Raw genomic sequence first — 144,179 nt, 5'->3', positions numbered from 1 at the left:
TTGATTATGAAAAAGGTGAATCGGTGATTGGGAATCGGGAGGTTGTACAAGCATTTGGTGTATTCTTTTATTCTAATAGGAAATATAGGATAATAAATGATCATATGGCTTTGGGTTGTTGGTTATGGTCCATTGTGCCCATTATATTCAAAGGTGAAACAAGGAATACAAGGCCCAATCTTGCATTTTATTAATGAAAAAGGGCCAAAAAAATTTATAGGCTTAGAAAATGATATAAAAGGTCTAAAATTTTACATATTTTCTTACACATATATTTTTCTTTTTTTAAAAATAACATATTATTCAATGTTTATTCACATAGTATGAAGTAAATTGAATTAATTTTTATGATATATAATAAAATTACTGAAATCCGCCTAGGCGCCCGCCTAGACTCCGTCTAGCCGCCTAGGCGCTAGGCGCCTGCCGGCCGCCCGACTAGCGCCTAGCATTTTTTAAAACCTTGCAAAATACAGAAAACACGCACAAAGGTACCGTTTGGTACGTAGGACGGGACGGGACAGAACGGGACGAGCCGTTCCGTCCCACGTTTGGTGCGCCTAAAAATTGTGGAATGAGTTGTCCCATAGGACGAAATTTGGCTGATTTTTCGTTCCACCTCTTCCCCCTAGAACGACCCGTTCCACATCTGTGGAACACAAATTTATAACATTTTATGACAAAATTTCTCCTTATCTTTTTCAATATTTACATCATCTGTTCCGTCCTGTTCCGTTCCGTCCCGTCCCGTCCCGTCCCGTCCTGTTCCGTCCCGTCTGCGTACCAAACGGTACCAAAAGAATCCTGTAATTAATTACACCCTACACTTATTTCTCTTTATCGATCCTTTTCCATTTTCTCTTCTTTTCCTTTTTTAGTTTGCAGTTATCCTGAATTGATGACATTATAAATTGATAAGCTTTGCTCCCACAAAGGGCCACCGCCCCAACTTATAGAACTACTTGAAAATCAAGCACAAGCACCAGCAGGGTCCTTGTTAGCGTTACAATGGCTACACTGTTATCCGACCTTGTATCTGGTGCAACCCATGTTCCCTCTAACTATGTCCGACCGGCACACGATCGTCCGAATCTCGACCAGGTCCAGTCCTCCGATCACTCCATTCCTCTCATCAATCTCCAAGGCCTTGAGGATTCTAGGCGCTCTGACATAATCAAACAGATAGGCCTTGCCTGCCAAGATTACGGTTTCTTTCAGGTACAAAATTAACATACGTCCCAAAAAACATACATGAATTTTCGAGATTATGTGTTATATATAGTTCCTTCAAACGAAAGTATATATTAACTTAATTTCTTTCTTTTAATTAATTTGTTTCCCTGTAAAATGGAGGTCCAAAACCATGGAATTGAAGAGGCTGTGATCGATAACATGCTGAGTGTATCAAAGGAGTTTTTCCATTTGCCAGAAAGTGAGAGGTTGAAGAGTTTCTCCGATGATCCACTTAAAACCACGAGGCTGTCGACGAGTTTCAATGTCAAAACTGAGGAGGTCTCCAGCTGGAGAGACTACTTAAGGCTCCACTGCTACCCTCTAGAGGATTACATGCATGAATGGCCGTCCAACCCTCCACCTTTCAGGTAATTTTCATGACATTTATCTAACAAATCGTGTTTTTATGAACGTTCAACATGACCAAACGGTTTTCGATTTGATAACCTAAAATATAAAACGGTTCTGATTGTTTAAATAGCCTTAGGAAGGATATATTTAACATGCAATTATGCACATACAAGTTTTAAGAAAATTTCCTCTTATTATACAGTTTGATATGCATGTTAACTAATACCGTTATACTGTTAATAATTTGTATCATTCATTTGGCAAACTTTTGCAGAATTCTAAATATCTGGCTGGCTTATTAAGAGCCTTATTAAATCAATTACAATATGTTAACTGAATTAGAGTATTTTCTACAGAGAAGATGTGGCTGAGTATTGCAGGAATGTGAGACGATTAGCAGTGAGACTGCTCGAAGCCATATCAGAAAGCTTAGGGTTAGAAGGGGATTACATGAACAAGGCACTGGGGAAGCATGGACAGCACATGGCAATCAATTACTATCCGACTTGTCCTCAGCCAGAGCTCACCTATGGCTTACCTGGTCATGCTGATCCTAATGTCATCACTGTTCTCCTTCAAGATGACGTGGCAGGCTTGCAGGTTCTCAACAATGGCAAATGGGTGGCTGTCAAACCCACCCCACATACTTTCATTGTCAACCTTGGTGATCAAATCCAGGTCAGTTAACTCTCTCGTAAGTCTAAATCAAATGAAGGTAATTAAAAATGCGTTCTAATATGAGCTTACGTCAGTTGAGGATGAGTACTCGATGGGAGGAATGACCTTACATGGACTTATAAGTAAGTTAGGTTACTTTTTATATTGGTAATTGGTTTTATGATAGAACCTTAACTTTCTTCATGGTATTAGAGCAGGTTGTCCCTCGTATGAAGCCAAACGGTCATACGTGTTTCACGTCATCCCAATCACACACACTCTACGTCACCCAGTTGTGTTGTCCACGTGTATTATCAATTGGTTTTATGGTGAAACCCCAACTTTCTTCAACATCGATGGTTTAGATAATTGTCACTCGTTGTTACATAATAATATTGAGGGTAATGCTAGAAGGCTAAATTTATAAATAAAAATGTTCATTCCTATTGGTGACACATTATTTAGTTGTAAACTTAGTCTCAAAATTTAGTCTCTCTAATATTATCCTACAAAGAAATGTCTTAGCGTGACCCATATCTTTCATGATTTTCTATTGATGACATGTCATTTAATTTGTAAATTTTACCTCTCTAACCGTACCTTGCCAAAAATTTCTTAGCGTGGACCATACTTGCATGGTTGACAAGTGTGGCAAGTATTTGTAATCTCGAAGGGTCCTAGAGTAAGGCCTAGGCAATAGGTGGCAGATTATGTGACCCCACAAAAAAGCACAAAACTAGCCGAGATCCCGCCCGTTCAATTTGTTTTCTGTCAAATGATGTTGTCATAAATATGGTGAGATCATCGCCGATGTACATATTTGATTAGGTCTTCCTGAATCCTGACACATAATAGTATCGATCCATGGGTTCAAATTCAACAACAGAAACGTGTTCTTTTCAACAATCTCTGCTCCATATAACACATCTTCAACCTTTTAATTGGACCGCCACTGATCCGGTGTTGCCTACAGCCTGCAGATACTGCATGCAGTCAGTTTTGAAGAATCTACCGTTTGAAATATAAATCAAATTTACCGAGTCTATGCAGTGCATAAATATGTGAAGTCTCGATCTATTGGTCCAACTTATATAGTGTAGAAAATATGTAGTAATTAATGAAAGAAGTTTAAACACACCATAATCATTTATATATAATGAATTAGTACAATATTTTACACTTTATACATTGCATGGTAAGATACATGAGTGACTTAGTACCATATAGAGTTCCTATGAGGTTCAAATTTTTCACTATCTTCATCATCTCTATGTGTAGAGTGAGTGTATTGTGAAGAGTAGTCATCAAATGATAAATCCCTAAAATAGTTTTGCATGTAATTGTTAACATGTCACCCATATGGATCCGAGATTGGTTGACGTTGTCCATAAGCAAAATCATTTAAAGATTGAGTCTCGGATTGTTTCCATGAGTCGCTCGATTTCATCCCAACAGGAATGGGATATAAAGGGTAGGGAAATAGTTGGTTATGAGTATAACCATAGTTACTACTTCCCACTCCAACAGAGTCCGAAGTTATAGATAACGAGTCGTCTTCTTGACTTAACAAAATCCCCTTGCCTCTTTCTCTACGAATATAGTCCTTCCCTATGGCACCAATTCCTGGTCCTGCCCGCCTACTGCCATAGTCATCATCCTGTGTTGCATGCGTGAAGTTTGCCTTACCAATGAAGGGGCTCATAAATCCGGGAGGTGGTCCAACATAGTTTCCATATCCACCACCACTACCTCCAGCTCCACTATATCCTTCATCATTCCCACCTCCGGTGGTAGGTGAGTCTCATGATCTTGTACTAGAGCTATCATTAGTATCAGCACGATGTTGTGGTTGTGTAGCATTGGAAGAATGTGTAATTCCAGTGTTTCTTGGTCTTAGGCACAAAAGTTCTTCCAAAGAGTCAGCGCTGCTAGATCCCACCTCCTCCTCTAATACTCTTTCTACATTTATCCCTTCATTACGTGCTTCTTCAGCAACTCTAGGAGCTGGGTTGCCTTCATTATCATCTAAATGAAGAGGTCTAATCCATTGATAAAGTTGGTTACCCTATGTATCATCATCTTCAGCAACAATATCAAACACATCTAATGGGTCACCACGGTCGACATGATCTATTTCTGCTTCCTTATCTCGAATTTGAAGCTTCATGTTGTAGTAGCAATAAACTAATTTTTCCAACTTACTATGAGCCAACCTATTTCTTTGCTTTGTGTGTATGAGTGCAAATGTGCTCCAATTTCTTTCACAAGCAGATGAGGAAGCTGTTTGTGATAATACTTTGATTGCTAACTTTCTCACAGTTGGTGCATCAGTCCCATACATGATCCACCATTCAGCTACAATGAAAAACAATGTTGATAAGCCTAATAACTCCAACAAATTCTATTATAAACTGATAGTGAAATATGTTTACACTCACTATGAGACATTTTTGTTCGAGCAGCAACTGATGTTGGTTCTCCAAAAGTTCTTCTTGCATCTTTAAACCATGTTAGCTGAATTCAATAAATCGTGTTAGTTTAATCCAACAAAGTAATTATTATAATTTAAGTAATTGTGTACCTCATTTCCAAATTGGCCAACTGCTGGTGATGCAGGGTCTAATTTAGAGTATACATTATGTACAACACGTATAAGGGTACCATCATCTCCAACACCAGGTCTGTATTGGTATCGAGGATTCAAATAATATGATGTTCAAAGAAACACATACTCTAATAAGAGAAATAATATTTATGCAACTAAAGAAATGAATTGCAAATTATGACATAATTTATACATGCTGCATGCAAATCGTGGTATAATGTTTTATACCATCGGTCTTCAATTATCTTTATAACCCACCTTGCACCATGTATCTTTCCAATTCATCCTTCACTACACGCATCAACTCATATATTGCCCCCATAGTAGGATACACTTCTGTGTAAACGATCTATAAAACTTTGTAAAGAGGTTCAAACACTTGGCACACATGTTCTGATTGAGTCCAAAAAGCATGATCAAGCACTATACTTTCCACCATACGACTTCCATTTGAGCGGCTCAAATTGTGGTTGGCCCAATTGTCACTAATGAATAGTTGCTTCAACCCTGCTTTCTTCTTAAGTAGGTTGTCTAATGCAATATAGTTGGTGGCGAATCGAGTGGTAGCTGGACGAATAATTTCTCCTTTGCAAAATTCACGCATCTTTGCCAACAACCAACCGTGATCGTAAATATAATTTGTGATCGTTCTAGCTCTTTTTACCACAGTAGCAACATTCTCTATCTTCCCCATTGCCTCAAACATGAGATCAATACAATGTGCTGCACATGATGTCCAAAACACATTATGATGCTTCATTAACTTTTTTCCAGCTTTGACAAATGCTGAACCGTTGTCAGTCACGACTTGGACAACATTATGCTCTCCCACCTCCATGATTACATCCCTCAATAATTTGTAAATATACTTGCAGTTCTTTATATGGTCTGAAGCATCAACAGACTTCAAAAAAATTGTCTTTCCCTTGGAGTATACCATGAAGTTTATGATAGACAATCTGGTCGGGCCAGTCCATCCGTCACACATGATTGTGCAACCATTAGTTTCCCACTTTGACCTCAACTTGTTAACATACTCGCCAATGTCTTTATACTCTATATCCAAATATTTGTTTCTTATGTCATAGGGAGTGGGAGGTTGTACTCCAACACCGGCCTGTTGACATCCCACTACCATATTTTTGAAATGATGTGATGATGCCTTCTCAGCAGGGACATTTTCATAGATAAAGAACTTGCTAATTAGACGCCCCATTCCTTCCTTCACATTACCTCCAGTGAAATAACTCCAAACACTCTTTTGACGTGCTTTGGATGACTTATGTAAACTTGGGGCTATTGGTGGTGTTGGTTGTGATTCTCTAACACTGCCTCCCCGTCTCATTTGTGCACCACCACTTGTCCCAGAACCTTGTGCTCTATTAGGAATTTTATGAAGGTGTTCTCTTTCCCATGCTGACTGTTTAGAGGCACGTAATGCTTGCTTCAAACTGCGTCATTCTTCAGGTCCCATGTCATCATCACATTCGTCCTCATCGTCATCATCATCACTGTCAACCGCTTGGCCAATGACTTCTCCTCATAGCCCAGCTCGAATATTTTCCATTCCATGTGTTATCTTTTCCTTCTGCTGTTTTTTATTTTTTAATAATGTGGTGATGAATGCCTTCACTTCTGGGGGGACATTATCACATCGTTGGACATTTTTTGCTAAATCTAATCCACTAAGATGACATTTAAGTCATGTCACTCCGCCACTCTTCATTACCCGACCACAATATTTGCAAATTGTGACATGTTTGTTTGCGTGTATTGGGTCTCCATGTTCCCAAGCTGGATCACGTTTAGTAACTCCACTGGACATCTTAAACGTACCTATATCTATTTTTCATGAAAATTAGACAATTTTTTTTGGCAAAAAAATATAGTAGTGATGACAGTTATATAAGAGAACCTAAATAATAAAGTTATTATACAGAAGAATTAAAGAAGAATTAAATACGAAGTAAAGAAAATGATTGTAAAATTTTAAGTAATTATAAAAATAATATGGAATAATAAAACCTAATATTAATGAATAATAATCCAATTTGATAAAAAATTAATCCTAATATTAAACATAGTAATGATTCTAATGAATAATAATCCAATTTGATAATAATCCAATTTAATAATAATCCAATTTAATGAATAATCCAATTTGATAATAATCCAATTTAATGAATAATAATCCAATTTGATAATAAAAAAACATAATATTAATGAATAATAATCCAATTTGATAATAAAACCTAATATTAATAAAATAATAAATAACATTAAACATATTAAAATTATCCTAGGGAATAATTATACAACATTACTTAATTACTTAAAAAAATTAACATGTAATCGTTAACATTACTTAATTACTTAAAAAAATTAACATGCAAGTATTAATTACTTAAAAAATTAACATACGAGTCCACACAAATTTTGTTGTTGTTGTATAAATTACAATAATATAAATATAAGTTTGTAAACTTACCTTAAATATGGAACCCTTTGTGTTGAAGCTCTGGAATGGCTCTGAAAGGGGTAAGGGAAGAAGAAGAAACGAAAAGGTGTAATAGAGGTTTTAATTTTTGAAGGGCAAAAAATGTGTGATGATCTGATACTTCACCTTTGAGAATGTGAAAGAATATCACAGTGGCATACGGTTTTGAATGAAACCACCATACTGAAATTGTACAAGTTATAATTGTAAAAGTTGTCTGGGTTTTGAATTATTTAGATTCTTTTCAATGAAATCACCATTATTTTTGTCCATGGTCTGAAATTGTCAAAAGTAATTGTAAAGTTGTCAGCAAGTTCCTGAGTCCTGACAGGAACCACACACACACACACACACACACACATACACGCCACCACACACGCACACAAACATCATCACACACGCAGACACATAGAGACCTCAGTCTATCTCTCTCTCGATCCTTCTCTCTTCTCTCCCTTATCCATTCTCCCACACACACACACACAGATCTCTCGATCTCTCTTCTCCCTTCTCCCACACACACGCACAAAGACCTCAGTCTCTCGATCCTTCTCCCACATGGCCTTCTGTTTCTCCCTCGCCTTCCTCATCGTCCGCGTCTTCAGCCTCGTCAGCACCGTCTCTCTCTCGAAACTCTCATCTCTCTCCTTTCTCTCTGCACCGAGACCCACATACACACACGCACACCATCGCACCTGCTTCAGGAAGACACCCACCTCGTCTTTCTCCCTCTCCTTCTCGTCTCTGAAACTTGACGAACGCAGGAACCCTCCGGCGAGTTTCTTGAATTTCTCCGGTTAGGTAAGCTTCGAGTTTACCTCTTTATGTTCTAGATCGAAGCTTAGATGTGAAATTAAAGTTCTATCTTGTGTTTTTGCAAGGTTTTTGGGATGAAATCGGCTCGGGAATAGGCACACCCATCTCCGGCGAGGCCGTGGGTGTCGACGAACTTTCCGAACACCTCCGACTGTTTCACGGCAAACGGAAGTTATAAAAACATTCCTCTCATCTTCTATTTCATTTTGATACCTAGATCGGAGTCTAGGGTGATTTTTTACAGTCGGCCGGAGCTGTAGAAGCTCCGGCGTTCTTCTCCGATTTGCACAGATCCAAACTTTCGCGATATTATCAGTAATATCGCGATATTATCGATAATATCGCGATATTTTGACGAAAACTAATTGGATAACCATTAAAATATCGGTAACGCGAAAAACCGATATTATCGGCATTTAAGACCTTGGTTGTGAGTGTAATGTGGTACCTCACGCCCACTGGTAGGTACTTAACCCCCACTCGTGCTAACAAATACTATTCTAACATGCACGCTATGCATGTCACACTCTAGTTTCAAGACAATAATACAATATCGTACTGATGTGTTGATAAAAAAATATGACATTGTATATTTGCTCAAAACACTACTATTCGGAAAGATGTATATAATTCACTCTCCTATTAGGTAACTATTGGTTTAATAAATAGTAATTGTCTAAGGGCATCTCCACTAGAAATAAATTGCCCGGGCAATTGGCAATAATTTTTTTTTTTTAAATATTATGTTTAATTTCAAATTCTATTCCTTTTAATTTTTTTTTCTATTTTTCAATAATTTTTTTTTTATTTTGTTCCAAATGAATGATACAGACTGTTGGATTACAATTTGTGCAATCCAACATCCCATGTTGTACCACGTGGGCTCAAGCATTTTTCAGAATTTTTTTTTAATTAAAAAAGGCAGATTAATGTGGATTGTCAAATCTAAGAAATCCAACTGCCCACGTTTGAACAGAAACTGAGTGCGCCTGAGCGTGAGTCCCGCCAACATTTTTTGGTCAGCTCACTCTCAACACTCGCGCATGAAGGCCATGCAACTGATGCACAAAAAAAGAAAAAAAAACCTAAAACGTGACTGACGCAAGACTGACGTCCTATCAACTAAAGCGGACAAAGGGGCAAGAATGACCCAATTGCTTGGTCTAGGGGTGGTGTTGGGCCACTGAATGGCCCCACTGATTTGGGTGAGTTGGAGCAGTTTTTGTTGGGGTAAGAGTATTGCATCACCCAATTGCAAGGGGAATTGTGACGGGGGGTGGTGTTGCTCTAAGGAATAAGCTGGTTCCGGCCATTCCGATATAAGAAACCATATCTTTTCCCATAGTAGAACTTCAACCTTTGCTAACTGCATGTGTGCGCTTTTTCTAATTTTTTATTTCACAGGTTCTTAGCAATGATCGTTACAAGAGTGTACTCCATCGGGCGGTGGTGAATTGCAACAAGGAAAGGATCTCCATCCCAACATTCTATTGCCCATCGTACGATGCCGTGATGGAACCAGCGCCACAACTGATTGATGATCATCATCCTCCCCTCTACAGGAGCTTCACTTATGCTGAGTTCTATGAAAAATTCTGGGACCGTGGCCTCAACACTCGATCCTCTTTGGACTTGTTTAAGACCACTTCTCATTCTGCTTAATGATTTCATCTGTTACCCCTCAATTTCTCGATGCTGCATGTTCAACATCTCAGAGCTTCTAGTTAACAGTAACAATAAATCCAGTACTGTGTACTGTGTACTGTGTCTTTGTTATCAAATATTTAAGAAATAAAGGATCAAGTGATCAACTTCCCATAGTATATATGGTCATAACTGATGTTGGATCAATTTTCTTTTTTTTTGCTTACAGTGGTGTAAGAAAATCGAAACCTTTTGTTTAACCACTTGACCAAACTCGCAAGGGCGTCCGACCATTTCAGAGATAGCAACAATCATGCCGTTGATTTGATGAAAAATAATAATTCCAACAGGTATGGGCTTAATTGATTCAAGGCTCTAAATAACTGAAAAATGCATGGCTCTTGTATCTCTAAGTTATATAGCTAGAAAAGAATTGTCACGTGTCAGCTGGTTAGGGAGCCAAGTGAGGAGAAAAGTCTGGCCCCTTTAAGATTGAGGAGTTTTGTGAATTTTGGAAGGTGGTAATTCACGGATTCTCATTAATTCAATTCTCTGTACAATACCACTATATGTAGCCATATGTTTACAATCAATTCCTACTAACTAGCTACTAATTGACAGCTTATAATATAAGATAGGAATGTAATCAATTACAATATATTAATCCTTGATATCATTGATTGACTCATAATATTGGCAAGTATCTTGATGATGATCCTTGACTTTCTCAACACTCCCCCTCAAGTTGGTGAGTGAATGTTGCGAACTCCCAACTTGCCTAGCAAAGAATGAAATCTTTCCTTCCCAAGAGCTTTAGTGAACAAATCAGCAAGTTGTGATATGGAAGGAACAAATCTCGTCACAATTTTTCCTTCCATAATTTTATCTCCAACAAAGTGACAATCAATCTCAATGTGCCTTGTTCGCTCGTGAAACACCGGATTTGCCACAATATGAAGAGCGGCTTGATGTCACACAACAAGGTAGCTGACCCTTGGTCTTGAATTTGAAGATCTCGAAATAGACTTTGGAGCCATGCAAGCTCACAACATGATGCTGCCATAAATCTATATTTGGCTTCAGCCGAAGATAAAGATACGGTTTTCTATCGTTTGCTTTTCCGTGAAATAAGTCTATTTCCAAGGAAAACACATGCAATAACCAGTAGCTGAACACCAAGTGGTAGGACATCGTGCCCAATCGGAATCACAATATGCCTTTATCTTCAATGAATTCTGAGAAGGAAACATTATGCCTTGCCCTGGTGTGCCCTTCAAATACTTGAGGATGCGTAGGGCTGCTTCATAATGAGACTTTTGAGGTGATTGCATGAATCTACTCAATAAATGAACTAAATATGTAATATCAGGTCGGGTTATAGTGAGATATATCAACCGACCAACCAATCTTCCGTACTTGGTTGGATCATCTAAAGCATTCCCATCATCAGGGAGCAATTTTAGATTTTGTTCCATAGGAAAACTTGTAGGCCGCGATCCTAGAAAACCAACATCATTTAGAATATCCAACAGATACTTTCCTTGTGAAATGAAAATACCTTGTTTCGAGCATGCCACCTTAATCCCAGAAAATATTTCAAATTACCAAGATCTTTGATACGAAACTTGGTATTCAAAAATGTTTTGAGATCATTAATTGCTTTCAAGTCATTCCATGTTATCAGTATGTCATCCACATAAATGAGAAGCACAATAAATGACTTCGCTCTTCTCTTAGTGAAAAGTGAGTAGTCTGCTTTGGATTGAACATAACCAGCAGATCGAATAGCTAGTGAGAACTTGAAAAGCCATTTCCAAGAAGCTTACTTCAACCCATAAAGCAACTTATTGAGGCGACACACCAAATTCTCCCCCTGTTGCCGAAGACCGGGTGGTGAAAGCATGTAGATTTCCTCCATGGGATCACCATGAAGGAATGCGTTATGGACATCAAGTTGATAAAGTGACCATGAGTGAGCAGCAGCAAAAGCAAGTAAGCATCGGAAAGTGACAAGTTTGGCCATGGGGGAAAAAGTGTCGTGATAGTCAATACCTTCCAATTAGGTGTAACCTTTAACAACCAACCGAGCTTTGTAACGCTCAATACTCCCATGGGATTTTCTTTTGATCTTATAAACCCACCGACATCCAATTGGGACTTTCCTGGATGGGAGAGGAGAAAGTGTCCAAGTGTCATTGGCTTGAAGCGCATGGAGTTCCTCATCCATGGCCTAGCGCCACTGGGGAGATTTGGCAACTTCTGTATAACTGTTAGGTTCCAAAATAGAAGACAATTGTGCAATGAAAGATTGATATTTGGGGGAGAGCCCTTGATAGGACAAGTAATTAGAAAGATGATACCTTGTACTAGGACCAGAAGACGAGGAATCAGCGGGGGGGCAACGTAATAGTCGCACAAACATAATCATGGGGTTTGGTCGACAGAACTCAGATGTGACTGGAATGTTTCAAAGGGACGGGGGATGCAGTGGCAGGCTGGGCAGGTGCTGGACACTGGTCTAGAGAAACATGAGGCCCATCAGGAAGGGCTGAAACCTGGTCAAGCCCGTCAATGGCGGAGGTGGATATATTTGGTATTGGTGTTAGGCTAGAAGAAAAGCCTAGGTCGGCTGTTTGGTGGTCTAAAAGGTAGGGATCAGGGGCGGGTGAAGATGAGGCCAATATTTGGGTCTGGGGTAACTGTTTGGGGTTGGGGATTTTGGTGAAATGGGAAAATAATCTCATGAAATGTGACATCTCGACTTGTAAAAAATTGTTTAGAATTAAGATCATATAATTTGTAAGCTTTTTGGCCGAAAGGATACCCGAGGAAAACACATTTTTAGCCCGAGCATCGAACTTATGTTGTGGGTGAAGATTAGTGGCATATGCTAAACACCCAAAAGTGCGTAGATGGGTATATGAAGGAGGGTGACCAAATAATTTCTCATAAGGCGTAAGGCCCGATAAGAGAGGGGTAGGAAGGCGGTTAATTAGGTAAATGGATGTGAGAATGCATTCATCCCAAAAGTGCAAGGAAATATGGGACTGAAAATGCAAAGCCCGTGCAGTTTGAAGAATATGTCTATGCTTACGCTCCACAACCCCATTTTGCTAAGGGGTGGAAACACAAAAGCGTTGAAAAAGTATGTCATGGTCATTAAAGAAATTATGCATAGAAACAAATTCTCTGCCATTGTCAGTTCTAATGGTTTTAATTTTGTGGTGAAATTGTGTTTTGGCATAGCCAATGAAAGATTTAAGAAAAGATTGTGTGTCTGATTTATGACGCATGAGATAAACCCAAGTGCAACGCATAAAATCATCAACAATAGTAAGGAAATAACAAGCACCCGAACGAGACGCTACTTTATGTGGTCCCCAAATATCACAATGTATAAGTTCAAAAGCATGCTTTGTATTAATATGACTTAATCCAAAAGACAATCGAGTTTGTTTTGCCAAAGGGCAAATGTCACAAGGTTTATTTTAAGAATGGGAAATTTCAGGAAAATGTTTAGCTAACAGTTGGAGTCTCAAGGGTGAAGGATGACCAAGTTGACGGTGCCACGTGACGGAAAAAACCTTGGGAGATGAGGTAGTTGTAGGTGATGTCCGCCTTTTGAAGTCCACCAAATAGTAAAGCCCATTACGTTGTCGCCCCCCACCAATCATCGTCCTCGTCTCCAGGTCTTGTAAAATACAAAAATCAGGATAAAAAGTTACTGAGCATCCTAATGATCGAGTTATCCAACTAACGGAAATTAAGTTGATAAAAAAATGAAGCTATGCCAAGAACATTACAAAGAGATATTTTTTAACCAAAGTTGTAGGTGCCAACAGAATTTATGGGAACCCGAGTCCCATTAGGCAATGCCACTGGTGGTAGAGGTGGATTTGAAGTTGCATTAGTCAATAGGAGACTAGATATGTGGTCAGTGGCACCACTGTCTATAACCCATTGGAAAGAATAAGGCCCACCTGCTATATTTGCCTTGGAATCAAGGCCCATCTTTTGGCTCATCATGGACAAAAGTTGTTGGAATTGTTCGATGATGAGGTTGGGCATGGCGGACGGTGCCACGATGGATGCCACATTGTTGACATCAGGTTTGCCGCTCGGCTTGTTGTCGCACCCACCGGAACTGCTGGAACCACTGGATTTACCATGAAGACGATGCCCCGACGGATATCCATAGAGCTTCCAACACGTTTCAATAACGTGATGGTCCTTATCACAGTACGAGCAGTGCAACAGTTTCCTCTCGATTGATTTTCCTTTTCCATTGCTGCTACTGTTTCCACGTCTTGTTTGAACAACCATGGCTGCAGGTTTAATAAGGCTAGGCCCAGCAGCCATGCCTTTCTGTTTCTCGTCTTGCGTCAACATGTGATGTGAAAAATAAGTTAACACACAAAATTAAACCCTATTTTTATCAATTGTAGCAAAGTATGTAAGTAGGGATCGTTCTAAACCGGGGATTAGGAGGGATTGCTAAACACTTGAAAACTGACTTAGAAATGTAAAAACAAAGTTTAAAACACTAGATTAGACTCAAAGAATGCAAAACTCACGTTTAAAATACTAAAATAAACCAATAACTCAAAACAGCAACTAAAAGGCTTAAAACTGCCTTAAAAACACTTTCTGGGCAGTTTTGAACACAAAGCACCAATTTGGACGAATTTGGGTTTTAACTTGTACCAAAACACTTAAAAACATAAACCAACACACTTTCTAACTAATCTAGGACTTCAAAATAAATGGGGAATTGATTTGGACGAAAATGAACTAAATGGACAGATTGCAAGGAAAACAGATTGTAATAGAAACAGATTGTAACACAAAGTTATGAATAATCAATGGATGATGGAATGGCTAAGGGGTTCTTCTCCACACATGAAATATATGCAACCTAAATTAATTTTCAGTTATCAATTTAATAAGTTATGAATCTCGACACTCCAAGTTAATTAGGTCCGCTTAAATTAACCTTCAAATTTCCCTAGAATCATTGAATTGGATGAATATGCATCGCAAACAAATTATTCCCAACAAGTTCTTTATATGAACAGCATGATAAAGACACAAGTTAGAATCATTACGTTCTTTGGAAATCATAAGCATCGACAAGGCATTCGTAACTATGAAAAGCATGATACTCTTGCCAGGAATCTACTTAACACGATCGTGACTAGCGACCTTCACTACTTACGAATATAAATTCATAACGATTAGGTGAAACAAACTTATATCCTAGCATCAAATTCAAGCATGCAAATTAAGCGTGCACTCTCAACCAACATACAAGAATAAGTTCTAAATCAAACGGTTAAGCAAATTGTATTCACGACTTGTACAACGATAACTGAAAGTAATCAACTTATTTCACATATATAATCATGGTTTTGAATCCACCCTTAGCCAAAACGAAATTAGCCAATCATACTTAAAGCAAAACAAAGATTACATGAATTAGACATTAAAATCCAAAGAAAGAAAACACCTAGAATGCTCCAACTTGGCAGCAAGTGCATCCAAGATTCCTCCTTTCCCTTGCTTGTGGCAGATTGGTTTGTGGACAGGTTTTGGGTAGTTCTATGGTGCAGAAAGGTTTATGGTGAGTGTAGAGGAGTGTTTGATGGTGGAAGGGTGGTGGAGAACTTCGGCAAAGAGGGTGGAAGAAGGTGGAGTGGCTGTGATATTTTCTGGGCACTAGAATGGTGTTTTTGGGGTGTTTTGCTGCCTAGGGTGAGTATGGACGAATTTCTGTGATGAATGGTGAATATGAGAGTGTGAACCCTTTGCCAAGGGGTGTAAACATGTATATATAGGCCCCAAAAATCCTAGAGAATCAGATTGGGCAGTGGGGAAAATGCACAGCAAGGAGGGTGAATTTGTGGTGTGCAATGGTCCAAGGATGAAAATGGAGCAATGATGCAAAGTATGGAGGGTAAAATGGAGTGGTATTTCAGCTAGGGAGCATGAATGATTGTGTTCATTGCATGGAAATGAAAATGGGAGGTGAAATGTTTCAGAAATTAGTCAAAGGTGCAGCAACATGTGTTGCACACAGCATTGGATCCCAAATGTGGATGATGGAGCATCAATTGGTGCATGGAATGGTTGTGAAAGTTGTGTGAAATCTGATGGGTGAAGGGAACAAGAGGTATGCAGCAATTGAGTGTGATAATTGAGTGAATTGAGGCATGAAATCAGAAATATTTTAGGGGACAAGGATGATTAAGCATGCATGAGAATCTAAAGGGAATGCTATGTGGTTACACGGCAAGGAGTGGGTGTTCTTTTGTGGCTGAATTCTTGATCCTTTGTACATTAATTCTTCACATTCTTAGCCTCTTTAATTCTTCAATTTCGTTCAAACCTTGGTTCCAAATATGTGACATGCATTCCAAGCTCCATTTTGCTCCAAAATGCTCCAAAATGCATCTTCTTGCCTACTTTGTCCTTAAAATCTGAAAACACACGAAAATGACTTTAAACACTAAAATAACTAAAGAGACACGACATAAATGCACAAGAACAAGCCAACTAAGTCGCATAAATATGCTCCTATCAACATGGAATAGACGGATCGAATCAAAGGCACTGGCTGGATAAGCAAAATCTACCCACGAATCGCAGAATACGAGTCGTCTAACCCCATTAAAATCTGCAAAACCTTGGTTCTCTCCACTTGTTCATTGTTGGATTGAACAACCACGCAAGAACACGACTTTAAAGTTGGTAGGAATCCATTTCATCCCATAAACCTTTAAGCTTGGTGAAATACACATTGATAGGTTGTTGATTTTGTGTAAGACGTGCAAGGTCACGCTGAAATTTCAAAGAGACGAGACACGTTTTGTTGAGAAAAATGTTCTCGAAGATCATCCCAAACGTCTTTGGTGGTCGTCATGTACACCACACTGGTGGCTAGGTCGCTAGAAAGCGTGTTGAGAATCCACATAAGGATCATGTCGTTGCACCGTTGCCAAAGAGCAGATTATGTGGGCTTTGTCTTCGTAGATGGTTGTTCGACACTTCCCTCAACAAACCCTAATTTGTTCTTCGCACTAAGTGAAATTGACATGGAACGACACCAAGTGCCATAATTTTCACCGGTAAGTTTGGTTGAAACAAGCATCATTCCAGGGTGATTGGAATGATGAACGTAGAAAGGACTAGCAGGATCACTAGAGGGTTCAAGTTTGGCCATCGCTGATTTTGTGTAAATGCCAGACGTTGAATCGTCCACCATAACCCAAGAAAAAAGGTCCAAGAACCCAGGAAGGGCTCTGATAACATGTGAATTTTGGAAGGTGGTAATTCACCGATTCTCATTAATTCAATTCTCTGTACAATACTACTATATGTAGCCATATGTTTACAATCAATTCCTACTAACTAGCTACTAATTGACAGCTTATAATACAAGATAGGAATGTAATCAATTACAATATATTAATCCTTGATATCATGGATTGACTCATAATATTGACAAGTATCTTGATGATGATCCTTGACTTTCTCAACAAGTTTCTCCAAAAAAATACAAAGTGACCGATTTACGAAATTACAACTAGACCAAAATCCAAATTAACTTGTCTACAAATTTGTAAGCGGCAACGGAGTCGAATTTGGTGAATTATGGAGAGTTTCAATATCTTATCAAAAGTTGCCACGGAATCGTAACGACGTCCACCATCTTCTTATAAACACCTTTTTGGATAAATAATCTAAATGTAACTTCCAAAAAATTTCTTCTTGCTTGATAATAAATTTCTCCGGTCTCATGAATATAAAAAAATAAATTTAACTTGTCACTTGATATTGTGATTTAGTTGTACTTATTATAAATAAAAGATGTTAAGTTTGAATTTCGTAAATGGACCCGACTTCTCTGCCCTCCCACTTCCTATACACTCTCATCCTTCCTATTTTGTGTGGTCACGGTTAAATCACGTCAACATTTTATATTGATTTTTTTTATAGAGATAAGAAGACAAAAAACAATAGTAATATAAAATGTTGACGTGACTTAACCATGATCGCACAAATATGAGGAGATGGGAGTGTATAGAAAATGGGAGGGCAGAGAAAGCAGATCCTTTCGTAAATAATGAGTTTAATAAAAGATGTTAAGTTCGAATTTCGTAAATAATAAGAATTTATTATGACTAATCATTTGTGTGATTTAGTCCAAATTACAGTACTAGTGTAAAGACGCATCATTTTAACCAAAGATAACCATAGGCAAAAAGATTCGCACTTTTGTCTTATTTTCAACTTGCAATTAGTAACAACGTACAAAACTCGCCGCATCATTACGTCGACTCTTCATTCATTGGTCCAGAGAGTCAAATGAATCAGTTATTCATCAGCAACTTTAATTGAAGTGGTAGTTGGAGACTTTTAGTTTGCTACTTGGACCAATGGTTTTAACTCCTGTTCTGAAAAAAACCCAATTTAATATTCAAATTTGTGGATTTGGATCTCATTCAATTCTAAATTATGAGGATCTTAATGATTTTCACATCCTAACAGTTTATCGTATATTGTGCGGTTAAAAATTATTTTATTTTTTTTAATTTAAAATTAAACACAAATGATACCTAACGAAAATTAATGGTACGATTTATAATGAACGGTCATGATGTGAGGATCCCTAAGATCTCTACAAAAGGGATCCGGAGAGGATCCTTATCCCAACTTTGTATGGTGTTCATGTAATAGTCTCTACGCCCACTGTCATTCAAAATTATTTCCCATTACTTAATTTGACTATTCAAGCAATCCATGCCCGCAGACAACTTTGTTTAATCCCAACTCGTTAGCTATAATATATCAAGTATGAAAATAAAACAATAAAATAATAAATCCAGTCAAAAATAAAACAATAAACAATGAAAATGACAGAACACTTAACCTAATAAATCGAAGATTTTTTAGCATATAAAGCAATGTAGACAGCTTAGCTAGATGCACAAGCACTAATCCAATGGCTTCTCTAGAGGAACCAAAAGGCCTTCCTGACATTCCTCTTGATGATGAAGCAAGGAAAGAAGAAGAGAGCTACTGCCATGCACTGCAGCTGGTGGTTTCTTCAGTGCTGTCCTTCTCCATGCAGTCAGCAATTGAGCTTGGCGTTTTTGACATCATAGCAAAAGAGGGTCAAAATGCCAAGCTCTCTTCATCTGAGATCGCAGCTCACATCGGAACCAAGACCCCTGACGGACCCATGATGCTAGATCGCCTTCTAGCTGTCCTGGCCAGCAACTCCGTGCTCGACTGCACAGTTGTTAACGGTAAACTTGACAAGTGTTTCCGGAGGCTCTACAGCCTTACCCCTGTGTCCAAGCACTTTGTGACTAATGAAGATGGTGTTTCCTTAGCCCCTGTGTTGACTATGGTTCAAGACGAGGCCTTCTTAAAAGGCTGGTATGTTTTTTAATCAAGACTTGCTGCTCAACCACATTTTGAAAATTGGGCATGTTCATGTATGTATGAAGAGGATCAAAATGTGTCCCAGATTCGTTGGTCATGAGCTTCGTATATACATGAATGTGTCCCATATTTGTTCAAGGATAAGATCAAAATTTCCAAATCCGAAACTGTTAAATTATTTTAGAACCGGAGTTCTCTCTTTTATGGAAAAGTTTTTATTTGATCAGAAATTTTAATGGTAGAATCGAAAATTCCTAATCTAACTAGCACTACCCCTAGTCTAGATCTAAGAATACAACATTAAAGTAGCTATAGCTAACTCTAATTTTGTGAAAATCGACAGGCGTCAGGTGAAAGATTCAGTTATTGAAGGAGGAATTGCCTTTGACAGAGCTCATGGCATGCACCACTTTCAGTATCCAAGTGTCGACCATAGGTTTAATGAAATATTCAACAAGGCAATGTTCAACCACAGCACCATAGTTATGAAGAGAATTCTCAAGCTCTACAAAGGTTTTGAGCACGTTACGCAGCTTGTTGATATTGGTGGTAATTTGGGAGGGGCAATTAGTCTCATTACTTCTAAATATCCACATATTAAAGGCATCAATTTTGACTTACCTCATGTTATAAAACATGCCTCCTCTTATCCTGGTACGACTTTAAATTTATAGTATTATGGCTTATAATTTGAATTCTATCTTTTCTGCGTAATAAAAGATTGGAGTCATTTATTTTGCAGGTGTTGAAAATGTAGGAGGAGACATGTTTGAAAGTATTCCAAATGGGGATGCCATTTTTTTGAAGGTGATTTTTAAACTCCTGATGCATTATTTTTGTTTGTTAAATATTCTATTTGACCTGAGAAAAGTAATATTATAAATTGGAATTTTCTTTTTATTTGATCTTTTATACCATGAGAAGCCTTTTTCCAATGAATATCATTAACCGAAGCTTTTCTGTTTAATTAATAATTCCATTTTTGTTGGGACTATTTTGTAGTTCATACTTCATGACTGGTTGGATAAAGACTGCATAAAGTTATTGAAAAATTGTTACAATGCAATTCCAGACAATGGAAAAGTGATCGTGGTGGAGGCACTTCTCCCAATTAAGCCAGATTCTAACCTATCTGTGAGGACCAACGGCCAACTTGATCTGCATATGATGACTCAAACCCCGGGAGGGATGGAGAGGAGCCAAGAAGAATTCATGGCCTTAGCAACTGCTTCTGGATTTAGTGGAATCAGATATGAATGTTTCACTGCTAATCTTTGGATCATGGAATTCTACAAGTAGAGGAGTGTTGTTACGGTTCATGGTCCTGATAATCCCACACGCAAATACCTAATAATCTCATCTTTTTCTTTTTCTTCTGAAGTTTATTTTCTATCATACAAAATAAGAATACATTTTTATGTATGTGTAACTTGACGTTTGAAGGGGACTATTTTTGTGTGTTGTTCCAAGGGATTTTTAGTAGCTAATTAATTTCAGTCGTTATATACACATAAGTTTTGTGTTGGGACCTACTTATATTTTGTGTTGCGACTCAGGCCAAAACTTTATTGATATGAAGTAAACAAAGCATTAACATCGTCGCGAAGGTAATTAAGAGTTAACCAACCCCGGAATGAAATATTGTAGCACTATCAGAAAATAAATAAATAAATGATTATTTTTTCTGTTGGAAATTTAGTGTCAAAACTTTTGATTGAAAATATATCTTGTCTGCTAGTTGTTAATAAATAGATGTGTAATGCTCAATTGGTCAAAATTTTAGACGACATTTGCAAGTCATGTGATGTGTCACCAAAAAAAATTAAGTACGTTAATCAATGTTTAAGTAATAATTCATTCATCAACAACCTTATCATATATTTTACAGAACATAATTTAAGTAAATAGTATTCGTACACTAGTGCAAAAAACAGTTTGCGCGACGCAGGTCCTTCGTTGCTCAAAGTCAAAATACGTCGCGCAAAAATTAGCCCAACGAAATCTTCGTCGCACACTAACTGTCGCGCCAAGGCAATGAAAGCAGGGTTTGCGCAACGAAGAAGTAACCTACGTCGCGCAAGGTAGTTTTGCGCGAAGCATATCCCTACATTGCGCAAACTGTCTTTGCACGACGCATGTCCCTAAGTCGCGCAAAACTACTTTGTATGACGTAGGTTATCTGACGCAAGTTACTTCTTCGTCGCACAAACCAATTTTTTTTTTTTTTGGCAAAAATATTTTTAATTTAATTTTTAATAAATATTGTAATTAAATTCTAAACAATAATTAATATACCAATGGAAATTGAGGCAAGAAATATATGTTTTTTGGTAAAATTTCCACTGAGCATTGTTTAAAGAATATTTTGTATTATCATTAATAAAAACAAATGTATATAAGATCAATGTGGTAAAGCCAATACATTCATTACAAACCTAAGATATGTGTTTGAACATATTAACACACGTCCTTAAACACTAAAAATACAAACTTGAATTCTTTCGAAGACGTGCAGATAAAAGCATCTTCCCTTTTGTACATACAGTGTATGTAGCTCCTTCATCACTCCTTCATATAGCTTTTTCATCACTCCTTCATATAGCTCCTTCATGTATCTCACTACTTCATGCAGCTCGCTACAGTTTATGTAGCTCCTTCATCACTCCTCATATCTCACTACACCAAAACCACACAACCACAAGTTTAATTATGATACAAATATCACTACACCAAAACCACACACCCTCTTTGTTCTAAATATGAGCTGCCATGTGATAAAACATAATAATTGAGCCATTTCTCACTTAGACTCCAAAAGGTTGCAGAGAAGATATAGGAAAAAAAAACAAATACAGATTAAGGGAACAAAGGCAATACCAAAGTTCATTACATTTAATAGTTCTCAAAGCAAATTGAAAGCTTAAGTACATGGAAGATAAGGTTGGCTTGTAGCTACCATTTGAAATAAAAGTAGTAATTCAATGATTAAATTGATTGACATCATGATAATATCACCAAGTTAATAGCTTGCCAGCTAAGGTAGAGAGAAAGTTCGAAAGGATAAGAGGTCGTCATAGTTGGCAATTGGTACATGATTTATATATTGGAAATCTGCCTTAATCCAATTATTAATCCTAAAAGTGTATCTTACGACATAGGCACATTGCAAATACGAGACAAAACCCCTCATCTGATAACTCTCAAGCAAGCATGTAGCTAAAGAAAGATAAACAGATTATGCATGCAGCAAATAGCTATTTTAATTATGTTTCTAATTTTTTAATTCTCATACCAGGAATTTGATATGCTATTTGAAGATTTTGGTGGGTTTGATGGGCTGTACATGAAAATGCTTGCCTGTGGTATTCCAACTGCTGTTCACCTGATGTGGATTCCTCTCTCTGAGTTGGATATCCGTCAACGATTTCTCTTGCCCATATAGCTTGACCTCAATCCTCAAATTCAGAGAACTTGTGAAAAGGCATGTTTTCAGTTCAACTACAATCACTGCCCTCCGTTCAACATCAATACCTTTCAATGGTAGTTCCCTCCGGAAAAATAGATTCACAAAAACACCCATTCGCTTGACCTCCATGTACTGAAAATAGATTATCAGTTTGACAGCTTTCTCTGATGCATCTCCCGGATCCCAAATAGGCCAAAAATCAAGGTTACGAGTGAACCAAAGATAGAAATCAGCATGTAAACCAATAGCCAAGGCACCAAAATTGCTTTCTAGGTGACCTTCGAGAGAGCATACTAAATCAAAATAGGTGCCCATAGTGCATTCACTTTGTCTCTTAGACTTTTCATCAACCAAGAGAAATAAGATTGAAGCAGTTGGTAGTACCATCCATCTGACCCCCACATTCTCAATTGCCTTTGCAACATGATCGAACTCCACATTTTGAAATTGGGAAAGCTCATTCCATTTGTATTTATAATTTGGGGTTGGCTTCCAAGGAATGGCAAAGGCAATTGGTGGTATACTTGTAGCATATTGGTGAAAAGTAGCAGAGATTCCTTGAAATTTACTTACTAAAAGCTCAACAATAATTGTGCAACCAGAGGGATTCTAGATATAATTAGTGTTCTAAAAAATGTAGAGGTTTCTCTAGTGAGATATTTCCATTTTGTCTTCACTACCTTTCTCAGACATTTTCTCAAACAGTTCCAATGCATAAAAATCTTTCTTCAATAATTTTCTCACAACATAACAATTAACCCATCCACATTTATCAGTCAAGAAGTCTTCATACATGATCACAATAACACCAGTACGATATGCTGGAATAAACTTCAAAATCCAATACCATTTCTACCTAACATTCAACCAAATTAAAGTTTTCCAATTTCTACCCCACATTTTAACCAAGTTAAGTTTTCTATTTTCTATCCAACATTCAACCAAATTGAAGTTTTCCAATTTCTACCGCATTTTAACCATGTTAAATTTTTCTAATTTCTATCCAACATTCAACCAAGTTAAATTTTTGCCTAAGAGACGGTAAAACAAAAAGGAATTGAAAGCAAAAGCAGTACCAAAAGTGACGGCCAAGAAGGAGGTGGCGGGAACAACGAAGGAAGCAAGCTGCTTGATAGGAGCAACAGACAATGAGCCTCCGCTCTTCGATTCTCTGTACACTCTTCGAACACCGGATGGCCTAGAAGCGGCTTTTACCGCTAAGCATCTCCTTCTTCGCGGTAGGATAGCAGGTACAACCACGCCCTGCCCACGATAGCCCAGAAAAAGCACTCCTAGACCCTTGTGGCTGCAGTAAAATCTGAGAACCGAATAGGAGTTTTAGTATTCAAGTAAGAGAGAGAGATAGAGAGAGAGAGAGAGAGAAAGTACCTTGGGATGAGAGCAGAGAGAGATGGCGGAAGTGGAGCCCATATGGTGAGAACGAGCCGGAAGTTAAAAGAGCATAGAGATATGGTTGTTGGAATGAACGGATACGGCTATGGAGGTTTTGTTGTTGTTGCAGAGAGCGAAGTAGCGGCGGGGACTATGGAGATTGTTATCCACGGTCTCGCGAATCGAAGTCTCGCTCACAGCAACCATGGCAGAAAAAGGAGGTGGGTGGGTGTGCACAGGAGGGAAACCAGGATTCGAGAAGGATGATACCATTGATACCATTGAAACCAGGATTGAGAAGGATGAGGAGGAGGCTGGCTGGGTGCAGTCGCGAATAAGGCTACGCGAGACGGAGTGAGAGAGAGGGCGAGATGAGCGAGAGGGATGAGAAGGAAGGACTCTTTTCCATTTTGTCCAAGTAAATGGGGAAAATTCAAAATAAGCGCCTATTTTTTACAATTGGACCCGATAATTTTAACAACTTGCACCTTAGGTGCACATTCGTTGCGCAAAACAGTTTTGTGCAACGAAGATTGTCATCACGCAAAGTTATTTTGTGTGATGAAGGTGTACCTACGTCGCACAAATGACGTTTGCGCAACGTGGCTTGTGCGTCGCGCAAGATTTTGGTGCCGAAACAAGACTTATATTGTTTTTTTCCCACAATAATATATTTTTCCCATATTTTTCTAACAAAATCCCGATCCGAATTACAATAATAAATATAAAGCTACTTAATGAATATACATACCATTCAATTTCTTAAGTGTTATGAGTACAAAATAAATAAATTTAAAGCTACTTAATAAATAAATAAATATATATATATATACACACACCATTGAACTTGATGTGATACGCATTCTACGAAATTAGTTTCAACAATCCAACCGTCAAACTTGTTTGTATATGCTTCGAGATCACATACGCAAAAAATCGCAAAAAACAAACATTCGGAGATTAAGTAACGGGACAAAACTTTTTTACGGTTATAAACGAAAAATCACGGTTTAATGGTTATTTTAACTCCTATTTTGATGATTTTTTACAGCTACAATCATTGACCTTACAAGAATACAATGAATGAACTCGATCTTCAATTTAAAATATTTACACTAGTGGATACCACAAAATCTTATGTTATACTTAATGAAAGTATAAATAAACTCTTTAAGTGTTAGTGAATCTATTGTTTTGATGAGATACGCATTCTACGAAACTAATTTCAACGATCCAACCGTCAAACTTGTTTGTATATGCCTCGAGATAACATACGCCAAAAATCGCAAAAAACAAACATTCAGAGATCAAGTAGCGGGACAAAACTTTTTTACGGTTATAAACGAAAAATCACGATTTAACGGTTATTTTAACTCCAATTTTGATGATTTTTTTACAGATACACTCCTTGACCCTATATGAATACAGTGAATGAACTCGATCTTCAATTTAAGATATTTACACTAGTGGATACCACAAAATCTTATGTTATACTTAATGAAAGTATAAATAAACTCTTAAGTGTTAGTGAATCTATTGTTTTGAACTTTTGATGGGATACGCATTCTACGAAACTAGTTTCAACGATCCAACCGAAAAATGTGTTTGTATATACTTCGAGATCGCATACGCCAAAAATCACAAAAAACAAACATTCAGAGATCAAGTAATGGGACAAAACTTTTTTACGGTTATAAACAAAAAATCATGATTTAACGGTTATTTTAACTCCGATTTTGATGATTTTTTTACAGATACACTCCTTGACCCTATATGAATACAGTGAATGAACTCGATCTTCAATTTAAAATATTTACACTACTTATGTTATACGTAATGAAAGTATAAATAAACTCTTTTAAGTGTTAGCGAATCTATTGTTTTGATTGGATAGGTATTCTACGAAACTAATTTCAACAATCCAACCGTCAAACGTGTTTATATAAGCTTCGAAATCGCATACGCCAAAAATCGCAAAAAAAAAAAAAACATTCAGAGATCAAGTAACGGGACAAAATTTTTCGACGGTTAGAAACTAAAAATCATGATTTAACGGTTATTTTAACTCCGATTTTGATGATTTTTTTGCAGCTACACTCCTTAATCCTATATGAATACAATGAACTAATTCGATCGTCAATTTAAAATATTTACACTAGTAGATGCAAGATCTTATGTTATACTTACTGAAAGAATAAATAAACTCTTAAGTGTTAGTGAATCTATTGTTTTGAACTTTTGATGGGATACGCATTCTACGAAACTAGTTTCAACGATCCAACCGAAAAACGTGTTTGTATATACTTCGAGATCGCATACGCCAAAAATCTCAAAAAACAAATATTCAGAGATCAAGTAACTGGACAAAACTTTTCGACGGTTATAAAGAAAAAATCACGATTCAACGATTATTTTAACTCCGATTTTGATGATTTTTTTTACAACTACACTCCTTGATCCTATATGAATACAATGAACTAATTTGATCGTCAATTTAATGTATTTACACAAGTGGATACCATAAAATCTTATGTTATACCACAAAGTCATTGACTTTGCGTGACGAAGGTGTGCATTCGTCGCACAAAACAATTTTGCACGACGAAGACTGTTGTCGCGCAAAACTGCTTTGCGCGACGTAGCACCTACGTCGCCCAAACCAAGACCTTTACTATTTTTTTCCCAACATTGCGCGACAAAGGTGGTTATTCGTCACACGAAGCTGTTTTGCGCGACGGCGGTCTTCGTTGCGCTAAATGCCTTTGCGTGACGTTTTGTTGTTACCGTTGTGCAAACATACTTTGTGCGACGCAATTTGCTCCGTCGCGTAAGTATGTTTTTGTACTAGTGGTAGCACTCCCCTAAATAAATACATACAAAGAAAACATTGGAGAATTTTATGAACTGATGAGTAGATTTTATATTATATATTTAACCCTATTCTTAGTATATTTTGGTCAATATTTTGAAAGAATTTTGATACTTTGAATTGTATTTCCAATATAGGACTTTCGACTTTCTCTGGAGCAAAACATGGTCAAATGGAGGAATTTTGGAGTAATTCTAGTTGGAGGACGTTCGTGAGTCAGTTAGCTTGATCGTATCAAAATATCAGATTTTTCCACCAAGCGGTTATTTTCTGGCAATAAAATAAAGAAGAATTGTGCGGTGCTGGAATATTGACTTTTTGGGTTTAAATTGCGTTTTTGGAGCCCATGATGACCTCGGATGGGTTCGTTGCCTTCTGAAGATGTGTTCAGAACGTCCTAATCTTTAAAACAAGCTATTATGGGTTGGATTTGGAGGATATCTGAGGCTAAAACGTGGCTGGACAAGTGCTTGACAGATTCTCCTAGTTTTATTAGGATTTTATTTTCTAAGATATTTTATTATTATTTAGTTTCCTAGTTGGAGTAAGTGACCTATGTTTTAGGGTTTGTGCGATGGCTTAGCAAATATATTGATTTGCCATTCTTAGTTTTTCCTATGCTTTCTTTTATGCAACTTTGGAGACAGAGAGAATTGCTAGTGTTCTTGGAGATTTTCTACTTCAAGGTGTTTTCAATCCTTTTCTTAATAATATTTTCTATGATTTTAATTATGAATATGCGTAACTAATTCTTTTTGCTAGGGCGAAGCCTTAAGCCTTAGCATGAATATATGATTTTTATTTAATTGCTTATGATTGATTGCATGCATACTTTGAATTATTGATCACCGTGATTAAAACTATCTAATTGTCTTAATGCTTAATCACCATTAGGATCTTTAGAAAAGTAATTTGATGCAATTTTGGTCGGAATGTTCCCTGAAATTGACGCTGGCTTCTTGTGATTAATAATTGTAATTTCACTTAGGATGAACACCACGTCTTAAGGATTGCATGGTTTTTCAAAGGGTTTTCATAAAGCATAACGAATATTTCATGTTCAGATTTGATCCGAACGTCCGGACGGGTTGCATGTTAGATATACATTCTATGTTGGAGGTTCCAAGTAGAATATAAATTAGGAAAACCTAACCTTCAAAGTGACATGTGTAGATCATAAGTAATTGGTAAGAATACATAGGATTGCTAGGTGATGGTGGAACCCTAGTGCTTTTATAAATTGGTATTTAAAACTCTTTTCTTTTGTCATATTAGTTTTTAATTAGAATTCGTTTTTAATATTACCCAATTTCAGAATCTCTTTTCTCAATTTTTAATTCTAAGTATTTGATTAGGAATTGTTTCTACATAAAGTATCCAAATAGTCCTTGAGAAGAACGACCTTGCATGAGCATCTATACTACAACATTCTTGTATTCTTGCAAGTATTTCAAGTGATTTTGACCCTATTTGCATAGACATTAATAATCCTATCATGAACCATGCATCATAACTCTACCTACTCTTAATTTGGTGGAATTTATCTTTAAAATTAAAACAGTCAATTAATAAAACAACCCTCATAAGTTGTAATTTTGGTGCTATATTATTGACACTCCAAAAATTTTATTGGATGTGCACTCCTCATACATGTACTCTTTTTTTTTTTCCGAGTATAGAAAGTTTCTCTACAAACACTTTCATAACCAGTTAAAGCAACAAAAAAAATATCTTAACTAGTCACTTGTCATATTTTAGTTGATTCTCATGACAATTCTCCGACACACAAACAATAATTCATGACCGTAGATTTCTAATAAGGGCCACATGTGACATCCTGTCCCGAGATTTATCGTATTTGATTATCAATAGTTGTGAAATTATCAAAATAACCCTGAGATGCCACATAGGCCTTCCATGTGGACTTCAATTTTCCTTTCACTTTTCCAGTCTTATTTTACTATTTTTGAATAGTACTCATTTTTACAAACACGTTGCAGCAGACGAAACTCAATTCGAAGTTATAACAAATAAGTTATGTTCGAAACAGTACAAATTCACCTACGATAGGTTCAAACTTTAAAAATCAACGTCGTGCAGTGTGCACCACTACCTTGGTTCAGCCAGCCCCTCCATTTCTCTCTATTTACACACTTAATCATTATTTTATTCATCCTTACTATAACACTCTTATCTCACACCTATTTCTGTAGCTTTCTTTATTATTATTATTTTTTTCTTTCACACACACACACTCTCTCTCTCACTCCCTCAGTTGAAATCACTCTCTATCTCTCCATTCTCTCTTTGCACTATCGAACTCACACTCTCTCTAGCACCGAAGAGAGAACCCACACTATCACCCTAGTCCCTTCACAAATCGAACTCCAAAACCATGAAACCTTAATCTTTGGGACTCAGGGAACCTAGTGATGGTCTTGCATGTGTCATCTGTACACTGTGAAGTGCAGTCCCATTAGACCCCAGAGCTTCAAGCTTTCACCTTCAATCTTAGGTGAGATTATTTCCTTCTCTTTGAGTTCTGGGTTCCTATCTGGGTTGGAATTGAAGTTTCTATTGGATTGAGCTTTAATTTGTGTGTTCTTATCCCATCCTCTACATATACATGCCCAACCTCGACATCAAATTCCGGCAAAACTTCCGTTGAGTTTGTGAGTGGTGGCACTCAGACTCGCTTGGAATTGATCCTAGGTCACTAAATATATTTATGCATGTGGTTTTTTTTAGCTGGAAATTACTAAGGTTTGACATGCATGCATACTGCTTCTTATTTCCTAGAATTTGACGAGTTGCACCGAGCACCACCATACCCAGTCAACTTCGGCGAGTTCCACCCCAATCACCGCATCTCTTCCTCTTTCTCTTGTCACTTTCCCTTACTTCAACCTATGTCTCCCTCACCTTCTTTGCACTCATGGTGTTGAGACGCTGAGACCATCACTATTCCTGATGAATCTCCGCCGTTCATGACCTAGGTAAGCTTTGGGGTTCCTCCTTTCTCTTTCTTTTTTATGTTTAGTTCAATTTCTAAGTCAGCGTGTTCGTTTTGGTGAGTTTGGGATGCAGAAACAATGACAAAAAATTTCCCAGATTTTTCGACGGACCCGAAGCCTTTGTAGGCTTTTTCCGGCCAAATCTGACCATGACCGAGCAACCTAATGGTACATTTCGATTCCTTATTTCTTGGGCTTCAATTTGATATATTGGGTTGCTAGTTTTATTTGAGATTTGAAGCTAAATGGAGCCGGGGAAGTTTTCCGGCTAAATTCCCAATTTTTGGTGTTCTTCTTCGCTTGGTCTGGCAGGTTCAACCCGCGAGCCCAACGAGTCAACCCGAACCAAGAAAAAAAAAATCCTAATCCGATAACCGGCCCAAACCTTTGGGCCGTTACCCAACCTGGCCTAATTCCAAAATGGATCCTTGAATATTCCTAGAATATTCTATGGAATATTCCTTGTGTTGACTTTTACGAATTTTCTCGGAAACCCTCCAAAGCTAATTTCGACGTCTAGAGTCCATTTTGAAAAATTCTGAACTTTTAACATAGTTGACCACCGGATCATCTCAGTTGACTTTTAGGGTCGATCGTTGACTTTTTTGTTGACTTTTTACAAAAATTCTCCCGGGATCCCTCTTAGCGTATTTTGACGCTCTAATTCCAAATCCGCACTCCGCTTTCTCAAATTTGATCGTTTAAGTTGAGTTTTACTAATGGGTCCCAATATTATACTTAGGTGCAATTACTATCAGAAACTCCGATTTTCTTAGCTCAAAAAGATGTGACATCGCAAGTAACTGTGATTGGGTCTTTTCGTTTTTATGTATATATATATGTATATGTGATTTTTCCCAACAACTGCTTTTATATACTATGATGTGACATGCCATGTTTAGCTTTACAAATATACTTTCCGTACATTTTATGTTTTTAATATTATTTGTGAGCATAAACTTGTGGCATGACATCCTTGCGTTTTGCCTGCTTATTATTACATGTTTGCATGGTGTCTCTCAATTATTTGTACTGTCTTGGGCCAAGGACTAGCTTCACGTATAGTTCACATGCACCATTTACATTCGCTTTGGATCCAGAGTTAGGTGCCAACCTGTCCTTTTGTGTGATGTTTTGGACTCGTATGTGATGCGATTAGCGTAACTCACGTGATGTAGTACTAGAATGTAAAACCTACACTCAGCTTGTTCCATTGTTTGAATAACTCTGCAGTGGACTTGCGTGCCTACATAAATGAATGAGCATTGATTTCTTATAATAATTTTTTGAGATTTAATGTTGAGATTCCTTGTTGTTGTACCCTATATCTTTGACTCACTTCTGCAGTAGGGTACCTACTACATACTATTATTATAATATTTTTGAGAAACCATATACTTGTTTTATAGTGAGGGGTTACACTTTTCGAAAAGGTTTTTTCAAAACTTTATTTTCAGGCCCACTCATCCCTGTTTTTCACCGTTCCTCGGATTTTTGTGGCAGAGGTTTCGTGATGACAAGGATTGTTGGTAAAAGCTGCTATGTAAGAGACTTCTCCTTCGATATAAATGTTCCTATTCTTCTTTTACTGCAATTTATCTATGCTCTAACATCACTTGTGTGATATGAGTTCAATTCCGCTCACATGCGCACTCTAAATTAGTCACTTTTAGGTTTTAATTTCTTCATATTTTCCACCTCACTACACTTTATGGCTTCGTTACCTTTTAGGTGTCGACCAGCACATAGCGATTTGGGTGTCCAGGTGGTCGGATAGAGTTTTGCAGACTTCTATAAGAATTGCACTTGTAGATTTAGGTAGAAGTTTGATCGAGTCTGAGAATTTAACAAACGTTTGGTAGAATTCTAAGGAGTCCCACTTATAGATTTTTATATGTTTGTTTTTTTTTTGAAAGAAAATCGCATTGCATCACCGTGGGCTACATATTCTAGCTAGATAATTAAAAATATTTGGTGCGGTGAATATTGGCAAGTTTGAGTGCATGAATATTGAACTGTATTCAAACAGGGTTATGGTGACATGTAAAAAAGACGTGCGTATAAAATAGAGGAACTAAAACAAAAATTCAAATCTCAGTGGCACAAAGTAAACTCACTTGATAAAAATAAAATTTGTTTCCATGTAAGAAGTCTTGAAATAGACTAGTTGGAAATTGAGAATAGGAAACTCTCTTGCGCCGGCTTCTGCCATCGGCTTTGAAGTCGGCAGCAATCTTCTTGAAATCAGTCTTGGTCTCTTGCCTCTCATAGTCCGTTTTTTGGTCTCTTCCCTTTCACATTCCGTCCATTTTATTTGATGTTGAATTGTAGTCGTAAAACGTTGTAGTCGTTGTGATACTTGGCCGGCCCCTAGACAAGCTTTCGAAGTGAGACCCTAAAGTTTTCTGACCTCCAATTCTTTTTACATTGATATGTATAAAAAAGAATTCGCTAAATACATAAAAAGTCTATTTCTACATGATATTTTTGTGTGTTGTTCGAAGGATTTTTAGTAGCTAATTAATTTCAGTAGTTATATACACATAAGTTTTGTGTTGGGACCTGTTTATATTTTGTGTTGCGACTCAGACCAAAATTTTATTGATATGAAGTAAACAAAGCATTAACATCATCGCGAAGGTAATTAAGTGTTAACCAACCTCGGAATGAAATATTGTAGCACTATCAGAAAAAAAAAATGATCATTTTTTATGTTGGAAATTTAGTGTCAAAACTTTTGATTGAAAATATATGTTGTCTAGTTGTTAATAAATAGATGAGTAATGCTCGGTAGGCCAAAATTTTAGATCACATTTGCAAATCATGTGATGTGTCATCAAAAGAAATTAAGTATGTTAATCAGCGCTTAAGTAATAATCATTCATCAACAACCACATCATATATTTTACAATATATAATTTAAGTATATAGTATTCGTAGCACTACCCTACATTGATGCATACAAAGAAAACATTGAAAATTTTTATGAACCATGCATCATAACTCTACCTACTCTTAATTTGGTGGAATTTGTCTTTAAAATTAAAATAGTCAATTAATAAAACAACCCTCATAAGTTGTATTTTTGGTGTTATATTATTGACATTCCAAAAATTTTATTAGATGTGCGTTCCTCTTTTTTTTTTTTTCCGAGTATAGAAAGTTTCTCTACAAACACTTTCAGAACTAGTTAGAGCAACAAAAAAAAAATTATTAACTATTCACTTGTCATATTTTAGTTGATTCTCATGACAATTCTCCGATACACAAACAATAATTCATGACCGTAGATTTATAATAGAGGCCACATGTATCCACAATTGAGAATCACCGATGACCATCTCTTGTAGTTGTTCGTAGAACAATTATCTAATCATGTATTAAATATGGAATTCTATAACCTTTGTATAGACTTTGAATGTTTCCATAGAGTCCACATAGAGTTTTGACCCTTAAAAAAAAAAAAAAAGACTCCGGACAGAGTTTTGCAGACTTCTATAAGAATTGCACTTGTAGACTTAGGTTGAAGTTTGATCGAGTCTATGCGAATTTAACAAACGTTTGGTAGAATCCTAAAGAGTCCCACTTATATATTTTTATATGTTTGTTTTTTTTGAAAGAAAATCGCATTGCATCACGGTGGGCTACATATTCTAGCTAGATAATTAAAATTATAAGAAAACTAATGAAAAGAGCTTGAAAAGTTTTAGTTTTAATAAAAAACTATGTTATAAGTTTTGTTTAATGATTAGTACAAGGGCCATATTAAAGTAGTCCAACTAAAAATGGCCAAACTATAATAAATTATAATTTGTCTATTTTACCCCTAACTTTTTTAAGTTGTGTTCCAAATTTTCGTCGTTAATGGAGTTCATCGTTGTTTTGCAAACCTTCTTCTTTTTCTTTGAAACAAAAATATAGATCCTCATGCTATTTATTTATATTTTAATTTATTTTGTTGATGAACAAAATCAGCGAGGACTTTGGTACAACAGAAAGTGTCAGGTTTGTGACCTTCGCTTGGTTGCTTCGATCACTAGTGAAGATAAGTACGTAAATGAATAAGGACAGGGAAGCAAACACAAGATGTACGTGGTTCACCCATATCGGCTACGTCCACGGAGTAGAGGAGTTCTCATTAATTGTGAAGGGTTTACACAAATACATAGGTTCAAGCTCTCATTTTGTGAGTTCTAGTGAATAGTTTAGTACAAAATGACATTAGAGATTATTGTGGGAGAATGATCCTTATTTATAAAGGAGAGTTTCTAGTTTTGTTCTAACATTGACACGTGTCGTGTTGTGATTGGCTTCTGATGTTGACATGTGTCGAGCTGTGATTGGCTTCTGATGTCGACACGTGTCACATTGTGATTGGCCTCCTGGTTGAAGGGAAGCTCTTCTGGGTCCTTGATGGTATAACGTTGACCGGTGCTCAGTAGTTTCAGGATTGGTCAAGTATGGTACAAACAGTGCTCCCCTAAGTTCCCGAGTGAGGGAAGCTCCTCGGTTGGGGACTTGCAAGATCCAAGCCATTGAGTAATCACGAAACTTCTAAGTACTGAAGTGTGGTATCATTTTCACGTGCCTTATCTGTCTCATATGTAGATATGGCATCTTCTCTGGAAGTACTTTTCCTCCATCCATGGGTGGTATCTTTAACCGATGAAGATGCACAAGGTAATGTATCAATTTCACTTGAAGCTTACTTGTAGTTTCGGGCTTGGTCAAGTGCGATACAAACCCTATAGTAGGAGTCCCCCAAGTCGCCGAGCTAGGAGATCTACCGAAAGAGGTGACAGACAAGGTAAGCAGTCAAACTTCCAAGCAAGCAACCCAGGATCGGAGGTTCGACTTTGGCTTCCGGTTGATTGTTCTTCTTCTCCTTGTCTCTCATTCAGCTGCCAGGATAAGGAGAAGCAAATGGAGAAGAGATGATATGAGATACTTTTGCTTTTGAAGAAGTAACTTTCCACAGGCTTATTCTTGAACTGTGCTGGAGGGTTTTCTGGTTCCCTTCAGAGTATAAGGCCGACTCAAGAATTTAAGGGTCAAAACAAGTTCATCAAATCTAGAGTACGTTCGACCTTGATGATATGGGATACTTTTGCTGTTGACGGAATAATGAATGTGGTATGGAAAGGTGCCGTGCTGTAGTGATCTGTTTCAGCTCACCGTTGAACCTTCTGCTTCAATCTTTTGCATGGCAGAAGTGGTGTGCAACCTTTGCATTTAAATGGTCCTTCAGAACATTCCTTCATAGTGACTCATCCACGTTTGGCAGCTTCAGTGTAAAGAGCCAATATCTGATCAACTGTCATGAGGTATGTGCCGGTGGAATTCATGACCTTGACAGCAGTTGAGGATGAGTTCTCGAGAGCAATGCTAAGTAAGCAACCAGGCAAAGGTCTCAGGCAGTCAGTTCCAGATTGGAGGTTTGATTTCAGGTTCCGACTGACTGCTCTCTTTCTCTTTCTCTTTGTCCTGCAGGTGTGGACAAGGACGAAGACAAGGACAGGGAGAAAGCATGATATGGGATACTCTTTCTTTCGACCCTGATGATATGAGATACTCTTGTTCTTGGTGTGGCTTATTTGCTGAGGTATTATCGGGGGGAAATAAAGCTGAGTATTTCGAGAGGTTATGTTGAGGGTGTATTTTCGAATGCGAGAAAGGGTTGAGTATTTTTGCAGGTTTGCCTGTCCGTTGAGGAGGGAGGTCGATTTATATAGGGATTTCCCAATAACAAGTAGTAATGCTATTCCTTTACCCTTCTTGGTCACAGCAATGTAGTGGGAGCTGCCAGCTTCACGTGTTTTAACTTTGTCATAGCACTTTGAAAAAGTGGTATGTGGTATCTGGAAAGCTGATGTTGCGTGTGAAGATTACAGACAAGCTTTATCTAAGGAAATCTGGCTCTCGAAGTTCTGAGAGCTGTGCCTCTTCAGTTTTCGAACAAGCAATCCTGTCGGGGATCTGGCTCTCGAGATTCGGAAAGCGGTGCCGCTTCGGTTTTTGAGAAAGTAATTATGTTGGGAGTCTTTTCTCGAATGTGAGTAAAGGTTGGACGTTCTTGCCAGCCTGTCTTGCCACAGAACATGGAGGTCGACACACATAGGGACTTTCCAGTTGTCAAGCAGTGGTTATGTTCCTTTACCCTGTGGGTAATAGTAGGGTAGTTGGAACTTCAAAATTCTCGTGCCTAAACTTTGTCAGAGATCTTTGACAAAGTTATATGTGGTACCCGAGGAGTTGATGGTGCGTGTGGAGAGTGGTGATTGAACAGTAAGATTCACGTGCTTTCTACTTCACCATAAATCTTCGACAGATTGCCCGTAATTTCCGTAAAGCTGAGTGTGCATGTGATAAGTGCTGACGAGGCTGAAAAAGCAGGTGCTTCTTCGATTTCTGAGATCGGCCATCGTGGTCTCTGAGCAGCTCAGCTTTCGAGAAAGCAAACGCCTCTTCGATTCCTGAAGCTCCGTCAAATGCAGATTTTTATAGAGGTTGGCATTAAGTTCCACAGCACACTTGAATCTCCACCAGTAGAAGCTCCCTTCTTGCACTTCTAAGATCTTGATTTGTCTGACCTCTTCCCTCTTCAACACCTTTGAAAATGTCTGGCCCCTCCGACCGTCGTTTTGACTTGAACCTTGGAGAAGAAACAGCCACGCCTTCTCCAGACAACATATGGCGCCCATCCTTCATATCCCCTACTGGTCCTCTTACCGTTGGGGATTCTGTGATGAAGAATGATATGACCGCTGCGGTGGTGGCCATGAACCTTCTCACTCCCAAAGATAATAGACTACTTTCCAAACGGTCTGATGAGTTGGTTGTTAAGGATTCTCTGGCTCTTAGTGTTCAGTGTGCAGGTTCTGTGTCTAATATGGCCCAACGCCTATTTCCTAGAACCCGCCAAGTTGAATCATTGGCTGCTGAAGTGATGAGTCTCAAACAAGAGATTAGAGGGCTCAAGCATGAGAATAAACAGTTACACCAGCTCGCACATGACTATGCTACAAACATGAAGAGGAAGCTTGACCAGATGAAGGAATCTGATGGTCAGGTTTTACTTGATCATTTGCGGTTTGTGGGTTTGTTCCAAAGGCATTTATTGCCTTCGTCTTCTGGGGCTGTACCGCATAATGAAGCTCCAAATGATCAACCTCCAATGCCTCCTCCTTCTGGGGTTCTTTCCAGTACTGAGGCTCCGGATAACCACCCTCCGGTGCTTTCTCTTTCTGGGGCTCTACCGACTGCTGAGACTTCCCCTAAGCAACCTTTGTGAAGGCTCCCTCTTGTTTGTTTATTTTGATTCATGTATATGTACATATTTGTAACTTATCGGGAATATCAATAAACAAGATTTGCTTCATTTCAGCGTATTGTGTTAAATACACCAAGGCCTTCTTCACTAAGTTCTTTGAATTTTTCCTTTTGTTGAAGCTTGTATGTTGAAACTTTGTGAGTGAAGCATGTAGGTTGAGGTAGTGCTCCCTTAATTTCCTGAGTGAGGAAAACTTCTCGTTTGGAGACTTGAAAAATCCAAGTCACTAAGTGGTCGTGAGACTTCCGAGTATCAAGGTGCAGTAGCATATGGTAGGAGTCCCCCAAGTCTCTGGTCAAGGGAGTTGACGAATGAGGCATTTCCTTTCTAAGTGGTAGCCCAAAACTCCTTCTTCATATATATTTGTTATGAAAGTTGTTAGGCCCAAAGAAAATGAGGCCTAGGCAATTTTTTTTGATTTTTTTGATTTTTTTTTTGATTTTTTTTTTGAATTTTCAAATTTCCGGATTTTTGAATTTTCGAATTTCCGAAAAAATAAAAAATAAAAATAATATATATATATTTAAAAGCTATGTTGGTGAAGCTTTGGTGTTGAAGCTTTGTAGGTGAAGCTTTGAGGTTGAAGCTTTGTTGGGCATCATGAATTGATTTTGCTTCACACTATCTTGATGAAGAGTGTGTGAAGCTTTTATATGTTTTGGTGTTGAAATTTTGTATTGTAGGTGAAGCTTTGGGGTTGAAGCTTGATAGGTGAAGCTTTGGTGTTGAAGCTTTATAGGTGAAGCTTTGGTGTTGAAGCTTTATAAGTGAAGCTTTGGTGTTGAAGCTTTATAGGTGAAGCTTTGGTGTTGAAGGGTTGAAGCTTTATAGGTGAAGCTTTGGTGTTGAAGCTTTATAGGTGAAGCTTTGGTGTTGAAGCTTTATAGGTGAAGCTTTGGGGTTGAAGCTTTATAGGTGAAGCTTTTGTTGGCACCATAAATTGATTTTGCTTCACACTATCTTGATGAAGATAGTGCAAAGCTTTTGAGATTGATATTTGTCCTCCATTGATGAAGCTTTTGTTGGCACCATAAATTGATTTTGCTTCACACTATCTTGATGAAGATAGTGCAAAGCTTTTGAGGATTGTAGTTGTGTTCCATTGATGAAGCTTTGTTGAATTTCCCAATTTCCAATTTCCTCTTTTTTTTTGTTTTGTTTTTGTTTTTGTTTTTGTTTTTTTGTTTTTGTTTTTTTGTTTTTTTTTTTGTTTTTTTTTTTTGTTTTTTTTTTTTTGGGAAAACTAGAAATTTGAAAATGTGGGAGAGACAACGTATACAAATTTTGCTTCCATACTGTTAAGCGAGAGATTGTGATGCAAGCCACATCTTGTAGTAGTCGAAGGTTTGGATGAAACATATAAATTGAATTTGCTTCGAACAGTCTTGATCAAGAGCGTTTGAAGCTTTCTATGAGTTGTAGTGTTTGCATTGTTACAGAGGAGAAATGTCTGAAGCAGATGCAAGAGGGCTGAAGAGCTTGATCTTCGTATACCATACACTGAAGCCATTGTTGGCTTGCAATAAGACTTTGTTGGTGACTATAGCTCTTGTTAGGCATAAGTGCTCCCCTAGTTGAGTTGTAAAGCTTGATGGTTTTTGATTATTTGTGAATGCTAGGAGTTCACATGTACAAGTTGTACCACTCGTCTTCTGGTTAATGGAATGAATGGTAGGTTGCTTTCATCACTTGGTTAGTGGTACGAATGTGAATTCCTTAATCACCTTTCATCACATTTCATCACCTGGTTGGTGACATGAAGGAGAGTACGCGTTGTACATTTCATCACCTGGTTGGTGGCATGAAGGAAAGTACGCGTTGTACATTTCATCACCTGGTTGGTGGCATGAAGATGAGTTCCTTCTTCACCTGATTGGTGATAAGGGTGGCAAGTTTCCAAATAATATTAGAGTACGGGTTGTACATTTCATCACCTAGTTGGTGGTACGAAGGTGAGTTCCTTCATCACCTAGTTGGTGAGAATAAGGGCAAGGTGTCCAGGCACATAGTGGCAAATGTCGAATGACACAAAGTGTGTTGAACCCTTTCGAAGCACAGTTGGCTTATGTATGGATGTGTTGGAATGTATGATGTTTATGCATGAATGTGTTGGAATGTATGATGTTTATGTATGAATGTGTTGGAATGTATGATGTTTATGTATGAATGTGTTGGAATGTATGATGTTTATGTATGAATGTGTTGGAATGTATGATGTTTATGTATGAATGTGTTGGAATGTATGATGTTTATGTATGAATGTGTTGGAATGTATGATGTTTATGTATGAATGTGTTGGAATGTATGATGTAGATCCTTTGTATAGTCTTGTTGACACATACTTAGATTTTGTTTTGTATTGGAAACATTTGCGTTGAAGCTTCAACACTTGAGTGTTTCATTGCTCAGAATGGAAAAGAGTTTATGGCCGAGTTGGCTAAATCACCTCTTTATTGAATTCATACCAAATGGTCTTTGTTACATAGAATGCCGAACGGCTGTAGCTTAACACTTGTACAATGTGAGTCTATTTGTAACAGTACTTCAAGTGGTCAGCATTCCATGGATGGCCAAGGGTCTTGCCGTCGGAGTTTCTGAGCTTGTAGGAGCCAGGGCGGCTGATGCCGACGACCTCGAACGGTCCGTCCCAGTTAGGACTGAGTGTTCCTTCACTCGGGACCCTATCACAGAGTAATCTTTTCTTCAGTACCCAGTCTCCCACTTTGAAAGAGCGAGGTTTGACCCTTGAGTCGTAGTAGTTGGAAATGCGCTGCTTGTAGGCGACATTCCTCAGGTGAGCCTGATTTCTGTGTTCCTCGACTAGATCCAGGTTGAGGGTGAGTTGTTTGTCGTTCTCACTCTGCATGTAATTCTAGATACGGTATGTTGCTTGCTCAAGCTCAACCGGGACAACTGTTTTTGTACCAAAAGCAAGTGAGAATGGAGTTTCTCCTGTGGAAGTCCAACAACCTTTAGCTTTGTCCAAGCTAGTTTTCAGAGTGCGCTTGATTATTTTGTTAACGGCCTCGACTTGTCCATTAGACTGTGGATGGGCTGGAGAGGCAAAACATAAGTTGATGTTGAACTTAGAGCAGAACATCTTGAACTTCTTGTTGTCGAACTGCCGCCCATTATCCGTGACTATCGCATTGGGAATGCCGAATCTACAGAGGATGTTCTTCCATACGAAGTCTTCTATTTTTCCCTCAGTAATGGTTGTCAAGGGTTCTACTTTAGCCCACTTTGTGAAGTAGTCAACTGCAACGATTGCATAGCGGACCTTGCCCTTGCCTGCAGGCATTGGGCCGATCAAATCAAGTCCCCATTGGGTGAAAGGCCAAGGGCTGATCATAGGAGTGAGCGGCTCGGGAGGGGAGTGAGGGATAGTTGCGTAGCGTTGACACTTATCACATGAGCGAGATATTCTGATGGCATCTTGGTGGAGTGTTGGCCAATAGTATCCTTGGCGAAAAGTCTTGTGTGCTAGGGATCGAGACCTAGCATGATCTCCGCAGACTCCTTCATGTATTTCCCGAAGGACAATTTCCGCCTCCGCAGGTGTAAGGCATCTTAGGTAGGGCAGAGTAAAACCGCGCTTGTAGAGTTGGTCATTAATGATCAGGTAGTGAGCAGACTTGTATCGAATCTGCTTAGCTTGGACTTTGTCATTTGGGAGGGTGCCATGGGCAAGGAATTTATAAATTGGGGTGATCCAACTATCTCCTTGTTGTAAATTGCACACTTCCGCGACCATGGTGCTTGGTGCTGCCAACAATTCGACATGAATTTTTCTCCCAATCTTGTCTTCCACTGCCGAGGCGAGGCGGGCCAAAGCGTTTGCATGACTGTTTGCCGCTCGAGGAACTTGGGTGATCTGGTAGTGGAAGTGCTTGAGCAAAAGTCGTGTTTGCGCAAGATATGCTGCCATGGAGCTATCTTTAGCATCAAAGTTGTTCGTGACTTGGTTGACCACTAATTAGGAGTCACTGAAGATATCAATTTGTTTAACTCCAAGATGCTTGGCCAAACGTAAGCTTGCTAGAAGGGCTTCGTATTCGGCCTCGTTGTTCGATGCCTTGAATTTGAAACGAATAGCGTATTCTATCGCCACTTTGTCAGGGGTAGTGAGGACTAATCCTGCTCCGCAGCCCTGTTGGTTGGATGAGCCATCAACATACAGACTCCATGCTGGGGTTGTTGATTCTATCTTCTAAGCTTCCGATGGTAATGAAGCTATTGCTTCAGGTGTAGAAGCAATGTCAACAGGATATGTGAAGTCGGCGATGAAATCTACTACTGCTTGACCCTTTCGGCTGGTTTTGGTTGGTAGGAAATGTCAAACTCACCCAATGCTATCGCCCATTTGATCATTCGCCCAGACGTGTCAGAACTCTAGAGTATCTGTCGAAGAGGGTGATTGGTAAGCACGATGATGGCGTGTGCATGGAAATAAGGGCGAAGTTTTCGAGCAGACATGACCAATGTTAGAGCTAATTTCTCAATGTTGGAGTATCGTGTCTCCACATCTTGTAGGGCCTTGCTAGCATAGTAGACGGGCCGTTCGACACCACTGTCATTTCGAATCAGAACAGAACTGACTGCTGAAGCCGAAACCGATAGATAGATAATGAGAGTGTCACCAACTTCTGGTTTGGAGAGCAGAGGGGCTTTACTCATGTACTCTTTGAGGTTCCTGAATGCTTTGGCACATTCCTCCGTCCATGTAATGTACTTCTTATTTCCCTTGAGTGCTTTGAAGAAAGGAGCACATCTGTCTGTGGCCTTAGAGATGAATCTGGTTAAGGCTGCCACCTTGCCAGTAAGGCTTTGGATGTCTTTTGAAGTTACTGGCTCTTTCATGTCGAGGATTGCTTTGATCTTTTCGGGGTTAGCTTCAATGCCTCGTTGGCTAATCATGAAGCCTAAGAATTTGCCAGAGCCCACGCCGAAGGCACATTTGTTGGGGTTCAACCTCATTCGATACCTCTTTAGAATGGTGAAAGTTTCAGATAGGTTGGTGATGTGTTGGTCAGCATGTTTGCTCTTGACTAACATATCATCAACGTAAACTTCCATGCTCTTCCCAATCTGTTCGGCGAACATTGAATTGACCAGTCTCTGATAAGTTGCTCCTGCATTCTTTAGACCGAAGGGCATGACTTTGTAGCAATATAGTCCCCTGTCAGTAGTGAAGGCTGTGTGTTCTTGGTCTGAGGGGTTCATGAGGATTTGGTTGTATCCTGAATAAGCGTCCATGAAGCTCAAGAGCTCACACCCTGTCGTAGAGTCTATAAATCTATCAATGAGATGAAGGGGGAAACTATCCTTCGGGCATCCTTTGTTTAGGTCGGTGTAGTCGACACACATTCTCCACAAGACCTTTTGAAGCAGGAGACTTTCCTTGGTCGGATTTTTCTTAACAAGGACAACATTTGCTACCCATGTTGGGTAATTGACTTCACGGACGAAGCCTATGTCCTTGAGTTTTTCAACTTCTGCTTTCATCGCCTCGTATCGTTCAACATCATAAGATCTTCGCTTCTGTTTTACTGGTTTGGTCTTGGGATCAATACTCAAGTGGTGACAGATGATATCGGGAGAGATGCCCGGCATATCTTTATATGACCAAGCGAAGACCTCGGCGTTCTCTTGCAAAAAGGAGATCAGCGACAACCGAAGGGGTGGTGACAAAGTGGTGCCAATCTTCACCATGCGATCTGGATGGTCTTTGGAGATAGAGACATTCTCTAACTCTTCAGCGAGTTGTGCTTGCTGGGTGAATGAGTCATCTCGAGGGTCGTCGGGTTGACTGTTGCCATCATGAAGATCCGAGTTGGCTTCATCTGGACTGGTCTTTACTACCTGGTTATGTATAGAGAGGGTCTCCTTGGGGACAGGCAGGTGTTGTTGCTTAACTGAAGTGTTGTAACATGATCGAGCACTAAGTTGATCTCCCCTGATGTATCCATTGCCGAAAGGGGTTGGAAACTTCATCAACAACATATGTGTGGATACCATGGCCTTGAGATCATTGATGCATGTGCGCCCAAAGATGACATTGTATACCGTCGGGCAATTGACCATTAGGAAGTTAGTGGTAATAGTAGCTGTGTAGGGGCCTATACCAATGGTGAAGGGTAAGTGTATACTCCCTAAAGGTTGCACGATATCGCCAGAGAAGCTTATCAGAGGAGAAATCGAGCTATCGAGCAAGTGTTCAGCTACATTAAGTGCCTTGAAAGCTTCAGCAAACATGATATTGACTGAAGCACCTGTGTCTATCAGGATTCGTTTCACATCAAAATTTGCTATGTGAGCCTCCACGATCAGCGGGTCGTTGTGAGGGTAGATGATACCTCTTTCTTCCTCAGGGTAGAAACATATTGGATCCCAGTTAGGCTTTTGATACTTGCCTCCCTTGATGTCTTCCACGTGAAACACTTGATGGCCAGGTCTCAAAGTTCGTTCACTGTTTTTCATGGCCCTATTGGAAGATTCAAACATAGGTGTGCCGCCGCTTATAGAATATATCACATTCACCTGGCGTTGGTTACGGTTATCCCTTGGAGGGTGAAGGAGGAACTGATCAATTTTTCCTTCACGTGCCAAAGCTTCAATATGATCACGGAGGATGACGCACTCCTCGCCATCATGGCCATTATACTTGTGGTAGCAGCAAAACATGCCCGTGTTTTTCGTGGACTTGTAATCTGGTTGTCTTGGCTTTGGCTTTGGTATCAGATGAGCTATACTGGGTTATATGGACGCGCATGTAGCGTTCAAAGGTGTGTATGTCTCATACCTCGGGGTAAGGCCTGTCTTGACACGTGATTGGCCCACTGCATTGACTGCCTGGGGATGGGCGTTATTGTGACGATATCCTGAGTTATCGCGATAGTGCCCCTTATTCTTTTTATTAAAATGAGATTGGTGAGGATGGAAATCTTTCCTTTTGCCCTGGGATTGATATGTCTGCTGACTTGGCGAAGCATTAAATGAGGCAGGGGGTGTGCTGCTACCGTTTGGAAGGTTGAGGTCTTCTCATTCGGTTGGATCTGGCCTCCACTCCCTACTTGCTGATAAGGGGTGACTGTAGGGGGTTTCCCTTGATATGTCCTTGCCTCGGCGGAGGCATGGTTGTAAGCTTGTGCCATCACCTCAGAGTAAGTCTTCCAAGTGTTAGCATTGATCATGTACTTGAAGAAACAGTCACGTAAGCCTGCCGTGAAGGCCTTGAGGGCGGTCTTGTCATCTGCCTCAGCGCAACGAGAATACTCATGGCTGAAGCGGCCAGCATACTTTCGTAATGACTCGTCCAGCTTCTGGCGAATAGTGTACAAGTCATCTGCGGAATGCAAGCGATCGGTCTAGAAGATGTGTTGAGAGACAAACAACTTCCTCAACTCTTCAAATGAGTCTACCGTTTCGGGTGGAAGACGGCAATACCAGTTTAAAGCTCCGCCAGAGAGGGTGGAGGGGAAGAGAAGGCACCGTTCTTCATCAGTGTGTCTCCGGTATACCATGGTGGACTCAAAGAGGTTAAGGTGTTCAATCGGGTCTTCCCTTCCAGTATAGAGTTGTAAGTCAAGCTTCTGTTTTGTCTTCGCTTAGAGGGGGGTGTTGAGGATCCTTTTTGTGAGGGGGCCAGGCCTGGGTTGGTTCCAGTCAGGTATCTCGGCTTGACGTTCAGCCTTCAACTTGTTTACTTCCTCTAGGAGCTGTAGGACGAGGGGGTCCTGAGTGGAGTTGTGCATCACTGAAGTTTTCTTCCGTAAGTCCCCATCGCCTCTTGGAAGTAGGAAAGTTTGATCAAGATAGCATGATTTTTCCTTGGACTCGTCACACTGACTCCTAGAGTGAGTACGTCGGAACATTTCCGAGTCCCCTGTACCTTCATGTTCTTCTGGGACTTGTTGCCCATTCCCTAGATTAACTGCTGGCCTGGGTCGTGGGAGAGGACCGAGTCTTTCAAAAACTCTTGGGTCATTGATCTTCGAGCTTATATGGATGAGATTTTCCCGACGTTGCTTTAGGAAGTCTCGACAATCGCGATAAATGGCTTTTGATCCTTCCACTCCTTCTGTGATGAGGTGTTTTCCTCTACTCCTTCTGCTTCGGGTTGAAGCAGCTGGGTTGAGAGAGGTCTCATGTGGATTATCACATTGATGTGTAGCTCGATCCCTATCAAGGATGTCCGTGTTGGGTATCGGTGACTCTCCGTGTTGGGGGGCATTCAGATGATTGTTGACCTCAGCATAGGCGACGAGCTTGTGTGCTTGAGCATGCCTAGCCTCGTGAAACATCTCGAAAAGTTTTTCATACTGCTCCTGGAAGACCTCGTTCCTTATCACTATCTTGTTGTTCTGAGCTTCTAACTCATCGACTTTAGCTTGAAGAGTAACTCTATTTCCTTCCTGCTTTCGTTGCTTCATACTAGGTCCAATGGGGGTGTCATTCTGTGTGCTATGGCTTCTTTCGCTCCCATGTTGGAGAGAGATGTTTGGCCAAAAGAAAGTGTACGAGTGGTGGAAACCAGCTTGACAAAGTTGAAGAAAGTGGGAATAAGTGTCGATTTCCCACAGACGGCGCCAAATGTTGATGCACAAAATCAGCGAGGACTTTGGTATAACAGAAAGTGTCAAGTTTGTGACCTTCGCTTGGTTGCTTCGATCACTAGTGAAGATGAGTACGTAAATGAATAAGGACAGAGAAGAAAACACAAGATGTACGTGGTTCACCCAGATCGGCTACGTCCACGGAGTAGAGGAGTTCTCATTAATTGTGAAGGGTTTACACAAATACATAGGTTCAAGCTCTCATTTTGTGAGTTCTAGTGAATAGTTTAGTACAAAATGACATTAGAGATTATTGTGGGAGAATGATCCCTATTTATAGAGGAGAGTTTCTAGTTTTATTCTAACATTGACACGTGTCGTGTTGTGATTGGCTTCTGATGTTGACACGTGTCGAGCTGTGATTGGCTTCTGATGTCGACACGTGTCGCATTGTGATTGGCCTCCTGGTTGAAGGGAAGCTCTTCTGGGTCCTTGATGGTATAACGTTGACCGGTGCTCAGTAGTTTCGGGATTGGTTAAGTCTGGTAAAAACATATTTCATTGAAATGTGATCGTCGTTATTATTCATAATGTATTTTAGGTACTGTTTTTCAATTTTCATCATCAGTGGAGTTCATCGTTTGTTTCTCCAGAAAATAAATTTGAGATCTGCAAGCTATTCAATAATAACGACGGGTCACTGTTTATGGACTGTACAAATAAACTATTTCTGGATTTTAAGTAATACTATTTCTGGAATCTAAGTTGTTTATACCATATTTAGGGCCTCGTATTTAGACCTCGTATAAATACTCAGGGGACTTAAATGTAATTATGTAATAAAGGAATGGGCAAATATGTAAAAAATGGAGGAGCCCTTATTCTATAAAAGGGCCTCCTCACCCTCACAAACTTTAAGCCTCTCCTATCTAGAGGAAAGCCCTCACACTCTCTCCCTCACTTCTCAGAGAAATACAATACAATCAGTGTGGACGTAGCCCAAACCTTAGGGTGAACCACAATACATCTTGTGTTATTTACATTTCTTGCAGATTCACGGTAGGATTTACGTTGTACTAAGACCTCCAGTTTTGTGCATCAACATTTGGCGCCGTCTGTGGGAATAGACACGAAAAGCTATGTCGGTTCTCTCTCAATTTTTCATCTCACCACCATGAGACCTCACCACACTCTACCTTGAATCTACAAAAATTTCCCAGAAAACCCATGGAGCTATCTCCTCTCTGACTCAATCCCTCTCTGCAACTGCACAGACCACGTGTCTGGCATGCCTCTCTCTCTTATTCTTCTTTGTTTTCTTCTCTGTCTCTTTCCTCATATGCTGCTCCTACCCGCAGAGAATCAAAACTCACCTTCAGCACCATAAAAGTTTTCTTCCGCCCCCATGTCGATCGACGATTTTTCACAGATCTCGCAGCCATGGGTCCCCTAACTTTTCTCGGCCTTCCAGAGTTCAGCAAATTTCGAGTGGTGCTGGAACAATCAGCCATGCTCTCTGCCTCGGTCTCTGATTCCACGTGGTACCGGACAACCCCGCCGATCACCTGTACGAGCAGCTCCCGCAGGCCTGGTCCCATAACGCACAGACCACGCTCAAGTTGATTTGCAAGCCCATTACGCTTACAAAGTGAGGGACCGGCTAAGGAAGGAAGTTCGAGTGCCGCTGAGGAAGGTTCTCGAGCTGCCGGAGGTGTACATACCGATGGGTTTCGATTTCGTACAACAGAGTGGTTTTCGTGGCGATGAAGAATTACAAGGAGTTACTTGGAGGCTGCTGAAAACTCTACCTCTCTTTCTCACCTTCATCACTGCACCAGAAATTCAGAATTTCCAGCAAGCATTAGAACATGGGTTCCCCGCCGCAGAATCTCAACTGGGTCTTCGATTATAGTGTGATTGAGGACATTCTTGTGCCAGGCGGTGAACTTCCGTCTCTTGACCCGCCCGTTTTCTCTTGGCCGGATCATTCATTTTCCGGTTCGACCACTCCCAGCGCAGTAACAAACTGGGCCCACCAACGGGGTCTTCAGCGCAGTAACTTGACCCTCATATTATAGTCTTAATACTTTATATGAGCTTTTGGTTATTCAAATCAAAACTGGGTTTTTTGCATCTGGGTTTCGGAAAATAATCTGCATCTTCGATTATGGAGAGTTCTTCTTGCGGGTGGTGTAAGTTTCGATGCCATGAGGGAGACATTGAATCAGATATACCGTGTTCTTTGGGTTCATGCAGAAATTGCTAACACGGATAAGAGAGCAAGAGTTGCAGCTGCTATTGGAAATCCAGCGGTAGGTTATAATGCCAATTATGGGAACCATAAAAGTTGCAGGGAGTGGGAAACAAAAGCAGAAAGCAGAAAGAAAAATGAAAGCAAAAGCAAATCAGAAAACGAAAGCAAAAGCAAGTGAGTGTGAGGTGGAGAGATCAGGGTAAAGGAACAGAAAAGAAAAAGAAAAAAGATCATGTCATTGGGAGAATATTTTAGAAAGCAGCAAAAGAGAAAGCAAAAGCAAGGAATAAACATCATACCAGAATGATGCAATTTATTTTTATCTTTCGGAGACATCTGTATAAACCCCATCAGAGGGTAATATGTATAAACCCTATCAGAGGGTAATATGTATAAACCCCATCAGAGGGTAATAATAAAAAAATAAAAAATAAATAAAAAAAAACGGCAAAGCCCAAAATAAATGGGTTGGAATGTTGTGTGGAGGGCGAAGGCCCATAAGCCTAAAATGGCACCAATCAGGTCATCAAAAGTACGCCCAGTACTCCGCAATTATTCGGCAACCCGCCACTATTACCACCAACCAGGTGATCAAAAGTACGCCCAGTACTCCAAAATTATTCGGCAACCCGCCGCTATTACCATGATGAAGTGTAACCCGTACTCTAAATATCATTTGGCAACTAGCCATTCATGCCACCAACTAGGTGATGAAATGTACAACCCGTACTCTAATATCATTTGGCAACTAGCCATTCATGCCACCAACCAGGTGATGAAATGTACAACCCGTACTCTCCTTCATGCCACCAACCAGGTGATCAAAAGTACACCCAGTACTTCAAATTATACATAAGCATTACTCATGTCATTCATACATAAACATTCATGAGCATCGCTCATGACAATCATACATAAACATTCATAACCATTATTCATGTCAACATTCATGAGCATCACTCATGACAACATTCATGAGCATCACTCATGTCAATCAACATAAACATTCATGAGCATCACTCATGTCAATCAGCTTCAAAAGCTTCATATACAGAGCTCTAGCTTCAAAAGCGTCATTTACAGAGCTTTAGCTTCAAAGCTTCACTTGCAAAGCTTCACCTACAAAGCTTCACTTGCAAAGCTTCACCTACAAAGCTTCAGTGCAGGGTATACAAATACTGCCTCCAAACAACCGCCACTTCGGCCCATACATGGATTCAATTTGAAGTATCTAGCCAACAGACTCTATTGATCGAAGACTTGGGGGACTACATTATGTACCATATATTAGGCCTCAACTGGGCCTCATGAAAAATACTTGGGGGACTTAGCCCATTATCTATGTACTAAGGAGCAAGCCCTTATTTTATAAAAGAGACTCCCTCACTTTCATTAGAGAGCACTCATGAAAAATACTTGGGGGACTTAGCCCATCACTTATGTATTGAAGAGCGAGCCCCTATGTTATAAAAAGTACTCCCTCACCTTCGTTAAAGAGCATCGCCGCCAGCTGAGCAACCGCCTCGCCGCGAGCATCACTCCTAACCCATCATTCATGTATTGAGGAGCGAGCCCTTATTCTATAAAAGGGATTCCCTCACCATCATTGGAAAGCATCAACTCTAGCCTATCATCCATGTATTAAGGAGTGAGCCCTTATTCTATAAAAGGGACTCCCTTACCTTCAAACGCCACAAGCCGAGCCAACCAAGGCAACATAAGCCACGAGCTGAGCAGCCTCGCAACGTGTGCTACTTCTAGTTGAGCATCATTTCAGATTGAGCACTGCCTCATATCGAGTATCAGTTCAAGACAATATCTAGTTACTTCGGCCCACACATGGACTGAATTTCAAGTCTCTAGCCAAAAGACTCTCTTGACTGAAGACTTGGAGGACTACTGTTTATACCATATTTAGGGCCTCGTATTTAGAACTCGTATAAATACTCGGGGGACTTAAATGTAATTACGTAATAAAGGAAGGGGCAAATATGTAAAAAGGGGAGGAGCCCTTATTCTATAAAAGGGCATCCTCACCTTCACAAACTCTAAGCCTCTCCTATCTAGAGGAAAGCTCTCACACTCTCTCCCTCACTTCTCAGAGAAATACAATACAATCAGTGTGGACATAGCCCAAACCTTAGGGTGAACCACAATACATCTTGTGTTATTTACATTTCTTGCAGATTCACGGTAGGATTTACGTTGTACCAAGACCTCCTGTTTTGTGCATCAACATAAGTCATTGTTTCTGGAATATAAGTTACTGATTCTAGAATCTAAGTCACTATTTCTGGATCCAAGTGAAATAGACACACTGTTTCTTAAATGTAAGTTAGAAAAGAAATAGTGAAATTCACTGTATTTGGATTCAAAGCAAAATAAGCATCATGTTTCTTAAATATAATCAACTGATGCATGAAAGAAAAGAAACAGTCAAAAGTTAAAACATAAACTGTTTCTGGAATCTAAGTTAGTGAACTTCTGAGCCCTATATTACTGTTGCAGGATAATATTAGTAGCAGAGAAGGTCGAATAGGTATTCTCCAGGAAATCCTCTTTGGTTAGGGTCTCGTTACAGAACTTGAGAAGTGATCGGATTCGACAAACTTCAGAATTATATTCATTCACAGACTTAAAGTCTTGGAAGCGCAAATGTTGCCAGTCATGTCTTGCTTCAGGCAAAACGATGTCATTTCCATGATCAAAACGATCAGCCAAAGCAACCCAAGGTGCTCGATTTGTAGTGCATCATGAATGTGTCTTCGGATAAAGATCATGGTAGTGGCTTTCTCAACTTCGCCAACTGCGTTGTCCATCTCATCTTCAATGGCGGGACGCAAATTCTTTGCGGTGAGGTGAAGCTTCACATCTTGGACCCACTTGAGATAGTTTCTTCCAGAAACCTCTAAAGTGGTGAAGTCGAGTTTGTTCAAATTCGACATGTTCCTATCCCAAAATAAATGGACAAGATGTGGTTAGTGTAATGGAGAAAAAATCAATACATTCACATAGGAGTAGAACATTCAAGTTCTAATAGACATGTATTGGTTTAAATTTTCATGAAAAAAAAAACTTCGGGTTTTCATGTGTGATGTTTTAAAGAAAACTTTAGGTTTTCAAACAAGGCATGTTTGTAGAAACTTTAGGTTTCGAAATAATTATGAACTTCAGGTTCATATGTTCCTGCAGACAAACACAAATATATATGCAAAAATATGCAACAAGAAAATATGCAAATAGATTTGTATGTCCAAAATTATAATTGAATTAATTATTATTTGGACTTCGAGCCAAAATTAAAGTGCAGGTTAAAAATTATAAAACCCAAATTGTCTAAAAAAATAAATAATTAAACATCGGGATCCAAAATATGGACCAAACCTAGGGGTGAGCTTATCAAATTTGGGTCGTGAGGTCCAGACCCAAAAATTGGGCTGATCAGGCCTCAAGGAAATTTGGGCTGCAAGCCCAATGGCAACAAACTGGCTGCAGAAAAAAGTCCAAAGAATTAGAGGCCCATATGGGCGCTGATCAAGTGCGACATGGTGCAGGTGCACTGATGCATCAACTACATGGTAGGATCGCGTGCATGTGGGAACATCGATGCACTAGCTCGGTGCTGAGAAAGGAGAGAGAGATCTGCAATTTTGTTATTGAAAAAAGAGAGAGAGAGAGAGAGCTGTCTTGAACTTCTTGAAACCATCGCCGTCGAGGATCACCACTACACTGACCTACACAATTCAGTTGATTTTTGGGTTGAGTTGGTCGAGATCTGCGTTTTGATGAAGATGAAGGCTTGTTTGGTCGATGATAGGACGACACTGTAGGGAGAAGGTAATTGAGTTTGGGTGTCAGAATCAGAAATAATTCAATGAATAAAGAAAATTACTTTTTAATAAATAATGGATTGAGAATATATAATAAATTAAACCAAATATCTAGGAGTTTGTTGCCGAATCTGTTATCATCTTTAGATTAGGGTTTTCTTTGTAAATAACTAAACATACAAGGTCTTTTTGGATGTATATACTTTGTGTATTCTTTTACTTTTATTTTTTCATTTTATCATTCTTTTATTATCTATAGAAGTATAGTTTTTTTTTAGATGTAAATAGGTACTTATTTACAAGATATATATCGTCTAGCTGCCTAGGCGCTAAGCCCTTGTCCACTGCCCAAGGATTAAAATATCGATATTATCGGCGATATTTCGCCGATAATATCGATTTGGTGAGATGACGATATTTGTATACTTATCCATTTACTTATTGTCAAAATATCGCGATATTATCGATAATATCGCTTCTTCCTCTGCAGCTCCGGATCGCTCAAGCTCCGTCACCGATCCGTTCACCGACTTCCCCTTCCTGAACTTCTCGCCGTTGTTTCCCGCCTGGGTTTACTGCTAATGCTGCGGGTGCACTGAGGACGCGTAGAACGTGCTGTAACAACTGAGATCCTGCATCCCATTGACCAAGACGAAGCGCCGCTGCCGCCATTTACTCTCCACCTCCATTCTTCTGTGGCCGCACGATTTGGATCTGAACATAGGCAAAGCTACATCGCCCCTCCCCTCGCCGGAAATGAAGCCCAGGCGCGATTGTCCGCCCTCTGCTCAAGTCGGAAACTTGCAAGTCATGAAGCCCCTCCTGCTGCTGCGCGCTGTTGTGTTTTTTAGAGGTGTGGAGGTGTTGCTTTGAGAGGCGCAAAGTAAACCTTCGCGTGTACAGAGTAGAGTAAAGAGAGGAACAAGAAACAGACGAACAAGAGAAACAATTTGCAGAGTATACAGATTACAGAGTCGAGAGAGGAAGAAGAAAAGCATTTGGCTATGTTACTGAGTGTGCAGAGAGAACACGTGGCCTGTTTCAAGCCACTCCCACGTCTCACTTCTAAGGATACGTGGCTTGCTTCAAGTCACTCTTCTCTCTCTCTCACTTTTGAGGATTTGAATTCTCATTCAATCCAGTTTGAACCGGACCCGTGACCAACACAGCCACTCAAGGGTCGGTATAATGTGGATGTATTGGTTACATAAGTGATAAGTCATAATGGAGGAAATGGACTCAAACTTGGTAATTGCCAAAATTCTTGTTTTGTCAAACTTATTTAGAAATTTAGGTTTAATTTTCACGTACCTTGTTTTCCTTGCTTGGATCATTAAGAAATAATCTTGGACATATAAACACATAAGATTTAGGATCATTTGTTAGTGTGTTCCTAAAAAAAACACAAATGTAACACATTCTAGTCTTGGTTTTGTTTTAGTGCAATGTGTTTGTTTCTTTATATGAAATCTCGTTGGCAACAATTGTAACTTGTTTACAACAACCACAGCAACAAAACCTTATACTATTAAATGGGGTCAACTGTATAAATCGTAGAACGTTACTGGGGTTACCATGTAATGTATAAAATGTAAAATATTGTACTAATTCATTATATATAAATGATTATGATGTGTTTAAACTTCTTTCATTAATTACTACATATTTTCTACACTCACAATGTTTGCCAGCTCGCCATATAATAAACTTAAATCAGTTAAATCCATCATGCAATGCATTTCCTTCCAATTTTTTGTGATAAACTAATAGACAATTGACTAAATAAACATCCTGCAAAGTTTCAATAAAAATTTCCAAGTTTTTCTTATAATTTCCGTGGTTTCCATGTTATTTTTATCGATATCGATAATATCCCGATATTTCCATCGATATTTCCATGTTTTTGGACTACCGATATTTCCAATATCATCGATATTTTATACCTTGCCACCGGCCGACTAGCGCCTAGCGGTTTTTAGACCATTGGTTACAACAGAAAGCTCATAAGCTATTTATACAAAACATAGCTGAGTTAATACTAACAAACTACTTAATATCTTCTAGTTATACTAAAATGCACCAGACTTTTATGAACAAACCATTAAAGATTACTTAACGACTTTTAGCTATGCTAACAACTCAATGCACCAAATGAGGCCACATGTAACTGGATCAAACACATCACATAATGACACACAATCACTTAATATTGTCAACTATTTTTTTCAAAGTGACAATTTTATACCTATGTGGTACTGTATGGGTTTAAATATTATATTTGGACCGAAGATGGATAATTCACAATGGGATTAATTCTTGGTGAATTTAATTCTTGGCTCAATGATATTCCTTCAGGCCAGATGGTATCCAGCCCACGATGGATGAGACCAAGTCCTAACAAGAGTAGGATTCTTAAAGGCGGATTAGGTGAAGTAGTGGTTCGGCCTAGTCCTAATTAAAGTACAACTATATAGGACCAGGATGGGTTTGATAAGATTCAAATCATTCTAAGAATCAAAGTTTGTTGCTAATTAAGATAAGGAATGTATCTAAAGGTTCAGAGTCCTAGTTCTCGTAGAACGGGTCGAAGCCGCGTGTAGATTAGTTTTGGCTAGTGATAGGAAAATGTTGAGATATTCAGAGAGACACTGAAGAAGTATAGGTCTAGTGGGACTTTATTGCAGCATACTTAGTTATCATGAAACTCGCCCATACAAATAGAAGTGAGTCGACAACGTGAAAAATACCTTCAACTCACAAATGCCCTACGCAAAAAATTGCTCTACGCGAACATCTCTCATACTCTAAGAAACCACTGACTTCCCTAACTCCATCAACAAACCTTCAGTTTGGAATAACATCAGTGCATTGACAACTGAAGACATCTTCAATAATGATTAACCGCGCTAGAGCCATAAAATCAGGCGACTGAGAAGTATCTTCAATTTGGAGTAACAGTGTTGCTTCGAGTTCGGCTGGTTATCTATCCAAATCTCTGTCAGCGAGGAATCTTTGTATTTATTGTTGGAAGAGGTCATCTCATTAGCTTATCGGGAAGTGAGGTGTTGTCAAGTTATTTCATACATTGAAAGTCAAGCTTGTCTATGATTGGTTATTCTCAGGTGCATTTACAGTCAAGACACTTATCTATTTTGAGTATTTGTGTTCTTACAGTTTGATCCCAATTCGGCACACCTATATTTTTAAAAATATAGTTGAAGCAGTCGAACCTAGTGCAGAAGATCATGGACTTCGGAATGACTAGAGACCTTGTCTTCAAGTTCTAGAACCCAAGGCCAAGACGTGTTCCTTCATAGACCGTGATCACTTGAATACAAAATTCAGTAGCGCAATCGACACCACCACCACATTTATTCTCCTCGCCGACCGAGCTTGCTACTTGAAGATTCGGCAAGAACGGAGTGAACAAAACAACTTGACTACCTCGGAGATTAGAGTTATGATATTTACACCTTCATTTGTGGGATCAGATCTAATGATGGGTCCAGGTTGTGAGTTGGCACGCCTCACCAGAAGAATATAGTTAGCTCATTAGTTACTCGGTATGTACACCACAGAGGCTTAATAATTTTTAAGGCAACAGTTACTCATCAAAATTTTGTGTTGGATGCCTTTTAATTCAAGCTTTGAACTCTTATCAATTATAATTATAATTATAGAAGCAATCATCTTTTCAATTTGCTGATGCCTATCTAGTGTTGTTTAAAGCGCCATAATTCTTCTTGTGGAATTGTTTTAATGACCTACCTAGACGAATGAGGTTCATTTCTTGATCCTCTTTATAAGGATTTCGAGAATCTTTTAATTATATTCGTTCATCGTATATCATCTTATCAGAAATCATTGTAATTTTTTTTATTTAAAATTAAATCTAAATAGTATTTGAAAAAATTAACTATACGATATACAATAAATGAACATGATTGAAAAATCTCTATGATCCTCACAAAGAGAATCCAAAGAAGAACCTTATTCCACCAAGACAAAGTGGAACTGGCACCTAGCCCCGACACCATGATATAAATCGCCTTTTTTCTATTAATGAGATCTTATCCATATCATCATACAGATTTGCTGGGGGATAAAATAAGAAAGGGTCTACTTTATCTTTTATATAAACATGAGAACCCTTTCTACACATACGAAAGTCATGGAACACATATAAATAGCATTTCTAACAAACCCATCCAAGCCTCCACCACCGTCTTCATTATTTGACCAATTAGGTTCCCTAATATATATGATCTTTTGCATCCTGAAAATTTTGAAAATGGTAAAAAATAGTTTTGGACGTGGGTAGAAAGGAAAAAAAAATGGAAGAATTGTATGAGAAAATTGAATTTTGTGTGGACAAAGTACATAGATATTTATAAAGTTTTTGGGTTAATTTTTATTTAAATAGTTTTTTAATTGTTTTTGCCGTTGATTTTAATTTTGGCTGTTTAGATTTTTTTTACCGTTAGATTTAATCATTTTCGATCTCAATTGTTAGATTTAATGTATTATAAATTAGACTTAAAAAATAAAGTTTGAATTTGCATCGTTAGATCAACCGATGGTCCAATCAGATCGGACGTCGGATTAAAAACTAGTCGTTGGCCTTGATTTGGGTGGCCAATAAAGTTGTCGGTGGTGGATCCCACCTGATGTAGCTATCTAGCGTGTGGGAATGTGGTGCGTATCAGTGAGCCGAATGTGGATTTTTTGCAGGCACGTGCACACACAATGGTGGGCTAGGTTCTTAACTTTGCCTGGTATTTTGGGTAGAAATTAGCCCAAGAAAAAGTTTTAATCCAATTTTTTTTTTCTTACACTTACTAATTGGAGAAACTTTGAGGGAGTTTAAAACTTAAATTCCCAACCATTGCAAATAGTCTAAAGAAAAAGAGAGAAAAATTAGACAAAACTCAAATGGAGACAAATGAAGAGAAATGTAAATTTACCATATTAATATTTTAGTGAAGTATTATCGGAACTTTTGAATTAACCAAAAGGAAGTTGTAGCTTTATATATAGAGAAGATAAGTAAACACATTCAAGTGGCATTATCACAATACAAATATAGACAGTGCAATGGCCCTGCAGCTGGAAGAAGAGGAAAACTTCTGCTATGCCATGCAGCTTGTGTTTTCTTCTGTTCTGTCCATGTCTATGCAATCAGCAATCGAGCTAGGCATTTTCGACATCATAGCGAAAGCCGGTCCTGGCGCCAAACTCTCTTCATCGGAGATTGCAGCTCATATCGGCAGTGGCACCAGGAACTCTGAAGCACCGATGATGTTGGATCGTATTCTAAGGCTCCTTGCCAGTCACTCTATTCTCAGCTGCTCTGCAGTTGCTAATGAAGAAGATGGGTCTGATTCTCAGAGGCTCTACAGCCTTGGCCCTGTGTCCAACTACTTTGTGACTAATGAAGATGGTGTTTCTTTGGGTCCCTTGATGGCATTGATTCAAGATAAGGTCTTCCTAGACAGCTGGTATGTTTAGTACTACGTACTCTCTTGCGCTTACTAATTAAACATGTCTTAACCCTTCTCTTTTTGTTCATTTATTTTGTTTTAGTAAAATTATTAGAAATAATTAGAGCAATGGTCCTGAAATTTAGTTTAATTAGAACTTGGTCTTTAATTAAATATATGTGAGTATATATTGGTCTCCGACCTTCTTACAGTGAAGATTAATTATTATTTTAAATAACTCTATTAGAACTTCGTTCCTTTTTTGGGTAACAAAAAAATCTAATTACTTAATACAAAGTAATAATAAAAAAAAATTGTCAGCACAGAAAAGTACGAGAAATAATTCAACTCTTGTTAAATTGAGTAGTTCAAACTTATTTGGCAAATTTTCATCTGTTTCGTATCTGAAATCACTTGCAACTTATTTATTCACAACAAATTATACAAATTTCCACATCAGTCACGACTCATTGGTGAAAAAGTTTTGGTGTCTCTCTAGTTTTTTTTTCCTTTTTTAATTAGCCTAATTAATAGTAATTTATCTTTTTAACTCTAACTTGAGTGGTACACATTGACATTGATAGGTCCCAACTGAAAGATGCAGTTGTTGAAGGAGGAATTCCATTTAACAAGGTCCATGGGACGCATGCTTTTGAGTATCCAGGTTTAGACGCCAGGTTTAATCAAGTTTTCAACACAGCAATGTTTAACCACACCACTATTGTCATGAAGAAGATTCTTCATCTCTACAAGGGCTTTGAGAAACTTACCCAACTTGTTGACGTTGGTGGTGGTTTGGGAGTGACTCTTAGTCTAATCACTTCTAAACATCCCCATATTAAGGGTATCAATTACGACTTGCCACATGTCGTAAAACATGCCCCTTCATATCCTGGTAAAAATTACTTTAGTTAATTTGATTCATGATACTTAGTTGGAAACCCTTTTCCTCTTCCTGCACACTTATGTTTAGGCTTCGCCTTGAATAAAAAACAAGAGACATAAATAAACAGCGGTATACAAAAGACGAAAAAAGACGTGCGGAAATCATTTTCCTTCTTAATTAGTTTTTTTATCTTGCACAAGCCATGCAACTTGAAACAGGAGTTAATTTATTTTTGCAGGGGTGGAACATGTTGGAGGAGACATGTTTGCAAGTGTTCCATCTGGGGATGCCATTTTTATGAAGGTAATTTTTCAATTTCTCGAGCATTAAATTTTTTTTTTCCATTTCAGTTTGAGGTCATACTAACAAAGGTTATAATTTATCTTTTGATAAATTTGTAGTGGATACTTCACGATTGGAGTGACCAACATTGCCTAAAGCTGTTGAAAATTTGTTACAATGCTATTCCAGAGGATGGGAAAGTGATTATCGTGGAAGCAGTTCTTCCAGTGATGTCAGAGACTAGCACCGCCGTGAAGAGCACCTCCCAAATTGATGTGCTTATGATGACTCAAAACCCGGGAGGAAAGGAGCGGAGCCGAGAAGAGTTCATGGCTTTGGCAACTGGTGCAGGATTTAGTGGCATTAAATATGAATGTTTTGTCTGTAATTTTTGGGTGATGGAGATCTTTAAGTAAACACCTGCCTCATGGAAGTGTAATTCTGGCCTCTTGACCCATCAATCACAAGGGCACTGATGTAATTCATAATCAACTAAAAACACTTACCTCGAATGGACCCTCTGTCTGCAAACATGAAAAGTCTTTACTCTCATCACACCCTTCAATATTCGAAAGTCTTCTACTCTCTTCAATGTGGCCAGAATATGTTTTCTTTGGTGTTTAACCCCATGAACTGCGAAAACTTTATATGTGTTGTTTCAGCAGTCGAAACCTTTAATTTGGGTCGAAGAGACAATGCATCGTAATCTTTACCTCAAGACTATCATATGCGATGAGACTACTTGAATTTTTTTAGTCATGGACTCGCACCTTAATTCTTGGCAAGCGAGATTTCTGACTGATTCGAATATGTTTGCATGATATATTGTGCCACTGTGATTCGAAACATGAAGCTTGAACTTTATTTGAAATGTGATTCAGTGTTCATGTTATGAATTGGGTAATGCTTTATTATTATTTTGTTGGACCATGTGTAGATGTGTGTTGGGATAAAAATAAATCCGATTCATAATTCATATCTCGGAAACACCTATGCTTGCGAGCATGATTGGCAAAATATTTTTCTTAAAACTACAAGAGATGTATTAAAGCAACTTGTGTACATTTGTATCTGATGCAGTAAGAATTAGGTGTTTTTATATGAATACACCTTATAACTTAGTAGAGGGTTAAGTTTGAAGGTGTAATCGTCTTGATAATTTGTAGTCTTCTTCTTTATTTTAGTCACTGTAATAAGAATTATAGTTTGGAATCCGTTTTCTTCTTTCCTCGTCCTTCATTTTGTAACATGGTATTAAATTGAGTTCAATACCTCTAGGTTCAATCCGCATTTGTTTGTTATTGTTTGTTTATCGATTCTTCATCTCTTATACTTCTTATTTAGTTTGGCTTATCTATAGTGCTAATCCGTGGATTTTGTCGTTTTTCACTGTGGGTTCGTTTTTTTGTTTAGATTTCACTTCCGCTTGTTTTTTGTTCTTTGGACTTATGCTTGTATTCTTTCCTTGTTATTGTTTCCAACTTTCATTTGTTTAATTTTTTTGGTTATACTACTTCTCTTTGTTTTTTTTAGTGTTCTTTATTTGAAGTTATGACTGCTTGGTTTCTTGATTGTCTTTGACATACGTAATTGGTTCCATGAACAGAGAACTCCATGACCTTAAAGAAGAAATTCTAGCCAATGCACCCCAAGGCCTCTAACTAGTCGACACCGAGAACCATATCGCACACTACAACCGCTACGAGGTGAAAGTCACTAGTGAAGGCATAACCCTGGAGCCACACAGAGACCTTGTGAGCCATACCCTTGGTACAAAAATAGCGGCCTGTTGCGACCATCACCGCCTCACTGCGTGCCGAATCGATTGCCAAACCCAAGCGAGCAGCCACCGGAGAATTGAGAATGAACCCCTCCAATAGCATAGCGTGGCCTTGAGAACGCTTAGTGGCGGAAATAGCGTTTAGAGCAAGAGGATGCTCAAGTTGTTCCACCAAAATCGAGGGTGGTGTAGTAAAGTCATCAGGATCCGTTTCGGGATCCAAAAAACCTTCATCAAAAAGAAGCATGAGAATATGAGATTGGCGGCATTGACGCCCCGATTGATAATGATCATCGTAGTTAAAGCAGAGACTCTTCTCTCTACGTGCACACATTTCCGTTTGTGTGAGCCGCATGACCGGTTTAGGTGATGGTAGGGAAGTTGTTGGCAGAGGTGGTATTAGAGTTTGTGTTTTATGTGTTTTTCAATGGAGATCTCTGTGTTGGAGGTTGAAGAACAAAATAGAGAAATGAGAGAGAAGAAGATTGAAATGTGTCTCTTCGATTTCACTCAATATCCAAAAATACATTTGTAACCGTTATGTATGTAGAGGAAGGGAGATCCTTCACTCACCAATACACAACACAATCTCAACCATACATTGCTATCATCCTATGAGATGATGCCACTTGTCTTGTTATATCACTTAGATCCTATGCTAGAGAAGAGACCACTTGGACTATGATCCAATGGCTCAGATTACATCAGCAAGATAAAGCACATAAAAGGAAAATCAAAATTTGTAACTTTAGCTCCAAGATATTAGCTCAAGGGTTATTTATCAACACTCCCTGCTAACCCTTTAGCTGATTTCACACCAAGTAGATCTCTTAGGTAGACAAATCGATCTTTTGACAGAGCCTTGGTCAGTATATCTGCAATCTGGTCTTCTGTTTTGCAGTAGACAAGTTCAATCTCCTTTGTTTGGATAGCTTCCCTGATAAAATGAAATTTCCTACTGATGTGCCTAGTTCTCTGGTGTAGAACTGGATTCTTTGCCATTGATATGGCTGAAGTGTTGTCGCACAAAATTGGTGTGCCTTCCACTTGCTCCTCACCAAAATCTTCAAGCACAAACCTTAGCCATTTAGCATGTGATGTTGCTTCTGCAGCACTGACATATTTTGCTTCTGCAGTGGACAGTGCCACTGTGTTTTGTTTGATTGATGCCCATGAAAACATACCGGATCCAAGTGTAAATGCATATCCTAAGGTGTTTCTCATGTCATCCTCACTTCCTGCCCAGTCACTATCACAGTACCCTATCAGAGTAGTTGTCTTCCCTTTTACAAATTCAATTCCAAAATCAAGAGTGCCCTGAATATATCTCAACACCCTTTTGGCTGTTCCCATGTGTTTCTTTGTTAGGTTATGCATGAATCTAGCAAGTAAACTAGAAGCAAACATTATATCCGGCCTTGTAGAAGTCAAGTATAACAAGCTACCTACAATTTGTCTATATTCACTTTCATTTGCTGCTTCACTACCATCTGTCTTGCATAACTTCTCATTCACAGCCAGTGGTGTTGCCACTGATTTGCAATATTTCATCCCAAATTTCTCAATAAGCTTCATTGCATATTTTCTCTGGTGGATAAAAATGTTTTTATCTGTTTGCACTACTCCCATGCCAAGAAAATGATGAAGTAACCCCAGATCAGTCATCTCATAATGCTGCATCATGTCATTTTTGAACTCTTCGAGTAGTTTTGGACAACTTCTAGTATATACAATATCGTCCACATAGAGTGAAACAATAATGATACCTGTAGCTTCACTAGTTTTGACATAAAGTGTTGCTTCACTAGAACTCTTCTTTAAACCTGCCTTGCCGAAATAGGAATCTATCTCATCATACCAAGCTCTCGGAGCTTGCTTCAACCCATACAGAGCCTTGTTCAACTTATACACCTTGGTTTCTTCACTCTCCTTCACAAAACCTTGTGGCTGCTCAACATAAACTTCCTCCTTCAAAGTTCCATTCAGAAAAGCAGATTTTACATCCAACTAATATAGATTCCATTCCTTCTGTGCAGCAAGTGCTATCAAGGTCCTAATAGTATCTAATCTTGCAACCGGGGCGAATGTTTCATTGTAGTCTATCCCAGGCTTTTGGGAATAACCTTTTGCCACCAGTCTAGCCTTGTTTTTCTGCACGGATCCATCAAGGTTCAACATGGTTTTATAGACCCACTTAACACCAATGATTGGCTTGTCAAATGGTCTATCAACTAGCTCCCATGTGTTGTTCTTCTCAATCATTTCAAGCTCAGATTTCATTGCATTTTCCCATGAGTCATCTAGAATAGCATCTTCATAGTTTTCAGGTTCTACAATGCACATGTTACACTGAGCCATGATCTCATTTACACTTCTCCATTTCTGTGGTGTGTGATCAGTTGTTTGAGAACTTTCGAAAACATTCTCACTTAGTGATGCAACAACATCCTCCACTTGAGTTGATGTATCCAAGAATTGTCTTGGTTCACATACTTCCACTTGATTCTGTCCTTCACTACAATCTGCCATTTGATTCTCAATAATCATGGGAACTTGTATTTCACTCGTATCAGTGTTCTCCCACTCCCATGAAGCATTCTCATCAAAGTGTACATCTCTAAACAGGATGATCTTATTAGAACTTGGATCAAACACTTTGTACCCTTTTTCACAGATTCCATAGCCTACAAAAATACACTTGCGACTATTTTCTTCAAGCTTATGCCTTAGTGTTGAGGGAATGTGCACATAGCATAGTGACCCAAAGATCTTCAAGTGTGCAATGCCTGGTTTTCTACCAGTGTATGCTTCAAATGGAGTTATCTTCTTGAGGGACTTTGAGGGACATCTATTAAGTATGTAGACTGCAGTGTTCACAGCCTCTGCCCAAAATGCATAAGAAAGACCTTTTTCATGCATCATAGACTTTGCCATTTCCACCACAGTCCTATTCTTCCTCTCAGCTCCTCCATTCTGTTGAGGAGAATATGCCATGGTTAATTGCCTTTGAATTCCAAGCTCATTGCAATAACTATCAAATTCAGTTGATAAGAACTCTCCACCCCGATCACTCCTTAGACATTTCACCTTATATCCACACTGCAACTCTGTCATTGCTTTAAACTTCTTGAAACAATCAAATGCACTTGACTTGTTTCTGAGAAAATATACCCAAGACATCCTAGTACAATCATCAGTGAACAATAGAAAGTACTTATTTCCAGAGATAGATTCAGTTTGCATTGGTCCACAGATATCTGTGTGAACCAATTCCAAAGGAAATTTTGCTCTCCAAGCTGATTTTGATGGAAAAGACTCTCTGTGTTGCTTTCCTAGCATGCAGCCTTCACACACAACAGAGGTTTTTTCCAAATGAGGCAATCCATGAACCATTTCTTGATCTTCAAGCATTTTGATGCTTCTGTTATTTAGATGCCCCAAACGCTTATGCCATATCTGCATACAGTGTGTCACACTTGCTTTCAAGGCTATCTGATTTGCTGGCATCATTGTAAGAGGAAAACACCTGTTGTTTGTCATCTGCACTCTAACCACAAAATTATCCATTGACCAACCATCGAAGATATTCACAATATTTCCTCCAAACAATAGATAGTACCCGTGCTCCATCATCTGTCCAACACGTAGCAGATTCTCTTCAAGTCCAGGAACAAGCATCACTTCTTGAATGTGCTTTCTTCCCAATTTGGTCTCTATAACAAGAGTCCCCTTTCCTGCAACCTGAACAATCTCTCCAGTTCCCATTTTCACCCTGGAAGTCAGATTCCTTTGGATGTTGATTAGTAACCTTTCATCACCTGTCATGTGGTTACTACAACCACTATCAATGTACCATGAATGATTCATCTTCACATCTGTCATAGCATTGCATGCATAGAACAGGGTACCAGTTTCTTCAACATGGTTTACATAGTTCACCTTCTGTATATTTTTGTTTCCATGGCAGTCTCTGATCACATGCCCAAGTTTCCCATAACCTGTGCATTTTGGCTTCCCTTCAAACCAACATTTGCCATAATGCAATTTATCACAGTGTCTACAAGCTGTCTTGTTTCCATCATTAGAGACATTTGGTCTTTGAACAAAATTTGGCTTATTATCCCACTTCTTTCCTTTGAATTTCCAGTTTTTCTGAAACTTTTGATTTCCAGAATAACCTATTCCCTTAGAGTTTTTACCTCCAACATTTAGACTAGCAAAAGCTCGTTCAGTAGAATTTTCAGCATGTCTATCCAATCTGAGTTCAAAACTTTTCAGAGAAGCAACTACCTCTTGAATCTCAAGAGTTTCAAGGTCCTTAGAATGTTCAATTACGGAGCAAATAGGATCATATGATCTAGGCAAACTAATCAACAATTTTTGCACAACTCTCTCTCTAGACAGATCCTCACCATAACTCTTCATTTGATTCATTATATCAAACAATCTAGTGAGATATACAGATAAGGATTCACTATCTTTCATGCGAGAATATTTAAATTCTCGACGCAAACCTTGCAATTTTACGCTCCTTACTTGCTTATCTCCTCTGAACTCTTGCTTCAGAATGTCCCAAGCACCCTTTGAGGTCTCTTCGTTCACAATTCTGGGGAAAATTTGGTCTAAGACAGCACCTTGGATCAACCCAAGTGCACGAGCATCCTTCATCAGGATTTCAGCTAATGTCGGCTTCTCCACTTCCGTGACCTCGATCTCTTTTATCTTATTCTTCTCCTTCTTTGGATCTGAAGCATCGAACCCATTTTCAACGAGATCCCATAACCCATGAGATTTCAGAATGGTTTTCATTCGAATGCTCCAGAACTCATAATTTTCTCCATTGAAAACTGGTGTGCGAAGCTCAGCAGTGCCTGATCCTGCCATGTTAGACATCGGATTCAAGAAATCACACCACCTCGATCGTCGTATGAGCTAGATTGCAGCTCGAATCAATTCCAGTTTTCTTTTCACAGATTTACGCCCAGTTTAGATAACCGAACCTGGCTCTGAGGCCATATTAGAGTTTGTGTTTTATGTGTTTTTCAATGGAGATCTCTGTGTTGGAGGTTGAAGAACAAAACAGAGAAATGAGAGAGAAGAAGATTGAAATGTGTCTCTTCGATTTCACTCAATATCCAAAAATACATTTGTAACCGTTATGTATGTAGAGGAAGGGAGATCCTTCACTCACCAATACACAACACAATCTCAACCATACATTGCTATCATCCTATGAGATGATGCCACTTGTCTTGTTATATCACTTAGATCCTATGCTAGAGAAGATACCACTTGGACTATGATCCAATGGCTCAGATTACATCAGCAAGATAAAGCACATAAAAGGAAAATCAAAATTTGTAACTTTAGCTCCAAGATATTAGCTCAAGGGTTATATATCAACAGGTGGGAGGGAAATGAAGGGTTGGGTAGATGGCGTGGCTAGAGAGGAAGAGATGGGTTTAGGGGTGTGGGTTTAGGGGTGTTGGCAAAGGAACGAGAAAACAGAGGGCAAGAAGATGAATGATGCCCCTGTTTGTGCTCATAAATACAAGCGAGTTCAATCGCATGGGCTAGGGATAAAGGCTCTTGTGCCACCATATCATCTTGTAATTCATCTTTGAGGCCCCCTAAAAAAAAACCCAACAGCTGGGCATTAGACCAATCCGGAGTTCGACAAGAAAGCCGAATAAAATGGTCAATGTAATCTTCAACCGACCCGATTTAAGTTATATGAGAAAGAGCCATGTGAAAATTCAAAGGATCGGCCGCCCCAAATCATTGCAGCAATTGGGTTGTGAAGGTAACCTACGATGAGAGCAGAAAACACATTTTGAACCAACGAAGTCAATGGGCAGCGTCGCTCACTACTGAGGTGCATGCCCGCTACTGTCACACGACAGCGGTCCTTAATCTCATGGTAGTCAAGAAATTCTTTTTCCATGGTAGTCCACCGATACGGATCATCCCCGAAGAAACGAGGAAGTTCAATCTTCAAATTTTTAGGCCCAGCAAAGGGTGGGGAAGGTGGCTAGTAGGGTTGAGGGTTGGGGTCCCGCAGATGGAAAGTAGAGCCACCAGAAAATATTGGTATATATCTGGAGGGTGGAGGACGGTTAGTGGAATGGTACAGTGAGTGAAGTGGTGGTGTGGTGTAGGAAAGGGATCGATGATGGACCAGCGGCCATATGGGAATCGAACGGGTGGGTAGTCGTGATGGGTTGGGAAGGCATAGGTCTGTGGAAAAAAAGGTAGAGCCGAGAGAAATCAGTATGGAATCGATTGGGATTTGGGAAACGGGTTAGTTAGGTGCTGAGTTTTGAGAGAACATAACTTTTCAAGCACGGCATGTTGGAAGTTCTGCTACCGAGCTCAGTTGACGGACAGATCGGCGATGTGGTGTTGCAGATCGTCATGGCAGAGATTCATCATTGTCATCGTATCATGGAGGCCATGAAGCTATGTGAAAATCAGTTGCTGTTGAAATTCCTTGTTAAGCTCCGCCTCAAACACATCAATCACCGTCACCGACGCCCTGCTCTTGCCCATGGAAGGACACCTGGGCTCGTGATACCAAATGTTAGGTACCAATCGAACAGAGGAAGCAACGTAAGAGTAAAAGAGAAAGTGAAGATAAGTTAAAAGATTAATTCTTTTAAGTTTTGATGTAATTATAGCCTCATATAATATCTTTAAAACATTTCAATCTCATACGTTATTTATCATTTCATACGTTATTTATCATTTCATATCAATATCATACATTCGTTAAAAAATCTATTAAATTAACAGTTAATGATTATGTAACAAATATACAATCTACCTTTGCACTGATGTGACTGTGAACTTGGCACTGTATGCATAACAAATAAAAAAATTAATTTTGTATAAATAAGAACTTAAAAAAATATTTGAGAAAACAGAGAGCTTAAGGGGAGGGATCCCCATTTTCTGAAAAAAAATGAGGATTAGGTGTGGGGCCCACTTCACATCAAATTTCAACGATCCGAACCGTTTATTTTGTTAGTCTCGATTCATAGATCATCCTTGCAAAAATTCAATTCAATCCGAAACCATTTGCTTATTTAATTACCAATATCAAATTTCATATTTTCTTATATAACAAAGTATTCGTTCATTTCCTTGAACCCAATTAGATGTCTTAAACATTTCCAATTTAGCTAATATTTTGCAAGGATGATCTATGAATCAAGACTAACAAAATAAACGGTTCGGATTGTTGAAATTTGATGTGAAGTGGGCCCCACACCTAATCCTCATTTTTTTTCAGAAAATGGGGATCCCACCCCTTAAGCTCTCTGTTGAGAAAAAAGGGATTCATCCCTTTCCTCTTCCCCGTTTCTTCCTCCCCCGTCCCATCATCGGCACCTTCATCCTTTTCCATTGCTCCTTCACATTCTCTCTATGTCCCGGAAGCCTCGCCGCCGCGCCGAGGCATCCCTCCACCCCAATTACGGCCTCGCACCATGAGCTCCCAACTTTTCTTCCGACGAGACCCCCATCTCCGACTCCGAGAAGGACAAGATCAAGGGCCTCATGCACTCCGCGACCCAGGACCCAAACTCTCCCTCCCTCCTCCTTTCTCTCTCATCTCTCTCCCTCTTTCTCAGTGCATTTTTTTTCTATTGTGCTAGATTAGGGTCAATGACGTTGTATAATCTATCTTGATTTGCTTTTGATTTCAATTACTACGGTTTTTGTTTTTGACTTGAAATTGAAGAAAGAAAGTTCATTGGCTTTGTTTAGTTGATTTGCTGGGTTGATATGTACAGAAATGGGAGTGCCAATTCCTGCAGCTGAGTCGGAGAAAGGAAGGAAGCGGAGAGGATCCCTTTCCGAAGCGGAGGGACGCCGTGGAGCTCCACGGAGATAAAGGGCAGCCTTTTTTTACTTTTTAAATTAATTTTCTTTAATAATTAGTTTTTTTATTTGTCACGTCATTAAAACTTTGAATTCTATATTTATCACATCATCACTTAACGACGGTCAAGTTAAGAAATTATGTAGCGAAGTATAAAATTGAAACAAAAAATAAATAAATGTATAAGATTGAAATATTTTAAAGATATTGTATAAGTTTGTAATTGTCACCAAACTTAAAAGGAAATAAATTGTAATTTACCCTAATTTATTTCATAACCCAAAAGTATATGCACTGCAGACTTGTACCTCCATTAGCCAAAAACAGGCAAAAGAGCACAAGTGCTGAGTCACCAACTAACAACCATTACAAATATCATAAAGGATAATAAATATAAAGTTGCAATGAGTCATGATATGGTTCTAACATTATGAACATCTCTCTCTTTATTGATGGAACCCATACTTGGGGTTTGATTAATTTCGATTGAATTTGTTTTAGGTTTCTTCACAAACCTACTGTCTCGATGCCAATCTCTGCCTTCTTTGCCTCTGTCAGGTTATTTGACGATTAGTTTTTTTTTCTTTTATAGGTTTTTTGTTTTAGATTATTCATTTACTGCAATGCTTAATTTTGTTTAAATTAGAATTTGATTTATAATCAATGCATAAGTGATTTTTTTCTTCTAATGGGTTTTGTTTGATTCGAAGAGTTCTGCAAAAGTGATTTTTTTATTTATATTAATTTGGGTTTTGTTTGCAGCAATCCATAGTTTCCTGTAAGATGAATGGTTAATTGGTCTTGAATTTTCTTGGTTTTTGTAATAGAATCCATAATTTACTGCAAAGCTGAACCTTTTTAGTTGGTTTTCAGTTTATATTTTATGATTTACTGAAACTTTTGAACTCTATTAAATTGGTTTGTGTTTTCAGGTTTCGTAATTTACTGCAAAGCAAAATTATTTTTTATCAGTAGATTTTAGATTCTATAATTTACTTCAAAAATGAATTTTGTTGCTTTTTTTCGCAGTTCGAGCCAGTTCGTATGAGCACCCAAATTGTTTCCCCGCATCTTGGTTAAGGTCTTTATTGAATTTTGATGCTTTGAAACCTTTCTTTTAGTTGTTAGTCTTTCCTTCAAAACGCATTCTTTGCTTCTCTGAGGTATGATGATCTTGTTAGCCTTGTTAGATTATACAATTAAAACACAAATGAATGAGTGACTGACCTGATTTTAATGGCGGCCATGGAAGTTGAAACCAAAAGTAGCTGAGCACGGCAACACCAGGATCTTCTATAAACTCTTAGCCGAATACAACCACTCTATGGGAAGCATTTTATTGTGTGTCTAGGGCTTATAGGGACCAGTGTTTATATATAGGCTAAAAGCTAGAGTTTCCATCTATAAAGGTCTTTCTTAGCCTCTAAGTTAAGTATCATAATTATAGTCAATTAAGGATTTCATCAATCCTACTTCCAATATAAGACACATGATATAGGATTAATATCTTTAAGAGATCGAATCACAATCAACATTATTTCTCCAATATTACATTCCTATTACATGTAGTAGACCACTTAAAAGGTTGATTTATATTGGATAAATTCAACATTCTCCCACTTGGTGTACAAAATGTAATATTCATGTTTATACTTGAAATTGGAGACTAATGTCTTTAGTGGCCATGTAACAGTGATTACATCTCGTCCTTAATGCAGTTTCTATCAAATGCATTTCTCAACATAGAACTAACAAGGTTGTAGGGTTGACACAATCCAGAACCTTCATAATCACACATGCTAAGATTCTCGTTCACATGAAACACAAATTATGATCAAGAGATGAAACTTTAAATTAAACTTTAAATTAATCAATATATCTTACTTTATATCATCTCAGGTCCACCTTATTGTAACTCATAAGTTACACTTTATGCTTCTTCGAAGCCTTAAATTTGCCAATGTAGATATCCTTCATCTAATGAAACCACCATAACATGCAGGTGTGAATACATCTCAAAACAATCATGCATCGCTTTCATTAGACCAATAACAAGCACACGGACAATGTTTAAAGCCAACGGACACAACCGAAAGTACTAAATAGGCACATGTCCAAGTAAAATATCCAAAAGCTTCGTAAAACAAACTAATCCAACACTTATAAGCAGATGAATTAACATGTTTTTGACACTGATCTATGCACTTTACCATTTACTTTAAAGGAAAACTAATGAAAATGGCTTGAAAACTTTGAGTTTTAATGATAAGGACAAAATAAAGGGTAAAGTGAATAGTACCAGGATTGACTTTTTAGTGTAAAAATGTGGTTTTTCGTTAAAGTGAACAGTACCGGGTGCTTTTCGTTAAAGTTCCCTTACTTTAATGGTGATTTCCAACACCTGCGGGCAGATAGAAATCTTCACAAGTGACGCATAGACCATGCCATGCCATTTAGTATGCAGTTTGATAACAACTTGATATCCGACATATATTTCATCATATAAATGACTAGCACACAAAAATGTGACTTAATGAATCCAACTGAAGATTAAACTGAAGACATGGATTCTATACATAGCTTATAGGTCATCTGCAAATGTAAGGCATTACTAACACAAAACTCAAGCTCCCACTGATTTGTAACATCGTTACTTAATTTGCAAATCAACACTTAAATCATGCCTTTGAAAATATGCCTTTAGGAATAGTCTTACTCAGTCAATGAATGCATATTACCTTAATGAAAGGTACAACTAAGCATGAAAGCATTCACCATTGTTACACAAAAAACATGCATCCAACAACCATCTTATATGTATTAATAATTCCACATTTATGCTAAATCCTTATGAGCCTCAAAACAAATGATCAACCAAGAAATCCAAATGATTGCAAATAACAGAAAAATGTACGCATATACCAAGTATCATTCATGCAACTTAAACATATTATAGACATTCGAGTAACACAAATTCATGGAAGATAGAATAACGCTTTAATAGATTCATGCAAGTCCACTTAATGCTCAAAATTTTAGAATAACTCTCACTAAGTTTTCAGAGTTTATACTTGCAAACAAGTTAACGAGTGTGCAGCCCAATTTTCTTTCACTAATTCTCCCACTTAGGCAAACACTCTTTCAAAGATGTACCTAAATAAAACTACTTTATATTTTGGACATAATAAAATAGACATTACAACCAACATAAAGTTGTCAAACAGAATTTCAGCAACGAGTTACACATTCTTTAGAATTTATCATAATTAATTTACAAGCTTGATTGCTACCAAAGTTATACTGACCAAAATAGACATACTAATCTTCATAAGACAAAAATATGGAGCTGTTTTGGGTCAAAATGGTAGTCCAAAGTCACGTCTCAAAAAGACCAACACAATCTGTCAGTAAAAACTGTCTATACAAGCATGGGTTACTAGTAAATTCACCATAATTAACATACATGGCAGAAAATTACGAAACTTTGCAGACACATAGTAGACATCTATATGTTGAACATATCCAAAATTCAGATCATTTGGTGACCATTAGACGTGTCATTCACCCGATTTAAATCAAGTCACGTAATCTGCTAGAAACAATTATGTGCATCTATCATGAATTTATGCATCCATAACAAATTCAATTTCATATCATTTCAATTTCGATGTCCAAAGGAAACTTTAGTAGTCAAATTTCATCCTCTAAACCGACATCATAGTTCAAATTGAAAAGATTTACAAGCATAAGATTTAAATAATGCGTACCTTAGCAATCCTTGATTAACCTTCATGGGTCCAATACTTTTCATCAACAAGTCTCATGAAGAGACACAAAATACGTCATGATGCAACTGATTTCCATGCCTTAAAACCACAACCTATTATGGGGCTCATAGTGGAAATATTTGCAACTGATGGCATGAAACTTTATCCCCAATAAACTTCATGAAACTAGGTTAATTTACACCTATAGGCAGAAAATTAACTAGTTTCTAGAACTAGATTTTATGTCTCAAGAGTACTTTCATGAAAAACTTCAACACCTATGGGCAGATGATGCTTTCACTACTCTTATGAAATAAAACTCATACTATGCCATCATAATTAAACTAAAAGAAACAATCCACACCTGCGGGCTGAAGATTATCGCTTTTATTCTAATTAAGATGCAATGTTGATCGAAATAACTCAAAAACCATAGTCCCAGCATCAACTAAGCCGCTATGGCTTGATTAGTTTACAAGACATTGATCAACTCTACCCTGAAACAATACAAGAAGTCATATGGATTAATTAACTATAAGTGACAAAATTATTATAACCTGATTCGAGCTTCGAGTCTTGCCAACAAATGGCACTAATTCCTTCATGACTCCCTTTGACATTAAATTAATCTTAAGAAACCTGACAGCATACTTGAAAGAGATTAATCACATATAGAACAAGTTTCATTCCATCACAAGAATGTCAATACTTATCATTATGGAGTCAATTACTTAAAAGCTAAATTGCTCAAATGTTTTCTTAAGTTAAACAGGTTCCTTTCCTTTTTATATATTTCTTTCCGTAGTACAAAACTACTAAACATAGCATTAAAATCATGCATTAGCTTTGTAAATACCAAATTAAATAGAAGGAACAACCAAAATTATTTTCTTCCATAGAAAACACCTCCAATATATGCCCTACATTAGCCTTGAAAAGTTTCTTTTCTTCTCCCCTTATGGCACATAAAAATTGACTAATCAAAGTACTGTTTAAATTCTTTAGGCATAGGAAAAACCACAAACAATAATACATGTTTGAAAATTCATGCTTATCAATTTAGTCACATACTTTGAATGAAATACTTACGTGATGCCTTCATATGTTCACCTCCTTTTATTAAACATATGTATAATCACATTTAACCAAAAAGCTATAATTCACCACATTCCAAGCTCACTGCAATGTTTAAAATGCATCATCTCATATATGCTTGAACCAAAATAGCCATACAAGTAACACTATCTACGCCATTTGCTTAACAAATGTTGCCAAAATATGTATGACTTACTTTCATGTATAAGAAATACATTAAATTCACTAACAATCATGTATAAAGTTGATCTGCGAATAACTTAACATATGCATCCTTGAAACGCAACTTTAATATATGTTATCATAATCATATATATAGGCACAATCTATATACCAACAATAGTATTGAGACAATTTAAAAGTGAACCAATTTCTTCTCCTGCATTTAGAAAGATGTCAAGCAGCATTCGAAATCTCATGCACATCTCTTAATTGTAATAATTAGGTAATTGGAGTTGAACTTTATTCAATTTACCTTTCAAACGCGAAGTCATAGGCGACATATATGCTCTTGCACTAATGTCTGAATATCCAACAAAACAATCTCAAACGAGTATGATAATCTATGCATATATCAATGTTTCTCGGTATGCTTTCTTTATGCATACAATTTGGATACTGGTGTTATGATAAAATTTACACATGCAATGCAAGCTCTATATGCATAATTGGCTTTTGAAAATTACATGTACTTGCTTAGATCATCAATCAATGGTTCTTGAATCCAACACAACCTTTATTGTATATAACTGAACATGAAGACCAAAAGAAAATATCATACCAGGATCTCATATGCCGATGACCTTCCCCATTGGGCTTGCTCGACGGAGGAATATCAAGAAATTCTCTAATGCAAGGTTAGAACAAATGTAAATGCGTACACATGCTTACAAGAAAAACTTGATATTATAATTGTATGTAACCTATACTTTTGCAGAGTTCAGTCACGTGAACTTATGATCTTAGGCATTGATCCGTGTGGGGCCGTTGTGCTATCCACCGTGGACGCACCTAACATAGAAGGTCTATAACGAGGTAATATAATAGAGCCCGCCTTGAAGCCCTTGAGATGGTAGGCTGCAACCGCTGGATGTGCAAAAAGAACCCTAACCTTCATGGCTTCAATACAATAGTAGTACATGGTCAACCAAAATATTAGCATTAAAATTGAAATAAAACTCTGAAATATTCCATGGTTTTCAATCGTAGTTAATCAAATGAATTAACTAATCAAACTTTTCTTTACATCCCTTTATCAGAACCGAATACGATAAGAGCTTTAACAATAGCAGGCTTGCCACATTTAAAATCCAAATCTAATTATTGATTATGCACTTTGCATTCAGTCTCTTAAGTAAATTAATTAGGCCACAGTTGTATTACGACTTGAAGAAATTGACATGAATGATCAGAGCCAAATTCAATTGGTTGCAAGAAGCATGCGGTCCTAGGAAGTAGGTCATAACGACAATATATTAATTATACAATTGCTCAAGAATTATCACTGTTGTGTATGCTTTACTCACGGCAATTGAAGGGATGTGAGTTGACAAATTGCACAAAATCTCAAGACAAATGTATGACTCTCAACACGTTGCTTAAAATTTTAAAGCCCAGTTCATCAGTTTTCTCGACAACAACTTTAATCAAACTTCAATCTTAATAGGTTTTAATTTTATAACCAATGGCTCTGATACCAACTGTTAGCCTTGTTAGGTTATATAATTAAAACACAAACGAATGAGTGACTGACCTGATTCCAATGGCGGCCATGAAAGTTGAAACCAAAAGTAGCTGAACACAGCAACACCAGGATCTTCTATAAACTCCTAGCCAAATAAAACTACTCTATGGGAAACATTATATTGTGTGTCTAGGGCTTATAGGGACCGGTGTTTATATATAGGTTAAAAGCTAGGGTTTCCATCCATGAAGGAAACCGAAACTTACTTTCTTAGCTTAAGTATCATAATTATAGTCAATTAAGGATTCCATCAATCTTATTTCCAATATAAGACACATGATATAGGATTAATATCTTTAAGAGATCGAAATACAATCAACATTATTTCTCCAATATTACATTTCTATTACATGTAGTAGACCACTTAAAGGTATATTGGATAAATCCAACAGATCTTTCAGCTCCTTGCAATATCGTTTTTATCTTATATTTCTGGATTATTATTTGCATTGGTTTAGCACTATTTGAAGACCTTTACTTGAGATTCATGGCGGCAAACCAACCGCAGGCTCCACATGGCACTTCCGGTACGTCAATCCCCGGAAATCCCATATAATAAATAATCCACCTTTTTATTAGTTTTCCTTTTTTATTATCCTTGATTAATGCTGCCTATTGGATTTTGATCATTTTATTATCTTTATAATTTTTAAAATCTGGGATTTTTTTGTTGGTCATTTCTTCAAATGAGTTTGTTTTCTTTGCTTTGATTAGTATGTAAAGTCAAAGAATTGGTGAAATTTTTTTGTGAATGTATTGGGGATTTCAGGTTTCAGTGATTTTTTGTATACTATCACAAGATTTGAGATTGAACTTTCTTTCTTTTTTGGGGTCCCTGGAAATAGAGTGGATCTGTTTTTGGCTTAAAAGTTTTGAGATTTAAATTTCATTGTTTGCGCAACTTGCATTCATATATGAAGTTTTTTCTTATTTTTGAGTAAGATCCAAAGTTCTCTCTTCTGTGAAAATGATTCAACATTGAATTGTCTAAGAAGCGAGCTTCATTTGAGGCAACAGATTCAGTCATGATGATTAAATTTGTTTACTAATTATATTAATCTTTAATTTAAAGGAAAATTAATGAAAAAAAGTTTGAAAACTTTGAGTTTTAACGATAAGGACAAAATAAAGATTAAAGTGAATAGTATCATGATTAACTTTTTAGTGTAAAAATGTGGTTTTTCATTAAAATGAACAGTACCGGGAGCTTTTCGTTAAAGTTTCCTTAATTTAATCCAATCACATACTTTGATACAACAAGAGAATTGTTATTAGCATTCCAAAAATCTCATTCTACACTCCAAACTTTCTATATTAGGAAAGAAAAATACACTTGTAAGGAGTGTAGAATGAGATTTTTGGAATGCCAATAACACTTCCCTACAACAATGAAACTAATGTTTTTCTTTCTCTTCTATTTTACAGGGTTCTTTTATCGCGTACGTGGATAATTAAAAAAGATGATTTGATGATTTGGCGATGATTTGGTGAGAGTGGAGATTAGCAGCCTCCATGAATGATTACATTCGTACTCTTCTTTTTTTTTCCTTTATCATTCGCTCAGCAACCTATATGCAAATGTTTGTTTTTAAAGTATCTTATTAAATGCATATTCAACTTTTTTTTACGATTAGAAAAATCGCTCTCTCTTCAATAACTATAGTTTCATTTTCTCATCTTCATTAAAACTGTCATTTATTTACATTAATAACTTTTCATTTTCTCAATTTGTAACAAAGAAGCAATACATACAAGGAGAAAGTAGAAAAAAACTCAAAAGTGTTGATTAAGGAAGTTCGGAAGTGCTGAATACACACACACACACATGTATATAAGGTTGTAAATATAGTTGTAAATAAGGAAGTTCAGAACTATTGATTAGTATATATATGTATATGTGCGTACAAATAGGGTGTAAAGCCAACTCCTGGTCACTTATTTTGTTCTTTATTGTAAATTGGATTGTAAGTACATATATTTGGAACTTTTTGCAAGTTTTATACGCCCCGCAGCATTGCACGGGCACCTTTGCTTGTAAAAACTAAAGAGAGTAGACGGAGGTATTTCAGATCAGCAGGTAATGGGGTCTTCATTGGATAGAGAACTAGATCTGGAAGAAAGCCATGAGAGAAATGCTGTTGTTAACGATGATGAAAATATTAGAAAGGAAGAAGAAGAAAGCTTCTGCACTGCCATACAGCTGGTAGGTTCATCTGTGCTGCCAAAGTCTATTCAATCAGCAATCGAGCTTGGCGTTTTCGACATCATAGCGAAAGCAGGTCGAGGTGCCAAGCTCTCTTCGTCCACCGCCTTTCTCACGAAGGCTCTAAGACTTAGGGCTGGTTTGGTATTGCTGTGCTTTGAAAAAAAACTGCTGTAAGAATAAGCGGCTGTGCTGTGAGAATAAGCGGCTGTGAAAAAAATCAGCAGAGTGTTTGGTAAACTTTTTTGTAAAAGTGCTTTTGGAAAAAAAAAACAGTCTGATAGTGGGTCTTTTCATTAAATGAGCACTTTAGCTCCGTGTGCTTTGAAAAAAAACCATTTTTCCAAAGCTACAAATAGCAGCTTCAGCTTTTTCTTTTGATTTCAGCTTATTCTCACATCAGCTTCCAAAATAAGCCCTTTTTTTCAGTTTACCAAACACCTAAAACCCTCACAGCTTTTTTTCATGGGTGCTTTTTTTTTAAGCACCTCACTCCCAAACCACCCCTTAGTAATTGGATTCTGTCCACCTCCTTTCTCATTGAAGCTCTAAGACTTGGTAATTGGATTCTGTGGCGAGCGATGGATTATGGCAGATTATGACCTCCACTTCTGACAAAGTATGAACTTAATTCCTATTAGTCGTGTAATATCCATCCTACCCAAGATGGAAATATTCTTACTGTTACTGCACTTCTGTCAATGATCTGACACTGCATGCTTTTGTAACAAGGGTTATCCCGTACTACGCACTCTCACGTTTAGTTTAATTGAAGTCTAGTCATTGGTTTTAATTTATTCGTACTTTTTACACATCACTTCTATGTTATGGTTTCGTCAACCTCTAGGTGCCGGTCAACATACTTCAATTTCGATGTCCATTTGAATATCTGTGTCGGAGGCGTCAAAATAGTTGCATCAATTATGACGTTGTGTTGGGTTATGGAATTCCTTAAGTAAACTAATGCTTGTCTATTAAGTGATATGTGTCAGCCTCGTTATGTGATGTGTTTGATTCAGCTACATGTGACATCATATGGTGGATTGGGTTGTTAATATAGATAGAAGTTGTTCAGTAGTATGTTTCAAATATGTTAGTGGTAGAGTAAGGGTGGTGTGAGCTGTGGAAAAAAGGGTGGAGCCGAGATAAATCGGTATGGAACCGATTGGGATTTGGGAAACGGGTTGGTTGGGTGTTGAGTTTTAAGAGAATGGAGCTCTTCAAGCACAGTCTGTTGGAAGTTCTCATACCGAGCTCAGTTGACGGACATATCTGCGAAAGAGTGTTGCAGATCGGCGATGTGGTGTTGTAGATCGTCATGGTAGAGATTCATCATTGTCATCGTATCATGGAAGTCATTAAGCTGTGTGAAAATTTGCTGTTGCTGAAATTCCTTGTTAAGCTCCGTCTCAAACATATCGACCACCGTCACGGATGCCTTGCTCTTGCCCATGGAAGCACACCTGGGCTCGTGATACCAAATGTCAGGTACCAATCGCACAGAGGAAGAAAAGTAAGAGTAAAAGAGAAAGTGAAGAAAAGTTAAAAGATTAATTCATTGGGTAAATTACATTTTACTCCTTTAAGTTTAGGTGCAATTACAATCTCATACAATATCTTTAAAACATTTCAATCTTATACATTACTTATCCTATTTCATTTCAATATCATACATCTCTGTTAAATTAGCCATTAAATGATAATGTGGCAAATATACAATCTACCTTTTCGCTGATGTGGCTGCCAACTTGACACCATATGGATACCAAATAAAAAAATTAATTAATAAAAGATGAAGGGTGGCCCATTTTTACTTTTTAAATTAATTTTCTTTAATAATTAGTTTTTTTTTATTTGCCACATCATTAAAACGTAGACTTCATATTTAACACATCATCACTTAACGGCCAAGTTAACAAATTTTGTAACGAAGGTATAAAATTGAAACAAAAGATAAATAAATGTATGAGATTGAAATGTTTTAAAGATGTTGTATATAGGAATGGACAAAGGTTATGGCGGGCGGATAACCGCGGTTATTTACCCATAGCCGTTTATGCTCATACCCACATAACCGTTTACCCATTTGGTAATTGCCTAAACAGTTATACATATACCCATAACCGTTTATAAACGGTTAACCATACTCATAACCGCATACTCATTTAATCGTAGCCGTTTAATACCCGTTTACCAATTTACCCTTTTTTAACCTGTTTATCATTTTTTCTTTTTGACAATTAAACATCGGTATAGGTACATTATCATACATTTCCGTATTTTAATTTTTTAAGTCCTTATACCATTCCAATAATTGAAATAATAGTTTACGAACGATATTTTTAACTGTTACCAATGAAGGTAATATAATATTTGTCAAGTATTCTTGGGTTACAAGAACGATTTGGAAGACAATATTTTTGGGTTATTTAACCCAGAATGTAAAGTATTAACATAATATATATATATATATATATATAATGAGCTACATTATATTATAATTAGCTACATAAACCATGCATTACAGTCAATAGCATTGATCTAAGTTTTGTCCGATAGAGAACATGGTTTGCATTAATTTTACATATATAAAATAAATAGATAAACGGTTATCCGTTTATAACCGCGGTTAATACCTATAATTACTCATTTAAATGTCACGAGTAAACGGTTATATCCATAACCGTTTATTTATCTAAACGGTTACCTATAATCGTAACCATGAAGTTTAAATGAGCATGTAACCATGGTTACCTATAAGCGCGAGAATTTTGCTCATCCCTAATTGTATGAGGTTGCAATTGCCTCCAAACTTGAGGAGGATAAATTGTAATTTACCCTAATTCATTTCATAACCCAAAAGGAGATACACTGCAGACTTATATCTCCATTAGCAAAAACAGGCAAAAGAGCACAAGTGCTGAGTCACCAACCAACGACCATTACAAATATCATAAAGGATAATAATAAATATGGAAAAGGATTCTTGGCGGATCTTTTTTCTAGAGATCTTAAAGATTCCGAGATCGTGACTATTCATCGTACATTATGAGGTCAGAAATTATTTCAAAATTTAAAATTTAAAATTAAATATAAATGGTATCTAACAAAAATTAACTGTACGATATACGATGAACTATTACGATCGCAAAATCTTTAGAATCTCCATAACAAGAATCCGGCGATAACCATTTTCCAGTAAATATAAAGTTGCAAGGCCCATACTATGATATGGCCCTAACACAATGAGTCATGATATGGTCTAACATTATCTCTATCTCTGTCTCTTTATTGATGGAACCGACACTTGGGATTTGATTAATTTCGATTGAATGACTGGATGATTTGGTTGTTTTAGGATTCTTCATAAACCTAAAGTCTCGTTGCCAATCTCTGCCTTCTTTGCCTCTGTCAAGTAATTTGACAATTAGGTTTTCTTTTTTCTTTTTTTGGTTTTTTTTTTAGATGATTCATTTACTGCAATGCTTAATTTTGCTTAAATTAGAATTTGATTTATATGTTGAGAATTAAGCTGCCTACTAGCCTTGGAGTTAATCTGCAGAAGCTAATCCTGCAGTTGAAATCGAATGGAAGCTGAGAAGTTTGAAGAAATGAAGAACTTGCTAAAATTAGAATGAGCCTTTAGAATTCAAAAATACAATGGCTAGTTTCATTTTCTAGTTTTAGAAAGATTACAGCTGGTATTCTTATCTTATATGATTGTACTAGGTCTTCCCATTTTCCTCCAGGTGGATGGTAGATATCCTCTGATGACCTTAATGGCCGGAGATGAGTACTAGGTCCCTAAAATGTAAGATCTAGTTTTTTGACCAGCTGTGGTGAATATAGTCCTTGTAATTCCTTTTGTTCTTCATATGAAATATACACAGACTCTTACACTCCCTCTTCTTCTCGAAATCATAGAAATCTCTTGAAACCATTACTGAAAGTTTCAAACTTTATTAAACTTTATCAACCTAAACAACATGCCTGGTACCATTTCAAACATGGTATCAGAGCCCTAGGTCTGATTTCCAAAAAAAAGGGCATAAACTGTAAGGAGGTTCTGCCTAAAAAAAAAAAAATTCCAGAAGGGTAAAGGTGGTTCCTTTATTGAGTGATTCACTCATACTCACTAAGAAATGGTGGGATCGAGTTCTTCCGGTGGAGATCTACGAACTCCACAGTTTGATGGTGCAAATTACGATTTTTTGGCTGTCAAAATGGAGACTATCCTCATAGCACATGACCTATGGGATGTGGTAGAACTTGGAGTGCAACTGCAGCAGATTCTCGAGGAGGAAGAAGCCTCTAGAGAGGAAGGAAGTGAAGCTAAGCAAGTTCCAGTGGAAGCACCCACCATCTCCAGAGAAGACAAAATCAAAAACGCCAAGGCGTTGAGTCTCATACAAGGAGCTATATCAGATAAGCTCTTCCTTCGCATCAGAAATGAGAAGACTGCAAAATGGCATGGGACATTCTGAGGAGAGAGTTCAGATGAGATAAAAAGGTAACAGCTGTAAAACTTCAAGCAGTTAGGGCTGATTTTGAGTATATGAGAATGATAGATAGTGAAAACCTAGATGACTATTTGGGTAGGTTCTTTGGAATTGTGAACAAGTTGAAGTCTCTTAGTGAAGATGTGTCTGAACAGAGAATTGTGCAGAAATTATTGATGAGTCTAAGTAGGAGGTATAAGTCCATTGTATCTATTATTGAGGAAACTCGAGATTTGGATGCTATTAGTGTTGAACAAGTCATTGCATCTGTCAAAGTATATGATAAAAGAAAAGACTTACATGATGACAGGGACAAGCTTCCTAGTACTGAGAGGGCATTTAGTAGCCTAAAAATTGGAGGTAGTATTCATGGCAGTACTAGTGGAAATTATAAAAGTGCGCAGACTAAACAGAACCATAAATGGCAACAAAACAAGAAAGAGAAGAACTGGTCACAAAGTAACAACTGGAATGGCAATGGTAACTTTAGTTGGAACAATCAAAATGGTGGAAATTAGGGAAATCGAAACATTTTCCAAAGTAAACAAGGAAGCAGCAGTCAAGGTGATGTGAAACCATAGTGTCAAACTTGTGATAAATATCATTTTGGCATTTGTAGGTATAAGGGAAAACCAAAATGTGGTAAGTGTGGCAGATTTGGACACACTACAAAGGATTGTGACAATGACAAACAGGTTGCTAACTGTGCAAATGAGGAAGGTGTGACCACTGGTACAATGTTTTATGCTTGTCACTCAACATCAATAGCTCAGGATAAATCTGTGTGGTCTGTGGATAGTGCTTGCAGCAATCACATGACCTCTCAAGAGTCTCTCATGTTGAATCTTGACAGATCAGTTACTTGTAAAGTTAAAATGGGGACTGGTGATTTGGTTCAAGCAACAGGCAAGGGAACACTGGTAGTGAATACAAAGCATGGGAAGAGATACATCAATGAAGTTCTTTTGGTTCCAGGACTAGATGAAAATCTGTTGAGTGTTGGCCAAATGATGGAACACGGCTATTATGTTTTGTTTGGTGGTAACATGGCTGTGATCTTTGATGACAGCAATCTAGAGAATGTGGTAGCCAAGGTAGTTATGGCAGGGAATAGATGCTTTCCATTGTCTTTAGAATCTATAAATCCAGTAGCTAGAAGAGCCTCAATTGAAGAAGAGTCATGGATCTGGCATAAAAGGCTTAGTCATTTGAACTTCAGCAATCTGAAAAGGATGCAGAGAGAAAAAATGGTGCTTGGTTTACCTGAATTATCGGAGATGAAGGAAATATATGAGAGTTGTGTTTCTGGGAAGATGCACAGAGAACCATTTGATAAAGAAAAGGTGTGGAGAGCAAGTCATCCACTAGAACTGGTGCACACTGATGTCTGTAGACCAATGTATAATGAATCCATTGGTGGCAACAGGTACTTCATCACATTCATTGATGACTTCTCAAGAATGTGTTGGGTGTATTTCCTCAGGAACAAATCTGATGTGTTCAATGTGTTTAAAAAATTTAAAGTCTTTGTGGAGCTACAAAGTGGTTTCAAGCTTAAGAAGCTGAGAAGTGACAGAGGGGGTGAATATACCTCTTATGAATTCTTAGATTTCTGTTCTAACATTGGAATAGAGAGGCAATTAACAGTTACATATTTCCCTCAGCAAAATGGAGTTGCTGAGAGAAGAAATAGAACCATTGGTGAAATGGCAAGATCAATGATGGCTGAGAGGAACATCTCTATGGTTTTTTGGGCTGAAGCTGTTGGAACTGTAGTATACTTGCAGAATAGATGTCTTACAACCTCAGTGAAGGGCAAGACTCCATTTGAAGCCTTCATAGGAAGAAAACCAGGTGTAAAACACCTGAGAGTGTTTGGAAGCATTTATTACAGTCACATTCCATCAAATCTTAGACAGAAATTTGATGACAAAGCAAGCAAGTGAATCCTTATGGGCTATGGCAACTATGAGAAATGCTACAGGATCTATAATCTTCAAACTGAGAAGATTATACTCTCAAGAAGTGTTGTATTAGATGAGAACAAATCCTGGAATTGGGAAAGCAAGCAAGTTGAAACAGTCTACATGCCTCTCATTTTTGGAAATGAAAATTCTGGGATAACTGAAACAGAAGAATCCTCTCATGAAACTCAAAGCACCGACTCTCCAAATCTCACTTAATTAGTCTCAGATGATGAACATGTCTCTGGAAGCAACACTGGCAGTACCAGTCAAGGGTCAACACCGAGCAATACAGCAGTAAAGCTGCGAAGCTTGGAGGACATTTATGGAAGATGTCATATGACCATTATTGAACCTGAAACTTATCATGAAGCTATTGAAGACAAAGCATGGAAGGAAGCAATGAATGCTAAGATTGAAACTATTAAGAAGAATGGAACTTGGGAGCTGGTGGAAAGACATGCGGACAAACCAGTCATAGGAGTCAAATGGGTGTTCAAAACCAAGCTGAATCTGGATGGAACAGTTCAAAAACACAAGGCTAGGCTTGTGGCAAAAGGGTATGCTCAAAAACCTGGTATTGATTATAATGAAACCTTTGCCTCAGTGGCAAGGTTAGATACAATTAGAACCTTGATTGCACTTGTAGCACAAAAAGGTTGGAAGTTGTTCCAATTAGATGTTAAGTCAGCCTTCTTGAATTGAGTACTTGAGGAGGAGGTTTACACTGAACAACCAAAGGGTTTTGAAGTGGAAAATGCAAATCATAAGGTCTATAAGTTAAAGAAGGCTCTCTATGGTTTGAAGCAGGCTCCTAAAGCCTGGTACAGTGAGATTGACACTTATCTCACTAGTTGCAACTTTAAAATAAGCACCAGTGAGGCCACCTTATATACCAAAACTGATGAAGAAGGAAAACTGATCATTGTCTCTATATATGTTGATGATATAGTTTATACTGGAAGCAGTAATGCATTACTCAGTGAGTTTAAAAGAGACATGATGCAGAAGTATAAGATGACTGATTTATGACTCTTACATCATTTCTTGGGAATGTGAGTTCTACAAACTAATAAAGGGGTATTCATTCATCAAAGCAAGTATGCAAAATCCTTACTTGTAAAGTTTGGCCTTGAGGATTGTAAGTCAATGACAATTCCCTTACCCACTGGTGAGAAACTGAAGAAAGTTGATGGAAGTGAGCTGGCTGATGAAGGTTTGTTTAGGAAAATTGTTGGCAGCTTGTTATATTTAACTACAACCAGGCCTGATATAATGTATGCAGCCAACTTGTTATCAAGATTCATGCATGGTCCCACGAAGAAGCACATGGGAATAGCTAAAAGAGTTCTCAGATATATTCAAGGTACTCTCAGCTATGGCATTGAGTTCACGAGGGACAAGGATGCTGTTTTGATTGGATTTTGTGACTCAGATTGGGCTGGCAGTGAAGATGACAGTAGAAGCACATCAGGGTATGCATTCAGTTTTGGTAGTGGTACATTCTCATGGGCCTCAGTCAAGCAAAACACAGTTGCATTGTCAACTGCAGAAGCTGAGTACGTCTCAGCAGCTGAGGCAACAGCTCAAGCTATCTGGCTAAGATTTGTGTTGGATGATTTTGGTGAAATGCAAACTGAAGAAACACCATTGTTTTGTGACAACATGTCAGCAATATCGATGGTCAAAAATCCAGTTTTTCATCAGAGAACCAAACATATAAACAGGAAATATCACTTTATTCGGGAAACATTGTAACATGGATCCATTGATGTGAAATACTGCAGAAGTGAAGAACAGTTGGCAGATATATTTACAAAAGCCTTGCCTAAAGAGCGATTCAATTACTTAAGGATGAAGTTAGGAGTGAAGCCAGTAAGCAGCTTAGGAGAGGCTGTTGAGAATTAAGCTGCCTACTAGCCTTGGAGTTAATCTGCAGAAGCTAATCCTGCAGTTGAAACCGAATGGAAGCTGAGAAGTTTGAAGAAATGAAGAACTTGCTAAAATTAGAATGAGCCGTTAGAATTCAAAAATACAACGGCTAGTTTCATTTTCTAGTTTTAGAAAGATTACAGCTGGTATTCTTATCTTATATGATTGTACTAGGTCTTCCCATCTTCCTCCAGGTGGATGGTAGATATCCTCCGATGACCTTAATGGCTGGAGATGAGTACTAGGTCCCTAAAATGTAAGATCTAGTTTTTTGACCAGCTGTGGTGAATATAGTCCTTGTAATTCCTTTTGTTCTTCATATGAAATATACACAGACTCTTACACTCCCTCTTCTTCTCGAAATCATAGAAATCTCTTGAAACCATTACTGAAAGTTTCAAACTTTATTAAACTTTATCAACCTAAACAACATGCCTGGTACCATTTCAAACATTATAATCAATGCATGGGTTTTGTTTGATTCGAAGAGTACTGCAAAAGTAATTTTTTATTTTTTTATTATTTGGGTTTCGTTTGCGGCAATCCATAGTTTTCTGTAAGATGAATGATTAATTGGTCTTGAATTTTCTTGGTTTTTGTATTAGAATCCATAATTTACTGCAAAGCTGAACCTTTTTAGTTGGTTTTCAGTTTATATTCTATGATTTACTGAAACTTTGAACTCTATTAAATTGGTTTGTGTTTTCAGATTCCGTAATTTACTGCAAAGCTAAATTATTTTTAATCAGTTGATTTTAGATTCTATAATTTACTACAAAAATGAACTTTGTTGCGTTTTTTCCACAGTTCGAGCCAGTTCTTATGAGCACCACCCAAATTGTTTCCCTGTATCTTGGTTAAGATCTCTATTGAATTTTGCTGCTTTGAAACCTTTCTTTTAGTTGTAAATCTTTCCTTGTAATAGTATCAACCCTTAGAAGATAGTTTAGCATCACCCTACCGATGAGTCCGGAGGAAAGACTGGTGAATCAGGCAACCCCTCTACCTTGAATTCATAACTTGATCTTGCAGCTCCTTGCAATATCGTTTTTATCTTATATTTCTGGATTATTATCTGCATTGGTTTTAGCACTATTTGAAGACCTTTACTTGAGATTCATGGTGGCAAACCAACCGCAGGCTCCACATGGCACTTCCGGTACGTCAATCCCGGGAAACCCATATAATAAATAATCTACCTTTTTATTATCCTTGATTAATTCTGCCTCTTGGATTTTGATCATTTTAATATTTTTATAATTTTTAAAATCTGGGATTTTTTTGTTGGTCATTTCTTCAAATGAGTTTGTTTTCTTTGCTGTGATTTGTATGTAAAGTCAAAGAATTGGTGAATGTTTTTGTGTATGTATTGGGCATTTCAGGTTTCATTGATTTTTTGTATACTATCACAATTTGTGCTTGCACTTTCTTTCATTTCTTTTTTTCTTTTTTGGGGTCCTTGGAAATAGAGTGGATCTGTTTTTGGCTTAAAAGTTTTGAGATTCAAATTTCGTTGTTTGCGCAACTTGCATTCATATATGAAGTTTTTTCTTATTTTTGAGTAAGATCCAAAGTTCTCTATTCTGTGAAAAGGATTCAACATTGAAATGTCTAAGAGGTGAGCTTCATTTGAGGCAATATATTCAGTCATGATGATTAAATTTGTTTACTAATTATATTAATCTTTAATTTAATCCAATCACAAACTTTGACACAACAATGACACTAATGTTTTTCTTTCTCTTCTATTTTACATGGTTCTATTGCGTACGTGGATAATTAAAAAAGATGATTTGATGATTTGGTGAGAGTGGAGATTAGCAGCCTCCATGAATGACTACATTCTTACTCTCGTTTTTTCCTTTATCTTTCACTCAGCAACCTCTATGCAAATGTTTGTTTTTAAAGTATCTTATTAAATGCACTTGAGAACTGATTGAAAAAGGTATTCAACTTTTTTGACAATTATAAAAATCGCTCTCTCCTCAATAACTATAGTTTCATTCTCTCATCTTCACTAAAACTGTCATTTATTTACATTAATAACCTTCCTTTTTCTCAATTTGTAACAAAGAAGCAATACATATTAGAAATATATTTCTCATTGATTAAAATGATTTACATTGGAGGTATTTATACACAGCAGCTAATAAAGTTTAGTTATTAACTAATGTAACTAATTAAACTTAATCTATGATTAGTTACAAATCAGTTACAATAAGAAAACTTAAAAGCTAAGTAATTGCTGACTATGTTCCAGCCTTGGACTCTAGCTGGCACTGTTGAGTTGTCTGAGGATAATGTGTGTCTTTACACCCCCTCAAGCTGAACGGAGGAGAGCCAAGTGAAAGCTTGGACCGAAGAAATTGAAAACGAGCTTTGGACAGAGACTTAGTGTGAATATCTGCAATTTGATTGTGGCTGGGAACAAACTGAACTCTGAGTAGAGAAGCTAAAACCAGTTCTCGAATATAATGGTAGTCAATCTCAACATGTGTCGTTCGAGCATGGAAAACTGGATTTGAAGCAAGGGAAATGGAAGACAGATTATCACACCAAAGAGTTGGAACCTGGGATAAGGGAAAGCCAATGTCCCTAAAAATTTTGCAGATCCAAGTGATCTCGGCAGAGGTGTGAGCCAAAGAACGATATTCAGCTTCAGTGGAGGAACGTGCAACAGTACGTTGTTTCTTTGCACTCCAACTGATGAGATTGGTGCCAAGATAAACACAGCAACCACTTGTAGAGCGGCAATCAAAAACACATCCTGCCCAGTCAGCATCCGAGAAGGCAGTGAGACTGAGGGTACTCTTTTTAAACCAAATTCTATCATCAACAGTGCCTTTAAGAAAGCATAATACACGCTTAACAGACTAAAAATGTGTGTCTCGAGGACAATGGAGAAACTGACAGAGTTGATTGACAGCAAAAGAAAGATCAGGTCGAGTCCAAGTCAAATATTGCAATGCCCCATCTATGGATCGATATTCCTGTGGATTAGAGAGAAGTGTACCATTGTGATCTAACTTCTGAGTACCGAGAGGGGTAGTGCATGGTTTACTACCAAGGAAGAAAAAATCGATAATATCGGCGATATTTCGCCGATATTATCGTTTTTTTGGGGGTTCGATATTTTTTTAACTATCCAAATGGTTTTCGTCAAAATATCGCGATATTTTCGAAATTATCGATAATATCGCGATATAATATCCAAAAATACTTTAAAATGTTGAGAAATCTCAACACATACTACACTTGATCATAGCCCAAAGGCCGAGCAAGACATGCTTTTCTCAGCTTAGGAATGTGGCTTTTATAGGCCTTCTTGCTTGCTCACTGCCCTCGCGTGGGCGATGTGGGACTCGACCCAATGGGAGAGAAAATCGGAATTTCGGCTGGAAATCCACACCCACTTTAAACGGCCATAACTTTGTCAAAACTCAACAAAATCAAGCAAGACAAAAACAAACGTTGTAGCCCTCGAAGAGACGAAGAGAATGGTACCTCACAAGACGTCTGACTAGTCGTGGTTTGGCTGGAAAATGCCTTGAAAGCCACTGAGGTCGCCGGAAACTGGGTAAGATTCAAATGAGTATAACTTTTTCAATACTCAACGAAATTGAGTGAAACAAAAAGGAAAGTTGTACTACTCGACGAGAAGAGATTGATTCCTTGCACGCCGGCCAACTCGCTGTGGTTTGGCCGGAAAATCAGTGTCAAATTCGGCACATTATTCTTCATCATTTTATTCACTTCCCTTTTTTTTTTTTTAATATCCTAAATAAAACCTCCCAATATTGTACTAATTAATTATATATAAATGATTATGGTGTGTTTAAACTTCTTTCATTAATTACTACATATTTTCTACACTCACAATGTTTGCCAACTCGCTATATAATCAACTTAAATCAGTTAAATCCATCATGCAATGCATTTCCTTCCAATTTTTTGTGATAAACTAATAGATAATTGACTAAATAAACATCCTGCAAAGTTTCATTAAAAATTTCCAAGTTTTTCTTACAATTTCCGTGGTTTCCATGTAATTTTTATCGATATCGATATTATCCCGATATTTCCATCGATATTTCCGTGTTTTCGGACTACCGATATTTCCGATATTACCGATATTTTCTTCCTTGTTTACTACCATCCATATGCGTCTTGAGAAGAAGATCCATGGCATATTTGTGTTGAGAGAGAAAAATGCATTCTGAGTTTCTGTGAATCTCCAAACCCAAGAAGTAATGTAAAGGGCCTAAATCTTTGATTGGAAATAGTTGACTGAGTTTGTGAGTAAAGGTTGTGCAGACTTGAGCATTTGGTCCAGTAACGAGTATATCATCAACATATACTAGGACAATGACAAGAGTTGGCTCAAACGCAACAAACAAAGAACAATCAGATTGAGAGTTATGAAATCCCAGAGAAATCAAGGCTTGAAACAGTTTATCATACCATGCCCTTGGGGCTTGCTTGAGGCCATACAAGGACTTGATGAGTTTGCAGACATGGGATGGCTTTGATGGATCAATAAAACTAAGGGGTTGTTGCATAAAGACCTCATCTTTAAGTGTGCCATGTAAGAATGCGTTGCTAACGTCCAATTGGTTTAAAAACCAATCAAATTGTACTGCTAATGTCAAGAGAATTCAAATCGTCACAGGTTTTGCAACGGGACTAAAAGTCTCTTGAAAATCAATACCTTATTGTTGATGGAAGCCTTTGGCTAATAAGTGGGCTTTGTATCTGTCCACACTGCCATCGGGTTTCCGTTTGATGCGAAAAACCCATTTACACCCGACAAGATTTTGATTTGGTGTAGAAGGAACAAGAGATCAGGTTCCTGTAGATTGCAATGCTTGAAACTCCTCAGCCATTGCTTTCATCCAGTGATCATACTTAGAAGCTTGTAAGAAGGTTGTAGGAACAAAGTTCAATGTATCAATAGGGAGTTTAGTAGCAGCCAAAGCTTTAGGTTTAAAGATTCCAGCCTTGGACCTAGTAGTCATGGAATGAGTATTGGTGGAAGGGAGAGGTAGAGGGGGGATTGGAGAGGTAGGTGGGATTGAAGAATTGGGTAATGGTGAAGTAGAGTGTAGGGTAGAATCTGGCACTGTTGGAATGGAGGAAGAGGAAGTAGGGGAAGAGGAAGATGGTGATGCAGGTGAGGATAAGGGAGAAGTGCAAGGGATGGTAAATGGAAGTGTGAATGGTGGATACTGAGGGTGCGGACTATGTTGGAACTGTGAATTGGACACTGTGAGCTCATGTGGTTTATGAAAAGGGAAATTAGATTCATTGAAAAGCACATGACGAGAGATGTAGAGTCTGGATGTAAGAAGATCTAAGCAACGATAGCCCTTGTGTTGCAAACTGTAACCAAGAAAAACACAGTGAATGCTTTTCCCATCAAACTTGGAAGCAGAATATGGTTTAAGCCAGGGATAGCAACTACACCCAAAAACCTTGAGCTTTGAATAATCTGGAGGGATAGCAACTACACCCAAAAACCTTGAGTTTTGAATAATCTGGAGGCTTGTGAAAAAGTAATTCCCATGGAGATTTGTCAAGACCAGAGATTGGAAGCCTGTTTATCAGATACAAGGCAGTAGAGAATGCCTCAAACCAAAATGAATGTGGAACCTTTGATGCAGTGATAAGAGTCCAAGCAGTTTCTATGAGGTGCCGATGTTTCCGTTCAACACAACCGTTCTGTTCCGGTGTGTGAGGACAAGAATATTGATGCAAAATACCATGCTGCAGAAGAAAGGAATTAAAATTTGAACTTGTGAATCCACCCCCTGAATCAGAGCGGAGAACTTTGATTTTATTGCCAACCAAGTTTTCTACATAACACTTGAAATTCACAAAAACTGAATACACCTCAGATTTGAGCTTCAATGGGAACATCCAACTATATTTTGTGAATTCATCAACAAATAACACATAGTACTTATAACCATTGAGAGACAATGTAGGGGCAAGTCCTCAAACATCACAATGAACAAGTTCTAAGGGCACAGATACAGAGCTAATACTTGCAGTGAAGGGCAATTTGTGATTTTTTTCCAATTGCACAATCTGAACAGAAGAAAGAAGTAAACTTTTTATCACTGTAAACTATAGTACTACTATTTAAAGTCTTCTGAAAAATAGCAGAAGATGGATGACCGAGCCGATTATGCCAAATTTGTAAAGGAGCTTTATTACTAACAAGAGCCGAGGGAGAAGTGGATGCTGGAGGAATGCCTTGAAAAGGATAAAAACCATCTTTAACTGGTCCTCGGAAAAGCATCCTCCCCGAAATACGATCCTTGATTTTAGAGCCATCAGAATCAAGGGTTAATTTGCAATGATTGTCTCGTAAGAATTGATACGCAGAAAGAAGGTTATGCTTCATTGCAGGAACATGTAAAACATTATTCAGACGAAAAGTGGCAGTAGGAGTAGTAAAAAAGGTTGTACCATTATGGTGGATAAGCATACCTTGACCATCACCAATATAAACCTTGTCCTGACCATTGTAAGGAGTGGGAGAATGAATGGCAGAGATGTCATTGGTTATGTGAGACGTGGCACCGGAGTCCATAAGCCAAGTAGGAGAAGAGGATTTGATGGTGTGAGCACACATAGCTGCCAATTTTGCAGGAGGAATTTTTCCAGCAAAGGCATGATTCATCCGTTCAAAACAATCTAATGTTTCATGATCTGGAGAATGACAGATTTGGCAAGGATCTCGGTGACTAGTGGTGGTTCCAGAATGACGAGTGTAACTTCCAGAGTTGCGATTGAAATTGCCTCTAGAATTTCCCCGATAGTTATTGCCTTGATAGTTATTACCCCTGTAAGTTCCTTTGCCACGATTGAATTGCCTGGAAGCAGAGATGTACAAGTTCTGTCCAGGATGACCCTGGGGTGTGGGAAGAAGAGGCACTTGAGAGTGTTGATACTGAGCTGCATAAGCTTGAAAGGGTTCAGATACTGACGAAGCTACAGTCTTCTTCTTAAGATTCATGAACAATTCTTTATTAATCAGCAGGCCATGTAGTTCGTCCAATGAAGTAGAGGAAATGCGTAGCATAATGGAGTCAACAAAAGACTCATAATCCTCAGAGAGACCATTACGAGTAACTGCAATCAGATCACTTTTAAAAATCAGAGCACGGGCAGCCACGAGTGCATCAGAAATGGTTTTGATTAGCTGAATATAGTTAGAAATTGTGAGATCTCCTTTCTGAATAGTGTGCAGGCGAGATCGAAACTGGTGGATATGAGCAGCAGAGACGCCGCAAAATCGTTGCTCAAGATTCAACCATAACTCTCGAGACGATGTAACACCAACAATAAACGGAATGAGATCTTCCGAAAGGGTGGAGTTAAGCCAGATAAGGATATTCTGATCCTTTTCATACCACAAATCAAAAGCCGGATTGGGAGTGCTAGTGGTGTTGCCAGATGCATCAAGTAAAAATGGCAAAGGACAAACCTCCAAGCCATCAAGAATCCCTGTAAGCTTGTAACGGCGAAAAATTGGAGCAAACAATGCTTTCCAAACAAGATAATTGTCACGCTTCAGCTTGGTAGGAACCATACAACTGATGCGCTGAATTGAAATCGAAGAAATTGAGGGAGAAGATGGAACCGCTGTGAAATTAGGGTTTGTCGGGACGAATTTGGGGCAAGAACATCAAGATTCATCGGAGAGGAACTCGACGATGTCATCGTAATCGAGAAAGATAGTAGCAGAGAAAAGAAGATCGATCAAGATCCACAAGAAATTGAAGATGGAAGATCAAAGATCGAAGAAATCAGAGATCGCAGGGAGCGATGGAGAAGAGGATCGAAGAAAGGCGGTTAAGCAGAAAAAGGGATGATACCATATTAGAAATATATTTCTCATTGATTAAAATGATTTACATTGGAGGTATTTATACACAGCAGCTAATAAAGTTTAGTTATTAACTAATGTAACTAATTAAACTTAATCTATGATTAGTTACAAATCAGTTACAATAAGAAAACTTAAAAGCTAAGTAATTGCTGACTGTGTTCCAGCCTTGGACTCTAGCTGGCACTGTTGAGTTGTCTGAGGATAATGTGTGTCTTTAATACATACAAGAAGAAAGAAAAAAAAAAGCTCAAGTGTTGATTAAGGAAGTTCAGAAGTGCTGAATATATATACACACACACAGACACATGTATATAAGGTTGTAAATACAGTTGTAAATAAGGAAGTTCAGAGCTATTGATTAGTATATATATGTATATTGTGTGTACAAATAGGGCTGTAAAACCAACCCCTGGTCACCTATTTTGTTCCTTACTGTAAATTGGATTGTAAATACATATATTTAGAACTTTTTGCAAGTTTTATACGCCCCGCAGCATTACACGGGCACCTTTGCTAGTAAAAACTAAAGAGAGTAGACGGAGGTATTTTAGATCATCAGGTAATGGGGTCTTCGGTGGATAGAGAACTAGATCTAGAAGAAAGCCATGGGAGAATTGCTGTTGTTAACGATGATGAAAATATTAGAAAGCAAGAAGAAGAAAGCTTCTGCACTGCCTTACAGCTGGTGGTTCATCTGTGCTGCCAATGTCTATTCAATCAGCAATCGAGCTTGGCGTTTTCGACATCATAGCGAAAGCGGGTTGAGGTGCCAAGCTCTCTTCGTCAGAGATTGTAGCCCAGATAGCCACCGAGAATCCAGAGGCACCTGTGATGTTGGACGGCATCCTCAGGTTCCTGGCCAGTTACTCAGTTCTCGATTGCTCTGTTGTTGCTGCTAATGATGAATTTGTGAGGTTCTACAGCCTTAACCGTGTCTCCAAGCACTTTATGCCTAAGGAAGATGGTGTTTCTTTAGCCCCCATGGTGGCATTGGGTCATGACAAGGTCTTCTCTGCCAGCTGGTATATCTGTTCACTCCTTTTAACTTCCATTGCATATTTGCATGCGAAGTCTTGATTCCTTTCTCTCTTTTATCATTTACTTATAAAAAAATATTCATGTTGAATTTGTTGGTTCTCTGTCTGGATTTTTCATCTGTGGCCAATTTATCTTTTGACATTACACTAGATTAAAGGGTTTCTAGCTACTATAGATGCATAAATTGAGGAATACTACTTGACTACTCAAAGGATTAGTAAGAGCTTTTTATTCAAAAAAATTTGTTGCCGATTCATAGAACTTCGTATAATTTTAAGTGTCGACAAATGTATCAGTTTCATGCATATATCATTGAACAATAGATATCTAAAAGTTACTTATTGGTTCACATTTCATATATTTATATATAGGTCCCAACTGAAAATGCAATTGTTGAAGGGGGACGTCCGTTTAAAAGGGCTCATGGCTTGCACCTCTTTGAGTATACAGGTTCGGACCCGAGGTTTCATCAAGCTTTCCACACTGCAATGTTCAACTACGCTATTATTGTTATGAAGAAGATTCTTCAAATCTACAAGGGTTTTGAGCAACTTAACAAACTTGTTGATGTTGGTGGTGGTTTGGGTCACACTCTTAATCTAATCATTTCCAAATATCCTCATATTAAGGGTATCAATTACGACATGCCTCAGGTCATCAAACATGTTTCTCCATATCCTGGTACTTACAATTTAATATTACAGTTGTGAATTTATTTATTCTGTTTTTGTTCTTCTTTATTTTAATCACAATATATTTGTGCAGCATATGAATTGGGTGCTAATTCATTTTTTCAGGTGTGGAATGTGTTGGAGGAGACATGTTTGAAAGTGTTCCAAAAGGGAATGCAATTATTATGAAGGTGATTTTTGAATTCCTCAAACATTATTTTTTAAAGGTAATAACTCTGTATATATACTAATTTCTTCAGTTTGATAAATATTTGTAGTGGATACTTCATGATTGGACCGATGCGCAGTGCCTAAAGCTGTTGAAAAACTGTTACAATGCTATTCCAAACGATGGAAAAGTAAATCATTATTGAAGAAATTCTTCCAGTTCTTCCAGACACAAGCACTTCTGTGAAATGCACGTCCGAATTGAACTTGGTGGTGATGACTCAAACTCCGGGAGGGAAGGAGCGGAGCCGAGAAGAATTTTTAGCCTTGGCAATTGGGCTGGATTCAGTGGCATCAGATATGAATGTTTTACCTATAATGCCTGGGTGATGGAGTTCTTTAAGCAGAGAGCTGCCATGCCATATGATCAAGGCGTAATCACCCGAATTAATAAAAGATTATGTTGCTTCATATGTAATGTGCGTATTTGAATTTGTAAATCAATTGGTGTTGGATTAATCTATAGCATCAGATATGAATACTGTTTTGTTCGTAATTTTTGGATAATCCGATAATGTTTTTAAATAAGAAAACATCCTGATCAGAACTGCCCATTCTGCAGGTTATTGTACGTAAGTGTACTTTTATCATTTATTTCTATAATAAAATATCGGAAGCATCGCGATATGAATTACAAGGAGCTAACAGGGAAACAAATGACAGTAGTACTAGTTACATGTATCTCGCAGACAAAGTACATACATAACATTAAGTATAACTTTGGTCAGAATATGCTTCTGCAAACAACATGAAGAATGTTCACTTCTTTTGCGGACAATGCTGCGAGATATTTACGTATGTAGATAGAAGCTTCAAAAACCGGCCACGATTTCATCTCATCTCAGCAGCAATACTTTTCGGTTTGTTCTAGCTGCTGCCGATTATATCTTTGTATGTGCCCTTAATCTTCTGTGTCAAGGCTTCTCTGTAATTTCAGACATCATAAGTCAACAAAAAAAAGTTGTTATGCACATCTTTTGGAAAGTTTTTAGACCAAGTAAATTAACTGAAACTACTTATTTATACTCTCCAGTCAAGGTAATGAAAAATTGAGACTCACCTGTCTGGTTTGAAAACAAGGTTCTTGTATGCAAACCACTGCAATATCAAAAAGAAAGACAAGTATTTAGAAATAGGTGCAGCCTATCAAGTTGTGCTATATTGATCAAACGGTTCTTATTCATGTACTGCAAGAACTAATGAATCTAATTCTTTTCCGGCGCTGTTAAGTTGAAGATTTTCTAAGGGAATGCAAGACCAAAATTACAGACTAACTTACCCCAGTGTAGCCAATTCCTACAAGCTCAAGAACACCAGGGACTAAAGGAAGCCTATCAATTGCCTGGTACAAACAATACCCATCACACAGAAACTGGTCAGTAATTGGATAACTGAGAATGAGAAGTTACTAAACTCTACACATTTAAGAGCACAACAACTTATGGTTCTTATTGAGAGACTATAAGAATGTGCTAAGTTGAGGAACTGCACCGAGATCATTCCACTGAAGCCCCATACTGCAACAGCAACAGCTACTGCAAGTGAAGACACTGCATATTTATCTTCCACTTTCTCCCACTAGACACCAAAAGCAAATCATTCTTGTCACATAAGTTGCTGAACTCACTAATACAAAGGTTGATGTAACTGAATTTTAAAAAGTATTGATAGGCTCACAGCTTCTTGAACTGTCTTCACAATCTCTGGGGGCTCAGCTGTTGCCACTTCTGCTGGTGCTTCCCCTGTCGCCATTGCCATGACATTGCGCGCAATCTTACGACCTGAAATAAAAATTATAAGTATATAGCTACGTGGTAATGTTCTTGTTACAGATTCTAGTATATGTTACTAAACTGTCAGTCTGAAATGCACATGTGCTCAAATAAGATTTCACCTTATTACCAACTGTCTGGATTGGTCCGATACATATATTAGTACTTTATAAAAACTGAAGTACTGAATATAATGCAAACTAATTCTAGGGATATAATATATGAATGACTCACAATAGGCAGTGGTCTTCCCTGCACGGTTTTGAGACTGAACAGGCGGTGGAGGAAGCGTAGGGAGGGTCACACATTGTGGTGATGAGGCAGCCGAATGGCGAGGAGCCTTGGAGTCAACTAGAGTGGATGAGGAGGAGATGGAAAGTGTGGAGGAGGTTGAGGCCATGGCTACTGAATCCCCTACCGGTTAATTAAGTCCAATGAGAGAGATTCTGAGGCCACTAGGATGAGAAACGTGATGCAGTCTGATGAGTTTTAGTTTATCTCTCTAGTTATCCTTGTTCTTGAGTTTGTAATTTTGGAGGGGTGATTTGCAATGGAAAGTGGAGATGCTGCTCTCTCAAAGTTTCGGAGATGGACAACCATTCATTCCTCTTTCATTTGGATAGTGTGAAGGATAGGCATTTTGTGGTGTTTGATGGGTAGGAGGCTCCAGGTTGGACCTCTGTTGTGACAAAGAAAAGCCTTCATTTATGATCTTCCTCCAAAGGGCCATATGTCGGGTAATGCAGGGAGATCAAAATTTTTAAACTAAATTGTAAACCAAATTATGTGTCACCAATAAGAAACAAGCCACGTTAATCTACATTTAATTAATAATTCAATCATCTTCAACCACATCATTTTGATTTAAAAAATTTGGTTTCCCTAGTATTATCCTTTCAAACTATCTTCTTTTTACACAGTACACACTTAGAAAATCTGTTCTTGTAAAATTTTGAAAAATAAACACACGTGTTTCTCACACATCCATACTAAATTGTTCATTATTTTTGTTCGATTTATTCAATTCCAACCATCAAAAAATACCAGAGTCTGAAAACCTTCCTATATTTGCACTACTAGGGAAGAAGGGAGTAAATTATCTCAAACATCTCCATCATGCTTGGGGCAAGTTCTAACAGAGTAAAGTATCTTCCCTTGCATATGTGATAGAATGTTCACCACCACCACTCAAATTACTTTTTTTAATAATAAGATTTTCAATTTTTTCATCTGATTTTTATACTATCCCCTTTTATTTTAGGGAATTGTTATTATCATTCCAAAAATCTCATTTGGCACTCCAAACTTTCTATAATTAAAAAGAAAAATACACTTGTGAGGAGTGTAGAATGAGATTTTTGTGCTAATAACAGGTCTCTTATTTTATTTCTCCTACAATGTATGTTGGTACACATTAAAACTATTTTGGTGACATGCTGGATTAGACTAAATAACTCACTATATTAAATATTTCATTTTTACTATATGGTAATTTTGGAAGAGATAAGTATCTAAACGCTTATAATCCTTTGAAACTGAAAAAAATTTCACCTTACCTTCAATGTACAAACTTTATGTACTATCCAGATTAATCTAATTTTTTACACCAAACAATAAGAGTGGCTTATGACAAGCGACTTAAATATAAAAAAAAAACACTTATGTATAAATATATGTTGCATATTCAAAAATAGGATAGCATTTTCAGACACAACACAAACTTCACAACCTAAATTTAAATTATTAATAGTATATTTTACCCTATCTCATAATTCATATTAAGTACAAAATGAAATTAATAATAAAACTCAAATTTATCAATAAACCCATTAAATCCTACCATCACTTCTTGTTTATCCTATGTTCATTCTGGCTAAAACCCTAATAGGTCTTGTAGAGAAAAACAAGTTTTTTTATTGATGGACGGTGATTTTGAAGTTTTGAATCCTTCAACTAATTTATGAATATTTTGTTCGTTTGATTTCAATTTTTTTAAAGTTTAGAAGATGAGTATTTGGGTTTCAATTTTTTTCATCAATCTCGAATGGTTTGTTAAACTTTCTGCAATTGGAAAATTCTAAGGAAAAACTTCTTACCAATGTTCTTAGATTGTTGATAAATATAAGGGGATGAATTGTTTGATTTGTTGCTTATGCACATCAGTAGAAAGAAAAAAAGCAAATGTCTAGGTTTGGTAGCAGAAAGAAAAAGAAAAAAAAATAGCCATGGAAATGCTAGTGGGAAGAGGGGAGTGGGGCAAGGACACCTCTTTTAAAAAAATAAATATTCAATTGCAGATGTTATTTTATAAAGGGAATGGTGTAAAGATAACTTAACATTTTGAATTGGGTTTGAGAGGGTAGTTTAGGTAATAAATTTGTGTTCAAAGAGAGATTAATTCTTTAATAAAAAACAATATGGGTGAAGAGAGTAGGTTGGGTGTGGAAAGAGAGATTAATTTGTGTTCAACAAGAGTAAGAGGGTAGTTTAGGTAATAAAATTGTGTTCAAAGAGAGATTAATTCTTTAATAAGATTTCCATTTATTAAATTGCTTTATAACTCCACAACATGCGAACAAGACACCAATCGACCCCTTTTTATCTCACAAGGACTAAAAATGACAAATGATAACAACACATCTTTTTTACTTTTTCTATGTTGGAAAATTTTGAGTAGAAATACCATTCTACATTGTTCCACATTGGTCACTACCAAAAGGTTCTCTCACTTTATAAGGTTTTATCTTTATTAGAAAATGATTGAAGTGATGAACCTTGGAGAGTAAAATTGGGCTTAGGGTTTTGGGCTTTGGGATATGCTAATTAATATATATTTAATATATAATTGATTATCAAAAGATGAGTTTTGGGCTTTGAGGCTCTAATAATTAAATTCCTTAATTATTTTAATTAATTTCGGATTTAATTAATTAATTAATTTTTATATCAACATACTCATATTTTCAGATGAAGTTTGAAGCAATGAAAGAACACCAAAGATCAAAGCACCCCTTTGAGAAGATGTCTCCCAAAACATACATCTCATATTCATACCTGTTGCAAACATGCATAAATCAATTATATATACATCCATCTGCATGGAATTTAGATCACAGCAAAAAACAAATTCTCCTTATACAATCCCAAACCTTCTTACTGAGAGAACCACAAAGATATTCGTCAGAAGTCTAGCTTTTTGGTTCTGGAATCTCGACTTAGATCGTTGAATCCTGGTGCTGGAATCTCAATCTTCAGTTTTTCTGTTTAATATTACTTTGTTTTGGTCATACTCTGTCAAAGTATTTATTCGCATTTATTATTTATTAGCATATATAAATTTATCATTCATTGTTGACATTTATCCAACGTTCTACACATCTTATTTCCCTTTGCTTTATTCAGTCACATGTTTAAATTATTCAATCTGATGACAAAAAATTAAAACATGTGGGATGAAAATTTAGGGGGGTGTATTCAATTGGGATTTTAAAGGATTTTAATTCTTTTAATGAATCTAGGGGTATTCAATCATAATTTTAAGTGATTCTCTGAAATTCTAGGTGTATTCAATTAGAATTTTAAAATAGTTTATTAAAATCCTTATAAATCCAGGTGTATTCAATTAAGATTTTAAAGAAGTTTATAACATTCCAGGTGTATTCAATTAGAAATTGATTTTAAAGAATTTGAGAAAGTTGAGGAATTAGAGGGAATTGGAGAGATTTCGTAGTGTATTTTAAGCATCCACAAATCTCACATCTCCCCATGAGATTTCGAGGAAATTGAATCAAAAGTGTATTCAATTGAGAATTTAAGAGATTTTAATAGATTTATAAATCCATGGATTTTTATGGAGTTTAATTGATTTGTAGAGATTCCATATAAAATTTTGATTCAATTTCCTCGAAATCTCATGGAGAGAGGTGAGATTTGTGGATGCTTAAAATACACTACGAAATCTCTCTAATTCCCTCTAATTCCTCAACTTTCTCAAATTCTTTAAAATTAATTTCTAATTGAATACACCTGGAATGTTATAAACTTCTTTAAAATCTTAATTGAATACACCTGGATTTCTAAGGATTTTAATAAACTATCTTAAAATTCTAATTGAATACACCTTGAATTTCAGAAAATCACTTAAAATCTTGATTGAATACCCCTAAATTTATTAAAAGAATTAAAATCGTTTTAAATCCTAATTGAATACATCCCCTTTAATTTGCAATTTAATTGCAAAGAGCTAAACTTGAACTTTTTTTATGGGCAGGCCATCTTGTTTATAATAATGGGCCAGGGCTTCCCTCAGTTTAACTGCAATGAGCCAGACTTGAACAGAAGTTTTGGTGGGTTGTAGTGAGCTGAGGTTTGAACCTAAGTCTAAAGTAAAGCCCACAAAGGAAAGGCACTCCATACTATATGACTGCAAACCTTTTTCAGCCGAGAGCCAATAATTAAGTTTAAGAGAAACCGTTTAGGGGTGATACTTTACTTTCCTTCTTTTGGAGAAAAGGGGAGCATTACAGCAAAAGCAATGTCCTATAATCGGGTCCTTGGTTCAAGATTTTTTATTGCACGGAAAAGTTGCAACGTCTTATCAACCATGCAATAAGAAAGCCTATTTTTGACATAATACACTTAAGAATAATACTAGTGTCAGTCGTTCACGAAAACATTGATGACTAGTAATCATTGGTGGAGAAAGCCAAACAATTGTCGATTGGATGCGTTCTATACCATTTTTCAGTTATGAGCCTATTTTGATAAGGGATACTTTGGATACAGTCCTTAGTTATGAATATTCTTTGATTGAAACTTTATTGGTTTTTAATTTTTTATTGAGGTTCCTAAAATTAATGTGATAATTTATTTCTATGTACGTTACTATATTTTTTAAATTAAAAATTAGAAATTTTAGTTGTTTATATAAATGAGATTTTAAATAACCAAAAAATTTATTTCTATGGGTACTTTATGGGTACATTCATCAAAATTAACCAAAATATTTATTGTATCAAAACATGGGTACATTCTTCAAAATCACAACAAAAAAAATATATTAGGCTTAATAATATTTGTAAATTTATTCGATTAAACTTGACATGGATACAATTTAAAATCAAAGAAAAAAGAATGTACCCATATAAGTTTAAAAATGGATTAGAAAAATATTGAATAGATTTTATATATAAAAAAAATGGTACATTTTACATATAACAAATTGGTATATTTAAGAATGAGTATATTTTAAGATTAAAAAGTTTTACATTAAAGGGTACATATAATTAGCATGGGTACATTTAGCAAAATAAAAAATACAAATAAAAAAAAATATATGGGTACAAATTAAAACTGAAAAGAAAATTGGTACAAATTAAAAATGGTACAAACTAAAACTAAAAATATATGATAAAAAATTTAGTCATAAATATAAATATACTAATTGTCACATTTTTAACATTAATTGAATATATTTAGAAATAAAAAAATATTTTATTATTAAAATAATTATTAATGTTATTAATACTCAAGGACCTTGATAAAAAAATTGAAAATGAATAGGATTTTAATCAATGGAGTAGCAAAAGAAATGATGAGAACCTAATTTATCAAACAACTGGTGAGATATTTGTGTTAAAAAATTAACAAACAACTTAAAAATAAAACTTTCAATACACTTGTATAATGATACGTGTTGTCTTTCTTTACACTATTGTGAAAAGGTAAAAACTAAAAACCCTAGTTGGTAAAAGTTCAAATAATTGAAGGGAGTTGATTTCTAGGTGAATAATTTGCTGGTAGGAAAGGGATGGGCGGACAACCATATCATGTAAAAAAAGCTTTGCTTCTTGGATCAGAAACCGAAACAAACTTATGTAGCCCCCAGTCCCACAAGCACGAGAGAGGAGAGGAAGAGTGGTTTACAAGACTGCTCTAGTCCCCACACTACGACTAATTTGTCTTCTTAGCCATCTTTATTCTGTGAAATATGAGATTTCATGCATTCGTTCCACCACCTGTTTGGTAAAACAACTCAAACTGGGATTTCACCTTTTGCATGTACTTCACCCATCCATGAGATATGAGCATATACAATTCCCTAACCCATTCTCCTTTGCTTTTTCTGAGTGATTTTTACCACCATTGGTTATATATATATATTATCACTCCACCGTGTATATGCAACTAGTGGATGAGTTTATTTTGGTCGCCAATGCTTTTAGGTTACGCTATTTGGTTGAACGTGTTTTTGGTTAAGCAGTGTTGGATGTAAGAAAAGAAAAGATGGTGAAGTTCAATGATAAAAATATAAGAAAAACTAATGGAAATGACTTGAAAACTTTGAGTTTTAACGATAAGAACAAAATAAAAGATAAAGTAAATAGTACCAAGATTGACTTTTTAATGTAAAAATGTGGGTTTTCATTAAAGTGAATAGTACCGGGAGTTTTTCGTTAAAGTTCCCTAAAACATATCCAAAAAAACTAGTGAGAGACCTGCTTGAATTCACAACTGGATTGTCCTCCGAGTCTCTATGAAAGGATAGATGTCTTTTTATGTCAAGTTTTAAGCTTTAACACTAAACTAAAATGATTTGTACTTTCAGTTATCAACTGTATAGAATTATATATTTATCTTTTACGATGTATCAAGTGTATAATTTCACTCTAATATACATGATATGAATCTTATCATGAAACTATACAATCAGTAAATGTGAGCGATAGATACAGTTAAATATGTACATAGTGGTCCAGAGAAATAAGTTCCTACCCACAGACAGTAGCTCTATAACCCTAAACATGTACTAGCTAGAAAAATAAGGGAGATAGAAACCTAAAAAGAAGAGAGGTACTTGAGAGCAAGAAGAAAAGGCCTCGCTTCATGGTGTGTGGCAAAAAAGCCACAGTATAGGGACAAGTGAGAGAAGCCGAAAGCTACAACAACAAAAAGCAATATATTAATAGGCCTTTCTGCCGATCATCAAAGCTTTTTTCCAACTTCTTTCGTGCAACCGTGCAATCATGGAACTAAAATAAAACGTTGCATTAGAACAGTTTTGGCTGCGTATGTGTGCGCGCGCAGAAGCAGGCACACACGCGCAGGCTGTCGAAGAAGAAGCGTGATTGACTGGACAATCCAAAATTTTACTTTGACCCTTTTGAATAGTTTGATTCGGTTCATTGTTTTGACTTCAACAAAAATGAAAAAAGTATAGGAAAAATGGTTTTTGAGGAGCTGAATCTGATTGATGAATGATGAGGGTGATTGACCATTAGTCAAATCGGGGCTGGTAAGATGAAAAACCTAGGGATGGGAACTTGGGATTCTGATTTTTCTGATTTGCTTCTGCTTTAGTTAAAAAAACTTGGAAGGCAAAGTTCTTCGAAATTTCGAGATGGAAGGGCCCACAGAAAAAATTACAGAGTCTCCGAGGAGATTTCTGGGCACTCTGTTAAGATCTGGATGCCCCACGATGTGGAATCTTACCCTCTGACCCAAAACCCATCACATCCACTAACCAAAACATTAATAAAATGTGTTTTAATGGTAATGTTAAGATAAAAAGGTATATGACAATGACAGCCTTATATGGACAAAACCCAATTACCCGGGTTCAGACTCGACACAAGAAACACAGAAAATGAGAAGATTAGATGTGTTTTGGTTTGGTTTGGATAATACTGATTGGTATCGAAAGTTTATTTATTGTGATTAGAATACTAATGGTACATCACGTATTTGTAAATAAATTATGAAAATTTTTATTTTTAAGTTATTAATATTTTAACTCACATATTTTATTATTTATATAATAACATATAATATATCGTTTCGTATTTCAATCATACTAAAAAATCTCTCGATTTATATCTGTGTGCTTTCAATTTAATTTAGGATTTAGGGTGACTTGTTTGTATTTCATGATGGACAGTTTCAGAGCCTAAGCAAGGCATGCAGTCAGATATCAGTCATTAGAGAGATAGATGGGTTCCCTTTGGGATTTGAAGTGTGCGAAGACTACTCTCTGGCTGTAGTACGAGTAGAGTGTGAATCTGAATCAATTCACAACACTATTTCTGTCTTCGGAACTTGAACTTTGTAGTAGAAGGAGGAACTAGGAAGTAGGAATTAGGAAGGTTTGTCTTTGAGTAAGAACAAATTAAGATCAATTTAGTGAATGGAATTTCTAAGTATTCTTGATAATAATGATAAAAGTTGGGGTGTGATATCCACACACCCTTTTTTACTTCTTACACATCCTTTTAATTTTCGGCCGTTGGATCGGATGATGTGAAAAGATCAATAAACAGAAATTAAAAAGATGTGTGTGAGAAGTAAAAAATGATGTGTGAATGACACACCCGTAAAAGTTTATATAAATTATAAATGTTTGAGAGTCTAAATCTCGCGTCAAAAAAATAAAAGCATTTGCTGTTGCTAATTAATTTTGGGTAACACTCACATTCTAATGGTAATTGAATGAATTAGTAATTTTATTTGAATCATTTACAATTTGCTACATGCACAAAGAGTTCGGGTTGAGGTTTCTTAGGTCGTTACATAACGGGTTGATGCGATAAAAAAACGACTCTAAAGCACTTCCACCCATCACAATTCTCCATGGCAAGGTGTACGTCAAAACCTCTCCAAAACACCCTCCACCCATTATTGAGAACCTTGCCAATGGGCAGTCACGAAGGGAGCCATGAGAATTCTAACCTTAAGACCATCTCCAACCCTTGGAGTAAAATCTAAAATTTTTAGCCTATCAAATTTAGGTTTTAACTTAGAAATAGCTTTTCTGCTCCAACCTTTTTGGCCTAAAGTTTTAGCCTCAGATTATTAAAGAATGAATTTAGGTTTTTTTTTTAAATTAACTTTAAAAAAAATTATGTAGACTATCCTAAATTAAATTTATGAACATTTTAACCTTAAAATATTTAAATCCTGATAAATATTGAAAAACCACTCAATTTAGGTGAATTTTGAGTAAAATAAATTTTTTTTTAAATTAGCAGTTGGATTAAATTTGGACCATTAGATCTTTTTTTTTACTATTAGATTTTATTATATTCGATCTCCGTTGTTGGATTTAATAAATATATAAATATAAAAAATAAAAATAAAAAAGAAATTTGAACGTGGATCGTTGGATCAACTAACGACCCATTTAAATGAGGTCGTTGAATCACAAAAACTAGATGTTAGGTTATTATGGCTGCCAACACAAGGGGGACATGCCCATGCGGATGGGGTCCCGCTGGTGCTGCGACTAGCACGTTTGGCACATCCGAGAGTGGTTTTTTGGCGTTTAGGCTTCACATCGCTTTTCCACTCTCACATGTGGGCTCCATCACTAGTTTTGGGCTAAATCTTGGCTGGTATTTGGTTTTTTTAGGTTTTAACACTTAACCCAATTTTAGAACAAGGGTTGGAGTTGGTCTAAGCCCAGCCGTGGCAGGATGACGTCACCTATGCGAACATGTTGCATGAGACCTGGTCAAAAGCTAAAAGTGCAATGATCTTTGCTATGTGACACTTTTCTGGCCTTCTGATTTGAATGACAACTTTAATCCAACGATCTTGACTTCTAAAAAAAATAAAAAAATCTATTATATTTAAAAAAATCTTTTAAATAGAAAAATCTTCATTTTTAACCGAAAATAAAATACAGCCATGTGGCGCGATTATAGTAACATATTCTAAATTATTTTTATCCGTTGAATAAGTGAATCATACATATGTTAATACTAGCCACTTTTAGGCCCTCCAAATGGTGCAGGCCAGGAAAGAGGCCGTGAAAAGCACAAAGTGAAGTCAATGACCAAAAAGAAGATTAAGAAGCCCAAGGCCCAAGGGGATTAGAAGATCTTCTTGAGCATTAAGGGCAACTGCCAACTAGCTCAGCCCGACTAGGTTACGCAAAGTACTTTTTGATTGCAAAAGATATGTGGGCAGGCTGATAACTTTGTGGCGCAAGGTTTTAGGAGCAGGCATACTCAAACGTCAATCATGCCACGTGGCAACCTACAATCAAAATCAGAGGCCTATGATGAGACGTAAAGGTGGTCAAGATACCGCTCGGAGGGATAGGGTTGGATAACCAAGGCCGAGCAAGTCGCTCGACACATATCACTTAGAAAGGGCATGCAATATCAGCTGAGCAAGTGCACTTCACCGCCAAATGTCCAGTTGATGGGTAAAAACTTGTCAGTACGCTAGTCAAGCTATGTGGGCCATTAAATGCCAAAAAATAAGAAAAGGTGAGCCCAAGGCTTCGGGGTTCATTAAGGGCCTATATAAAGAGATCGGAACCTCTTGTAATGAGGTTGGACAACTGATGTAATAGAGAATTCTTGTGTTAAGGCGAACGCTATTTGTAGTCTTGAAATCAAAATCAATACAATTTGAGAAACAAAGTGGATGTAGTCCAGTTTTGAGGGGTATACTGAGTCTATTTCATTTTAGTTTCTATCTCAAGCCCACCAAAGGTTTATTGCTTTAATTTGTTAACTTGCAAATTTTGAGCGTTAACAACAAAAAATAAAAACTAAACATTGTGAATATAGTAACTGCTACATTTATTACTTTTCATAATGGGTGGAGAGTGATTAATTTATGTTAAGACATTGAATGGCCACTTAGTGCTACGGTCTGGTGTTATTTTTCTTCGCTTGGAAGTGAGAGGTCTTAGGTTCAAATCTTGTGGATGGCGAATTCAATACCAAATTAGGCTGCAGATTGTGTGACTTAGCCGAACTCTTCCTCCCCCTAGTGTAAAAATATTGATGTACTAAAAAAAAGACATTGAATAAAAGCTCCCCAAAACCCTAAATCCACCAAAATAAATAAAAATGCTCTTAATTATTGAAGTTAGTGTTTAGTCTCAAAATACAATTTCACGTGATAGTAACATGATATCTTTATGCAAGATGTATAATTTTCATTTCTTATGTGTTTATCAATTTTGGTATCTTATTTATGTAATTCAGTAGATTTAAATCTTGATTTTATCACAAGAACTTTTATTTGTTTTAATATTATTTGCACTCTGTTATATCGTGACATCATAAGTTGTATATTACGACATAATAATTTGGATTTTCGAAGAATAAGTTTTCAGAGGGGGGAAACTAAAAAGGAAATTGAAGTGCATTGTTCCCATCAAACAAATGGTAAACGTTAGTCGCATAAAAGTGTCAACTGCCGGATAAAGTTGTGCTAGTGTTGGAAAGGAACCGATGAAAGAAAAAAACCTAAACAATTTGCATGGAACTATAGCAAAACCCTACCTAAACAGCTGACGGCGTCTACTTTGGTACTAGTACCAACCACATTGAGACTTGAAATTTTCTCTGCAAATTTAAAAATTAGCAAAGGGCAGAAAGTGATTAAAATAAAGCTAATATGATTCGACTAATGCTAAATATTAATCTGGAAATGTGAGATATGTATGGTATTGTCGGGACTTTCTTGGGCGCCAAAAAGTATTCGATATTTTAAATGTTTTAATTGTTAAATTTTAGTACAACGATTAAAATATACAGAATAATCGATAATTCAGAACACCAAGTGGTTTTTGTTGTATTGTCTTACAATGCTGCTCGTTGTCCTTATAAGGTTATATATAAAATACAGGCTCGGGTTTCCAAATAAAACAAACACTTACTTCCATAATCTCAGACAAATGTTCCTTTTGGGTGCATTATTATTGAATATAGTTGCCCGAGGCTGCTTAACCCACTTCAATTAATACATTCCGTTCAAGATTAGTTACTTTAAATTTTTCTTTAATAGTTTAAACCATTCAGCAGTATAAAAAATGAACAGACATAATTTAATTGATGTAATTTTTCTTACTTGATAATTTAATATTTATAAAGATAGAACATCTAGTAGTTTGGACTATTAAAGATTTACTCAAGTGACTTTTCCTAATTATGTAGTACCCATCTGTCGTTTATTTATTTTTATTTTGTTTTTTTGTAGAGAAATGTTAAGGGATTCTCCCAAAAGTGAGAATCTCCGTAAACTCTCTGTCACCTCACAATTTAACATTAATTCCCCTGAAAATATTATACAAAAAACATAAGATAGTAGAGAGTATATAGAGAGTCACTTTTAACAATCTCCTTAGAAAAACATAAGATAGTAGAGAGTATATAGAGAGTCACTTTTAACAATCTCCTTAGCATTTCTCTTTTTTGTATTGACTCTATTTTTTTTAAACGATAATATTACTATAAGGGTGGAGGAGTGGGCTAAGCCTCACAATAAACTAGCAATAATACAAGTGAGAATCAAACCTAAAATCTCTCACTTACAAATAAAGAAAAATACCACTAATTTATAATAATAAGTGGTTGTATCGACTCTATTGCAACATCGATTACCCCATTATCAAAGTTATTGCAAATTATTACAAGTACTTTACAAAAGTTCCTTTGTTCCTTCGGATTAATTTTTCTTAAAAGAACGCAATATATTTTAATTGGGTTGCGAAAAAACTTTTATCTAGCTAGAACTAGAAGAACTCATATGAAGTTTAAGAGTGGGAATAAGATGAGAAAATTGCCCGAGACGAACACTGTTTAAGGCGTGTTTATTTGCAATTTTAGAATGGGAGTAACATAGGGTACTTGAGAAATGATGCATACCTAAGTTGTTTAGGTATAGGATAAACATAGTTTCATTGGTAATGACACATTGTAAACACTGAGAATGGCCTACATATTTTCAACATAAAACTATATATTTATTCTTTATTTGTGTGTTAGTAAATAAGTAATTTGTCAGGAATGAGATGTAACACATATTTTGTTCTTAGTCGGGAATGAGATGTAACATATATTTTGTATTCTCATTCTTTATAAGTAAACATATCATGATTGACATTGTTGAAATGTATTAAACAGGTGATCATAGTGATTAATAATATATGGTCTACATTAATAACAATTTAATTTGATTAATGTTCTATCTCATTAAGGATATTACAATTTTCATTTATCTGTGGGAAATGTTAAGGATACTCTCTCAAAAGTGGAACTCTCCATGAATTCTTTGCAACTCATATTTTGGCACAATTTTCATGCCAACATTATAAAACATTGTGCCAAAAATACGAGGTGGTGGAGAATCCATGCCTACTTTGGGAGAGTTTTCTTAGCATTTCTCTTTATCTATATATCGAATGCAAATCTCTAGTAATTAATGAAACCCTCTTTGTAAACCAAAAGAGGGTGAAAAGACAAATTTGTCTTCTATCACACACAAAAAATGATGGGCAATAATGTAATTTCACATGTCCAAATTATACTGTTTTTTATTGAAGCATCACCTACAGTGATGTTAAAATACCTCCAATATTAAAATAAAATTTAAAATTAAAAAAAATTAAAAACAAAAACCTTCCACTCCCCCCACGTTCTCTCTCTCTCTCCTTCTCATTTTCTAAATAAATATGTTCATACACACAAAGTGTGTAGGCAAATGCTAGTATGGATTAAAAAAAACAGAATTTGTCTGTCTTCATGCTCATATTGTTGTCCCCAAAGAGAGACCATTTGTTGGAAGTATGCCAACAAAGCCACTCATTTGATGTAATAACTTTTTGGAATACTTAATGTATTAAACTTTTATATGTTTAATGGAGGGCAAAGCTTATTGTTAATCACTATTTATTGTATTGTTGGAAGTATGCCCACAAAGCCACTTATTTGATGTAATAACATTTTGGAATACTTAATGTATTAAACTTTTATATGTTTAATGGAGGGCAAAGCTTATTGTTAATCATTATTTATTGTATCATGTGTTTAAGCAATAAGGGAATCCAAGGGATGTATTTGGTCTAAGAGATAAGTGATCTAAATGAGTTAGATTAACGAGACCTTTCTCTTATGTTCATTCCTAAAACGTTCCTAGCCATAGGATTGCCAATTGGGCATTGACAATCCGCTAAGGTTAGTATGTGTTATGTTGACTCAAGCGTGAGTATGACTAGTCTCAAGTCATTTGGTGTTGGACACTAAGACAAACACATAGGTGCTCGAAAGAGTAATCGAGTACATTGAACTACGATCAAAAGAGAGTTCGAACATACATGTCATGTATGAACTCTAAAGTTGCAATATGCAAAGTAGTCCTTTGACCTGAGGCATCATAGATGTCTAATGGTTAGGTCCTTGATCTTTGATCATGTCAACGGCATTCCTTCGGATTGTCCACGGCATTGTTGGGGTCAAGCTATCTAGTCATGTAGGCATATGAATGCACAACAAGGGATCTCTAACCTTCCATGGTGGAAGGAGAATACTCTAAGATATGATTCTAAAGTCTTTGGCCAAAGCAAATGAATATGACTTAGGAAGTTTGTTCCAAATCATATTCAAGGGAATCATATAGGAAAGTATCACATTAGATAGTAGACATGAAACAAACTATCACTTAAACAATGTGATTAAAAGTATTGTATTAGAGAAGGACCGTATTGCATTGTAGTTGTAACTGGATATGTTCTCCAACCAATTCTACTTAGCTTGGGTAACCATGACATACTGCTAGGTGTTACTTATGGTTTGTGGAAGCCCTAATGATTAGCAAACACTAATCATCAAAGAGAGAATTGAAATGTGGTTTCAATTCACAATCGATCGTTAAGAGTAACATCGCCCACTGCCTCGCTAATTGGAACCTAATGGATCGTACACCGAGTAAGGATGTATGTGAAGAAATTAAATGAAATGGATAAGCAATTAAATGGTTTAATTGAAGAATGGTCAAGATTAATTAATTAGTTAATTAATTTTACGAAATGTTCGTATTAGGCTTATATGTTGGTTTTGGGTTTCGGGGCCCAAAAACGTTTTGGTCCAAAAAGCCCATTGTGTTTAAGTTGTATGACAACTAAAACAAAATGGGCAAATAGGGTGAATGGGCAAGCTTGGATTAATTACAAGTTTGCCACTCACTTGTAATGAAGTATAAATTCAACTTTATAGCTTTATTTCTCATAAGGGTTTTCTTAAAGAAATTGGGTGAAACACTTTCTCTCATTTTTCTCTAAAGAGGCCGGCCACTAAGGGGAAGGACATCTAGCAATCTCTTCTTCCCTAAGTCATCCATATCATCTTCACAAGATACATCCTTGGTGAAGAGACTTAGAGACATCAAACTTTTGGTGTTTTGGAAAACAAATCCTCATTTCCTCAAATCTTCAAAGGAGCACTAAAGGGAGGATAACACAAGGAGGATCCAAGGAGCTTGGAGGTGACTTGAAGGCCCTCCACTTGGGTGAATCCCTTGTGTAAACAAGGATGAGCTTCAAGGATAAAGAAACTCTAAATCTTTACTTCTCTTTAATGTTGTTAAAGAGTTTATTGGTTCACCATATACTAGGCTTTGAAAGTCATGGGTTTTATGAATTGTTTTGGATGCATGCCTACTTTAAAGTGTTAATAGCTTGCATGTGTATTCAAATGTTCATACTTGTTCTTAGCTAGGACAAATTTTTTCCTTCAAGTGCTATCAGAGCCTAGGCCTAGTTTATGGTGAATCCTTTTGGGTTTTGTGACTTTCATATTTTGTGATTTAACTGTTGTAAATGTTACAAGCTTTGTTCTTGCATTTTGCTAGAAAATTTAGCATCTCAAATGTTGTAGATGTATTTCATTTAAGCATGAATATTGGAACTAAAATTTGGTGCCATGTATTTTGGGAAATTCGGCCAAATCCAAAGGGTGATTTTTTGGGTTCATGTTTGTCTTGTTAAAATGGTTTTAAGGTAACTTTTGGAACCCCTAAGTACCCTAGGATATTAGCCCTCTTTTGAGTGGTGAAAATTTGAGTTTTGGTGAGTGAAAACATTCATGGAACTATTATGAGTTTTCATGGTGTTCTTCAATGTTCTTGAAGTTCTTCCCAAGAACATAAGGGTTTGAAGATTTGATTCAAAAGTTTTATGTTTTTCATAAAGTTTTGGTTTATTATTTGATGGGTGATTGGTATTGGTGAGAAGTGATTAAATGACTTTAATGTTTGTCAAAACTCATTAATGTTTTACAAAACATTTTCTTACAAACCATCAATTTCACCTTTACCTCACCCACCAAAATCCACTTGCATTTTGCACATGCATGCACAACTTGCATAAAACCCTTTCACACTACTTTACCTCTCTAAAAACCGGCCACCCCCTAGTGGGGGTACTTTTGGGGTCTTTTATGCAATTACATAAAGTTTTGATACTTTTGTGTATTTGCACTTTGGCCCAAAAGTTTACGTTTTTACGTTTAGGCCTAAAAACTCTAAAGGACGAATTGTTTTGATCCTTTAATGATGTTTTTACATCAATAAAATTTTGGGATCTAGTTGTAATTACATGAAGTTGTGGACTATTGTGTTTTTACAAAGTGACTCCAAAAGTTTTTGTATTTGCATTATGGCCCAGTTGTTGTGGTCATAGTTTCCTTTTGGCCCAAATAAAATGAGAACAAAATTGTTTTGTCTCTTTAATGAGAATTGGATTTTCATTTCATTTAGTTCCATTTAAATCAATTCTATGGATCCAAAAACCAATTGTTTAAAGTTGTTTTCTTAGTTAATGTGATTGATTAAGAAAATGGTGATTATGAACCAAAGGCCTCGATAATTGAGCTATGTGATTGGTCGCTTTACATTATGAATGTTTGGGTTAAGTAGATTAGATTTGAATGTAATTTGATTAATTCAATTTGTTGTAAATGGACATAAGTCCATCATTTGTGTTGTAAAAGGGCATAAGCCCTTATTATTATTTCATGTATTCCTTTTGTTTAATTGTATGCAAAATGGAATAGTTAGGTCCAACGCCCAATAGGAAATAACAGTTTAATTGGATTAAACGCGTAACTAAAATCAACAACTATCTACCTTAAACCCAAGGTCCAACACAAGGCTCGTGTTGGATCAAATCGAACGGTTCATAATCATCCTAAAACCTAATATGACTATATAGTCCATATGAGGATGCAATGCATTCGTTAGTAGTTCTATATAGTCTCACTTATTTCTTTGAAATAGTGGGAGTATTATAAACTACTAAATTCATATTAACTTGGACCAATGGTTGTGATAGGCCCAAGTTCTTTTAATATGATTAAAATGTTTTGATGTAGTCCAAAACTACTCCCTCAAAACGAATATTAAGTTGATAAGCGAGAGATGTTTAGAATATCTCTTCGTAGGCCTTCCACCGTGGTGGGCTCCAAGCTTTTGTGACTCATGCACCGGCTTCACCCTATCATGGGGAAGTACAAAGTATGTGCTTACATCCAGGATGAGTCCATAAACATATGATGAGGTGAGTGTAGGCAACGAGGATAGCCAACATCGTATCATCGTGAGGCTATTCTTGAACCCCTTCACGAACTAAGCATGGTGGGAATAACTTAAACTAAGTGCAATGGTGCCAACATCGTATCATCGTGAGGCAACATTCTCTAGAGGCCAAACGGATGGGTAATTACAAAAGTTGTAAATGAATAATGCGTTATTCTCTCATCATTATTTTTGCTAGCCAACATTGTATCATCGTGAGGTGGGCTTGGTAATAGTGAGTCTCCCATAACCCGCTAAGAGTTCAATATAACTCTCGAATTCTATTGAGGGATGTGGAATTTGCCAAAAATAGTGGGTGATACTATTTGATTCAAAGACCCAATCAAATAGTTTTTAAACAAACAATCTAATACGATTTCTGTTATGTTATGTAGTGAACGACATGCCTAAAATTATACCCACCATTATACTTGACAAAATGGGCCTTAAGGGCCAACGTTTCCTTACTTGGTATCGCCACATTGAGATTGTCTCAAAGGTGAAAGACATATTGTATGTGCTTAAGCAATCCCCTCCTCATGTACCTCCTACGAAATTAGCTTCAAAGGAGGAGTGTCAAAATTATGTTAGACACTATGAGGATGACTTACAAGCCAAATGTTTAATCCTCACTTCACTTAGTGAGGAGCTTATGAAGCTACATAAGCACATGGACACTTCTTATGCCATGGTTGAAAGCTTGCATAAGATGCATGACATTGAGACTAGTAATGTACGATTCTCAAATGTTTGTAGTCTAATGAATGCCAAGATGGCAAAGGGGGCATCGGTCCATAAACATGGACAAAAGATGGAAAAGGTATTTAAAGATCTTAAAAGTTTAGGAACTTCCATCGATGGGAAAATGGCCCAAGACTTTTTCCTTGCATCTCTCTCGGATGATTTCACTAAGTTTATTGTAAACTATAAAGTGAATAGATTCGATCATTCTTTGAAAGAGATGATTGACATGTGCTGTAAATTTGAAAAAGGTTTCAAAAGGGACAGTGGGAGTGAGAATGCAATGATAAGGAAAAGGTTGAATAAGAAGAATGCAAAGAAATCCAAAGGAACATGCTTTCATTGTGGAAAGGATGAACGTTGGAAGAAGAAATACAGGCTGCGCATTGCGAGCCTTATGACACGAACTTTTGAAGAGACTATTTTTGTCATAGAGAGTTCTTTTACAGTGAGCTCCAATTCCTAGATATTTGATTCAGGCGCTAGTCAACATATCTGTAATACGATGCAGGGACTAGTGGGGAGCAAGTCACTGAGCAATGGGGAGATGATTATGCGAGTTGAGAACGACACTAAAATCTCGGCAAAAGCAATAGGCACCTACATGCTTAACCTACCCTCTGGGGAAGTCCTGGAACTTAAAAATTGTTTATATTTTCCTTCATATATAAAGAATTTGATTTCCATCTCTAAGCTTTTACGAGATGGGCACTCAGTATTGTTTGACAAAATGAGTTGCACTTTATACTTGAACGGTCGTATTATCTCTCATGGTAATATGATAGATGGACTTTTTCACCTAGAGACGAATAGTGGGATGCACTGTATTGCAAGTAGGAATACCTCAAAACCCAAAAGGGCTAGAGAAGAAGTTAACCAAGAAAAGATGTGGCATCTTAAACTTGGACATGTGAACCTTGATAAGATTCACAAGATGTCGAAAGACGGATATATCCACCCATTAGGTAATGACCAGATGGGTACTTGTGAATGTTGCTTGAAAGGGAAAATGACCAAATCTCCATTTACTGGAAAAGGAGAGCGTGCCACTGAAATTCTAGGGTTAATCCACACTGACGTATGTGGACCTATGTCTACTACGTCGAGAGGAGGCTTCTCCTATTATATCACATTCACCGACGATCACTCTCGGTTTGGCTATGTGTATCTTATGAAGTACAAGTCAAAATCCTTTGAAAGGTTCAAAGAATTCAAGAATGAAGTAGAGAAGCAAACTGGGAAACATATAAAGATCCTAAGATCGGATCGAGGGGGTGAATATCTGAGTAACGAGTTCCTAGATTATCTCAAAGAGTATGGAATAATATCACAGTGGACTCCACCGGGAACTCCACAACTCAATGAAGTTTCTGAAAGGAGAAATCGAACCTTGATGAACATGGTTCGTTCTATGATGAGTTCTGCTGATCTACCAGTAACATTCTAGGGATACGCTCTATATACAACAGCTTACTTGCTTAATAGAGTACCTTCCAAATCAGTTTCACAAACGCCCTATGAGATATGGCATGGAAGAAAGCCAAGTCTTAAACTCATTAAGATTTGGGGTTGTGAAGCATATGTCAAGAAGCTTGAAGCTACTAAGCTTGAAGCGAGATCAGTAAGATGCTATTTTGTGGGATATCCTAAAGAAACTATGGGATATGAGTTCTTCCATCCTGACGACCAGAAAGTCTTTGTCGCCAGAACTGCTAAGTTTCTAGAGGACGAATTTGTTCTCAAAGGAACTATAAGCAAACAGATGAAAATTAATGAGATTAATAATGAACCACAAACAAGCACTCGACATATTGACAACCCTGTTCCTGAACCCCTAGCTCCACGTAGATCTGAACGGGTTAGTAAGCCACCTAAGAGGTATGGCTTAGACAATGACTTTGATGAATTGTACCTTCTAGGTGACAATGAAACAAATGAGGACCCTAGAGACTACACTGAAGCAATGTCCGACATTGATTCAAAGAGATGGCAAGAGGCCATGAAATCCGAGATGGATTCCATGTATCAAAATCAGGTCCGGACTCTTGTAGACCTTCCAGAAGGTATTGTACCTGTTGGAAACAAATGGGTCTTCAAGAGGAAGATAGGCGTTGATGGGAACGTGGAGACTTATAAGGCTAGATTAGTAGCCAAGGGTTACAGGCAAATAAAAGGGATTGACTATGAAGAAACCTTCTCTCCTGTAGCCATGATTAAGTCCATTCGGATTTTGCTTGCTATAGCTGCGTACCATGATTATGAGATATGGCAAATGGACGTAAAGACGACATTTCTGAACGGCTACCTAGAGGAAGAGCTCTATATGACTTAACCTGAAGGTTTCGTGTCCAAGTCTGAAAAGACTAAGGTATGCAAGCCTCAAAGGTCTATTTATGGACTTAAGCAAGCCTCCAGGAGCTGGAACATTCGTTTCGACACTGAAATCAAAACATTTGGTTTTATTCAAAATGAAGACGACAATTGTGTTTATCAAAAGGTCGTTGGGGAAGCAGTAGTATTCCTAGTGTTATATGTAAATGGCATATTACTATTCGGGAATGACACTGCAATACTTTCTTCTGTAAAAGTGTGGTTGTCTAAAACCTTCTACATGAAAGATTTAGGAGATGCATCTTATGTACTTGGGATAAATCTCTATCGTGATAGATCCAGAAAATTAATTGGATTATCCCAATCTATGTACATTGATAAGGTGCTAAGTAGGTTCCAGATGGAACAATCTAAGAAAGGTTTTCTTCCTGTTAGACATGGAATTCACCTTTCTAAGTCCATGGAACCTAAAACTCCTGAAGAGATACGGCAAATGAGTTATATTCCTTATGATTCCGCCATAGGAAGTCTCATGTATGCCATGATATGCACAAGGCCAGATATTGCATATACTGTGAGCATTACTAGTCGATATCAATCTAACCCAGGATCAGAACACTGGGCAGCTGTCAAGATGGTCCTTAAGTACTTAAGAAGAACTAAGGACATGTTCCTCGTGTATGGAGGAGCGGCAGAGTTGCGAGTGGAAGGCTATACAGACGCAGATTTGCAATCTGACGTCGATGATAGAAGTTCCAACTCCGGATATGTATTCACTTTGAATAATGGGGCTGTCAGTTGGAAAAGCAAGAAGCAAAGTGTAATTGCCGATTCCACGATAGAGGCTGAATATGTCGCTGCAGCTGAAGCCGGCAAAGAAGCGTTCTGGATGAAGAAGTTCATCACTGAACTTGGAGTGGTTCCAACCATTACATCACTAGTAACTTTGTACTATGATAATAGTGGTGCGATAGCTCAAGCCAAGGAACCCAGGGCACATCAAAAGAACAAGCATTTTGACATGCGCTTTAATATCATTAGAAGATATGCTGCCGATGGGAAAGTCAACATCCTCAAAGTTGCTTCAACCGATAACATAGCAGATCCACTGACAAAGCCAATGTCTCAAATCCAGCTTGACCGTCATATGGAAAAGATGGGTATTAGATACATGGGAGGATGGCCTTGAGTGCTAGTGGGAGATTGTTGGAAGTATGCCCACAAAGCCACTCATTTGATGTAATAACTTTTTGGAATACTTAATGTATTAAACTTTTATATGTTTAATGGAGGGCAAAGCTTTTTGTTAATCACTATTTATTGTATCATGTGTTTAAGCAATAAGGGAATCCAAGGGATGTATTTGGTCTAAGAGATAAGTGATCTAAATGAGTTAGATTAACGAGACATTTCTCTTATGTTCATTCCTAAAACGTTCCTAGCCATAGGATTGCCAATTGGGCATTGACAATCCGCTAAGGTTAGCATGTGTTATGTTGACTCAAGCGTGAGTATGACTAGTCTCAAGTCATTTGGTGTTGGACACTAAGACAAACACATAGGTGCTCGAAAGAGTAATCGAGTACACTGAACTACGATCAAAAGAGAGTTCGAACATACATGTCATGTATGAACTCTAAAGTTGCAATATGCAAAGTAGTCCTTTGACCTGAGGCATCATAGATGTCTAATGGTTAGGTCCTTGATCTTTGATCATGTCAACGGCATTCCTTCGGATTGTCCACGGCATTGTTGGGGTCAAGCTATCTAGTCATGTAGGCATATGAATGCACAACAAGGGATCTCTAACCTTCCATGGTGGAAGGAGAATACTCTAAGATATGATTCTAAAGTCTTTGGCCAAAGCAAATGAATATGACTTAGGAAGTTTGTTCCAAATCATATTCAAGGGAATCATATAGGAAAGTATCACATTGGATAGTAGACATGAAACAAACTATCACTTAAACAATGTGATTAAGAGTATTGTATTAGAGAAGGACCGTATTGCATTGTAGTTGTAACTGGATAGGTTCTCCAACCAATTCTACTTAGCTTGGGTAACCATGACATACTGCTAGGTGTCACTCATGGTTTGTGGAAGCCCTAATGATTAGCAAACACTAATCATCAAAGGGAGAATTGAAATGTGGTTTCAATTCACAATCGATCGTTAAGAGTAACATTGCCCACTACCTCGCTAATTGGAACCTAATGGATCGTACACCGAGTAAGGATGTATGTGAAGAAATTAAATGAAATGGATAAGCAATTAAATGGTTTAATTGAAGAATGGTCAAGATTAATTAATTAGTTAATTAATTTTACGAAAGGTTCGTATTAGGCTTATATGTTGGTTTTGGGTTTCGGGGCCCAAAAGCGTTTTGGTCCAAAAGGCCCATTGTGTTTAAGTTGTATGACAACTAAAACAAAATGGGCAAATAGCCCAATAACATTAATATGGCCGGCCATTAGGGTGAATGGGCAAACTTGGATTAATTACAAGTTTGCCATCACTTGTAATGAAGTATAAATTCAACTTTATAGCTTTATTTCTCATAAGGGTTTTCTTAAAGAAATTGGGTGAAACACTTTCTCTCATTTTTCTCTAAAGAAGCCGGCCACTAAGGGGAGGGACATCTAGCAATCTCTTCTTCCCTAAGTCATCCATATCATCTTCACAAGATACATCCTTGGTGAAGAGACTTAGAGACATCAAACTTTTGGTGTTTTGGAGAACAAATCCTCATTTCCTCAAATCTTCAAAGGAGCACTAAAGGGAGGATAACACAAGGAGGATCCAAGGAGCTTGGAGGTGACTTGAAGGCCCTCCACTTGGGTGAATCCCTTGTGTAAACAAGGATGAACTTCAAGGGTAAAGAAACTCTAAATCTTTACTTCTCTTTAATGTTGTTAAAGAGTTTATTGGTTCACCATATACTAGGCTTTGAAAGTCATGGGTTTTATGAATTGTTTTGGATGCATGCCTACTTTAAAGTGTTAATAGCTTGCATGTGTATTCAAATGTTCATACTTGTTCTTAGCTAGGACAAATTTTTTCCTTCACCATTAAAGTAAGAAATACCACAATCTCACTCCATACTTCTTCTACTTGCATATATTGAATTAAAATTTCCAGTTCAATTCATATTTTTGGCATTCACTTGTATTATCTGAAAAACCAATTTCAACTTGATGTTTTACTTAGTTTCTCCATTTATTACTTAGTATGATCTTTTGGATGCCTTTCTTTCTCTCTTTTTTTCCTTTTGATTGCATGTCTTGGTTAGTTCCATTACTTGAAAATTTCAGTTGGCTAATCATGTTACTTAACCTAAATGTCAACTAAGATTAAGGAAATGATGAATAAATAAGATATTGACTTCAAAGTTCAAAGAAAAAGGGAGGAAAAGAAGGAGGAGGATATTCTTCCCTCCTAATCTTTTCTCCTTCTCTTCCCTCCTCTCTTACTGGGAAGATTAGAGTTAAATTACGTTAATATCTTATATTAATTTTTTATAGAGACAATAAGACAAAAATCAAAGTGTGAGAGGAGGAGAGAAAAGGAGATGAAAATAGGAGAAAAGAGAATCCTACTCTATAAAAGAAGGACAAAAAAATTTAACCTGGATGGAAGACTAGATTGGGACTGGCATTTGGACTGGCCTTGGAGAAAGGCTGTTGAGAAGGAATAAGAAATGCAGAGACCAAAATTGACGACTAGGACTAGGGCTTGCAAATAGGGATATGTGCTGTAGCTTTTGCATGCCTGCCTTTACCCCTCTCCAGTCTTCATCCATATGATAATTTTCAGGCTACTTTAAATGGGATTTTTAATTTTCTGTATCTTGTTACCATTTGACTTTAAATTTTCCATTTCCCCCATCCTTTCAAGCCCATTCCTCTCTCAACAAAATCCTCTACCGCATCACATCCTCTGCCCGTCTCCCTTATTGACATCATTTCATCATGCACCATTAGTTTTAATAAATCTTGAACCATATGCAGCACATCTTTACATACTGTAACAAGTACAACAAAAAGAGTTATAGCTAGGTAACTCGTTTGTGGATGCAAATTTCCGTCTTCTTCTTCTTGGACAAAATTGCAACTAGAAAACAAATAGCACCTTAGGTCAAGGCCAAGAGTCTCACGCACCCACGATGAATGGGGGGCTTTGGCCGAAGAACCTCCGATGCCAAAGTTAGAATTTTGAGGGAAAAGTGTTTGGAGAATTTAGAGAATTTTGCAAGAGAGTTGGAATTGAGTTTTGGAGAAAATGAGGTAGTATTTATAGGGGTATGGTCATCCCCCTTGGGAAGATGGGGACTGACCACTTGGATGGTTTTTTGGGTGTGATTCATAATTTGTTAGCTAATTAATAAATTAATTGAGTAATAAATCAATTAATTAGCTAATTAATATAATTTGAAATGAATGATTTGGGACCTTATGAAAAAGATTTGATGGGGATGGATGAGATAGGTTTTGAATAATGAATCAGGATTCTCTCCTGAGCATTTCCCTAGGGATCCTGGATCCCTCAATCTTGTCTGTTCATTTTATATCGTGCGGTCAGTTTTCGTTAGGTACTATTCATATTTGGATTTTAAAATTTAAATGATTTCTGACCGCACGATACACGATGAACGGACATGATTGCAGAATCCCTAGGGAATGCTCAGGAGAGAATCCTGGTTCTTGAATAATTACCTATTTTTGAGCGCTTTTGACCTTGATTGAGTCATGATTGTCCATTGCTTGCGCGTAGGAGTTCGGATATTACTCGAGGGTAATTTTGTCATTTTCACCCTAGAATCCATTTGTCACCTCTATATTTTTCTTGATTAACTTTTGCTCCATATCATTGATTCAGACCATTCATATTTGTAGAACTCATACAATAAAAATTATCAAAATCATTTATATGTCAACTTGTTATTCACATGAAACGAACTTAAGACCATTCACATATAATATAAGTATAAAAAAAATTACTAGACTGTGTAATAGTAAGTGGCAAAACAAAGTTGAATAATGGAATTTTATGTTGTAATGTTCGACCACAAGCACCAGGTGCAATACATGTGGGGGTGGTACCACTTTATCCGGCCACAATACATTTATCTTTAGCTATAATAGGTCGCATGAACTTATTAGGCAACAATAACTGTAACAAGTTCTTTTCACAAGCTTCCAGAGGGCACATGGGAGTGAGCCAAATTCAGCTGCACATACTGCCAACTTAAGTTCACATTTCAAGTTTCTGTAGCCTAACCTCTCTCATCTTATGTCTTATATCTCAAGGGCTATTTTACTAACACAAATCCCTCAAGTTAGTTCCAACAGTAGTAAATAAAGTTTTGTTGGGTTTTGGACTATAGAATTGGGCAATTAGAAAGGTTTTTATCCTGTTTCAACTTTCAAATTTGACTCGCATTAGATTAGATTATCAATTCTTTCTACCATACAACAATATACTCATATTGCAGATCGAGCGGTCTCTTTCTACCATATAATACCAACAGGATCCTCTCGGGATCCTTTTTGGTGAGGATCTTAGGAATACATGAATCGTGTCCGTTTATCGTATATCGTGCGGTCAATTTTTGTCAAGTACTGCTTGTGTTTAATTATAAATAAAAATATTTAAAATAATTTCTGATCGCACGATGTACGATGAACGGACATGATTTATGGATCTTCGAGATCCTCACAAAGAAGATCTAGCGAGAATCCGGATTCCATATAATAATCTACAGACATTGCAGATAAAGGGGTAAGTATCATTACATACTCTAAAAGGGATTTAGATAGATAAAGGGCTTGTTTGGTATTGTTGTGTTTTGAAAAAAAACTGCTTCTGATGTGCTGTGAGAATAAATGGTTGTGAAATAAAACAATAGAGTGTTTGATAATTTTTTTTTTTTGTAATGCTTTTAGCAAAAAAAGCAGTGTTAAAATGTTTGGTAAATTTTTTTGTAAAACCGCTTCGAATGTGTAAAATGACTAAAAATATATAATAGTTTTTTTTTATCTTTTCTTTTATTATGACATTTATAAGATTTATATAAATTATTTATAAACAGTTGTGAACTTCGAAGAATATACTTATACCTTTTTTTATTAAGATATTCTTAATTTTTTTATTCTATTCTTTTCTCTAAGAGTTGTTTTTTCTTTACCATGTCCCTATTTTATTTTTGTAGAACCCTTGTATATTCTATCTTTGCTGCTCACTTCCTCTCTCCCCATTCTTTCTCTGTCTCTCTCTACTTGATCCTAAGGAAGGCTAGGTTGTGGGGAAAGGAAGGCTCGGTCACATCGAACGATTCGCGGAAGATGGATAAGCTCCGATTTCAGGACTTACCGTCGGTGTTAGCGGCAAAGATGTTAAGGCTTTCCGATTGAGATTTTGGATATCAAGCAGAAGGGTGCAAATCTAGCATTCTTTATGCAACTCAAATTTTGACAAAGCCTAGAAATCCGAAGAAGATGTCTCGAATTTTGACAAAACCCAGAAATCTGACGAACCCCCCGCCGCTCCTGTCCCAGAAATCCAAAGAAGCTCAAAGTTAGAGAGGACGGAAGAGAGACGTGGCAGGGTCGGCGACGAAGTCGACGGGTATAATGTATTATTTATTTAATTGCTAAAGGCCATATTGGGTATTGGAAAATTTCATTAAAGGCCTCAGTACCTCTTGCAAAATCAGTTTGAGCAGAAGCTGGGCAAGCAAAAAAAGCCGGTTTTTCAAAGCTGGGTTTTGTAGCTTTGTGTTTTTGATTTTTTTTTTCACTCAAAACTATAGAAAAAAAACTGAAGTTAAATGTTTACCAAACATAAAAATGTTCCTAACTTTTTTTGATAACCAATTTTTTCAGAAGCACCATAGTACTAAACCAGGACGAACTTATTCTTTATTGTATGGCTAGATTTTTCCTACAGTATTATCTCTGTAGGCCGAAAGAAAATTATAGACTTCAGAAACCCAAGAGGCAGGAAAAAGGTGTAGGGTTAAGGACATGCATAAAGCATATACAATGATGAAGCACCCCAGATACTCATAGGCCTCCCAAAGTCAAATATAGAAAGAGAAGCCTCCATTTCAAAGTTTGTAATGATGGGATCGAGATATTCAATATGAAGTGGACCTCAAAATCCTCCAAAAATAAAATAAAAATTAAGAATAATACTAAAAAGATTAAAATTTTAAACTAAATTCACAAATTAATTTTGATTTCAAATTTTGGTCTCCTTAACATTGCTAAAAAATAACTAAAGCATCACAAAATAGGTCATATTCTTCTACTTAATTAAATAAACATGAATTTTTTTTATTTTTTTTGACAAAACAAAAAAGATAATTTAAGAAACAATCAGTAAACATAATCTGCCTTGTCACACACAACACCCTCACAAGTCACAAATTTACATTCTAGGAGGTGGAAGCAATGTAAAAAAGCATAGGTGCCATTTTTTCTGCTCCCCCATCTTCCAAATATCTCAAAAGAGTGAAAGACCTTACATTTCTCCCTACTCTGTCTAAGAACTGAAATGAAAGTTAGCTGCTTTCTGGAGCATCCTCTGACTCACTGAACAAATCAACTGCTACCATTGATGAAGCTGAATATTTGATGTACTGCTTTTGCAATTTCATCTGCTGATCCTAAATGACAACCTTCTTCTATCTGCATTTATACCAAATTCAAATTCCTCAAACCCATTATAATGTGAAAATTTAGAATAATTGTATTCTTGACTTTCTACCGAAAAAACAAATCTCAAAATACTAAAAAAAAACTTTATATTGTTATATTATATTACACACCTTCCCAAGAAGGAGGGTAAGAGCAGTGAAAAAAAAGTAGCATATATGCTTAGCCTGCTAGATAGCTAAGGTAGCTTGAGATGCAAGTCAGAATGTTTGACTATGTAAAAAACCAAACAGATAAGACAGAATGGAAAAATATATAGATATATAAGGAATTAATATATACCTCGAGATTGAAAGAGTAAAGAACAGTGTCTTGTGAAGATGTAATGTTGAGGTGCAAAACAGTTAGCCTAAGATCTTCCAGTGCAACAATGGCTTTCATCAGCTGTCCAGCTCTCCTTTGGCACTTCACCTTTAAGTTGACATGGGATTGGATCACAGTGACATCTATGTCTGCAGCCTCAGACTTGTTCTGAGCAGTGCCTTCATCGTCGAAGGTGGCGGTGGTGCTTTCTTGATCATGAGACCCAATTCTGCATTGGGAGAGACTCATGAACATTCCATTGGATGGCATTGCCATGCTGCAGGGAGAAGAGGAGGATGCTGATGAGGAGCTGAAAGAGCTGTTGTTGTCACCAATATTGCTCATCCCTTGGATTTGATCAGCTGCTTTTCTCGTTCTCTTTTGGGCTTCAAGGGAATGAAGTAGCTGCTCCAATTCCTTCACAAAATCTATTGCACCCCCAACAATTGATGCTTGGTCACCCTTTTAACAAAAACAAAAAACTTATTTAAACTGACAAAAAAAAACTCATTACTTCAAGCTAATTAACTTGCGAAAAGGCCGTAGCGATTTTGGCACTCTCCTTTTAACCATCATAATCCAAATTGTATGGTTACAATTTTATTTGCAAGCTCCGAAAAGAGTGCAGAAGGCTAAAAGGGGAGTGTTAAAATCGCTAGCGCGTGTTCATAAAATTATAAGAAGATATAGATCGTGTGAATACGATTTTACCCTTTGAATGTAGGAAGTGGGCATGAGGGACCTGAGGACATTGAGATGGTCATTCATCTGGCGGCGGCGGTTGCGCTCCACCGCAATGTGGGTCATCCGCTGGCTCTCCACTTCTTCCTTGTTCTTGGTTGGCCTTGTTCTCTTCCGCTTTCTCCTCTCCCTGGTGGCCGGAGTAGATTTGGGTTGCTGGGTTTTCTCAGCACCATTTTGTACCTGAATCCAGGTAGGTGGTGGTGGAGACCCAGCAACTGAGCTGGGTTTTTCTTCCCCTTGGTTGCACTCAGAAATAGAATGGTGGAGATGAGAGTCTTTCCCTTCTGATTTAACAGGTGAATGTTGCAGCTCAACCATTGCATGGGTCACACAGCTCTCAAGCTCCAGAGCTTTCTGAATTGGGGTTTCCATTTCAGGCATGTAATTTTTATCCAACTCCCATGGTTTTTTGAAGTGTTGGAGTTTCAAAAGTGCTTGAAAGCTTGGCTCTTTCAATGGAAAATAAGGTGTGGTGGTGGTGGTGGAGGAATCAACACTTTGTAGCATCTGGAGAAATGGCATTCTGTCATCCAAGCTTGGCAATGAGAGGTGGGGGTGGTCGGATTCTTCTTCCTCCTCAAATCTCAAGCTTTCTGTGGTGAAATTCAAACTTTGCTCGAACGGAAAATCCAAATGCTCACCAAAGAACTGCTGCAACACCATAACCCAAGAAATAATTTTAAAAATTCTGTTGATAAAGAAAGAGAAAAAGGAGGAAAAAGGGAAGAGCTTTACTGGGTTTCACACCTACCCTTTTCTAATAAAACAAAAGAATTCAACCTTCAAGTGGGAAATTTGGAATATAAAAGTAGAAGGAGAAAAGAATGTAAAAGAGGAAATTTATAGTTTTTTTCCAGAAATAACACACATTGCATTGAATGCAAAAGCATTTTTGAGAGGAGTAAATGCAGTCCATTTCTTGATGCAAAAAAAGGGACTAATGAAAAATAAAGTTTATGTACAAATTGAGCAAAATAACAACACAAGAACATACACAGGGATTAATGGGTCCTTGAAGAAGCCTCTCCATTACAGGCTGCAGAGAGAGAGAACAGCAGTTTGTTGGGTGTGCCTTAAATTTTCTTTCCTTCTCTCTCTAGAAATATATTACCCACATTCCATTGATGCTAACAGAACAATGGCAATAAATGTGAGAAGCCCCAATGAGAAGTGGAAGAAATATGAGACCCCATGAATCCAACAACACCATAAATTATATTCCCTTGTTTTCTGATGGGAGTGAAAATATGCTCTTAAAATAGAACAATATTAAATGCTGAGCTGCTTTAGCCTTGAAGAACTAACTCAGTGAGGAGACCAGAAAGAACAGGTAGAGAGAGTACTTTGGCACAAATGTTTGAATAAATGGGCCTCCTCCTTCCAGTCCTCCTTCTCCTAGAGAGAGAGAGAGAGAGAGAGGTTAAAGAGGTGAGGTGAAGAAAATGGAGGGTGAAAAGTAACAAAGGGGATGAGGTAAGAAATGAGGGGTGGAAATACTCTCAAACTGATTGAGAAGATATGTTGGTGATGCTTAGATATACATGAAACTGAGAGAGTTGGTGAGACTGAGAGAGAGAGAGAGAGAGAGAGAGAGAGAGAGGGCTAGGGTTGTCTGGTTTACAAGGTCCCAAACATTATTGGCGGTGGCAGTTTTGTCCAGCTGCGAGGACAAAGTTGTGGGGACTAGTCTCTCTCACACTCTCTTTCTCAGTGCAAACTGCACAGCAATGGGATGGAGGGGGGAGAGAGAGAGAGAAAGAGAGAGAGAAGTTTTGGAAAGTCCTACGGATTGAGTCACTTGTCTGATGATGGGTCCTTTCTCATTCCACACTTGTCCAGCCAACCCTGCAGCCCAACCCAACCCAACCAACCCAGAGTGAATTTATCCATGATGTATCCCTTATTTACTTCTCTACCTGTATGGCTGTATACAGTATACATACCTAGACAAGATGAACAATTTACATAACACGAATTCATCGTAGCGTGGCGTCCTTTGCTAATGAAATAAAGACATATGGATAAAAGTAAACACATGTCTTTACTTCATTAGCATGTGATGCCACCATAACAGTGAACCCGCATCATATAAGTCATTCTCCCTAGACATAACAACGTGACATCCCTTTTCTCGTATTTGTGTCATGCTGATCACAAACAACAGTTTTAACTGGTCATCTAGACTCAAACCGTTAAGCTTGAAACGAAACCACTTGTGAATAATGGTTTGTTTAATGGGTGACCCGTGAACAAAAAAAAAACTTGATTTTGGAATTCTAAAGGCTTAAAATATTGACAACAAAACAAAATACTAATGACAATGATATTATTTAGTATATAGTGTAATTATTGACACTTCAAAAAGTGTCAGTATATTTTTATAAATTCGTCATCAGTTGTCCCCCTTTTAAAAAGAAGAGTATGTGATGATATTATTAGATTGCAAATAACAAAATCTAATAATATGTACAATATCTCTACTAATTAATAAAATCTTATTGTCAACCAAAACCCTATGAAATTACAAGTTTAAACCTCTAATTAAAATAAGACATGAATAAGAAATATGGGGCAGAAATATAATTTCATACAACCAAATTTTACATTTTTTTTTCAAAGCCTCGCCTACATGTAATTCTAACATATCTCTAACTAAAAAATAAAAATAAAAATAAAAAAAACTTCCCACTACCACATTCTCTATCACTCTCTTGAGTCTCTTTCTCTCTCCTTCTATTTCAAAAACAAAAATAAAAAATTTTCTCACACTTTTTTTGTGTGCCTATATGATATATTATAGGGGTCTTTTGATATGGGTCAAAAGTAACTAAAAATTGGACCTATTTCAAATTTTCCCTATATTTATTTATATTACTAAAAGTCACACTTGTAAGCTTTGTTTGAAAATACAGTTACAATTCAATATATTTACATAAAAATAAAATAAAAAAAATAAACCAATCCAACTGTTATCAAACCGACCCGATAAGCCCAACACAAAAGAACAAATTTTCGTGTGAATTAGTGTTGTATTAACAAGTCATGTACAATTTCACCAAATCTATAAAGCCCCAATGAATTGCTGGTTATGGTTACAAATTTTATTGAACTTCCTGTCCAACTGTTACCAAATCGACCCGATAACCCAACTCAAAATCACAAATTTCTGTGTGACGTGTTGTGTGAACAGATCTTGTACAACTGTTAACAAACCGAACCAATAAGCTTGAGAGAGTTTTTAGTGTGATCGGAGTACGAAGTGGTACACCACATGTTACTATACAAATCATGGGATATGTATGTTTAAAAATTAATAACTTAAACTATAAAATTTCTCGCCATTTATATAATAACACAGGGTGGTCCGGTCACAATAAAAAATTTATCCTATAAGCCCAATCCGAAAGTGCAAATTTCCATGAGAATTGTGGTGTTTACGAGTTATGTACAATTTTCCCAGATCTATAAAATCCTTTTTGAACTGCAACTTTTGGTTGCAATTGAACTTCAAGTTGATCTAGTATTTTGTAAAGGAAAATGATTTTTACATTCTCCTTGTCCTCGTGCACTTAAACTTCTTTTTAGTGTTTAGATCAAACAAATCAAACAAAAATTAAGAGATAAAAACAATAAGATAAGAGTAGAATGAGAAAATGAGAGTGAAAATTGCTACACTAGTAAAAACACTAGCAGTTTTGATTGAATATCTCAAATAAATGATTTGTTGATATATGCTTGCTAAAAGAATAGACGATTTACTAAAATTTAATATTAAATACTAACCCCTTTTGGCATGAAATGAGCAAATGGAGGTGGATCTGCATCAAGATTTCGTATTTCCATCTTAATCACCGACCGTGAGAGGAGGGTTCTAGGTCCCAAGGGGAGAATGGTTGGTGAATGGGTGTCTTTAGAGGTTTAAATAAGATTGAGAAAGAAAAAAAAGTTGCTTGTTTTATTATGTTTCGTTTGACATTGTTTTTTTCGCCTAAAAGATACTTTCCTTTAAAATTAAGCAATCAAATAAAACATTTTGATCCATAGAAATAAATAAATAGAACATTTTGATTAGTTTGAAAGCATTGTCCTCCTAATAACAGTTTTCACTATGCAACCCCTAGAATACTTATCAAGCTGCTTTTGTAAGAAGCAGAAATGAGTTCGTAATGAATTTTTTCACTTTCTGCAATACCTTATTAGTTGAAAATAACGTAGTGTACCCTTCTCTTGTGTTTCTCTCTCATATTATCTCCCAAATATGCATACTCTCCGTTGAGAAACAAAACTCACCACCAATGGCATATCCAAGATTCTAATATCGGGTGATCCTAATATAAAAGCTCCGCAAAAATAACATTGAAAAATTAAAAGATAAACTACCAACTTTTGATTCATAATATTTGTACAAACAACATTACACGACGATATTTCATACTCTAAATATTTGTTATGACAGTTTAATTAAAAATTGTCTCACTCACTTGACTTAATAGGAAGACTTGCTTTTAATTATTTTATTTTAAATGGTTTGGGTCAAAGCAACGTCGTTTTGGCCAAGTCCTTTGAAAAACAAAATAGTTTTTTCTCCTTCGTTAATCACTTTCAGAAACTGCACTTACTAGTCCGCCACTACACTTTTCTCCTCCACCACATATGCCCAAACTTGGGTGATCCTCAGAGGTCCTCACAACCACTTATCTGGTGCATATGCCATTGATCACCACCTTCCCTCAAATGTGTCATCTTACAAAATAAATCACAACTTATATTAACTACTCACATTTATAATTCGTAAAAGGCATTTTGTGATAAAACCTCATACTAATTAAATTCCACAGACGATTAAGTTGAGGACAATATCAGTATGATAGTAACTATAGTTTCCAAATTAAGACGCACTCAATGCCAATGGTAATATCTCTCTATGTCACACAAACATCTTGCAAATTGCAACTTGGTTCACAAAAGTACAAAAGTATGGCTAAACCCCCTTTTTCCCTCCATATAGTGTCACAATTCACAAATGGAACAAAACAAAAACCCCATAATTGCTAATTTTCACATCCTATATAATTTTGTTGTGTTTGTTTTTTTTTTTGGCTGGGGCCTTTGCCCACTAGCTTTGGGCATGTTTCACAATTAATATGTCGGGACCCAAATTTTGTCTCTTCGGGAGGTACTGAATCCTAGATTTGACGCATATATTTCCCCTTTAATCCTTCCATTTAATCAAATTTGTAATGTTGTAGCTTTGAGCATTTCCACTAAGAAGCATTGTCACAACACCACATTCTTGGGTGATTTAAATAAGATGGCAGATTTACAGGTATGGATCTACTTATTAATTGAACCCTCTGTATGTTTATATAAAAATAAAGAATTTAATTTTGAAATTTAAAGGAAGGTATTCTCTTTATTTTTTTCAACTTTTGTTTTGCTTTGCATGTGTTTTTATTTTTTTAGGTATTGTGTTTTGGTTTTGTTAATTTTACATATGTAGCTTACTTTTGTTATCAATTTTGCCAAATTTAACTCAATTTCTATAACTATTGTTGTTTACATGCGTGTTCTGTGCCTAATTTAACTCAATTTCTATAACTACACATGTGTGTTCTGTGCGGCTCCAGATCTGATGTCCTTTAAATTGTATCTCATTTATGTCTTCTTACTAATGTTGACACATGTCCATTAACTTAACTTAAAACTCAACTCTATTAACTTTATTTATTTAACATTTAAATTTAAAAAAAAAATCCAAAATAATAAAAAACGGTTGGGTTAACGAGATGAGCCTCCAAACAGTTGCATACGAACTCCGAGTTCGGAACTCCCCCGTGAGTCCGTGACCCTGAAAAACCATCTCAAAAACTTGGTTTTGGTCTCTCTCCACTCTCCGACTCCTTTCTCTCACTCTCTCTTTCTCTCTCTCTCTCTCTCTGCCGAAATGCTCCAATTCCACGAGCACATCATAACCGAACTCCTCGACGATCCTCAAAACGGCAGCAGCCTCGTCGTTCTCTCCTCCGGCCTCTTCCTCCCCAGACTCATCGCCGCCATCCTCCTCCTCCACACTCCTTCTCAGGGCACCATCCTCATCCTCTCCCCCCACCAACCTTTCTTCAAATCCCAACTCCTCCACCACTTCCACCCCAACCCCAACCCCGAAATCTCCGCCGACCTCCCCTCCCACTACCGCCACTCCCTATACACCTCCTCCAATGTCTTCTTCATCACTCCCCGCATCCTCATCGTCGACCTCCTTACCAGCAAATTACCCACCTCCCAAATCGCCGGAATCATCATCCCCACCGTCCATGCCCCCACCGAAACCTCCATCGAAGCATTTATCGTCCATAGAGAAGTTTGTTCACTTAACAACCACGTAAAAGAAGGTGAAGAATCCTATTTGGGTTTGCTCACCTCGTTAACCCAACCGTTTTTTATTATTTTGGATTTTTTTTTAATTTAAAATGTTAAATAAATAAAGTTAACAGAGTTAAGTTTTAGATTAAGTTAAAGAACATGTGTCAACATATTAGCAATGAGACACAAATGAGATGTAATTTAAGAAACAACAGATCTGGAGCCGTTCTGTGCACGTGTACTATAGTCTTTTCGAAGCTCATTGATAAGTTGGGGAGCCTACAATATCATGGTTTACTTGTAATTGTTACAAGTAATTAAGTGAGATGAAAATAAAAATCCTATAATGCCCATACACATGACACACATGGGGATGCAGAGTTATATGGATTTGTGAAACTGAACATTTGACCGAAATTGACAATAAGTAAAGCACAACGATAAAGCTAACCATTTTAATGGCTCGTTTGATAAGTATTCTTAAATGACTGAAAACATTTTTAGAGAAAATATTTTTGGGTTTCAAAAGCACTTAAATGCTTCATGTAAGAAGCAAGAACTTCAAGTACTTTTTCAAGATATTAACTTATGTTTTAACTAAAGATTGATTTAAAAAAGAAAAACAGTGTTTCTAAAAGTTCTTTTAGTCATTTAAAACCACTTTCCAATCCAACCCTAAAACCACACTGCTCAAGTATAGGTTTTTAGACCTTTTCCTTTCTAAGAAAAACGTTGCTTTGTGTTTTTATTTCTTTCATCAACATGCAAAAAGTTTCAAATTCAAGATATTTTCACATATCAGAAGAGAAATACCAACCAATCAAAAGCCGATTTTTCATTTAAGACGGTTTTGCACCACTAGGCTCCCCTCATTGTTGGCCCCTTATGATAGTGTAGCATGCAATGCCAATCCATATGGCTTTGTTTGTTCAATATGAAGCTCCATCTCAGACATATAATTGCTTGTAGCTTGTGGTACATAGTGACTGAGCAACCTGTCATGGCTCTCAGGCCTAAGGTTTTCTAAATACGTTCCAAACTTTCTCTTCGTATAAACAAACATGGTCAAATTAATCACTGGCTAGCTAGCCATTAGGCCCCTTACATCTTCAAATCATTCAGTCACATGCATGCATACTTCTTTTCCAGTTTCTGCAGCATTACCTGACTCCAAGGCACACTACAGCACAAATGCCTCTCCCTTCCATTTGCTAAAAAAATCCCAACAAATGAAAATCGATAAGCATATGAAATATGAGGTCACACCTGTTCTCTAAGCATGTACTCTGTCCTATAAGGCGATTTTCTTTTGTAATATCATTTTTTCTTATCCTAGCTAAATTTTCTTTCTATTGGGTAAAGATCACGGATGTGATAGCCAACTTATTTGTACATTAATTCATACGAAGTAACTAATTAATCTAATTTAGCTCACTCAGATATTTTCCACTTCGTTTTGGATGGGAGTGTCTATTAAGATCTCTTTTAAGGCTTATGATATACATTAAAATCGTGAGAGATGGTATTAGAGCTAATTCTCTGGACGGTGCTAACGTCAAGTTTGGGAAGCAATGTAGCACAGGAAATTTGAATATTGATCAGGATATTAGGTATTTGAGGGAGAAAGATCGATTGTCGTATTTGAACGCCATTTTGTATATTTGTGATTAGATTGTTCGATGAGTCTACGATTGACTGATAAAGGGTTAAACCAGTTGAAGTAAGCTATATATATAGACACACACACACTAGTATCTTTAGAAAATATTATGCCTGTCCTCATGTGTTATTACATCTTCAAAGGCAGGATATTGATGTGTACATATGCATAGAATGACAAATTCATTCCAGCAAATCCTCTATTTTTTAAAAATAAAAAATCCCAATTCGATTCATAAGATAAAGTCTATCTTATCCAACCCACACTGCCTCTATTCTCCTCACATTAGTTAATACTGCAGAACTTCAGCCACACAGCCAGAAGTATGCATGGTCGAACTCCTGAAAAATAGCATAATTCATTTTTTTATTTTTTTCTGTTTCAAGCTTGGCATTCCTGAACAAACAAATATACATATAAAAACACATTAATAAGTAGCAGCAAATATAAAATTATTAATTGAAGGAACAAAAAATTAGCATTTTCTCATCAGGATTTCAGAAACTGGTCGAAGAGTCTCCTGAACCCTAATACTTGGAAGTTGGAAATTAACCTTATCCCATCACTTACAACTTACAAGGTCAATCGTCTGAACGGCAGGTTTTGGCCCCTTTCTTTCTTGCAATTAACCATGCATCACTCCAAAATTCCAAATCAATGCAATGTGGCAGCTGCATTCTTTCACACACACACACACACACATATATATAAACTGCCATTCCACTACTTGCACATAAAAGATATTGCATTGATTTGGACCTACAGCTCAGATGCTTAGTATAGCTAGTAAAATGAACATAGGTTTGGCAAGAAAACGTTTTTCTTTCATATTATGTATTAATAAAAGATATTACCTTAAAAATCACAACTAATTACTCTTAAACAGTATGAAGGCTTAGTTCAAGGACGAGTAAGCTCACAGGAAAAATTATTCTTGTTCAGGATGCCAAAACAAAAACCTGTCACACAAAATGCAGGTACGTACTTGTTGATTAGGTTTAAGACCACAAGGCTAAATGTACACCCAGCGGCCGGCATAGTGTGTCCATCTTCAACGTGCCAGTGACTGAGTCTCTTCACATGCGCATATTCAGTATGCGTTAACCTGTTCAGTGTTCACCAGCTTGTTCTATACTAGCAGAGATACAAACAATTTATTTGGCATCAAGAAAGGGATCACAAGACGCAAGAACATAACTTGACCTTCAAGCTCGGATGCTGTCCCTTCAAGAGAGGGTACACACAGTTGTATGTATAGGGTGGTAAAATGTTTTTACCTTTTTCCTGCCACAACCTTTTGGTGCAAAGGAAATTGCTTTCTTAAATGTAGAAAACTATAAATATAATTTTATTATTTTCAATAATATTTCTACTTAAACAGTAATTATTTCATGTGTAAGACATTTTTTTTAGAAAATGTTTAAGACTCCCTTGATACATATTTTAATGTTAAAAACAAAAAAAAATTTAAGCTAAGGAAGCAATCAAGCAAAAATCGAACCCTAGTTTTCTCCAGATGAGCACAACTTTCCTCTTACAAAAAAATCTGTTCAAGCCTTTTGTTTTGACGTGGGTCTACATGTGACTATTGGGCCCATTTAGGACCTCCCAATTGCTCATCGAGGCCCATCTGTGTTTATTCTCCGTCTAGCGGTTTTTCTTTTCATAAATTTGGTATGAAAGGTTTGACCTTAGATATCTTTCCAATGTCAGAGAGAGATACTACTAAACTACAACCTAATTGATATATTTTCCAGCATCAGAGAAAAATATTACTAAATTAAGAGCTAGTTGATCTTCTATTTTTTTTTTTGGAAACAACTAGTTGATCTTCTATTTAGAGTTGGACACACAATATGATCATGGAATCCATATTGTAGTCTGTATATTCCAATGCTATGCGAATTGTCACTGACCAACCCAACTGTTGAACACATTCAATATTATCATGCATTATTTACTTAATATATTTGCCAATTGAAAGAGAATCCATTACTCCAATGTAATTCTTGTGACAGTGAAGACTCAGGGAAATGCTCATGAAACGAAACATGCATACATTGAATCTATCACTGGCGGAGCTACTAACAAGGTTGTCGTGGGTTGTAGCATAAGGAGAGTTTTAGTTATTTGAGGTTAAAAATACTAATCATTTTGGCTATTTTATTATTTTTAATAGTTATAGCCCACCAAATAAATAAATAAATAAAAAGACTACTTTTAGAAAAAAAATAAGAGTTAATAAATGTTAAATAAAAGTTTACTTTGAATGAGGATCCTCTCCGATCCTCTTTGTGAGGATTCCGGGAATCCTCCAACAGGGTCGGCCCAAGCCCAATGCTGGCAGGGCGACCGTCTGGGGCCCAAAATAATTGGGGGCACCAAAATGATTAGGGCGACATATTTGTATATGTTTTCATAAGAGTATAAATTTATAAAATTTGTATATGTTATTTGAAATTAATGAAGAGGTCTTGGGTTCAAAAGACCATGTGTGCTTATTTATTTTTTTTAATTTTTACAAATTTCTTTTCATCATAAGAGTATAAATATATAAAATTTGATTAAATGATTAGGAAATTTAATTAGAATCAATGATTTTTGTTGTTTAAAATTAACGAGAGCTCATAAGTTCAAAATGCTAAGTGCATGTTTATTATTTTCAATTTTTACAAATTTTTGTTTGGTTAATTTATTTTTAATTAGTAGCTAGTAGCTATGCGGGGTTGTTATTTTTAAACATTTGTTCAAATTCAAGTCTAATATTCAACAAAGAGTCATGCGTTGACCAAATTTTTAGACCAAATTTGCAAATCATATGACGAGTCATCAAAAAGTTTAATTTAATACCCATTTATTCCTTTTACATATCAATTAAAGACTAAAAAACATCATTATTTTTTTAGTCCCATATTGACAGGGTTAGTAAATAAGAAAAAGCATCTCACGATTTATACAAAAACACTTTAAATGTTCAAATAGAAAACAAAACTCATATCTATCTACTTGCAAACCCGGTTTTTTTTTTGTTTTCTTCTCACGATACAAAATAAATTAGTTTTTCCGTGTTTATAAATTATTAAGTTTGAAGTGATTTTATGAGTATAATTTTATCGTTGTCTTATGTGTGAAAATAAATAATTTTCTTATATAAAGTGAGGGCACATTTTTTTGCTGAGCCCTAGGCCTAAAAAATCTCTAGACCGGCCTTGTCCTCCAGTCACATCTGTTCATCGTATATTGTACGGTCAAGAATTATTGTAAATCTTTTTATTTAAAATTAAATATAAATAATATTTGACGAAAACTGATTGTACGATGTACGATGAACGGATGTGATTGGAAGATCTCCGAAATCCTCGCAAAGAGGTCTGGAGAGAATCCTCATTCATTTACTTTAACTAATACCGAAATTTATTACTTTTAAATTACAAGTTTTATACTTACACGTTTATTAAAGAATAATATGTTGCAGTTCTATTTAGAATAGGAATGTGATTGTGTAAATCCTAGGAAATATGGGAATGTATCTTATGTTCCTATTAGGATTAGATTACCTATTAAATGTTGTAATCCTAAAGGGAAAGGTTTTACCCTTCCTACTACTATAAATAAAGGCACAATGGGGTGAGATAACACACACCCACAATTACACATCTCTCTATTCTTCTCTCTATTGCCGCACCCCCTCTCTCTAAGGCCTTCATAATTGTTCAGTAAATTATGCCTACAACACGTTATAAGCACGTTCTTGACGCTACACTAATAAGAGAGTTTGATCTTCAATTTGGGGAGTATTACGTTTTAATCATTCTTTTCATGATTAATTTATTATTTTATTAAATTGATCTACATGCTATTGATTCAATTTAATTTTTCTGTGTTGAACGTAATACAGCACATTGGAGAATTCCGACTTTCAAGAAGGATCTTCTACAAATTCAAAGGCTTTTGTTGTTTTCTGCTACTCAGGTACGCTTAAAATAAAGGAAGATATTTGAAACGACCAATGAAGCATGAAAACATTCCCCATGATGCATGAACCCCCTACATTTATATTTACCTTCCGATATATATATTGTATATGTTTCATATATTTGTCAATATATATATATATATATATATATATATATATATATATATTTGTTTCATGCATTACGCAATAATTGCTATGTGGAATTTGTGAGTCAAAGAATTGAAAGAAATTAGAAGCATATTAGGGTTTTCCTAAACCCTAAAGGATTTGAAAAAAAATGGGGGAATCAGGACATGGTGCGGCACACCACCGCACCATCATTGTGCAAATAATCACTAGGCCTAGGCCTGGATTTTACCTCGGTAGGGCCTGCAGCCCTGAGCCTATGCACACTGGCCTTGGCCCGCAGCCATCCAACCTGCCCAATTGTCTGGGCTGTCCTCCCATACACACGCTGCAACCTTTTTGGTTGCTGGGTTTTGTTGCTCTGGCCCGCATACATATAGCCAGCATATGTTGGGCTTGTCACTGCGCCACCCATACCCAAGCCCGCGACCTGCAGTCACTATGGGGCTGCTTTCACGTAACCAACCTTCGCTAGGATCCCCGTGATAACCCATAGGCCAGCTTGCGCTAGACTTGTCCGTGCACTCCCTTGTGGCCCAAAACACGACCCAGTTGCGGCTAGGGTCTCCCATTCCTCACCCGTGGCCTGCAGCCACCACCAAAGGAACATTTGGACCTCGCCTTATGCTTAAGGCACCCAACCTGTGCCTCTTAACCCCCAGCATTAAGCCCAATTATTTTTGGGGCTCTATTTTCGATCCAATAACATTATTTTAATATTATTTTGCTTCTACAATCGACCCCGAATGGTCCCGATCTATTGAATTAATTAAAAGTGACATGCAGTCCATTAATCTGATAATGAATCCAAAATTATTGACCTGAAGATCACTTTTGGACATTAACGATTCAATAATTTATTTCTCTTCTTTAAACCGTCACATACTTTCGTAGTAACGAAGCTCTCACACTTGAGTTCCCGAAGACAACTCAAATCCACTACACTAAGTTAGTATATTGCATTATGAGTTTCTTGCAGGAACCTCTCTTTTATGAACTAAATGTTCATAAACTAAATCGAACATGTAGTTTCGAATTTAGTGCCTTTGAAACTAGAAGTTTTCATAAAACAATACACCCATGAAAACCCGATGTTTTTCATGAAAACCATGTCTTAGAACTCGAATGTTCTAACTTTGATGCTTATGGATGATTCATTCCCATAGCACCAATCATATCTTGTTCCCTCAAATTCAGTGAATTGTTGAACCGTCACAAGTTTGATTTTCCTGATTTGGATGTTTCTAATAGAAACCACTTTATGTGGGGTACAAGATGTGAATCTCCACATGACTATTAAGAAGCTGAGAAACCATTGATGCCAACAATGGCATGGAAAAGCTGAATAAGCCTCTGCCATGATCTTCATTCGAAGACTTATGCTCAAACCATTACAAATGGAAGTACTCCCCGAACGAGGATTCCATGACTCTTTGGCTCACTTCTATAGACCGTTTAATCATGAAAGATATTGCCCAAAGCAAACCATGATTACGTCTATGAATGAGTACAATTATGAAGTTTATAAATCCGATCGAATTTTGACTGGAGAATACTTTTCTCGTCCTTCCTTGTTTCTAACTCGCCCCTGAAGCAGTAGTGTAGATAGCAAAAGTTTATCAAATTCTCGGATCTGATTACTACCACAAACGTAAGAGAAAGGTATGGACCCAGTTTGGTCAAAGCCTACCAAATGGTGATGCACTGCTTCGGCAAGGATACACTGAATGGCATACTCTCTCACAATCCAATTTTGAGTTTGTTTTGACAAACATATGGTAGAATCAGGGCCTGCCAAGGTGTGGCATCATGCCTGACGCATGATCCTTGGCACCCAAGACCTAAAAATTCAAGAATAAGGGATAATATTCTCGAACCTCAACCTTGCAAGAATCTAGTCCCGTCTTATTGGCCGAATCCCCTTAGTAAATTTACTTTGTGAACATTTTTCCATGTTCTTGGATTCAAGTTTGGTGTATGTTTTACTTATGGATAATCTTATTGATATTGTCCTCGAATATGAGTTAATTGAATCATGTTTCTTAATACATGTGACCGATTCGATTAAACACGTGATTAGGTAGGAATGTGGGAAAGTTAGTTGTCTGGATGAATGCGTACTATGCACACTAACTTTACACCTAAATCACATCTCTAAAAATGACTTCAGGTCTATCCAACCTGATTAAGAACATTGGCACACTCCTCGTTGTATGAATGATACTGAATTATCATTTACAGGACCTTAAATTCTTCCTGACGTTGAGTTTTTAAGGATATTCGAGATGACAATGATCATAAATGATACCACTGAAGAAAATAGAGTGAAATATCTTTGCACCACCTCCAAAAATGAGCCTGAAGCTTTGATTTGGGGCTAATAGGTTGTCTCCCAACTGGGAATACACCACATGTGGCCGGCCTATAGCCTGGTGATTGAGCAGTTTACTTGCTTTGGCACGACCTTTTGGGACACTTAGGTCAAACAATGATGCTACAACGCATCTCCTTATCTGAAGTAAGGATTTTGTGCCTACAAGCACACTTTGCCAATCCTGCTCATTAGGGAAATTGATTTTCTATATCATTTCTTGCAAAGATACGACACAACTCCATTTTCGCAGTGGATTCAAGAGAATATATGTGGACTAATCTAACCAAAATGCGGACCATATAAATATTTATGGTTTTGGTTGATGAATCGACAAACTGGTCACATGTTTGTCCACACACATTATGCTAAACCTCTTGGCCGATTAAGGGTTCACCACCCTACTTATCCCTTAAGGTCAGGAAGACTGGATAATGCTAGAGAGTTTATATCGACGGTTTTCAATAAAGTATTGCATGTCATTTTGGGTTTTTAATTGAACATCGCATTCCCATGTTCACCCCAAATAGCCTAGCCTAACGATCATAAAGCGCAATTTAAATGACCGCCTAAATTTTGGTAAATGTACCAAGTTTTCGGTCTTTGCCTAGGGCTATGCAATCTTGCCCGCAGCTATGTTGGTCCGCCTTGAGGCCCATTGCCACCCAACCTATATGACGTTACAGTTGGTTACTAGGTACGAACCTGACGACTTTCGTATTTATGCATTTGGGTGCGCATTTCATATGCCAAGTTGCGCCGCCGCAACGTACCACCATGGGTCCTCAAAGAAGGATGTGTATTTTTTGTCGATCATGATTCTCCTTCACACTAGCTCTCTTCGAGCCCTTGCACACGATTTCTTTACCGCTTATTTGCGGGTTGTCACTTTAATGAGACAGTCTTTCCGCCGTTAGGGGGAGATAAAAACGTCAACGTTCCTGTAGAACGGCATGAATTTGCATGGACGTTGCCCACTATATCTCATCTCGATTCCCATACCGCACAAGTGTGATAAGCAAGTGCGACGAATTCTAGATTTCAGAATGTTGCTCCAGACGTATTCCTCTGATCTAGCTAAAGTGACGAGATCATATACCAGCTGCAAACATGCATGCAAGGATAGATGTACTTAACGAACGTCGAGTCAACATCCCTGGAGGGTGTGCCGCCCATGTTGGATGGTTTGGACGCCCCTGTTGGACGGTCTGGTACACCGACGGATAGCCAATCAATATGTCTTGGCCTGGAGCACGACATATCATTCGGTTCGTAGGATTCACTTCCCTAGAAGAGGAAGACACGACACAACAATGAATCTAAACTCGATCGCTGTCTCAAATCATTTCCATCTCATGAGATTAATCCGGATAACTCCCGAGACTTGAAGTTCTTGGTCCAGTATACTAGTTTGGATGAGAAAATGGAATTGAAATGAGATTATCATCGATGATGTTTTCACTTATATGGTAGCTACCGACATAAATGAAAAGCGACTATATCGAACCGTGTTCCGTTGATTAAGTGACAACGTATAACTAATTGGACAACTAAAGTTACAATCCAGGTCAAATTCCTTACCAAAGTGTGTATTGGACCTGTCGTTCCTACGCTGCCTAAGGTAACCCTGTTGAGTTACAAGTGGGAAAGGAAACATTATGAGATGAATGAAATAGTGCAATATGATGCACACCTTACGACACAAGGTTTCTCTCAAACGTCATGTGATTGATAACAGCATTATGAAATGTGGTTAGTATTTCTCCATGGGGATATAAATACGGAGATTTACGTGTAAGTTCCCGAAGAATTACATAGACTGGTTCAAATAGTTCCAAACCACGGACCACCCTCTTAACTCGTTTTGAGGCGTTCACTTATGGATTGAAAAATTCGACGGATGTGGTATACCCGTCTAAGTGATTATTTGATCAGTCAAGGATATGAATTATGCCATTGCGTGTTAAATTATGAAGTCTTATTCCAAATTGCTAGAGTTACAGTTATGTCGTTAACACGAATCTCACTAAGACTCTGGAAGAGCTCTCGCACCTGAAGATGGAATTTGAGATGAAGGATCTTGGAAAAACTCACTTATGCCTTGACCTGAAGTTAGAGCATTGTTCTGACGGTATTTTGGTCTACCAGTCGAACTATACCCCGAATGTGTCACCTTTGAGTATACCTTTGATCGTCCACACGTTATATGCAAATGAAACCCTTGAAGAGGTTATGGAATCCGAAATTCCATATCTAAAAGTTTAACTTTACGCTTCGTTGTACTTAGCTTATTATTTTTAGACGGGACATCTCATTCGTTGTTGATCTTGGTAAAGATGCAGCACCGCGCCTACACGCAACCACTGAATTGGTATTAAAGACGTACCCTGAAGGTATTATGTGGGCAAATCCTAACTCATCTTGAGCAGATCTAACCCCCCTGATCCTCGTAATGATGCTTGCCTTGTTTGTTATGCTGACATTGGTTACTTATCAAACCCGCACAAGGCAAAATCCCCGAATGGTTATGTCTTTACCGTTAGGGATATCGCAATATCTTAGAGGTCCACGATATGACCCTAGTTGCGAAATCTTCGAATCGTTCCAAGACTCACCTTACTTCACTATGCCACAAGTAAGACATGGTTAGGAGTTCTTGTTGAGCATCTTCGAAGTACTTGCTATATTTTCATCCATCGTTGAGTCTCAACAACGATCCATGAAGATTATGCCACATGTATCAACCTGACCAAGCCATGATACATCAACGAAGTCAACACCAAGACATTTTACGTCTACATCTACATCAGCAAAACATCAGGAGATTGAAGTCATGCAAACCGATCCCAGACAACCTTGTCGACCTCTACATGATGTCACTGCCGAAGTCAACCTTCCAGAAGCTTGTTCGAGGAATTGGTATGCCTAACTACTCATATGCAATGCTTGTAGTTCTCATTTGGAAGTTATGTCAAACTCAGGGGGAGTATCCAGAAGTATACTCACTTGATCTTAATGTACTCTTTTTCCCTACGATTAGGAGCATTTTTCCCACTGGGTTTTTGCTACCTAACTAGGTTTTAACGAGGCACCCATCATGGGCTGATCATACCCTTGAGAGCTCTTCTACTTGCGTCCAAAAGACGTATAGTTTTGACTTAATGCAACTTCTCACTTTTCTCCTTAGACTATGGGTTTTTCTCCCATCTTGGGTTTTACCATAGCGAGGTTTTGTGAGTTTTACTTTTTATGCATTCTTCCGTTGATTTAAGACTCGCATTTGCCAATTGTGCCGACGACTTCATCAACTGTACTTACTTCATCAATGAAGACTTGATGCGCCATTTACTTGAGTATTTACACACTCAAGGGGGAGTGTTGCAGTCTTATTTAGAATAGGAATG

At 37.2% G+C, this 144,179-nt stretch overlaps 7 protein-coding genes, 2 long non-coding RNA genes and 2 pseudogenes across 14 annotated transcripts; 7 read left to right on the top strand and 4 right to left on the bottom strand.

Annotated features, from left to right (window-relative positions):
- Positions 1-800: 800 nt before the first annotated feature.
- On the top strand, positions 801-9,923 carry LOC126601182 (protein DMR6-LIKE OXYGENASE 2-like). The gene is made up of 4 exons (XM_050267889.1): positions 801-1,218; positions 1,354-1,601; positions 1,941-2,262; positions 9,564-9,923. The coding sequence occupies exons 1-4, from the start codon at positions 1,009-1,011 to the stop codon at positions 9,819-9,821; spliced, it is 1,038 nt and encodes a 345-aa protein (XP_050123846.1). The 5' UTR covers positions 801-1,008; the 3' UTR covers positions 9,822-9,923.
- Positions 9,924-18,771: 8,848 nt separating this feature from the next.
- On the top strand, positions 18,772-20,764 carry LOC126633858 (caffeic acid 3-O-methyltransferase-like). The gene is made up of 4 exons (XM_050304403.1): positions 18,772-19,244; positions 19,594-19,904; positions 19,993-20,057; positions 20,253-20,764. Exons 1-4 carry the CDS (start codon positions 18,805-18,807, stop codon positions 20,547-20,549), a joined length of 1,113 nt encoding a protein of 370 aa, XP_050160360.1. The 5' UTR covers positions 18,772-18,804; the 3' UTR covers positions 20,550-20,764.
- An 835-nt stretch (positions 20,765-21,599) lies between these two features.
- On the bottom strand, positions 21,600-23,784 carry LOC126629075 (uncharacterized). 3 transcript variants are annotated; one of them, XM_050298987.1, is made up of 2 exons: positions 22,543-23,784; positions 21,600-21,926 (listed from the first exon to the last, which is right to left on the bottom strand). In XM_050298987.1, exon 1 carries the CDS (start codon positions 23,101-23,103, stop codon positions 22,558-22,560), a length of 546 nt encoding a protein of 181 aa, XP_050154944.1. In that variant the 5' UTR covers positions 23,104-23,784; the 3' UTR covers positions 21,600-21,926; positions 22,543-22,557. The 3 variants fall into 3 exon arrangements, with proteins under 3 accessions (XP_050154944.1, XP_050155103.1, XP_050155021.1); XM_050299146.1 differs by having other exon boundaries at positions 22,594-23,784; XM_050299064.1 differs by having other exon boundaries at positions 22,608-23,784.
- Positions 23,785-56,739: 32,955 nt separating this feature from the next.
- Positions 56,740-59,160, top strand: LOC126633822 (caffeic acid 3-O-methyltransferase 1-like). 2 transcript variants are annotated; one of them, XM_050304380.1, is made up of 5 exons: positions 56,740-57,458; positions 58,025-58,335; positions 58,565-58,629; positions 58,728-59,056; positions 59,109-59,160. In XM_050304380.1, exons 1-4 carry the CDS (start codon positions 57,055-57,057, stop codon positions 59,022-59,024), a joined length of 1,077 nt encoding a protein of 358 aa, XP_050160337.1. In that variant the 5' UTR covers positions 56,740-57,054; the 3' UTR covers positions 59,025-59,056; positions 59,109-59,160. The 2 variants fall into 2 exon arrangements, with proteins under 2 accessions (XP_050160337.1, XP_050160331.1); XM_050304374.1 differs by having other exon boundaries at positions 56,741-57,458; positions 58,728-59,120.
- Positions 59,161-60,621: 1,461 nt separating this feature from the next.
- On the top strand, positions 60,622-67,116 carry LOC126626459 (uncharacterized). Its single transcript, XR_007624697.1, has 2 exons — positions 60,622-60,781; positions 65,795-67,116. It is a non-coding gene; the product is annotated as an uncharacterized LOC126626459 (long non-coding RNA).
- An 11,067-nt stretch (positions 67,117-78,183) lies between these two features.
- On the top strand, positions 78,184-80,777 carry LOC126626451 (uncharacterized). The gene is made up of 3 exons (XR_007624696.1): positions 78,184-78,567; positions 80,438-80,494; positions 80,657-80,777. It is a non-coding gene; the product is annotated as an uncharacterized LOC126626451 (long non-coding RNA).
- A 3,914-nt stretch (positions 80,778-84,691) lies between these two features.
- Positions 84,692-85,450, top strand: LOC126614101 (secreted RxLR effector protein 161-like). Its single transcript, XM_050281753.1, has 2 exons — positions 84,692-85,209; positions 85,330-85,450. Exons 1-2 carry the CDS (start codon positions 84,692-84,694, stop codon positions 85,448-85,450), a joined length of 639 nt encoding a protein of 212 aa, XP_050137710.1.
- A 3,172-nt stretch (positions 85,451-88,622) lies between these two features.
- On the bottom strand, positions 88,623-88,760 carry LOC126634012 (U2 spliceosomal RNA; annotated as a pseudogene).
- Positions 88,761-93,830: 5,070 nt separating this feature from the next.
- On the top strand, positions 93,831-95,986 carry LOC126626433 (anthranilate N-methyltransferase-like; annotated as a pseudogene).
- Positions 95,872-97,740, bottom strand: LOC126626445 (protein CURVATURE THYLAKOID 1B, chloroplastic-like). Its single transcript, XM_050295770.1, has 6 exons — positions 97,315-97,740; positions 96,986-97,089; positions 96,800-96,886; positions 96,588-96,650; positions 96,369-96,406; positions 95,872-96,233 (listed from the first exon to the last, which is right to left on the bottom strand). The coding sequence occupies exons 1-6, from the start codon at positions 97,478-97,480 to the stop codon at positions 96,176-96,178; spliced, it is 516 nt and encodes a 171-aa protein (XP_050151727.1). The 5' UTR covers positions 97,481-97,740; the 3' UTR covers positions 95,872-96,175.
- Positions 97,741-124,830: 27,090 nt separating this feature from the next.
- LOC126618444 (transcription factor bHLH57-like) lies at positions 124,831-127,897 on the bottom strand. 3 transcript variants are annotated; one of them, XM_050286620.1, is made up of 4 exons: positions 127,274-127,897; positions 126,247-126,927; positions 125,515-125,997; positions 124,831-125,205 (listed from the first exon to the last, which is right to left on the bottom strand). In XM_050286620.1, the coding sequence occupies exons 1-4, from the start codon at positions 127,307-127,309 to the stop codon at positions 125,119-125,121; spliced, it is 1,287 nt and encodes a 428-aa protein (XP_050142577.1). In that variant the 5' UTR covers positions 127,310-127,897; the 3' UTR covers positions 124,831-125,118. The 3 variants fall into 3 exon arrangements, with proteins under 3 accessions (XP_050142577.1, XP_050142506.1, XP_050142643.1); XM_050286549.1 differs by having other exon boundaries at positions 126,247-126,930; positions 127,274-127,887; XM_050286686.1 differs by lacking the exon at positions 127,274-127,897 and adding an exon at positions 127,031-127,052.
- Positions 127,898-144,179: the final 16,282 nt, after the last annotated feature.

Source organism: Malus sylvestris, chromosome 1, assembly GCF_916048215.2.
Source record: "Malus sylvestris chromosome 1, drMalSylv7.2, whole genome shotgun sequence".
NCBI classification, from domain to species: Eukaryota; Viridiplantae; Streptophyta; class Magnoliopsida; order Rosales; family Rosaceae; genus Malus; species Malus sylvestris.
This window is presented reverse-complemented; position numbering and strand designations above follow the sequence as displayed.

Bases quoted from the DNA above. Each gene is read 5' to 3' on its own strand.
- LOC126601182 (XM_050267889.1), top strand. From the start codon at position 1,009: ATGGCTACACTGTTATCCGACCTTGTATCTGGTGCAACCCATGTTCCC. The intron at 1,219-1,353 runs GTACAAAATTAA...TGTAAAATGGAG, and splicing joins AAGATTACGGTTTCTTTCAG to GTCCAAAACCATGGAATTGA. The intron at 2,263-9,563 runs GTCAGTTAACTC...TTTATTTCACAG, and splicing joins ACCTTGGTGATCAAATCCAG to GTTCTTAGCAATGATCGTTA.
- LOC126633858 (XM_050304403.1), top strand. From the start codon at position 18,805: ATGGCTTCTCTAGAGGAACCAAAAGGCCTTCCTGACATTCCTCTTGAT. The intron at 19,245-19,593 runs GTATGTTTTTTA...GAAAATCGACAG, and splicing joins GAGGCCTTCTTAAAAGGCTG to GCGTCAGGTGAAAGATTCAG. The intron at 19,905-19,992 runs GTACGACTTTAA...TTTATTTTGCAG, and splicing joins ACATGCCTCCTCTTATCCTG to GTGTTGAAAATGTAGGAGGA.
- LOC126629075 (XM_050298987.1), bottom strand. From the start codon at position 23,103: ATGGTACTACCAACTGCTTCAATCTTATTTCTCTTGGTTGATGAAAAG.
- LOC126633822 (XM_050304380.1), top strand. From the start codon at position 57,055: ATGGCCCTGCAGCTGGAAGAAGAGGAAAACTTCTGCTATGCCATGCAG. The intron at 57,459-58,024 runs GTATGTTTAGTA...TGACATTGATAG, and splicing joins AAGGTCTTCCTAGACAGCTG to GTCCCAACTGAAAGATGCAG. The intron at 58,630-58,727 runs GTAATTTTTCAA...ATAAATTTGTAG, and splicing joins GGGATGCCATTTTTATGAAG to TGGATACTTCACGATTGGAG.
- LOC126614101 (XM_050281753.1), top strand. From the start codon at position 84,692: ATGACAATTCCCTTACCCACTGGTGAGAAACTGAAGAAAGTTGATGGA. The intron at 85,210-85,329 runs GTCAGCAATATC...GAAATACTGCAG, and splicing joins CCATTGTTTTGTGACAACAT to AAGTGAAGAACAGTTGGCAG.
- LOC126626445 (XM_050295770.1), bottom strand. From the start codon at position 97,480: ATGGCCTCAACCTCCTCCACACTTTCCATCTCCTCCTCATCCACTCTA. The intron at 97,090-97,314 runs GTGAGTCATTCA...TTTTTATTTCAG, and splicing joins AGGGAAGACCACTGCCTATT to GTCGTAAGATTGCGCGCAAT. The intron at 96,887-96,985 runs GTGAGCCTATCA...TTTGGTGTCTAG, and splicing joins TGAAGACAGTTCAAGAAGCT to TGGGAGAAAGTGGAAGATAA.
- LOC126618444 (XM_050286549.1), bottom strand. From the start codon at position 127,309: ATGGAGAGGCTTCTTCAAGGACCCATTAATCCCTGT. The intron at 126,931-127,273 runs GTATGTTCTTGT...ATGGTGTTGCAG, and splicing joins AAGGACCCATTAATCCCTGT to CAGTTCTTTGGTGAGCATTT. The intron at 125,206-125,514 runs GTATATATTAAT...GTATAAATGCAG, and splicing joins TTTACTCTTTCAATCTCGAG to ATAGAAGAAGGTTGTCATTT.